The sequence below is a fragment of the Miniopterus schreibersii genome, assembly GCF_964146895.1.
Source record: "Miniopterus schreibersii genome assembly, chromosome: 6".
Lineage (NCBI taxonomy): Eukaryota > Metazoa > Chordata > Mammalia > Chiroptera > Miniopteridae > Miniopterus > Miniopterus schreibersii.
This window is the reverse complement of record NC_138107.1, coordinates 90608632-90748545: the sequence shown is the minus strand read 5'-3', so window position 1 is coordinate 90748545 and position 139914 is coordinate 90608632. Positions and strand designations below refer to the sequence as shown.

Sequence of the window (139914 nt, the reverse complement as noted above, 5' to 3'; positions counted from 1 at the left end):
CATGGCTGTGTATGTCCAGGGCAACGTGCTTGAAACTCCGGGTTTTGTGTTAATTGCTCTTTGAAAAATGTTTTCTGTTCAATCTGAAGGGTGGTAAAAAGAAGGTGATTTTCATTACTTGAGAGCTGGTCGCTGTTATAATTCCAAGCAGCCCACACCCGAGCTTTCCACAGTGCTGATGAAGGAGGGAAGTGGCCGGTTCCGGGACTTCCTCCGGGCGTCTGGTGCTGTTATGATTTACGGGCAAGGCCATTATCTCCCTGAGGCTGTTATCGCCCGGCCTCCCTGTGCACAGACACCAGCTTTATCTCCACCTCACAGACTGACCTGCTGACTCCTGCTGGATCGGCCGCGGTTACTGTCCAAACGGCATAGGTCCTCCCACGTGAAGCCAGGAGGGGCCTTCGTGACAACGGGCCCCTGCAGGACCACGTGTGCAGCTCCAGGTCCACCGGAGAGCGCAGAGTCTGACCACACGTGGAGATGCAGCCGGCGTCTTGCCCACACCTGACATCCTGGCCCCGCGTGCGTGACAGGCCGTCCGTGGCCGGTTCAGGCTGAGTAGGGCTCCCATTTGGGGAATGAGGCAAGTTGCAGTGAACAACGTGGACCACAGAAGGGAAGAGTGGATGGGCCGGGAAGAGATCTAGGCCTCTGACTGAATTCCATTGCGTCCATTTCCCGCCCAATGCATGGTCCCGGATGCAGAACTCACGCTGAGCCTTTGGCTCACTGAATGAAGTGCTGCTATTCCTGGGATGACAATCCTGGGCATTTACTTAGAAGAGTTGTGACCGAACCTGCTGTCCCCTCATCTTCACTCTTGTCAGGTGCTCAATGGAGCAGACATGGCCCAGCCAGTGTGGCTCAGTGGTTGAGCACTGACCCAGGAACTAAGAGGTCACTGGTTTGGTTCTCATCAGGGCACAGGCCCGGGTTGCGGGCTCGATCCCCAGCAGGGGGCCTGCAGGAGGCAGCTGATCAGTGACTCTGATCATTGATGTTTCTCTCTCTCTCTCCCTCAACCTTCCTCTCTCTGAAATCAATAAAAACATATTTTTTAAAAAATAGAGCAGAGACGACCCCAGCTCCTTCACCATTGGCCGTGAGGGCACCCATGGAATCAGGCACCCATAGAATCAGGCACCCATAGAATCAGGCACCCGTGGAATCAGGCACCCATGGAATCAGGCACCCATGGAATCAGGCACCCATAGAATCAGGCACCCGTGGAATCAGGCACCCATAGAATCAGGCACCTATGGAATCAGGCACCGTGGAATCAGGCACCCATGGAATCAGGCACCCATAGAATCAGGCACCCGTGGAATCAGGCACCCATAGAATCAGGCACCTATGGAATCAGGCACCGTGGAATCAGGCACCCATGGAATCAGGCACCCATGGAATCAGGCACCCATAGAATCAGGCACCCATAGAATCAGGCACCCATGGAATCAGGCACCGTGGAATCAGGCACCCATGGAATCAGGCACCCATAGAATCAGGCACCCATGGAATCAGGCACCCATGGAATCAGGCACCATGGAACCAGGCACCGTGGAACCAGGCACCGTGGAACCAGGCACCTGTGGAACCGGGCACTATGAATCAGGCATGGTGAAACCGGGCACCCATGGAACTGGCACACAGGAGGGAATGGGGCCTCCACACTGTGTCCACTTAAAGAACTGAGCAGGACGTAACCCTGCACACCACTGGTAACATCAGCAGCGAATTCTCTGACTTAGAAATAAGTATTGTGCAATAACGCCTCCAACATGAATGTTTCCTTGCCCCATTCAGCACAGAGGTAATAAAGCGAGCGACTTGGCCTTCTTAGTGATTGTCGTCAGGATCACATAACCCTTCACTGTGTTGTGTCCAGTGGCGGTTTCCAATGCCAATAAGTGAGTGATACACAGGAATCGAAACTGTGAGGACTGACCATGCCCACCAAGACCTAACGGCACCTGGCAGCAGCCTTGCTTTGTCGTAGGAGAAGCGTTGATGTAAGTACTTTGGATGGTGAAATAAGGTGAGTGATTTAACCTCCTCAGTGCGTGACAAATGAAGGCCAGGAAAACGCTTTCCACGAACAGCAGTTTTCCTCCAGGAACCCAGCCACGCTCTGCCCATCCCGAGTGCAGCCAGTGAGAGGCCGGGTGGGGGTCGCCCACAGGAAAGAGTGGACGTGGCCTGTCCTGTCACACTCACTGTGAAATGACTCAGGACAGCTTCCTGAATGTTTCGGCCACATCCCTGCTGACGGTAAGCTGAGCCCATCGGCCAAGCCTGTCCCTGGCACTGCCCACGCCTCCTGGGCTCTGACGGGGCCTTAACCAGTGGCAGCAGACACACTGCGTGGTCCCTACCCCGAGGGCGTGTCCGGGACAGGCCAGCCGGCCCCTCACAAATCTCATCGTGCTGTGTCTGTTTCCCACTAAGAGCCTATTGCTCTTCCTAAGTAACTAAAAAAAAGTTTTTATTGATTTCAGAGAGAGGAAGGGAGAGGGAGAGAGAGAGAAACATCAATGACGAGAGTCACTGATCGGCTGCCTCCCGCACCCCCCGACCGGGGATCGAGCCCGCAACCCAGGCCTGCGCCCCGACTGGGAATCAAACCCGGATCTTCTGGATCCCAGGTGGATGTTCAGCTGCTGAGCCACACCGGCTGGGCCCTAAGTAATTTTTAAATGTTTTTGTATAAAAATTCTAACCAAGCTTTAAGGTAGAAGAAAGAAACGACAATCACCAGAAACGTAACCCTGTGGTAACACAGTTAATACGTTGGTGACCATCATTTATGCATCTGAACACACACAGAGACACACACGCAAATACACAGGCACTCACACAGACACGCACGCTCTCACGCGTGTGCGCGCGCACACACACACACACACACGGAGGAGCCTCACACATGAAGTGTTCTCACGGCCACTGGCCTGTTCTGACCTCCGTCCCCTCCTCCAAACTCCCACCCGGATCGTCACTACCAGCCATCGGCTGTGGCCCCCAGACTTCCCCTCGCTCCGAGGACTCACACACAATTACACGTGTGCATGTACGTGTGTGCATGCCATGGCATGTATAGGGCACCGTGTCACTGTGTAAAAGGCAGAGTCATGCTGCGTAATGTTTACTGTAAGTCCCCTCACTTTGGATTCGGCTCCACGTGGGCCGGCGGAGGTCCCATCGCTTCTGTGACAGAGCCTGGACGCGAATGCGCCACCCCGGCCTCCCTGCTGGGTCCTCTGGGCACAGGGCATGGACTGAGCCCGAGGCCACCCAGACGTCTGCGAGGAGCCCTCTCCACAGAAATGTGTCAGAAAGCGAGAACGCCGGAATCAGAAAACCGCAGTGTGCGGCCCCTTGTGGAATCGCGGGTCTGGAGGAGGTCCCCGCGGCCACGTAATTCACGGGACACTGGGCCCGGCCTGCTCGCGGGAGCCTGCACGTCTCCCGGGCAGGCCTGTCAAGCCCGTGTGAGTCCAGCCACGCTTTCGAGAAACTGACAATTGTTAAAAACACAGAGGCAGCAGACGGGGCGAGCGACGTCACCCGGGGGCGGGAGGGCGGGCGGCCGAGCCGGCAGACGCGCTGCTCCCCTGGCAGGTCGTCAAGGCCTCTCTCTGTTTCCTCCGCACGGAACTGCCAGGCGAACGGCCTGAGTCACTCTGATTACTTCAAAGCCTGTTTGTCTTGGGCTGCAGCCTGTTTGGGTGAAAACCAAGATAAATTGCAAGTTGGCCCAGGCTGCGAACACACGCGCATTCTCAGTCTTTCTGGGGGTGTGTAGGGTGCCCAGGCTCCGGCCCATCCTGTCCTTACTCAGCACATCGCAGATGGACGTCCCGCAGGGCGAGGCTGTGCAGAGCATGGGCCCTGGGGCTGCAGGGCGGGTCCCACAGTCCTGCTCCCACCAACCGAGCTCAGTGCCACTCGTGCCCAGAGCGGGTGCCGGGAGACAGAGACGGAGGCACAGACAGGCCGGGCACCTGCCCTCCTGTCGTGAGCTGCTTGTTGGGCCCAAGAATTACCACAGACTCAGCAGCCTGAAGCAGCAGTGGGCCCGGTGGGTGCAGCCGGGCTCCACAGGGGTCTCCAGGCTGGACTCACGCTGCTCGGCTGGGCCAGGGCAATGGGGCTCCCTGCGTGTTGGCGGGACTCGCATCCTTGCGCTTGTGGGACTGGGGCTCTATTTTCCTTCCTGCTGCCGGCAGACACTGCCCAGCTCCCCGAGGCCCCCCGCAGCTCCCGCCATGTGGCCCTCAGCTCAAGTTTACTTTCCCCACAGTCAGCGGGAAGGTCTTGGGCTTCCCCTCACCCACCGGCCTGGGAAGACTGTTCTCGGGGGTGCGAGCAATTAGGCCAGACCCCCCGGGTATCCCTCTGTCAGGGGATGGCAATCACCTGCGAAGCCCCTCCCGGCAGCAGGTGGGCTAGTGTCTGAGTGACCGGGACAGGGAGCCGCTGGGTTCTGTCTCCCACAGTTAAGCACTTCCACAAGCTGCCCCCAGAAGTCAGTTTGAATGAGGGTCTAGTTAATCCCGGTGCTCGGGACAGGGGTGCAGGGGAGCACTGACTCCAATCAGCACCCATGAAACAGCCGTGCCCGGGCGCCCGAAGAACACCGGGAGGACTCCTGACGGAGATGCCTGGGCTCCCCCAGGGCGGATGGAGATGTGCCCAGTGCACCTGGGCCGGTCGGCTCCCGTGAGGCTGCACATGCAGAGGCCTCGTGCCCCAAGCAGTGCGGGTCCACCAGTCCCAGAGCTGCACAGGGAATGGTCCAGGCTGGCTTCCCGCAGCTCCCCGGCCACCTGTCCTCTGACCAGGCGCATGCCCTCTGTCCACCGTTCACCCAGAGCCCACCTTTCCAGACAACACGTTTACACCTGGACCCTCTCGGCCCGGGAATCACCTGTGGCCTGTGCACCTGCCCTTAGCGACGCCTTGTGACACCAGAGGCCGTGTGGCTATACCCAGGGCACTGCCCCGTCCCCACAGGAAGGAGGCCCCGGTGCACAGATAGCATCTCATCCGACCCGGACCCGGACCTGGACCCGGACCCAGACCCAGACCCAGACCCGGACCCAGACCCGGACCCAGACCCGGACCCGGACCCAGACCCGGACCCAGACCCAGACCCGGACCCAAACCCAGACCCGGACCCGGACCCGGACCCAGACCTGGACCCGGACCCGGACCCAGACCCAGACCCAACCCGGACCCGGACCCAGACCCAGACCCGGACCCCGACCCAGACCCAGACCTGGACCCGGACCCAGACCCAGACCCGGACCCTGACCCAGACCGGGACCCGGACCCAGACCCGGACCCAGATCCAGACCCAGACCAGGACCCAGACCCGGACCCGGACCCCACCCAGACCCGGACCCAGATCCAGACCGGGACCCGGACCCCGACCCGGACCCGGACCCAGACCTGGACCCAGATCCAGACCCAGACCAGGACCCAGACCCAGACCCAGACCTGGACCCGGACCCAGACCCGGACCCAGATCCAGACCCAGACCCAGACCCAGACCCAGACCCGGACCCAGACCCGGACCCGGACCCAGACCTGGACCCAGATCCAGACCCAGACCCGGACCCAGACCCAGACCCAGACCTGGACCCGGACCCAGACCCGGACCCAGATCCAGACCCAGACCCAGACCCAGACCCAGACCCGGACCCAGACCCGGACCTGGACCCAGACCTGGACCCAGATCCAGACCCAGACCCGGACCCAGACCCAGACCCAGACCCAGACCCAGACCCAGACCCAGACCCAGACCCAGACCCAGACCGCGTCAGTGGCCCGTGGAGTCCCGGGGCGGGTCCCGGGCGCACATGCCTCTCCCGTGCCCCTGCTCTCTCGCTGGGCTAGATACCCACCCGTGGCCTCCCGTCGCCTACACGGGTGCACCCTGAGACCGCCTGCCCAGAACTGAAGCTACAACAGGGCACCTGCGGCATCAGGAAGGAGAAGGGTGTGGACTCTGGGTTTCCATGGGCACGATGTGGGGGTGCAGGGGAGACGCGTGTCAGTGTGAGCCACGTGGGGACGGGAGGCACCGGCTCAGGCTGCCTCTGCTCCGTCAGCTCCTGCACACTGACCCACCCGCCCTGCCCCCGGGTCTTGGCTTCGTGCTGGTCTCGGCAGGGACCGCGCTGTCCCCGTGGCTCGGAGACATCAGCACTTGCATGGTGAAGCCGGGAGGCTGGTGTGAGGAGCAGCCCAGCAGCCACTGGGCACGTCGTCGGGAAGGTGGACGTGCCGGACAGACAGACAGAGGAGGTGGCGGCCCAGGGTCCCACACAGAGCCAGGGACGCAGGGACCTGCCGGGGGGCCGCCTGTCCAGGCGATCAGCACACCTGGTACTGAAGAGACGAAAGAGCATGTTCGAGGAAGACCCAAGGGAGGCCACGGGACAAGGGACAGACCAGCAGGACAAGGGAGAGGCCAGCAGGACACGGGACAGGCCATCGGGACACGGGACAGGCCATCAGGACACGGGACAGGCCATCAGGACATGGGACAGGCCAGCAGGACACGGGACAGGCCAGCAGGACACGGGACAGGCCATCAGGACATGGGACAGGCCAGCAGGACACGGGACAGGCCAGCAGGACACGGGACAGGCCAGCAGGACACGGGACAGGCCAGCAGGACGCGGGACAGGCCATCAGGACACGGGACAGGCCATCAGGACATGGGACAGGCCAGCAGGACACGGGAGAGGCCAGCAGGACACGGGACAGGCCAGCAGGACACGGGACAGGCCAGCAGGACACGGGACAGGCCAGCAGGACGCGGGACAGGCCATCAGGACACGGGACAGGCCATCAGGACATGGGACAGGCCAGCAGGACACGGGACAGGCCATCAGGACACGGGACAGGCCAGCAGGACACGGGACAGGCCAGCAGGACACGGGACAGGCCATCGGGACACGGGACAGGCCATCAGGACACGGGACAGGCCAGCAGGACATGGGACAGGCCATCGGGACACGGGACAGGCCATTGGGACACGGGACAGGCCAGCAGGACACGGGACAGGCCATCGGGACACGGGACAGGCCATTGGGACACGGGACAGGCCATCAGGACACGGGACAGGCCAGCAGGACACGGGACAGGCGGTGTGAGCTCTGACAGTGAGTCGAGAGCAGCTCGGGGCCAGGGCTCCGCTCTCCTTCCCCCACCCTCGTCCATCCACAGGCTCCCTGGAGACCGTGATTGGCAGGCCCAGCTGTGGCCGGGCCCCTCGGGCTGTCCTGACAGATGTTTTAATCTACTGTTTGAAGAATGACTTCTGCTCAGCTCTGCTGTTCAAACATCTGTTTCTGCTTAGGTGGCGCTGGCGGTGCCACACGGGGGCTGTCTGAATGGCACCACGCGGCTCCCCCGCGGTCTCCGCCGGGGATGGATTTACGGCCGGTGGGCGGGACACGCTCTAAGCTCTGTAAAATAGATCAGCCACTTGAAAAGCGAGCGGTGTAGCTCCCTAAGTGCATCCTTTCCGAACGGGGTGTTTACTGACCCCTGAAACACATCGAGGGAGCGAGGAGCTTCCAGAGCCCACGTGTGGGAGCAGCTTCCTGGCTTTGCCCCCAGCTGCTACCCACCCCCCCCTACTGCGCAGCCTCGGGGCTCGCCGGGCTCGCCACACAGACCCCTGTGCCCCCGAGAACCCCCCCAGGCTGGGGACAGGGCAGGGCAGCCTGGCGGGCGCCCCCAGACCCCTCTGCGGGGCGCGTTTTCGGTATGGCTCTGTTGGTTCTTTACTGACAAGCAGCTCCAAATGCATTCTCATTCACTTAAGCAGAAAATGACCTTCTTAGGAACAAAGGGAGGCCGGCGGGTACAGCTTAGAGAGGGGCCAGGGCACCGCGCGGTTACGGGGGCGCTCACGTGGCAGGAGCCCGGGACGGGGCAGGGCCCACAGACCACGAATCTGAGACCACACCTGTGCTGAATAACCGAGGACGCTGTGTGGCTGACGGCCGGCCCTTGCCGCTGGCCCAGGACAACCCAAGGCCCAGGGGCCTGTCCCCTGGTGAGCGAGCCCCAGGCGGAGGCCGCACACCCGACCCTCTGCCCCGGCCGCCCGGCCGTGGTGGCAGATTACATGGATGGAAGGACAGGAAACAGCTCGCTGGCCGGAAGATGGATGGTCGGAGGCAGAGATGAGCCAGTGAATGTTCAACAGCCCGCTCCTCGCACAGAGAGAAACTTGATTTACAGCGTTTTCCGATTTCTGTGGTGTAAGCGATCCCACTGGGGCCAGTTTTGGTCACACCATGGAGTCTCCGAGCGCATGGTGCTGGACAGCGCAAGGCCTGGCGGGCGGGTGTGGCTGCTGCAGCCCCACGGCCACAGGAGTGATGGCCCGAGACGGCCTGAGTCCCGAGGACCTTGGGAAATGATGGGAGACGCCCACAGCGCGTCCTGCCCCGTCCCGGCCGCAGCTCCCCTCCAAGACAGCACGTGGCCCTGCTCCCCCTGCGAGCCCTCGGCTCAGGGGGCAGAATCAGAGCTGATCGGGGCGACTGTCCCCCGCGGTTTAATCTGTGCTCCTTCCCCACAGGAGCCCCGTGTCCCCTGCCCCGTGCTTTTCACTCAGACCTTCGCCGTGGTCACCTCACGCTTCCCGGAACCCACTGTGTCCTGCGCAGTCCGGCCTTGCTTTGGAAACTAACCGGCGAGCCCGGGAGGGCTGCACCCAGCACCTGGAGCCCAGAGGCCACGGCGCTCAGACGAGGCCACGTTAAACTGGATTAGAGTTGGAAGGTGTTGGGTTTTTCTCTTGGCTTATTGGGGCTGTTTTTATTCCCAGAGGTAAATGACATTAAAGAGGAAAATGGACCCTGTTGTGGGAGAAGCTGAGCTCCCTTTGCTCTTTTCATTGGAAGGGGGGTGGTGCAAAGGGCACCTTGCTGCCCGGCTGGGGGCCAGAGTGGACAGGGGCAGGGGGACCATGCTTCTCGCTCTCCTTCCGCGAGGACTCGGGAAATCAGGGAGGGTCATGGCCGGGGGCGCAGGGCGGTGCCCGGGGCGTGGGGAGGTGGGGACTTGGCAGCCGCGGCCGCCAGGTCAGCAGGTGGCCGTGCCAGCCGGGCAGGATGTACGTGTCCCACGTGCGGGGCTGCGGGGGGCCCTCGGTCCCTGAAGTCCATCATCTGTGGCCTCTGAGATTAAGGGAGCCCTGCGCCGATCCCCTGGCTTATGGTGTGGCCACATCCCACAGCGCGTTGTGTATAAAAGTCTGGATCTCGCCATCTAGGCCTTCGGACCTCACTCGGCTGGGATCATTAACTTGTCACACGTAACCAAGACAAACGCTCGTAATGGCCCCGTGTTTATCAAGTCCATCTACAGCGCGCGGGGAATTCCGTGGCGTTGTTTGCCTGAGCTATAAATATTTTAAGTCCGCGCCAGTAACAGGAGTTTCTGTGTATACTACACGGTGTCCCTTTTATCCGGTCCGAGGGAGCACGAGGGAGCGGATGTAAACTGTCCAAACAAACATGTTTCTTCCCCCAGCTGGGTGCCCCGCTGTCTCTCCCCCCCGGGAGCCCTGGTGGTCCCGGCACCCGCAGGTGGGCACCGCCGGGTGGCGTGGAGCAGGGGCTGCGCGGTCGGTGTCATGCCGGGCGCTGTGCTGTGTGGTGCGGGGCAGGGTGGCATGGCCGAGCTATGTTAAGACGTGAGGCGGGGTGTGTGGTGTGGAGGTGAGGGGTGCGGTAGGCCTGTCCACCCCTTACGACAGCGGCCGTGGCCGTGGCCGTGGCCGTGGCCGTGAGTGTGATGGAGGGAGGGGGGAGGAGAGGCTGGGGAAACGTCTGTGAGCAGAATTTCAATTAGCAACAAAGGCCTTTAACGTTCCCCGTAAGCCTGGCCCCCGCCGTCCATGCCAGGTGAGGTCAGGTGAACGTCCTCCCCTGAAAGCTGCGCCGACTCATTAGCTAAAAGGGCAACATGAGACCCAAGTGGAGCCTCCGAATACAAAGGCAGAGGCTTTCTTTCCACAGGAGAAAACAGCCAGGAAAGCCGAGCCGGCCCCGTAAGGACACACCGTGGGCCTGGGTGCCCGGCAACCGCCAGGGAGGCTGCTGAGAAGCCCCATTTCCACGTGGCCCTCGAGCCGCCAGCTGCTCCCCGGCTTTCAAAGGGCAGGTCTTCATCTTCTCAGGACAGACTGACTTGGGAGGGAGCCACGCCTGGCTGGCTGTCGGGGCCGACAGGACGCGAGTGCGTATTTCCTGGGCTTCTCCCTCGCCACCGCGAGAGGCACAGGACCACGCGGGGACCACGCCGCGCACAGCGGGAGGGCGTGCGGAGCTGAGGGCCCTTGTCCTGTGTGTCTGTTGCTGCTAAAAACAAGAGAGAGGAGCCTGTGTCCTCAGGCCAAGTGTCTGGATTCTAAGCTGCCTTTCTCATAACACTGTCCTCTCCGCATTAAATATTTAATGTACACGCCGGACGCACGGAGCTGGGCCTGTGGGGGGAACGCCTGGGAATACGTCCGTGTGTGCGAGCTCCTGGACGAACGTCTCCCGGGGTCAACACCGCCTCCCCGCAGGGACTGCGCAGCGTCGCGGCCACACCGGGGCTCAGGCTGAAGTGGTTCCTGCCCAGGGACAGACGGTCATGCTCCTGCCGACTTGAGCCCACACCCCCATCAGCTGGGCGCAGGGACCCGTCTGGTCTTCCCGGCTTGCCCCCTTCCCCGGCCGCACAGCGCTGCTTACATGTGAGCTGTGGTCACCGCCTGGCAGCCCAGGTCCATGCACAGCCCGGGGGAGCCGCGCCCCCCACAGAGCGTCTGCGGGAGCGTTTCCACGTGCGGGGGCCCCTCCTCCAGCTCCCTCGCTCCCACTCGGACGCGGGTCACAGCAGCAGAAAGGAACGGGTCGGGCCCCAGCTTCCCACCCCCGTCAGACCCGTCCCATCAGCTGCACTGGCCGCGTGGCCACACTGCCTGCGGGGGAGTGACCACGGGTAGATGCAGTAACACAGGGACAACGCTACGGGCGTCACCTGCTCCGCGCCAGGCACACGGGTCCCCACACTCGCCGCGTGGGCTCCCAAGGCGTCCTCAGCACGACCGCTCCTCCTTCGCACTGAAAAGACCGAATAGAAGGAACAGCAGGGACCCCGCGCAGGCCGGCGGTCGTGAGTCAGTGTGGGCGACACGGTGCTGTGGCACTGACGTGAAAAAAATGCGTGTCAATGAAATACGTGGATGAAACGGAACGTTGTCTGGAATTAGTTTTAAAATATGCCCCCTCCTCCCCCCAAAAGTGTGTGGGGCAGAAGCCAAAGGAGGGCAGGACCAGGCCCGGGGACAGACAGAGGTCGCTCCTCGCTCCGGGTGTGTTTGAAGATGTTTAGTTTCCGGGTTTGAGGAGAAAGGGCTGCTGTTGCCCCTGCGACTGACCCGCACGTGGTTTCACCGCCCGGTGTCCCGCGCTTGCTGTTCTCTCCCACGATGAGCCCCCACGTTCCCAGTGCCCCCCCTCCAAGGGCCCAGGCCCAGACCCTGGCCGCAGAGGCGCGTGACCTGCACTCAGGAAAGGAAATCGCCACCTGCGCAGACGCTGGCCCCTCACCTGGCCCCTCAGCCCTAAGATGCAGCAGAGCGAGATGGGGCTACGGCCCCGGGGTGGGGTGGGGCGGGGGTGCCGGCCACGTGGAGAGGGCGCCAGCCTCCCGTCCCCACGGCAGGGAGAGCCGGGCGTGAAAGGCCCCCGTGACCACAGCTTAAAGCAAGTGGAGCCGCTTTTCACTTTCCCGGGAGGTCTGGGAACGGAGGAGCGGGAGGGGCCCAGGGCAGAGGGGTCAGCGCGGAGCCGCAGCCCAGGACAAATATATTTTAATGAGCTCCCTGTGCCCTTTATGGCCAAGATCAATAGGCGGCAGCCTGAATGGCCGCTGAGGAGCGGAGGTGACAGCTGTCGAGTGTGTGCCCGAGCGCGCCTGTCGTGGGGGGCGGCGAGAGGCTGCTGGAGATCTGTCACACACGGCGAGGTGGCTTCCCGGGGCCCAGCCCGGGCGGAGGGCCGGCTTTCCGGGGGCGGCAGCCCGGAGCCGCGGCCGGCCCTGTGCGGAAGCCAGCTGAGGTTTCTGGAGCAGCCGGCAGGGCAGCAGCCCCGGCATTTAATTAACTAATTGCCGCCTGCTGACGTGCGCCCCGACTCCCCGTGTGCAGTGCAGCCCCCTCCCAAGTCAGGTAACACCTGACGGGCTCTTCCGAGGGCGGGGCAGGCCCGTCCCCTCCGTCTGCCGCTGTGAGGCCGGGCTCTGCCCGCCTGCGGTCTGCGGTGTGGGGCCGAGGGCCGAGGGCCTCAGGTGGGACTGGGAGTGTCATGGGCGTGATTAGCACTTGCGGCCCTGAGCTGCCCGGGGGGCCCACAGGACGCAGTGATCAGCTAGTGGAAAAATCTCTCCTTTCAGGCGGAGAGGCTCAGTAATGACGTGGGCGTGGCTGTCTCTCCTCGAGCTGGGCACGGGTTTGAGCAGAAGGGCTGGTGAGGGCTCCGGAGCATCATGGCTGGTGGCCTGGCCCAGGGGAGGCTGGTTTCCTCATCATTACACGGAAACAAACTGCCCGGGGTCGTGTTTCGGCTCCTTCGGCCGGGACAGCCCGGGTGTGGGAGGAGGGGGGCTGCCAGACTGCAGGACGCAGGGCAGGGCCCTCCCGGGGAGGTGGGGCAGAAACCTCCCTCCGGGGGCTGGGGAGGGCAACCCGGTCCCTGGGCAATAAGCCTGGACAGGCCCAGGCTGCAGCTCTTATCACCTGTGAGGGGCTCCTAAGCTGATGGCTGGAGACCACGTGTGGGGGCCACGTGTGGGGGCCACGTGTCTCAGGTTCAGCGGTCTGGGCGGGACACAGGTGCTGAGCTCTGCTGCAGTGTGAAATCCACCACCACCAGGTCAGCCCCCGGGAGGGGTGCAGTCGCTGCCCAGCTGTGTCATGGACGGTGGCTCAGGAGGAAGGAAAATGCCATCAGTTTAATAGCCCTCGGTGTGGTGATTCCCTCCCACCCCAGCTTCGAGGTGATGCGTCTCTCGCCGGCTTCTCTGCGGAGGCGAATAAATAACGCAGATGCCAGCATTTGTAGGCCATTTAGAGGCACCTCCATGACACCCATAATATCAAAAACTGGATACTGGATGTGATGCCAGAGATTTACCGTTGCAGACACAGGGGTGGGTCTCCTCCTGCCCCACGAAGGTCCCAGGAGATAAATATTTTGTGAAAAGCCTGCAGATTGCTTCTTTATGGCGAGTGCCTGCGCTGTGCCTCGGAGGGAGAAATGTTTGTCTGCGCTTGGCTCCCAGTCACCACAAATCATACTGTGACTCCGCAGGACTGAGGTGATAAATGAGCGCGGGGAACGAAGGTGTCGTAGAGAACAGACCGGGCTCCGGCAGCATCTCCCAGTCCTCGCCGCCCTCTGCTGTTGCCATGGAAACCATGCAGCAGGCCCATCTTAACAGCAGGCGCCTGCGGACGTGGCTTCCTACCTACTTGCTTCCTTATTTCTTATTTATTTTCCAAAGGGATTAAAAAGTACGTGTCGTGTCAACTTAAATTTACTGACTTAATTTTTATTTATTCTACCGACCTGCCCGCATGCCCCTCTGCCCACCTCCACACCTGCCAGCTTTGTTCAGGGAGGAACTCGAGAGGCTTCCTGTGCAGAGCTGGCTTCACTAAAGAGATAGGCGTCTATTATTTTTCAAATTCAGAGGAAAAACGTAAGCTCCTTAGCAATGGCACGACGGCACTAGCTCTAAGTTTTTTCTGCTATAATATTTTGTTAAATGAATTCAAGACGCTGTTGAGCTCTGAGTGCGTAAGAACAGAAGGCGTTTATGGGGAGACCTGGGCTCCCAACGACACAGCTACATACACAGCTGCATGGCAGGTAAAACACACTTTTAAAAGGCTGGTTTAAAAAGCTGGTTATAGGTGATTTGTTTTCTCTTTCAACAGATCCAAGGATTGAAAACCAGAATCATCTTTTTAGAAGCTGAGAAAGTGATAAAACTCAGCATTAAATGTTAGTAAAATAGGATTCAATAAATACTTTCTTAACATGGTAAGACACAGACATCTCAGCCCCAATGACAATAATGAGCTTTGAAAACCTTCTGCAAATAATAAAATAGTTTAGTAAGATATCAGGGTATGAAATTAATATAGAGAAACCAGTAGCTTCAGAAGATAAAATGGAAGACACGACCCCATTTAATTAGCCAAAAGCAGAGATGAAGCGTCCAGGAATAGCGGAAGTTAAGATCTGCGGCGTATCCTAAATGCCCGAACAGTTCACGCAACACAGCGGGTACCAGCAGGGAGACTCCCGATGTCGTTCATCACGAGGGGTCAGCATCAAGAATGCCAGGTTCCCCAACTTATTTTACAAATTAATGCAAATTCAATAAAAATAACGAAAGTCCAGGTTTCCTGGGAGCTTTGTGTCTGATCGTTTCATTGTGGGGTGAGCACTGGACAGTCTGGTTCTGAAGTTCAACTAGGGAAAGAAACAAACAAGGGTGGACAGAGAATCCTGCAGAGAGAGTTGGGGAGGGAGGGGCCCCCCAGGTCCCGAATCGTGTAATTGTCCTGCGAGGACACGGCCGTGCTGGCTCATGAACAGACCCGCAGAACGACACACAAACACAGAAGCGCAGGTGGACACAACATACGTGGGAAGGTGACACCTCAGCTTAGTGAGAAGTGACCGTGATAAGTGGCATTGTGATGACCCAGTCGCTATCCAGCAAGATAACTAATAAAGATAAAAGTTGCAACCATATCTCACACTGTACATCAGAATAAATTCCAAATAATCAATTATTTAAATATTAAAAATAAAATCATAAGTCACCATCAAATCCCTTTACAACTGTGTAGTCAAGGAAGACTTTTAATTAAAACCGAAAATCCAAATGCAGTGAAAGGATTTACAGATTAAACTGCATCACAATAAAACTTCTGCACAAAAAGCTGCCATCAGCACATTTATCTCAAGACAGACAGTAAGAAAAAAATATATTTCACCACCTTTCACAACCTGTGCCTTTAGTATGTGAAGAGCTCCGGAAAGCAATACAGAGACAAAGATCAGCAACCCAACAGATAGATGGGCAGACACTGTAACCAGACAGTTCAGGGAAAAGAAACTACAAAATCTAAGATGCTCAACCTTATTAGTAATAGAAAACCTATTAGGCTGGCAAAAGTCAAAATTTTTTATAATAGTTAATGAGACTGGAGACAGAGGCATTTTTATACAGTAAGTGAATAAATTTCATAACCTATTGGGAGGATAACTGGGAAACGGCTATAAAACAACAAAGGCACGTATCTTTTGGGCAATTGTACTCCTAGGAATTGGGTCTAAAGATACGTGCAAAGTGACACACATCAAAGCTGTTAGCGCAGCGTTATCTGTTATAACAAAAGATTGAAACAACTTAAAAGTCCATGAATAGGAAACATCCCTACGGTGGAATACTACGCAGCCTTAAACACGGAGGAGTTCTCCATGCACTGATTCTCGACATGTAGCAGTAAGCAAGAGGGCCGGGGGAGTGCAGGGCACGCTACATACTACTCCTGTGTAAGAAACGGGGGGCGAAAGGGGGCGCCCGCGCTTCCACTCGTTTCCATAAACACTAGGGTACCCAGAAACCAGTCACAGCTCCTAGCCTTCACATATAAAGAGCTCCGAGGAATCAACAAGAAAGGAATTTCCATCTGAACTGACTGCCCCTGACTTCAGAGACCAGTTATTTTAACACTATAGATAAAAAAGTTAATGTAAATATCATGTGCTTTGTATTTACCATCAGGCTTAGTGACAGGAAGTCTTCTCAAACACTACAAAGTGTATTTCCGTACAATACGATTTTCTGTTCTCTCTTTCTCTACCTTACTGATTGTGGACTCAGCAAAACCATGGTACCAGTGAGCTCCTTGGAACCCAGATCGTCCCGCAGAACCTAAAGCAACTTTGTCCAATGTCCCCCTAACACCAAAGGCTGGGGTCAGCAGGTGAAAGGTAGCTGGGCATCTCCGGTCATTCTCTCCCAGCTGCCAGCCAGGCATGGCTCACGGAGGACACAGGATGGACAGACCCCCGAGCCCGTGGAATCTGACAAGCCACCCTCCTGCCCTAGGAGGATCCCTCGGGGGGCCTCTGGTCCCACTGCCCCCGACACCCATTCACAGAAACAACATGGACTCAACTGTCCCTCTCACCTGCCTCAGTGGGCACCTGGACGACCAACATTCACCTGGGCCCGGAGAACCTCGTGGGACCCGGCCGAGCTCACAGTGCATGAAGCCTGGAGCGGGGCCTCTCGGCGAGTGTGTGACTCCTGAGTGGACGCTGTAGTGGACGCTGTCTACTAGGCTACGGGGACTCCTGCTGGGTCCCTAAGGAAACCAGGCCCACCGTCTGGTCAGCGTGGGGTGGGGTGGGAGAGAGCTCCGATGGCAGTGGGAAGGCGCAGGGCTCTGGACATCAGAGTCCACTTGAAATGGTGGGCAGAGGAGTGGACACCCTCACAGTGGTCAACACCATGATGTTAAATGGAAACGCCCAGGGACTATCTAAGGGAAGGTCATCAGGACTGAAGACGTGAGGCTGACCAACGGGCCTCTCAGGCGATGAAGAGAAACAGCCAGTGTCCTGCGGAGCTGGACTCCAGGCCGGCCTCCTGGTGGCTGCAGTGTTGCTCGTGAGGCAGAGGCGGGGATGCGGCTGGGACCCCAGCCAAGCAGAGCCTGGCTCAGAGGCCCCTGGGCAGGGACGAGGGAGGCCTGGCGGAGGGCGGGGGAGGAGGAGGGGTGCGGCCGGACCCCCAGGACGTGTGAACAGAGACGCCCTACGTGGCTGGGCGTGCCAGCAGCCATCTGGACACAGCTAAACTTTAAAGGAAACCATTGCCACCATTTGTCCCTGCCTGCTGGACGCTGCACCTCCAGGTGCCTGTCGAGGTGTCGGATGCTCTCACACCCTCTGGTTTGTCCCCGATGGACAAACACCATGGGGCAAATGGGCCGCCCACAGACCCAGCCCGACGTTCCCTTCGGGGGTGTGAGGGGCGGGACTAGAAGGCGGCATGGGCTCCGTTACTGTACCGGCTGCTGACCGTCCAGAGGAGGTGCCCGCAGGCACCGAGGGTCCCCGCACACAGGACGCCCCCGGCCCCCCCAGCTTTGTTCTCTGACCAAACCCTCCCCTGCCCCCTCCCCAGTGATCCCTCTGCTCCTGGGAAATCAGCTCTCCTCTAGTTCTGTCCCTGTAGCTTCCTCGTGTACATCTCTTCACATCGCCGCCTCCGAGCCCCTCCGCATCCGTGTCCCCCTCCCGCCCAGCGCACCTGTCTCCTCCTGGGGGCCGGGGCGGGCGCCTTCTCCCCACCCGCAGGCACTGGCTCCCCTCAGCAGGGGCCCCTGCGGCCCTCTGCCCCTCACTGTCAGCCCCGGGCGGTGGGGCCTGGGGGCAGAGCCTGGTCCCTGTCCCCTGGCTCAGCGCGGCCTTCCCAGGCCTCAGGGCAGCCTTTCCTCACCCCGGGCCCCTCCCTCCTATGTCCTCACTTCTTGTTACTTTGCTGGTCCTTTGAGATCAGGCTGCTAAATGCCGTCCCCGGGGTGTCTCTCCTGGTCGCAGACCCTCCAGGCCCCATCCAGTCGCCCAGGCCCCTGGTCCAGATCCCGACGGAGGGAAAGGGAGCCAGGGGGCCGTGTGGCTCCCACACCCCTCAGCCCACCTCCCGCCAGCCCGGGACTGAACCCAAGTCCCTGGGACGGCCTCGGTCCTGCTCTGGGCCGCAGCGACCGCCTGGCTCCCTCCGCAGCGCCTGCCCTCCCGGAAAGCTCCCAGCGTTCCGGGATCCTTCAGTCTCCCCAGTGGAGCCTCTTGCCCACAGTGAAGTATTAAGTTTCTGGTTATGTCCACTTATTACATAACTTCCATCCAAGCAGAGAAAACAGAATTACCAGCTATTACAGGGAAGAAAAAGTGAGCCTGGAAACGCAGGAACCTGACCCCAGGGGACACAGGGCCTCTCTGGGCACTGACCACACAGGTGAGGGGTGGCTCCTGAGGGCTCTTTACTGTTTGACCCTTTAAAGAAACATTAAGTCTAAAAACGGGGAGTGGGAGCGTGAACCTCAGGGGGCCGGTTTCGAGAAACGACTTACTCTTGGCCCGACGGAAGCTGCGCTGCAGGCTGGGGAGGGCTCAGCTCTCCTGGAGGTCTCCAGATAAAGCAGGCTTGGGTGGGCTGAGAGGAAGTGCCGCCCCGGGGCCCAGCAAGCTCGCTTTCGTCTAGAACCACAGCAGTGAGCACGGGGCAGGACAGACGTCTGAGGGCACCAGCCGGCCGGGTCCCAGAGCCGCCCCTGAGCGGGGCAAGGCTTCGGACGCTCTGTCTCCTGCATAACAGAGCCAGCCTGTGGTTCGCTCCTGGTCCTCTGGGAGACCCTCCGGAGAGCGCGTTTCACCTGCACCCAGGGCGCACGGCCCATTCCCTGCAGCTGCCTCGGTGCCTTACTGAAGGGCGCCACCCCGCGGCTCGCCAGGGCAACGCGACACCCCTCCTGAGGCGGAAACAGCTGCCCTCCGCCCTGACAGGAGACAGGCTTGCGGCCCCCTGGTCTCCCCACCCCCTTCCTGACCCAAAACCTGCAGCCCCAAGACCAGGCGGGGGGAGGAGACCTGACTCTAGTCTCGACATGGTGCTTTATGCTGAATGTGCTCAGAACACACACAAATCTGAGCTTTTATTATTTAAAAAAAAAATCTTTATTGATTTCAGAGAGAGGGAGAAACATCAATGAGAGTAATTGAACGGCTGCCTCCTGCACGCCCCCTGCTGGGGATCGAGCCCACAACCCGGGCGTGTGCCCCGACCAGGAATCGAACTGTGACCTCCTGGTTCATAGGTTGATGCTCAACCACTGAGCCACACCGGCCGGGCTCCTGTTTTTTTCCTTAGAATTGAGCAGACGCTGCCCGACAGCGATGCGCTGACTGCTGGGTCTGGAGGTCGGGGGAACCTTACTCATTGGCGCACACGGCGTCGACACTCGCTGCATGGAGAGCGCACAGCAGACACTGTGAAGCTGAAATGAACAGGGGCCTGCCCACTCACACGGCAGCCCTTCGGGTGGGTACCGTCCAACAGCAGGCACGCCAAGGGCCCTGCCCCTCCTGCCACCTGGCCTCCACATACCCTCCCTACGTGTTTATCAGACGTGCTGGATGGCAGGGAAGGGCTTATCAGCTTGAAATGCACCAAATATTTAATGTGCCCAGTCCACCCAGAGAGCAAATCTCTTCTTCAGAGGAAGACGACAAGTAGTAAGTATAGAAGACACAGCAAAAATTACACTATTTTACATCCACTAGTTCAGGCACATTTATTGACGGGAGCGAGCGACGGAAGCACGGCTCCTGGGAAAACGGCCACGAGGGTTCAGGTGGCTTTCGGGAGCTGTGACAGGCAGACGTCTGTGCTGAGGGAACCGGCGCCATCCGCCTCATCAGAAATGACAAGCTTCCATCACCAGGAAGGGCACAGTAACACACGTGCGCCCAGATGTGCTGCTGGGAAGGACATGCACCGCGAGGGGAACGTGTGCCCCCGGTGTCCCCTGGATTCCCGACTTGACGCTGTCGAGTCCGTTCCAGACGGGCTGCCGACGTGTGTTCACGGGGCTGCTTCACTTGGGCTTCTTGGCTAAATGAACTAGCATCTGCTGCTGCTCACTGAAGGCCCAGATCCTCAGCAGGGCCGTGTGCGTGAGCCTGGCGGTCTCGCCCCACTGGTTCTTGGCCTGGCTGGTGAGCGTCGCCAGGTTCTCTGTGTACTGCAGGATCGACCTTAGGAACCTGTTTAAAACATTAATTTCTTTATTCCACTGAAAGATGTGACAATGATTCAAATGTTTTCTATTTTGGAATTATAACTAACGTACTGAATTTTTATCTGTGAATTCAAGAAAAAGTAGTGCACACAAAATGTAAACAGAACACAAATTATGTGAGCGAGGGAAACGCTGACGGGTCACTGCCACTGGAGAGATGGAGGGACCCCCAGAGTCTCTCTCACATTCAATGCCCGTTTAAAAAAGTTGATTTGAGGGAGAGAGAGAGGGAGAGAGAGAAACATCAATCGGTTGCCTCCTGCACACACCCCTACCAGGGACCAAACGTGCAACCCAAGTGTGTGCCTGACCAGGAATCGAACCTGTGACCTTCCGGTGCCCAGGACGACACTGAGCCACATCAGCCAGGGCCTCAACGCCTTTCCAGACTTACTCTCAAATCCAGACAGGACATTTTTACATGACGGACCTGCCCTAGATTAAACTGACATGTAATACACACACTGTGGCACTCAGGGGCCCTGCGGGTAGTGTCCTCCTATCTCTGCCCTGCAGTCGGCTCCACCTTTCAGGAGCAGGGCCACACGTCATGGGAGACACCCCACTGTCAGGCAGCTGCTGGTCTTAAATGGTTTTCCTTAAAGACACTCGTCAGTGGTCAGAGGCTGACTCGTGGGAATGTTACTTTTACATTCTCTGAGTTTTCTCTCCCCCAAATTTTGCAAGTACTCTAAAATTTTCTCTCCAACTTTTAAAACGCTCAAAACTTTTCTAACTTAGAAGTTGAAAGAATAATACAATGGATTTCCATAGATTTTTTGCCAAGCGAGTGGTTCTCAACGGGGAGTGACTCCGCTCCCCAGGGATATTTGGCCTCATTTAAACCATTCCTGTCGTACTGGGAGTGCTGCTGGCATCCAGTGGGCTGCCAGTCATCCTGCAGTGCACAGGATGGCCCACAGCCCCCACCAGGCACAGGTGGTGGTGTTTTAAAAAATCACCAAGGAAAATTACCAACAGGAGTGGAAATTACTTACTTGAGGTACTGCTGGTGTCCACAAGTGGTTTTCCCATGAACGCTGTGAATGTTGACCAATTCCAGTGCGATCAGCAACAAAATCAGGGAGAGCACAGGAGACAGAAGCTTAATGCTAAAAACAGATAAAATAAATTAAGGTCTGTTAGATACAATGCTTTTCAATTTCATAAGGAAAACAACGTTTCACCTGACCTGCCCTTTTTTCAAGAGTCCTGAAATCCAAACTTCCCCAAAGAACACGGGGCCTGTTCCACAGCTGTGCCAGGAAAGCCCTCGGAGAAGCCCGGCTGCCTGCCCGCCAGGCCCTGCCCTCCTCGCACTCCTCCCAGGGTGCAGCAGCTCTGTCTAGTTCTAAGCTAGGGGCCTGCCCTCCAGTGGCTGTACTGCCCCTCAGGACGGAGAGGACGCCAGGCCCTGCACCCAGACCTGCCTGCACACCCTTTCTCTCTGCATTTGTCAGCATCTGTCTTCCCATCTGATAGGAAAAACCTCTCACAGGAAGAGTAACAGAAATGGTTTAAACATGAAAATGTGTTCAATGTCTCTGGGACTCAAAGAAATTCCACTTAAAGTGAGAGATTATCTTTCCCATAAAGCTGGTAAGAGTTTTAAACATATTGTTTGGGGAAGGATGTGACGTAACAGGGACCATCTCATAAACTGCTGGTAAGAGTGTAAATTAGTTTTCAGAAGCAAAGCAGGAATTTAAAGCTTCATAGACACCACTCAGCTCAAAGTTCTAGGCGTCTGTCCAAAGCGGTAATTTCCTAAGGACGCAGCACACCCTAAAATGCACATTTGTGAAGAAACCGTAGTGAGGGCACCCAGGCTGCCTGCTACTGTCTTGAGATCCAAATTGATTTGGCTGGCGAAACCCCTATTCCCACAGGCCGAAATCACAGTTATGGTAAAGTAACACATGCCCTAAGTTTCTCTAAAAATAAGTATTTCTCTGAAAGCAAAAATCAAAACTGCATCCAAAGGTAACACCTGCCCCCAGTGCTCCTTCCAAAACCGGGCAAGAGCCACACCTGTGTAACAGGCGCAGGAAGTTCTGCCTCTGCCGGGAGCGCAGTGTCTTCTCCATCCACTGCCGGTGCCTCCGCTCCAGGGCGGCAGCCACCTGCAGGGACACGCGGGCACAGCAGCTGCAGATGTGTCTGAGCACAGCCAGCACTTCCAGGGCGGCTCTGGGGCAGAAGAGCGTCGGGATGCGGATGCTGCAGACGTCCTGGAGCGGCTGGGGCCACCTGCGGGTCAGAGCGCGACTCCCCTGGTGAGAGCACAACTCCCGCGGGCACATTCCACACCACGCTCCCGGGGCCGCCACACACGGACCTGCTAAACTGAATCTGGTGAGCGGCCAGCTCGCGGTCTGTTTTTGGCCACGAGCACACCTGTTAACATGGCAGGAGTTCAATCCGCGCAGGCTCACCTGTGGTGAACCGTCAGCGCAGCCAGGGCCCGAGAGTGTCGCGGCGCATCTAACAGTTCCTCCCGGGGGCAACAGGAGGTTCTGATGCTACCATCTCGCTCATACAATTTATAACAGGGAAACAGCTAAGCGTGAGACCCCAATCTGCTTCATAGTGTTGGAACGATTTTCAAGATGAAACTCACTCCTCAACAGGAAGGTTTTCCAAGTGGTCGAGAGCACGGTGACTTCCTGGCGTGTGGTGATACAGCTCGGCCAAGACTTTTACAATTAAAGATTCGCAGGCATCTGTCTCAGAATCGCCTTCTAACCTAAAAATAGAAAACAGCTAAGTAAACATGACAGTGGTTAAGGCGCCCAAGCAGCACCGGCACAAAATGGCCTTGGTGTGACTGGTTCCCACAGATTGTTGAGAAGGCACTCAATCTGAAGACCAGTCTCCCCAGATGTGAAATGAGAAGGCGCCATCGCAGGCAGTGCTGAGGGTCAGTGGTGCCTGGCCAGGTGGCTCGGCTGGTGGAGCGCCGTCCTGTGCACCAGAGGGTCGCAGGGTCGCGTCCTGGTCGGGGCAGGGGCCCAACTTGCAGGCCTGATTCCCAGCCCCAGCCGGGGTGTACACGGGAGGCAGCCGATCAATGTCTCTCTCACGTCAATGTTTCTCTGTCTCTCACTCTCCCCGAGTCTCTCTCCAAAATCAATTAAAAAGCACATCCTCAGGTGAAAATAATTAAAAATAGAAGTCAAGGGTTCCACATGCTAACAGCCACGCATGTGCTGACAAGAGACGACCTGTGCACCTGTCTCTGATTCTAGGATCCCGAATTTCTCTGCTTCCACTTCTCTCTTGAGAGTCAGACTCCTTTCTAACTGTCCACTAAATATTTCCAGTGGACGTTCTCGGTCCCCGCAAATACCCACCCAGACTGAGCTCTGAGTGGGGCGGTCACTGCTCTTCCTCTCCATGCCCGGCTCCCCCGGGCTCCAAGGCCCAGCAGTCCCTCCTCGGCACTTCCTCGCCCAGCGGCCCTGCCGACGCTCCCTGGCAACTACGAGGCCTGCGTGCCCCAGGTGGCACTCACCTGGCTGCTTCCTGTGCAGCGTCTTCAGGCAACGGCAGCAGAGGCCAAAGCCGGATGCTCTCCTCACAGCTCAGCACCTGAGAGGAAGAGGTCTGCGTGCTCTTGGAGGTTTTACAATGAAGTCCTGACACATGTTCCTAAATTGCTACAGGTGTGGCAGTTACTGTCTAGAAGCGTGCTTGCAAACGAGGTGGTGGGTGTCAGCCACTCGTTATGAGATACAGAAAGCCCGGGGAAACTACTCGGGGCTAGTTGGTAGCAATGTCTGGAGCGGCCATGAAGCTCGGTTGACACTCCAGTCAGGAGCCAGGGCCGTCCCCTCCCCGAGTCAGGACTGGCTTTAGTGGGCAGAAGTCACAGGAGCCTGCAGAGGAGGAGAGGCTGCTGGGAGACTTTCCAGGCCGGGCCAGAAGGGTGGCGCTTCTCCCTGGCTCTGTGGGCCAAGTGTTCCGGGTGAAGACACGGAGGCCTCAGCGAGCAGGCCCAGCACCAGGTTCTAGTGTCAGATGGGACACCAGCCCTCACAGCCGGTCCAAGCTTCTGACCCACGAAAGTGTAAGGATGCCCTGGCGGGTAGCTCAGCTGGTTGGACTGTCCTCCTGTGCACCAAATGGTTACGGGTTTGATTCCCAGTCAGGGCACATACCTAGGCTGTGGGTTCGATCCCCATCAGGGAGAGTATAGGAGACAACCGATGGAGGCTTCTCCCTGCCCCCCATTCTCTCTCTAGGAAAAAATGTGTAAGGAAATTAAGTGGCTGTTGCTGACACCACTGAACGTGGGTAACTTGTTATGCAGCCGTAATAACCTGAGCATCATTTTTAAAAGAACAGGACGCACAATCATCCACCAAATAAAAAGTGAGTAGTAGATGGAGTGAGAGGCTACAGGAAAAGGTGAGAATCTGAAATCCCCACGGTGGGGAGAGGGAAGGGCAGCGACCAGAAACAGGAAGCAGCGACTTGCAACAAGGAGGCCAAGGCCAGCGAGGCCGAAAGACACCTCCACCCGAAGCCCCTCTGCCCTCCAGAAGCTTCCCCCTTGGAGACACCTGGTGCCCTGCAGGCAGGTGCCCTCCCCTGTAGTGACACATCCTGGGAAACCTCAGGTTTGCACAGGCCCAGTGGGTGCTACAGCCAGTGCGCCCACCATGGAGCCCACCAGGCACTTGGGCTGAACCCTCCCCTCAAACAGCACAGGGTGGCACCGCCTCCAGGGCCCTCTCTTCTCTGCACGTCCCCCGCGAGACCCCTTCTAACTGGTTCAGCTTTCCTAAGCCATCACTGGACCTGGCTGTCTCAGAGCACCACCTCCCTCACGGCCTCTGCGGACGCCCCTGACCGCACGTGCAGACTGCAGCGGGTCTCAGGGGCGGTCCCACTGCCGCGCTCCTAAGTCAGCCACCATGGTGACTGCCATCTGCTTGGGCACAGCTGTTCCTTCACACCCTACAATATGCAGAATAAAGTACCAAACTGCAGTACCTGGCAGGACGCTTTAAACGTTTTCTGTTTGCTTGTTTGTTTTAACAAAAGCTGGTAAAAAAAACTGACACTCTTCATCCCTGACTAAAAACTGTTCCCCGTCCTGGGTTAGGGATGACAACAGCCTGCTGGGCACTTCCCAAGAGCCACCCACGTAGCATAAAACACCCGACAGAGCACACACACTACCGTCGCTTCAGCTGCTGCACCCAGAACCTGAGGCTCAGAAAAACACAGCTGCTTGGCCAAGGCCATGCACCTGAGCCACCATGCGAGGCCACACAACTGAGTGACACACTTCGGTTAGAGAGCCAGATCTGCCAACCCCAAAGTCCGCCCTGGCCAGGCTGGACTGCACCCCTCGAACCTCTGCAGCAGACATGCACACACCTGTTTTTTAAGCAGAGCAACTGGATGGAAGCGAGCACTGTACCCGTCTGCGAGACTGACCAGTGACTTTACTGCTGCTTTTTCCTAGTTTAGAAAAAACACACGTAAGTTACTGCAACTTTTGGTTAGGCTTCTAGTTTTCTTCTACTGAATTTTAAGTCACATAAAGTTCTGACTTCTCATCGTTTCCCTTCATATAATTCCATTCAGCTGTAACTGGGCAAAACTCTGTCGAATAGGTTTGAGATGTTGGTCACATCATAACCAACAAACTGATTTTCAATGAGGCTGATTAACAGTGATAAATTAAAAAGGTCACATCCCCTCTTGTCCACAATGCAACAAAACTAGAAATAAGTAAGATTCCAAACATTTGGAAAATTTAAAAGATTCTCCTAAAAAATAGGGTATAAAAATGTAAACATTAAGACTCAATACACTTAAGAATTCCCAATTCCTTGTTCTCATGGAAGCATAACGTCAATCACGTAAATTCAGCAAAAAAAGCTTAATAGTTAGTTACACTTAAAATCTAACTACATCCTTCCAGAGCTGAATGACAGTGATCGATTCGTTACCTTAAACACTGATGCTGGGTCGTCGTCGACGAATCTCAGGAGAAGCACAAGGGAAAATGCAAGCAGCTGGCCTGTGACTCCTTTTGGAAATGCAGGGAGGCTGACTTCCCCGTGGCTTAAGTGATCTCTCACCCGGGGGCCCTCCTGGTGGTTCAGGAAATCCCAGAGAAATTCCTTTCAGGAAATAAACAGAGAAATACTTTGTTAGTTTTCTCTGAGCGGGAAGGAAAGTGCCACAGCCCCCGCCTGACACATGTAAGGAGCACAGTGGTCATTTACAGACCAGAGAGGTGAGCCTCAGGGAGACTGAATTCAAGGCCACATGACTGCAAAGAACAGAGCTGGATTCCTGTGAGAACCCCTGCTCTAGCTGCACCCTGCTTCCTCAGGCAGGACTCTCCCGGAAACCCCTATTCTATCTGCACCCCACTGCCCCGGGCAGGACTCTCCTGGGAGCCCCTTTTCTAACTGCGCCCTGCTGCCTGGGGTCTGACAGGAGGGCTGGGCACCCTCAGGTGTAAGCACTACCACAGAGCTGTGTGGATGGGTGCAGTGCTCAGTGAAACTCACCCCTTCCTGTTCTCACCTCCTGCATGGAAGACGACTGCTGTGTCCACATCTGGGAATGACTTTCCCAGGCAATGAAAGGCACCCACTGGCTGCTGCCTGACCACAGCCCTTGCTTTCTGTCTCACGCCTCTTTCCTTCTCAGGTGCCCTTTCTTTCATCACTGAAGCCCAATGAAGGCAGCTGCTCTCTAACAGCCCAAGTCTTGGGTCTGTCCCACAGGTTAGGGGGAACAGGATCAGAAAACCGCTGACCTAGGCAACTTCAGATCGATGAAGAGCTACTGGTTGGAGATGGAGAAGCGTATTAGATAAGCGAGCTCCTCATCCAAACTTCCTGACGGCAGAAATGGGCACCCAAACAGTGGACGAAACCTAAGTCTCAAAGCAGGAAGGAGCACCTTGGCCACCAAATCCCAGCCAGAAGGAATAAATGCAGACGTTCTACTTATAGCCCAAAGTAGCCTCTGCAGTGTCGCCATGAAATTCAAAAAGGCGCGAAACAGAAAGGGGCTCTAGATGGCTGCTCCCCTCATCGAACGCTCCATCTCATTCACCTCCTTTGGTGTCGTTGCAGCTCCCAAAGCAAACACTGTCCCTCCTACTAGCACATGCACATAAGCAACGAGTTCACACAGTGCGTGGAGCAGGGCCACCGCACCCTCAGGCCTTAGAGAAAGGACGTCTGAGTACCTAGCACGACCCACAGGGCCCGAGCTGCAGTCAGGGCTTAGCCGAGTCTGCTGCAGAGAAGAGGTGGAGACGGTGTGCGATGGCTCGGAAGCGCTCTCTGAGCACATCACAGGCCAAAGCGAATGCCGGTCCCGAGAAGCGCTAACCACACACACGGACACAAGGACACCGGCCTGGAAAAGACCCAGCACTTTACCATCGTGGGCTCTCCGAGGAAAAGAGGAAGCTGGTTGATTTCACCATCATTCAAGTGTTTTGCCAACATCTAAAAGAGCAAACGTAAATGAACTAACTGGTAATACACACAGAGGACTTTCAGAGTCGAAGGGTCAGTACCTTTGCTATGAACCGTGAAATAAGCCCCAAGCCAACCACATGAAGTCAGGGGAGTTGTAAAGGAAACCACCGTCTGTTCAGAAAAACTTACCTGTGTAACGATGTTAGTATGTGTGTCTTCTTAACTGTGAGAGTGCGTGTGTATGTATGTTTACTGTTATGTATAGTTACGTGTATTTACATATATTTGTGTGTACATGAGCATATATGTGCATGTGTGTTTGTATTTATAAGTACATGTGCTTATGCTTATGTACACTTGCATGTTTGTAGACCTGTATATGTGTGTATTGGTATGTAAATGTATTTGTATGCACATGTGTGAATTTATGTCTACTTGAACGCATATGTGGGTATCTGTGTGTGTATTTGTATATATGTATCCGTGTATGTGTATTTATGTCTACTTGAGTATATGTGTGTGTGTTTCTATGTATACGTGTTTGTATCCTTATATGTGTGAATACGTGTATTTGTATATATGTACACGTGTATATGTATTTGTGTCTACTTGTATACATGTCGTATCTGTGTCTACTTACATGTACACGTGTGTATGTGTGCTCAGTACCCACCACAGTTACTTCATGAGTCACTTAGCTCACAAGGACCATGGAGACCAAGCACTGACCCAACCCTGCAGACGTGACCCTACTCAGACCTGACTGCACTAATTCAATATACACTCAGTAATAGCAACTCATTTACCTAACGGGATAAGCTCTGCGGGTGAGCAGGCACCTCTCTTAATTCACCCACCACTTGTTGTTCACTTAGGAACTAACTGTCATACCAAAAGGCAAAATGACTGCAAAGCCCACCTCTCCACAGGAGACTTGCCCCCGTTTCCTCACGGAGGTGGCTCTGTGGTGTCATGAGCACTTCAAGGTTTGTAAGAATTACTACCCAGGATGACACACACAAGCCTCTGTACTCTACAAGCGACGGAAGACATTTTCCAGGGTAATTTACACTGTTCCAGATTTTCACCTTGAGAACCCCACCCCCACATGCACCAATGAACACCATACTTACAACAGCAGCTGATGTGCATTTCCTGTGCAAAACAAGTTAGTGTTAACCTTGAAGCTAACATGTGAGCCTCCAAATTAAATTAGCAGCATTTAACGTTAGTATCCCCGGGCATTTTCCAGCATTGGTCTCTCTACAACTTTAGAAACTTGGTTAATCATATTGGGTCTCAATGAGCCTGAAAACTATACTCAACTCTACAGGGTTTTTTGCTTAATGACTACCAATGTTTTCTTGTAAGTGTGTGAATTACGGCTAATCTTTAATTCCGTATTTTAAAAGAATACAATGTTTTGTTTGTTTTAAGTTTACTTACTTCATCAAAGGTGGTATAAAGAGCTGTTGACTGCAAAAAAGGAAAGAAAAGAAATAATTAAAGCAAAACACAAGCAGAATGACACTACTCAAAGCAGGAAAAAAATCTTACATGCCAACAAACAGGAAAACTTAGCTTGAAAATCAATCTTCACCTAGCAACACTTCGGGAAAAACGTATGGACAAAACACACGCATTACAAACACATGAAAACCCAGTCAGCCTGGCTGTGAGAACCCGGCCCGTGCAGGTTTAGTTCAGATACTTCAAACACTCAGGGTCCTGGGACCTCACAAAGCACTACTCACACCCACAGAGTATTTCTACTAATGGCTGGTATCTGCGCAAAGCAAGAACAACTGAATATTTTATGGCTACAGGGAGAAAATGAGTGGCTACTAGTTTTATTACATCGCTAAGTTTAAAAGGCTACTTAGAAATATTACAGAACTACCAAAAACAATAAATAAAGTAAACCTAAGTCCTATAAAGTTACAATAGAAAGCCACAAAATATGACAGGTAAGCCTTCCAAGGAGAACTCTTAGCTAAAAAGTTCATTTAATGCAAACAAAAACAAGATGTTAAGATCATTTAATGAGGCAGAGGGACTCACTACAGCAACAACCACCAGCCTTTAGCGTACACGTACCTCCGCAGTCAGACGTCTCTTTGGACACCTATTAACTGTGGCAAACAGGTTCCGAAGCCCAGTCTCCAGCTGTGTCAACAACAACATGGCACAGTCGGCGAACCTGTGAAATGGAAGGAAGTCAGTGCAAGTCCCGCTGTGGGGTGGACACTGGCACCCACACCCAGTAACGGGGCTGTACCCAGGCGGGACCATGGTGTCCAAAGGAGGGTGACATCACTGCCTAAAATGAGACAGAAACAGAATCAAACTAGTGATTTTAAACCTGCTTCCCAGAGCTTTCACGTTTGATGGGTCTTTTTTTGTGCCTCAGTAGGAAATGTCATCAAAAGCTGCCTAATTCCTTTCCTTTCTAAAAAACACTCAGAGCCCAGGACTCTGGTGGGTCCTCAGAGTCTGGGGATGGCCGTGTCAGGAAATGTAACTTGAAGGATTGAAGACCACTGGCCCCCTGAAGTGTGTGCACAGCCTGCCCTCGGGGATAAGAGACACACCCAGTGTCCTCTGTTTCACGATTTGCTAACACTGGACATGGTTTCACTCACAGTAAAAACCCAATAATTTTTAAAAGTTGATTCTAAAAAATAATCTGTATCCACTGTGCTGTGATGCTGAACACAATTACGAGTCTTTACTGTCACAGGAGGGCGTGCTATGCGCAGCTCTCCCGCGTCAGCCCACTCCCGTGAGTTAGATGCCAGCAGCAGAAAGGCCTGGAGGCAGAGGGTCTGAGGAAGGACTGGCCTCCAAACTCCAATCACCACTCTTTATGCCCCCTCCCTGTTACCTGTGTGACTTGAACTTGATTAAAGCGACTTCCCAATACGGCAACATGATCCTTAGTATGAAAGAGGATTTCTTCATCACTTCCTCCAACACGGAAAGTACCTCGTGAGTAACATCTGCAGAACAGCAGGGCTCTTCAGTACAATCGACTAAGAAGTGAGCGCACTCATGGAGCGAGTGAGGCCATGAGTCTGTCTCTCCATGCAGGTGAACCGAAGCCCCAGGCAGCTCGTGCCGTCCAAGGGGGAGGAAGACCACCCTGAAGCTCAGCTGTAGGTGACCCCAGGTAACCACAGGTGCACCTGGGGACAGCAGACATGGACAGCTGCATCTCTAGTGATTTAGGCTATGACTTTCTGGAAAGGGGTTCAAGGTGGACCAGCTGACCATACTGACCAACACAGTATATTTTTAGAAGACACAGGAGTAAGAGTGAATGCTGAGGTAAACGACGAACTCTGGGTGCTTATGACACGTCAAAGTAGGTTCATCCTTGGTGACAAGTGCCCCAGTCTGGGGGGGAGACCGTGCATGTGGGCAGGCAGGGGATGTGTGGGAAATCTCTGTACCTCCCTCTCGACTGTTATAAACTTAAAACTGCTCTTAAAAAGTGTCTTAAAATGTACCCATATTACTGGCAGTCACCAACTACTGAAAGGGTCTATGGTACGAAAAGGCTGAGACCGGGAGGGAGCGTGATCGGTACTATCCCCTCCACAATTCTCATTGGCAAATACAGACCTGAGACCTCGACTACCAATGTAAAAAAAAAAAATGGACTTGGAGCAAACACCCAGTTTAATAGCTTTGAAGGACAGACTGAATCTACCACTAATACTGATCATGGAGACCCACGGCAACCGGGCACAAGGGGAAAGGCCAGGCTCGGGTGGCAACATTTAACATGAAACTTCACGAACTTTCAAAGGCATGTCGCACAGGAGACTATTCCACCTAGAGTTCAGGCTTGGTGCTGCTCGATGACTTTGCTATAAGGATACACCTGGGGGACCTGAGGTGCGGTACTTGCCAGGGAAGACGACCAGGTCCTCTGAGTCCGTGAGTGTGATGAGTGGCCGACAGGCCACTGTGCGTCCAGTCTGCTGAAGGTAGGCCTCCAAGAGCTGACCCAGCCCGGCTGTCAGCAGCACCATCATTGAACAGTACCTGGTGGGAAATGCCAGAGACCAGATGGAAAACCAACTCAGTTGTACATATAAAAGGTGTTCAAGACAAAAAGTTCAAAACTAAGAAAGCAAAGCAATGCAACGTCGGCTGGGAGGAGCTGAAACCACAGGGATCCCCCCCCAGCAGGCAGCTTGCACGCCTCCACAACCCCTACCCCCCGGTGCAGGTCAGCCATCAGCTATGGCATGACCGTCACCCCTACAGGGACTTCGCTTAACATTCAGTTTTATCTTCACAGTCCTGTCTCAGAGCTCCCCCATCCGCTGGAGACTAAAGATAAGCTCCTGACACCTCCCAAAGAGGAGCAATTCACGGCAACCTACTGCGGAGGGACCTCCTGTGGTGCCGCGAACCCGTGCCATAGGACGTTGCGTAGGTTGAGTCCACGTGGAGAGCCGATGAAAACTGTCAGCACGTTCATCTAGTTGGGGAAAGGACGAAGAATCAGTCATCTATAAACCCCTGAATAAACAGTTCCTTCCTTAGAAAGGATGAGCCACAGCAATGTGGCTACTTAGTATACAATCGTCGTTGCAGAAGAAACAATAACGCAGCATTACTGGGCAGTCAGCACCTGCATCTGTCACTCCCCCTCAGAACACCCGTGAAGAGGCACTACTGTGACTTCCACTCCGCAGGTGAGAGGAGCGTGCAGAGGGGACCCCAGGGCAGGGTGAGACCTGTCCCAGGCTGTGCTGGGCATCAAACAGCCTAACATTTAGACGGAGCAACACAGAAAAGGCCCTGGCACAGACATGCCTCAGGGCAGCGTGTGACTGTGTGTAAACCAGGATGGGCAGCTCAGAGGGGGACCACTGAGACTTTGGCCAGCCCCCTCCTCTATGCGAAGCTCCCGAGTCCCCTCCACCTGTAAGTGAGGACACACCCATTCCAGGGACTCTGCTGGAGACTGCGGTCAACATGTATTTATGTTCACGGTGACCTCTGGGTGTGCAGCATGCACTTTAGAGATTCAGATACAATGAAAGATGTCCAGAGACTCAAAGAACTGGCAGTGAAAACAGCTGGGCCCCAGCGACTCAGAGAAAGAAAAGCTGCCTTCAAGTTCATGCACCTGAACAGAGGCTGAGAAGAGCAAACGGGGGCATCCTGCCTCCCCTCAGGGTACAGCAGGAGCCAGGGCGTGGACGCTACAGTGGCCTCAGCTCAGTCCGCAGGCTTCACAGCCGCTCCTCAGCGCTGCTCCAATAATTTTAATACTTTAATATGAACAATTAATGATTGTAACAATACACACAATTTAACGTCATTGATTCTTAATTTAGTATTGAACTTATTCATGCCATCCGGGCAATGAGAAATCCATCATCGGGGGTGAAAGCTGCTGCAGGTCCACAGAAGGCTGAGCACCCAGGCGGACAAGAACACATCAGAACAGCGGCACCCACTTAAGAAGCCAGTGTAGAAGAAGACACCTGTATTCCATCTTCACTCCACACTCCCCGGAAAAGAAACCACCTCCCGGACGGGACGACAAGGAACAAGGAACCGCTGCAAACTGGGGGAGCTTGACTGCGAGCAGGTTCCGTCCACACCCCGTGGAGCCCGTGGCCTGGTGCATTATGCAAACGCCCCCTGGCTCACCTCCTTCTGCGCCCGGCAGCACCTGGCTTTCTCCTTCACCTGGACCTGCCTCTTCTAGCTGCCTAAAGGTTAGTCTTAAACAGTCTTGGTCCTGGCCGTCTAGGAGACTGAAAAAGTCTAGAGCGCTGCAGGTTTTCTGACTGACTTTCACATTTTGCCCACCAGGAATTTGCAGAGTTCCACAGGGCGTAATTTCCAGGTTAAAAACACTGATATTTCAGAACATTGTAATGTTCTCTTTGAAGAGTTAAAATTTTATTCTAGAATAAGTTATACATAATTAACGAAAGCAACAGACTTAAAACTGCTCAGATGACTGGCGCCCGGGGTCATGACACTGGAGGCACCACACCAGAGCCTATTTACACACTAAGACCAGGGTAGCAGGGATGTGTATTCTGGCTTGAAGAGGGGTGGTTTTGAAAGGAGAGATGGGAAGAAAAATATGCTTAAAACTGGATTAATTTTTTCCTATGACCAGGATCAATTTTTGAGGAACACAATGCAGCAAACATTGACTGCTCTGTGCTGTGCGCTTTATGGGCTGTGGGGGGCAAGCTTACCACAGACTGCCCGAAGACTTGAGCAAGCTCCGCGGAGGCAAGCAGATCTCTTAAAAGAAAGGGGCATTCCTTTCCAACCAGTAAAAATACCTAAAATTCAAACAAAAATCATGTCACAACTGCATTCCGATGAGCCAAGTGACATTCAGAAAAAAAAAAAAAATCACTCATAAAGCAACTGCCTGGATAAATGGTGAGAGACAAACACTGAAGATACCAATGTTTTAATTTCATATACATTCAAAAAAATATATTAAAAATCTATACCAAATCATTGTATTTTATAGGAAAATGATCATTAAAATCAAGGAATCTGCCCTGGCCAGTCTGGCCCAGCTGGCTGGGCATCGTCCTGTGCGCTGAAGGGTTGGTGGCTTGATTCCCAGTCAGGACACAAGGCCAGGTTGCAGCTCGGTCCCCAGCAGGGGGCAGCTGATCAATGTTTCACTCTCACATCAATGTTTCTCTCTCCCTTCATCTCTTTCTAAAAAGCAACAAAAATATTTAAAATAATAAAATCAAGGAATATGAGGGTGACTGTATCGTAGTTCAACTTCCATTCAGGTACTTATTGGCCCGACAATGAAAGAGTTTTCGCACTTACATCACCCAGGGACCGTTCCAGACAGGATGTCAGCTTCATCAGGCTAAGAGAAATGGCAGGAGACTGAAGACTCTCCAGGGCATCAAATATTTCTGGAAACAACTATTTAAAATAAAAAACATGTGAGAGTTTATGCTCAATAAGAAATATTTCTCAAAGTAACAATATTATTCATAAGCTTCAAACCTCTAAAGACGTTGATTGTCGTATTTTAATGACATATAGGTAAACCTTTCTATATAACATCTAAATAAAAAGAATATATATCTCAGAAGTCCTTTGAATGTTCTTTTTTTATTTAAATACTTATTGAAAGCAGTAAGTGGGATATAACTGTAAATTGAAATGTCTAATATTCTGACCTAAATCTTATTTCCCATTTTGATTAGTTCCTAAGAATAGCTCACCCTGCCACTCCTGAGAGCAATTACCAAGGGAGAGGAAATGAGCCCTCCACACCAAGTCAGGAAACTCAAAGGATTTCAGAAGCAGACTTGTTAGTTACTGTGCTATTGTGGTCACTTAATGTGCTAAGTAAAATGGTTCGTTTTTCACCAACAAGGTTTGGGCACCAAAGGACCCTCTCCCTTCGATTCACCATGAATGAGGAAAGTATCCCTCTCCAGGCTGCTGGCCCCATTGTCTCAGGACTACCTAACCGCATCTCAGTACTTCTCTTGGTCAAAGGACATGCCTCTCAGCTCAGACTCAGAGACTCTGCAAACAGTCCCAAGTTTCCCTTGGGCCCTCTAGGGAGACCCCTTTAATATTAGCAAGTTTCTAAGTGGAATTTGTAAAGTCCAAACCTCTGGAGAACTTGTCCACTGGAGCCATGGTGCATACTGAGCTTCTAACTGCCGCTTGGTCAGAGATGAGAAATGGATGTGAACAGCCTCACACACAGGGCCCAGCAGCCTCACGCTCCCCTGGTAATCCAGACCCTGGGCTTTGAGGGTAAGAAAATAGGTTAGCACCACAGCTCCGTATCACCGGGAGGAAAAGTGCTCCAATTACAAAATTTCCCCCAAATCAACAACCAAACAGTTTATAACTGAACTTAGAAAAAACATATACTACATTCAAATAAGTTCCATTGTGCTTATCTGATTATAAAAGAAAAATATGCTATCAGCAGAGAGAGCCTGGAAAATATAGAAGGGCTCAAACAAGAGGAAAAATATTTTCTTCAACTTCTTTACCTGTATATAAGCTTGTACAAAATCAGGTTCATACCATATATATTTTTTAACCCCATTTCTTTTTAGTTAACATTACTGGACTGCACTTCCCAACGACCTTAATTATTTTAGAACATATTTATAATGTGAATTTTTTTATAAGTTTGGGGCTGAACATTCCCATGGTTCGTGATAAAAAAAATATAAAAGGGTAAATCTCCCTCCTGGACACTTAACTCTCTTTCCTAGAGCAGCTGCTATTATTAATTCCTTGCGCACATTTAGAAGTATTTACACATATAAAAGCAAATGCAAATACAGGATCCTCATCTTTTCACTTAGCAATATGGCTCAGTTTCCTGTATCAAAAAGCCAGGCCTCTTCCTTCTTTTTCACTGCTGTATAGTATTCCACTGTGGATTTTCCAGGATTTTCTTAAGTGATCCCTACTGCCTGACATCTGGCTGTTTCCAAGCTTTTCCTTCTTGGCTGTTATAAATGATACTACAGGAGAACCCTGCACACACACTCTCCTATCTGCAAGCGTGCCAGTCTGATAAATTCCTGGAATAGCACTGTTGGGCCAGAGCACATTCAATGGTCATTTTTATAACTATAGTTAAATTTCCAGGCCAACTCCCTGCTCCAAAAAATGGGCAAAAGTGGGTGGAAGACATTTAAAATTACTGTGTAATATGTTACCAATCATTTCATACCTAATTCACAGCTTGTATATTCTACCCTCTTCCCCCTGGACTGCTGGCCTGGAGCTGAGATCCATGCCAACTGCAGCCCCTCAGCCCTCATTGCCTCCCAACCTCCCCATCTCACATACGTTTTCTTAGCCCAGCTTTCTGTTAATTTTTCCATGCTTCTCTGGCTTCATTCCCTCTCTTTTCACACCAATTCCTTTTCTGTTTAGAGTGAGGCCGGTATAACAACATCTTCTAACCAAAAGCACCAATGGTAGGAAAGGGGAATTTGGCAGGTGAAGACATTTTAAGTGGAAAGTACCAACAGGTATTTGGGGTGTGGAGAAAGTGCAAACCTGATTCAGTTTCAATCACACAGTCTGTGATCGTCTTCCAGCACACTTCACCGCTTTCAGTCACAATACTATTGATATCCCGACTTTCTCTGACTTCAAACCCGAGTTTACAGATCATGTCATACACCGAGGGAGACAGGCATGTGGTAATAGGATCCTTTGGTTGTATCTGAAATAGAAATCATAAATGATAGTGTTTAACAGGAAGTAAAAACAGAAGAGTATTAATTATACATTTATCATTCTATCATAAGAAAAGAATATGCTCAGGTATAACTTCTGTTAACACACTGGATATTATGAGAGCTGTGTAACTAAAACATTGTGATTAAATATTAATTAAAAATAATTTACGTAAATATTTTCAAATAAGTAAACGTTTAAAGATTTAAATTTTATTGATAGTATTTGTTAGGTGTAAGTTTACAAAAGCTCAGTGTTTTACAGACAGTGCATTTTTCGGCATTCCTTTATCACCCCAAAGTCATCCAAATCAGCAATTTTTTGAAATGGGACATGGAAAAGCAGAAAATCAGGTGCAATGAATGGAAACAGAAAAAGCAGCGAACCACACTGCTTCCCTGAAGGGTTAAATATGGCCAAAATCCTCATAATCATCCCCACAGTACACCAAGGCCACCTCACAAAACCTGCAGTCGTACCTCAGGTCTAACGCCGACCTGGGTCTTCATCTGATGTGTCAAGCTTGGGGTGTCGGTGCTCTAACATTCCTGATTGCACCCAGGCTGCTCCCCAAGTTGGCAGCTGGCCAGTTTGTTTCCACCCTGCTCCCCCCGTCCACCCTGCCCTTCCTCTCCCACTGAAGTGTCACTTTTCTCTCTCTGTGCTGGTTGTCAACCAATCCCCGTGGGCCCCAGCAGAATGGCACTGCCCAAAGAGCCTGGGTGAAGGATTTAGAGGTTTTCCATGACTCTGGGGAACACACAGCTCTCAGCCTGTCAGGGCGCTCGAGAGGGACACTGTGAGATGGCAAGGAAAAGAGGGGACTTGCTCCAGCTGCGTGCAACCTGGTGACTTCCTACTTTCTACTCTTTGAGCATCACCTTCTGCTGCAGCAGCTGAGTCCAGGCTGCAGTGTTCCCAACACTGCAGCTTCACCCCCACCCAGCCCCCAGTAAAACCCTGTGTCGTGTGTCCCCTTCAAAGGTTGCCTTCCAGGTAGCTGAACAGCACAACCTCCTTAGAGATCTGAGTTTCAGCTACCAGGGACCCTCCTCTCTGTGTCGCGTTTTAAAATCCCACCCACTTCCCGTGGCTCCCTGACTGCTTCCTGCAGCTACAACCTCCATGCTTTCAGACATCTCCCTTTACCCTTTCAGATACTCAATTAACAATTTTATACCTAGTTAGCTCTTTAAATTCTCTTAGCTGAAAAATGAGTGTGGTTTGTCTCCTGATTGATGCAGAAATATAATACGTACTCTAAGGGTTACTTTCACATCAAAAGGGATTCTGCGTTTTTAAAAGCATTTGAACTCTAAAGGAATGAGCTGCAGTTCTAAAGTGGCAGGTGCAGGCAGAAGGCACACTTTTACACAAAAGCACAAAGACTCCACCTCCAAAGTGAGTCCTAGATATGGCAACTTAAGTCGTAAGAAGTCTTGTTTTAGACTATAGATGCCCTATGCACTTGGTTGTGCCTCCAGGCCGTGTGTGACTCTGCAGGCCAGCAGCATGGCCGCGGCACAGAGATGCGTACCGAAGGGTAACGGCGATGGGCCCCCCGCCCCGAGCTGACTCTACCCTATCCCCTGCCAACACACGCACAATTCCAGTAGTTCACTTTGAGGCCCACACTCTCTCGGACTAGTAAAGATTCTATTAATTCAGAAATTCAACCTCCAACCGACAAACGCCAGGCGCTGCAACACTGTCAGCGGTGACAACGCCCCGCCTGCGCTCAGGTGCAAGCACCCTGCCCCCCCCGCAGCAGGGCCCCGCATCTGCACCCCCAGAGCCCTGCCCCAGCAGGCGGGTGGCGCCCCGTCCTCTCCTGGGCAGAAACGCTCCAGTTTGACTCATTCCCGGTCTGCACAGCTTGCCCTGGAAAAGCTACGTAACGTGTCTGGGCCTCAATTTTAACTGCAAAATGGTGCGAAATACGATCACCTCCAGCACCGCAGTCACCGAGGTAACACCCAAAGCAGGGGCTCAGGGCTCGGCCGCCGCCGCGCCAGAGCCGGGACGGGCTGGGCCCGAGGCGGGAAACAAGCCGACCGACCGGCCCTGCGGAGGCCGCCCGCGGCCCGTCCTCGGCGGCGGGGGCGGCTCTGTGCGGAGCCCTTCGCGGCCTCTAAGGGCGGGAGGCGACCGTGGGGTGGGTCCGGGCCGCAGGGCCGGTTGCTGCCCGGGCCGCGCCCACGAGCTCTGGGCGGCCCCGCTCCCGGCGGGCTGACCGCGGGGCCCGGGAGGGGGCAGGAGCCGAGACGGACCTAACGCCGGCCCCGCGGGCTCCCCCACGAGCCTCACTCCCGGAGCCCAGGGGAGCGGCGGGGCAGCCCGGGGCGGGCGCGGCCCCTCTGCCCGCGGGGGCGCCACGAGCGCACGGCTGGGGTCGGGCGCCGGCCCCGAGGCCCACCCGCCAGAAGGTGCGCGAAGGGGACGCGGCGCACGGAGGCGCCCACCGCTCTACCTTCATGACTTCCGGCTCCCAGCCCCCGCGCCGCCCGGGACGCGCCCTGGCCCCGCCCCCTCGGGGCGCGCTTCCGGCCCCCGCGGCGCAGGCGCGAGACTCGCGCTCTCGCGGGAGGCGGCGGCGTTAGGGGCGGGCGGGCGGAGACGAGCGGCCGGCGTGTCGTGTCGCGGAGGCCGGCGCCATGGAGAAGCGGGGCCGAGGCGGGAAGGCGCCCGCGAACCCGGCCCCGCAGCAGCCCACGCCGACGCCTCGGAAGGAAAGGAGGCCTAGCATGTTCGAGAAGGAGGCAGTGAGTGCGCGGGCGGCGGGCTCCCCAGTCCCACGGCGCCCCGGCCGCAGGCAGGGCCTTCCCGCCACGAAGCGGGCCCGGGGCCTGGGCGGCGCGGCCCCTCCGGCGGGGCTGCGGGTCCCGGAGTGACCTTGCGGCCCCACGTTCCCGGGAGCGGGGAGAGCGTCTCCCGCTCCCCGGATCTCGCGAGACTTCTTAGCCGCCTCGGCCCTGAGCTCCCCGAGAGCGCCGCGTCCTGCCCAGAAGCACGGAGCTTCAGGGAACGTGGCGCCGCCCTGGCTGCTGTTAGGAAGGGGGCAGCCGGCCGCTGCGGCTCAGTGGTCGAGCTCCGCGCGGTGCACCGAAAGGTCACTGGTCCACCCCCTGGCCCGGGCGCGGAACATACTTAAAAAACAAAGAACATAACCGATATACTGGGCAGAACAAGTAGGTGTTTTCAGTTTTTAAAAACAGCGGCGGACTCAGTATTTGAACAACTTACAGGAGAAAAGCATGTAGTTGAAGATACTATGCCCATTAAGTTATCGTCTGAAATGGACGGAAAATGCCCTTAAGTTTCACTGGTGATACAGCACCTGGATTTCTGTATGACTGGAGTCTGAAAACCATTACTGTAATCACGACGCCGTCTTTTATTGACACTTGAACAGAAAGATGATGTTTCCAAGGATACAAAACTGTAATGAGAGAGCTGAGACTAGCCGCTCTTCTGGTCCCTTCACACCTACTTCATGGAACCCACAATTGATAGAATGAAGGAGAGAGAACACGGAAAACGCTTATTTTGAAGGTCCTAATGTATTTCAAACAAAAAGAATCCTCAATAAAAGTCATGGCAACAGTTCAGGTTGGAATGACTGCTCTCCGGTGTCTGCGTTTTACAGAGGAAAGAATGAACTGAAGGGGGAAACATAGGCCAAGTGTACACAGCTAAGAAAAACAGAGCAAGACCAGAAACCTTAGTTGTACTTGAAATTTCATGCTCCCAGAAACTGCTCTATTGCCTGGCAGTAAGCCTGTGTACCACATAGGTTACCTGCAGGTAAAAAAGCTTCTGTATTTTGAGGCAGACAGAGGTGCCTCTTAATGAACTTACTGCTTGCTAAACATCTGAAGTGGCCATGAAAGATGAGTGAGACTGAACCCAAAGGAGATGCACAGGTACACTTGGTATATAGGCCCAAATCTGGGACGACGGGGACACGGATGAACCGAGGCAGTGGTCGGGTATTTGATATGGATGTGATCGATCATAGCTGTCTTTGAACTAGAGCTTCTAGAGGTAAGAAATTTGAATAGGCCAATAATTGGGAAGAGACTAAGAAAGGATTCTACAAATGCTCACTAGATGTATCCAAGGACAATGAGTGCACTTCAAGTCATTTCTAACTTGCCAGGTAGCTGATAATTCCCATGTTCCTGAGCAAAGGAAAAATTAGGGGACACAATTTAATCAACACAAACATCTTTTGCTTTTTTGCTTTTATCCATCCTGTACCCATTGTTTTTTCCTATCAGTAGCACCTCCATTTTCATTTGCAGAGTTAACTAATTCCCCACTGGATACCATTTTGTTGTTACTGTCAGTCACTCTCAACGTTGTGAAGAGACCAAAACCAGGTTAAATAGGTGAACTATTCCCGGAGTGGTTCAAGAAAGTGGCTGAGATTAATTCAGAATGAGGGTGGCAAACTGAAGTGCCTCAAGCGTCTGTCTCGGAAAGAAGAAAGTTCATAAACCTCAAGCCCAGAGGTTGGCAAACAAGCTGTGGGTCAAATCTGGCTCCTAGCCTGTGAGCTAAGAATGGTGTATGTATTTTTATAGGGTTATTTTAAAAGGATGGAGGGAGGTAGGGGAAGAAAAGAAAGGTGTCAGGAAGAGGAGGAGGGGAAATGACAAAGACCCTACGTACCCACAATGTCTAAAATATTTAAAAAATAGAAGAAGTTTGTCAACCCTTGTTCAAGCCAGGCTAATCAGGAAAACAACAACAAATGATTAGTACCAGGAATGAAAAGGGGGAATCACTGCAGACTGAATAAATATTAAAAGGATCAGAAGGAAATGCAAGACTGACTACGATCATACATTCATCTACTAGGATGAAATGTACAGATTACTTGAAAGACCCTTGTGGACTGAATTGTGTGCCCCTAGTTTTTGTATGTTGAAACCTAACTGCAGTACCTCAGTGAGGTGATTATGTTAAAATGAGTTGGTTAGGGTGTGCCCTATTCTTATCTGTCCTGTGTCCTTGTAAGAAGAGGACACTAGGACACAGAGACACCAGAGCCAAGCATGCACAGCAGGACAGTTTTTATGTGAAGAGTCAGCAAGAGGGTATCTATCCATCTGCAAGAGCAGGGCCTCAGGAGAAACCCATCCTGTTAGCATCTTGATCTGAGACGTCCAGCATCCAGAATCCAGAGTTAGGGCAAGTTTTCTGTTGTTTAAAGCAGCTGGTCTATGGTATTTTGTTATGACAACTCTAGCAAACTAATACATAGACACTACTGTAGATGTCCTGAACAGCCCCTATATCTTAAAGAAAATGAATATATAGATTAAAAACATCCCATAAAGAAAACTCCAGGCCTAGATGGCTTTTCTAGTGAGTTTCTACTAATTGTGGGAAATTGAAAAGGAGGAAATTCTTACCAACTCGTCCTCTGAGGCCAATAGTACCCTGCTATCAAACATGGAGTAGTTGCCCAGCCGGGTGTGGCTCAGCGATTGAGCATCGACCTAGGATCCAGGGGATCGGGGTTCGATTCCCGGTCAGGGCATGTGCCCAGGTTGTGGGCTTGATCAATGACTCTCTCATCATTGGTGTTTCTATCTCTCTCCCTCTCCTTTCCTCTCTCTGAAATCAGTAAAGATATATTAAAAAAAACACACAAAAACATGGAGTAGTAACATGAAAACGGACCAGTATTACCCATTAACACAAATGCAAAAATTCTTAACAAAATTATAGCAAATGAAATCCAACAATATATAAAAAATAAAATGTAGGTGCTCTCCAAGATAAAGAGCATCTAAATTTATAAACCAAATGTTAAAAGACCTAAAGGGAGGAACAGTCAGTAATACAACATGAACAACTGACTTCTATACCTGTCCTAACTTCAATGGATAGAGCATCCAGACAGAACATCAATAAGGGAACAGTCTCAAATGACACGTTAGGTTAGATGGACTTAAAAGCTATATTCAGAGCATTCGGTTCGAAAGCAGCAGAATACACATTCCTTTCCATGCACCTGGAACAATCCAGGGTAAATCATATATCAAGCCACAAAACAAGTCTTAATAAATATAAGGAAATTCACATAAAGCACCTTTCATACCACAATGTTACGAAACTAGAAATCAGTTACAAGAAAACAAAAATTCATACATAATGTGGAGATTGAACAATATGTGAACAGTGTGTGAAGAAGGAAATTAAAAATCAAAAAATGTCTTGACACAAATGAAAATGGAAATACAACACTAAAGTTTATGGGCTGAGCAAAAACAGCCTAAGAGGGATGTTCGTAATGGTAAATACCTACTTGAAGAAACAAGAAAAACCTCAACCTAACTTTATACTGCAAGAAACTAGGAAAAGAAGTGAAGCCAAAAGTTACTAACAAGATCTGAGTGGAAGTGAGTGAAATAGTAAAAAGAAGTAGAAAAGGTCAATGAAACCAAGAGCTGGTTCTTTGAGAAGATAAGCAAAATCGACTAGTATTTACCTAGGATCACCAGGAAGAAAGAGGGCCCAAGTGAAATCAGAAATAAAAGAGGAGACGTGACAGCTGACACCACAGAAATGTAAAGGATCATAAAAGGTTACTGCGGGCGATGATAAACCAACAATTTGGACAATCTAGAAAAAATATAAATTCTTAGAAACACAGCTTTCTAAGACTAATAATGAAAAAATAAATCTGAAAGACCAAGTAGTAAGGAAATTGAACAGTAATCAAAAGCCCAAGTTCAGGACAAGATGGCTTCAGAGGTGAATTCTACCAAACATTTATAGAAGAATTAATGGCTGTCCTCAAACTTTTCCAAAAAATAGAGGAACCCTTCCCAACCCATTTTGTGAGGCCATCATACCCTGACACCAGCATTGCCCACAGGACACCACAAGAAAAGAAAGTTGCGGACGAATATCCCCAGTGAACGTAGATGCAAAAATTATCAACAAAAATATTAGCGCACTGAGTTCCACTATATATTAAAAAGATCATACATAAAAAATAAAAAGATCATACGTCATGATCAAGCAGGTTTATTCCAGGGATTCAGGAGTTGTTCAGCACCCCCAAACCAATCCATTGGATTCACCACTTTAACAGAATGAAGAAAAATCGTTTGAGCATCTCAGGTGCAGAAAGAGCATTTGACGTACAAAGTCAACATCCAATTGTGACAAAAACTCAACAAACTGGGTATAGAGGGAACATACATCAACATAATGCCATATGTGACCAGTCTCTTGCTGACATACTCAGTGGTCAAAGCTGAAAGCTTTTCCTCAAAGATCGGGAGCAAGACGGGGATGCACTCTCACCACTGTTTACATAGTACCGAGAGCCCTAGCCAGAGCCTCGAGGCAGCAGAAACTTTCAGTTATGAAGTTCTTTGTAGTTAACATTACTTGTAAAAACTATTATAAAGTTACTGCCTTCAGGCCTTGATTGCCCTTTCATCTACCCACCATGCAGTGGCCAGAATGATCTTCTAAAACATTTGTAACATCACCTGCCTAATCCTTGTGCGGGCTTCCGTTGTCCGTGAATGAAATCCAAACTCCTTACCACGTCCCACTCGGTCCTACCCGTCTCCTCCTTGGTTGCCTTTCTAGCCTCATGTTTGTCTCTGCACACACTACAGACACACTGACCCATGTCTGTCCTGAGAGCACCCTAAGTTCCTGCTTTGATGGCTTTGCCTTCCTGTCTCCTGTTCTCCGAGTTCCTCCCAGACCTTACCTCAGAGGGGCCTTCTCTGGTCACTCCGTGGAAATGAGCCCCTCACACCAGTTTCTATCTGGTCACATTATTTTTATAGCAATCACCACTATTTAAATTAAATTAGCTTATTCATTTCCTATGTACTTTTTTATTGTCTCTCAGCCCTCCTCACACTAGAATGGTAACCCCATGAATGCAGAGTCCTTGATGACTAGTGCAAGTACAGCAGTTAATTCCTGGCTGTTAAATGAAGTTCACCACTGCAGTTCACACATAGCTCATGTACCTGGACCATGTTAGGTCTGTGTAAATATTTCCTCAGAGTGTTGACTCAGAATAGATGTTGAATGTTGAAAGCATGGATGGTGTGCATACCAAGTCAGTACACCTTTGTTATCTTTCAGCTTCGTACTTGTGAAAGTGCTACCTAAGTAATTGTATTATTTATTCAAAGGTAAATAAGTGAAAGTAAAATGATTAAAAATGTAAGGAGACAATGAAGAAAACTATTTTTACAGTCTTGGTAAAGAACATAAAAGGTTTTCCTTACATACCTGTCTCCTAGCCACTCAGCTGCCCTCTTTGCAAGACACTTGTTTCTAGTTCTTTTGCATTTTTATAGATATTCTAAATATATGCATGCAGATTTGTTTATAGATAATAGGTATGTGATAGCTATTTTGATTTTTTATGAAATTGACAGCAAGGGGTGAATCAGCGAATCTAGGATTTAGCAACCACATTATAGAAGTGTTATAATGGATTTCTGAGCTTTGTGTCAGCCCTGCCCCATTCCACCAGGGTCCTTAAATCTAAAATTTTATTTCATAATTTAAAAAATAACCTCTCCCCACCTCTTTCTTTCAGTATACACAGATTTTAAGAGAAAGACTGAGAGAATCATCTCATGACGTTCAGTACATAGAGCCTCCATTCGATGACTCCATTGCTGACCTAGGGAAAGAGTGGAGGAGTGCTCTGGCAAAGTTAAAGTTTGCCAATTCATACAGAATGGAGCCACTGAAAAAATTCCAAGCTCACCTAGTGGAAACTAAAGTCCAGCAGGTATTAAAGGTAGGTTGATAGACATATGATAGCAGTATCTTAGCTTTATGGATTTGATAAACTATGTTCAGATTTATGGCGGTATAATTACTGTTTTATTTTATGGCACTTATCTCTGAAAGTACGGCAGTCCTTTGTAGTGGATATCTTCCCACTGATGCAATGAGCTGGATTAAAGGGAAACGCTTTTGTTACTTCATTTAGCTCTTAAATATCCATACATTATTTATCCTGCTGATCCCATGTTTCTCCCACAGTTGGAGGGATGAGTAAAAAAGAACACGTTGAAGTGTTCTGTGTATGTGTGAAAAATCAGTTCCTTACTCTGCTGGAACATCTAAAGAACAGGCCAGCCCCAGCTTGGTCTCTTCTTTAAACTGAATGGAACGTAAACTTCATTTAAGACCGTTGTTTGAAACTCAGACATGATTCCAGACTTGTTCAAAACAGTTGCTCAGTTTTACAAAACTAACTCTGTAATACTATTATTAACACCAACATGAGTGATACTTGTTTTGGTATCTGAAGGCTGCACTGTTCAGATTGCAGGAATTCCCTTCACCTTCTTTCTTGATAAAGGACCAAATTATAGGTTGTTTTTTTTTTATTATGGGACGTTTGCTTGGGGGAACCATCTTGTCTGAGTCTCCTTGTCATTTTTGGCCTCTAGTTCTGGGCAGTAGGCACTAGGGGTCTCCTGATGAGTAGATCCCCTTTGTGGTACCCCACCCAGCCTAACCCCATTCTCTCCATTGTCAGAGACACAGATCCATGTCTAAACTGAGTAATTGTAAGATGATGTTTGACAAAGTATAGCTCATGGCTTTGGGAAATAAATTCAACTCAGATTTGATACAATAAAATAGCTATTGATTACCTTCCTCTCTGACCTAAGCACTAATGGCAAGCATTTGTGACGTGAGAGTGTACATTTTGGTGTGTCAGTCAGTTCTACCCCATAGACTGAGTTCAGATTTATTGAATGTAGTAGGATTTCAAGTCATGTTTAATTTGATAATATATAGAATTTCATAGGGCTTGACAGGGCCTGGAACAGCTTATTGGGTATGTAGGTGGGTACCCGGGGTCATAAAGAGGTCAGGGATTTCCCCTTGAGTTCAGGGAACACTGAGTACCATGTTCTCTGAACTCAAGATGCAGAAAGAGTACATATTGATGGAGCTCGTGGGTATCTTTCTATAGGAGGTGCTCATTATTTATTTTAAAAAAAGGCTTAGGTAGATAAAGCCTGGGATATGTTAGGCAGATTCAGAAGAGAGAGTGGATGTTGCTAAGTGTCCAAAAGATAGAGCCACAGCCAAGTGCCTGAGGGAAAACAATGCTTCTGGACCCCGTTTTAGATCCAGAGCATTCTAGAAGGGAACCAAAACAAAGAAAGGGCTAGTTCTTTGGTTTTACATGCCTGTGAAATTAGCTGGGAGTCCACCTGCTATCACTTAGAACCCAGAACATTGATTACTGTATCACTGGTCCAAGTCAGTCAGAGCATGTGCCGTTTGCTCGCTAGATGGTCCAGGTAGCTTATGGTTTATATAGAAGTGTAGTGCTTCATGGCCCACACCTGGTGCCACTGTTGTACATTAATTAACAAGTGTGATGAGAAGCCTTGATGTTCTTGGCTTCCTCCTCAACCAAGTGGGAAGCCGTAGGGAGAGGTTAGGAAGAACTGGGCTTCAGTCCTAGGAGACAAGGAAGACAGGAATGCCTGATCAGCTCCGGACCCAGGTAACCCGGATTTAGGATAACCCAAAGTTGAGTTTTAGCAAATATGTGTATGTATATGTTTTAAAAATATGTTTTTACTGATTTTAGAGAGAGAGGAGGGAAGAGGGGGACAGAAACATTGATGAGAGAGAAACATCCATTGACTGCCTCCTGCAGTCCCTACTGGGACTGAGCCAGCAACCTGGGCATGTGCCCTGCCTGGGAATTGAATTGGAGAGCTTTTGGTGCATGGGCGATGCTCAACCACTTAGCCACACTGGCCAGGGCCAAATATGTAAATTTTAAAAAGATTTGTTTCCTCTACCTAAGAATTCCCAAAAGCTTTCCTTTAAACCCCACCTCATGTCTCCCCAGTTGTCTGATAAGAATAATCTAATGAAGGGAAACTTACAGCTTAATGAAGAGGAATTGAACATAATTAAAAACCAAAGTAAGTTTTCTTCAAAATTGTTATTGAAATAAATTGGTAAGCATGACATGTATTTAATATTACTTGGCTAAAAAGTTATATGTGTTATTTAGTCATGTTTTTTACTTGAATTTTTGTTTAGAAAATATTTGGCTTGAAAATTAAAATATATTTTTTAAATTTTTTAAAGGAAAGTCTTAAAGATGTCAAGTATGATGACAAACTCTTCTCTCACTTGTCCCTTGAATTAGCAGACCGCATATTGTCAGCAGTCAAAGAACTTGGGTACCAGCGTTATAAGTTCATTATAAAGGTATTATTTATTCAAAAGGCTGGTCAGGCAATAAATGTAAGTACCCCATTGATCCAGCATTTATCAGAACTATGAGGTCTGTCTTCTCTCGTCACTGGGCATCTCTCACTTGGCCCTGTCACTAGGTAGTGATGGCTCCAGGGCATGTCAAGGCCCTTTGGTGCCTCTGGATAATCAAAAGATAATTGTGTTAAATTTATGTTCTTTCACCATAATTATTTAAAAAGTACTAACCTATAAATGACAATTTTCTATTGATAAATTTTTAAATTGTATAGATAGCCTATTTATTAATCATCCTGTTTTGACAATTTATTGTCATTTAGTAATTAACCACTAAATTTATTTTAGGTATTAACGGGTGTTAGCTATTCAAGAAATTAACAGAATTATAAGGCAAAGAGTTTTTACTCTAGTCAAGGAAATGAAGCAACACAGCTCAGAAATGAGAAAATAAAATAATGCAGACAGTGTAAGAGCTTAGGCTTGGGAGCCCGTCTGGCCTGGATATGAGTCCTGGCAGCAGCACTCACTGCTGTGGCCGGGGCATGGTTTTTTCATCTAACATGGTGATGATAAAACCTACTTGCTAGAGTCACTGTAAGGACCAAATGAGGTTAACTGCATTAAGATCCTTAACATTTTCCCCAGCACAGACTCCTCAATAAACAGCAAGATTATTATTATTTACAAATAAAAGTGCAGTCCCACTAGATTGTGTAAATTTCTAATGAGTTGATTATAAATAATAGTTGGGTACAGTCCGCCGAGGCTTCCTCGAGGAGGACCTGACAGGCAGAGGCTTGCTGGCCACATGACAGGCAGCAAGGTAGAGGTGGCTCCCGCAGAGAAGAGGATTACCACCACACACTATGTATGCACCTCAGTAATGGGAAGATTCTAGGTGGTGATAGCGCTCAAGAGAAAATTAGGGCAGGCAGTGTGGTAGAGTGACAGTGACTGAATGGATTGCCTGGGAGACTGAGAAGGAGCCTGGTATCCGAATGCCAAGGAGAAACCCGCTGTGCCAAATGTCAGGGAGAACTGCCAAGCAGTGACAGCATGGAGTGCAGAGGTGCTCAGGGGGTGAACTGTGCGCTTGAGTAATAGCCAGTGTGGCTGTGGGCATTTAGGCAGCGGAGGGTGGGGTGATGTGTGTGGAGTAGTATCATAGCACAACACCCCACTCTGGAGTCCAGCAGCTTAAAACCTCAGCTATGCCTGTGCTCACCATTCTGTGGGTTGGCTCAGCCTGGATTAGCCATTTGTTTTTTCTCCTGGTCTCACGGAGGTGCCTGCAGCCACCTGGTCACTCAGCTAGGCCTGAAGGTCCAAGATGGCCTTAGCCATGTGTCTGACAGTTGGTGCTGGCTGTTGGCTGGGCACCTGGGTTCTCTTGCACATGAGCCAGCATCCTCCAGACAGATGGGCTTCCATGTGTGGGGGCCTGTCTCCTCACAGTGTTCCTAGAAGGTGAGAACAGATGACCTCTTAAGGCCTGGCTTAGAAGTTGCACAATGTCACATTTTGCTCAAAGCAAGTTCCAGTGCCAACTAGTATCTGGGGGTGAGTTGGGAGGTGGGTGGGGATAGACTCAACCTCTTGATGGGAGAAGCCAGAAGTGATCTGTGGCCATTTTAGATGCACACAGAAAAGTGGGCTTTGTGAGCAAAGCACAGGAGCAGCCACTTCTATAATCAGTGCCTTTTCTTCATTTCGAGACAAGGTCCTAACAGACTTTCAGTTGAAAGTCTTTTAAGGGTGGGCAGAGTGGACTATAGGGTGGACTATAACACATCAGAGTAGCACTGTACGCAGAGCTGCTAGACCCACATTACAGACAGCCTCCTGGTCCTTCCCAGGTATCCCGCTGGGATGGGCCTCTCTGTTAGACAGTGACCAGCTGTGGTAAGAGCAACTGGAACTGGGAGGCATCACTATTGAGTCTCCTCAGGAAAGGGACCATTGGGCAAAGTTCTTGTTAAATAGAACTTTCTAACATGCTACTGATGCATCTTTAAAGAAAGCAAACTTGTGTAGGTTTTAAAATTACTTCTTAACATGTTCAGTCTAAAGTTAATTTTTAAAAATGTCTCTAGGTTTCCAGCCGGTGGATCTGGGATGTCGCATGGGACAGCTGGGTTGCAGCTCAGCATGAAACAGAAACTTACGTGGCCTTGGCCTTGGTGTTTGCTCTTTACTGTGAATAACTCCTTATGTGTCCTAAACAGTGTTTCCTCTCAGCTCCGCCAGTACATGAAATTTACAGGCTGTGAACCTCAGGAGTATTGATTAGCTACATTTTAATCTCCAATTGAAGCATCTTAATTGTACTCTTTTAACGACAAGTAAAAACTGGATTTACCTTCATATTTCTAGTTATCATATTTATTAACACTCTTACGTCAAAATATAAAAACAGGAATATGTGAATGCTTACAGTAGATTATATAATAAAGGAAAGTTATTCTTCTTAGATTTAAGAAAATTATAATTGACTATAGGAAATTATGACACAGCTTTGTTTCAAATTAAGTAAATGTTAAGATACATTTTGGAAAACTTCTAAAGACAGATGTATTTTCAATGGTATTTTAATACATTATGTGCATTCTTTTGTAGGGAATTACCAAGTTTTAAAGAAAAATGTTAATATACTTAACTTCCCTAACTAATGGCTCCTTCCCCAATCAGGATGCTTACAAATGTGCGGTCAGTCTTTCTACTCATCAGTTAGGCGTTTTTTTAGATGCCAGAACCAAAAACCTAACATAATTGTTTTTTAAGAAAGAGGAAAATTGTATTTCCCAGGCATCTGATCAAGGATCCAGGTTCGTTCTGTCTTCGGACTCTCCCTGCCAACTTCTATGTACATTTGTTCAAGTCGATAGAATTTAATCATGTTCCCATAACTAGACTGGACATATTCACTCCCTGGGGCTGAGGCTGGAGCCCCTTTTCCTTGAAGCACATGGCCATGTGCAGAGAGTAGATACAGCTGTACATTGGAGCTTTTCTAGCATAGAAGCAAAGGGTGGGCAACCGGTCATGTCTGTGACAGCCTGTGCGATTTCATGGTTGCATGGTCACACGCCGCAAAACAATGCCAAGATGGTGGTCCCATAGGATTATAGTGGAGCCAGAAGATTCCTATATTGTGGGTTTGGTTCCCAACCACTGCAGTAAAGTGAGTAGCACAATAAATCTAGTCACAGGAATTTTTGGTTTCCCAGTGCATATAAAAGTTGTATTTACACTATACTACCTATTAAGTGTGCAATAGCATTATGTCCAAAAAACAATGTACTTGCCTTAATTAAATAATACTTTATTGCTAAAAAATGCTGACCATCATGTGAGCCTTTAGCAAGTTGTAACCTTTTTGCTGGCAGAGGGTCCTGCTTTGATGTTGATGAAAACACAGTATCTACAAAGCACAATAAAGTGCAATAAAAGAAAACATGCCTGTACTTGGAACTTGAAACACGTCAAAGGTAATGGGTAGTCACAATGCCCATTAGTTGAGTAATCTGCAGACAGGAAGATAGGAAGGCAGAGGCTTTTTCTTTTACGTGCGTATTGTGATGACTGGCTGATCCAGAGCTCACAGTTCCGTACCACACAGCACAGACATGAGAGCTGTAGCCTAAGGAGGCTTCAAAACGGGGGCTCGCAGCTGCTAACTTGTCACAGAAAAATTAGAAATAACAGATTTTTGACATAATACAAGTTAAGTAAGGTACCTTCCTGTTGAACTTGTCAGGACAAATTGGTTGTAAAATATACTGCCTCGTATTTGAGATGACCAACCACCATGTAGCTATAATTGTATGTAAAATGAGAACTGTACCTGGTTCCTAAAGTTAGTACCATATCCGTGTGTGAATTGTAGGTAATATATCGTCAAGCACTTGTGCCCAGCATCTAGCATAGCCCCAGAGCACACTACGTCATAATGCTACCTGTTATTGTTGTTCGATGTGTGTGAGTTACCTTTAGCTCCGCTCTTTCTCTTGCCATTCTCCCAACCCCATATATATTTACTTGTTAAATCCTATAGACTCTGTGTTTTTGAAGTGACTCAAAATTAACTTGTCACTATAGAAATCTGAACATCCCAAATCAACTCGCTGCTTCTCACACAGCAGGTTACTGACCGTCCTTTCCTTGGTTCATGGAATTCCTCTCTCTCCCTAGTCTCTCCCCTCTGGATGTATTTTGAGTTTCTTTCCTGACTTTTCCCTGAGGAGAGTCCCACTGCAGCCCTCTCTGGTGAGAGCTGGTTTATCTCCCAGTTCCTAATGCCTCGGAGCCAAGAGGTAGGGTAGCAGCTCCTCTGCCTTAGGAACTCCAGCTCCTGGAAACGTATGCTGTCTGGATATACAGTCCTTACCTCTGGGTGTCACTGTGGCCTGCAGTCCCCTGGTGGTTCCTTCTCACAGCTTGAGGACTCGAGCTACATATCACAAGCTTCATCTCCACTCAGCTCCTGCCATCAGTCTTTGTGACTTCAATATCCATGCAATCATCCAACAGGGCTGTCCTCGCCTTGCACAGTTCTGATGTGTACAGATTTTAGTCACCACAGTGTTAGTTAAATAACAGCGGCCCCCTAACAACATGGTTAGAATTTCAACTACCACAGTACACTGAATAATTTCAGAAAGGACAAACTCCACCGCTCGCTCTTCTGTCCAAATGTCACCGTGTAAATGACAGATGGCACCCCGATCCTGTTTTCAGTCTGTCAGTCGCGGTCCCTGCATGTCTGCTTTCTGCTGCTCAGTTCACAGTGCAGACAGCCACACGTGGGGTTGTTTGGTCTCATCTCCCATGACAAATCCACGTGCTGTTCTACAAAAATGGACCTTTAAAAGAGGGAACTGGACAAAAAAGATGAAAGTACATCAGATACATAAGTGATGATGCTGGAAGTGAGATGAAAAAACATTTGAAAATGGTAACAACAAAGCTGAGATGGGACGAGACCTAACCTGGCTGGAGGTGCTGTCAGAACCACGGGGAGAAAGTCCAAGGAGTAGGAAAAACAAGGTAGAGTTGCACCAACATCCTTTAAGTTGCTCTAGGAGCAGAAAACTGCTATGGCTGAGAAAGACTTCTACTTTGGATAGGAGACGAATAAAATAAAAATCTCAGCATTCAGGCCAAAGTGTTGGTGTTAGTAGCCATGCTGAAAGGAAACTAATTACAGAGACCGAAAACAGCCTTTTGCTGCCAGTGAAGCCCAGTTCCGTCGTTTATAAGTCGACAGGAGTTGAGCGGTGAGCTGCTTGGAAAGCCGCTCGCCCAGACCCGGGAGTTGCTTGAAATCACAGGCTGGTTACAGCCGTGGTCGTGAAGGAAGGATGGAGATGTTTGGGGAGTGATGTGGGTAAATGCTTTGCTTTAAAGAAACACTCGGAGGTGTTTTACAGCATTGAAAAGGCAAAAATAAAATGTTTGAACCCAATCCAAACCTAGGCAGGAGCTGATGACCTGTCCAGGGCATGGAAAGTGCAGGTCAGGGTGAGAAGGCACACAGTTCACACTGTTCTTAGTAGTTTTACAAAGAAATGAAACACTAATTCTCAAAGTTTTTCTTGTTTCCAGTGACTGCACTAAATTATCACAAAATTCCATAGGCTTTTATACCCGGCGATCTTTCGTGGTCATTCTGGAGCCCTGTGCTATGCAGAGCGAGGGCTGCCTGCACCCCAGCTCCTCCGTGACCTTTTCCTCTAGCCACTGCCCTCAGCTCACCCTGCAGCCCTTGTCACGGTCGCCTGGGCGCGGCCCCTGTGACCTCAGTGTCAAGCAGGACTCTCATGCATGTTCCCCGCCCGCCCTTGCAGCTCACCCGAGGTACCCAGGAGACCGCACTTCACCGAGCACTTCATCGGCCTTTCCCGGGGTCTGGCCCCCTCGTCCCTCCCTCCATTGGGCTGGGCAGGTGTGGTGGCCCATCACCATGGTCGCTCCCGCACGACACACTCCAGGTTCCCTGGCTCCTGCTCCCGTGGGAAACTCGGTCCTGAAGGAGCCTCCTATCCACCTTGTCCTGCCCTGAGCTCAGGAGCTAACGTGGCCGAGACCGTTGCAAAACCAGATGCTCTGGCTGCACTTTAAACTGATGACCACAAACCTCCAGGGGGCAGACCGCTGGCCTCCTGGGAACGTCTTTCTACTCTCCACACGGCCTGCTCCAGCCCCCGGCTGACGACCGGGGAACGGAAAGGACCCGAGGCCGCCTTCGAGCCTCCACCGCCGGCCTCGGAAGGACCCAAAGGCGCAGCCGCGCTGCTCTGCGCCCAGGACGCGGGTGGGCACCCTTCCCGCGCGCCTCTGGCTCCGGCCTTCCCCGGCGCCCCGCGCCTCCTCGAGCCGGCCCCGCGGGCCCCGGCCCCGCCCCGTGCCCGCGCGTCCCGGGGGCTCGTGCCGCTCAGGGTCTCAGTAGCAAGGTGGTTTGCCTACCCCGACAGTCCTTAGCTGACCCCACGAAGTAGCTGTGAAATGACATCGTTGCTCCAGTTCCCCAGGAGGAAATGCGGGGTCTGGGCCCAGTAACTGCCCCTGGTCGCAGCCGACGCAGCCGCTGCGGCGCAACTGAAGCCTGACCTCAGCCGGAGCTCCCGCCGCCCGTCCCCGCGCCTCCCGGGGCCCCGCGGGAACTGCCCGCACTCAGCTCGCCCCGCCCGGGACACGCCCGCACCCCCGCTCCTCAGGCTCCCGGCTGGAACCTTATCGCCACGTCTCGCTGCACATTTGCCTGTGGCTGTCCCACCGACCTCTTCCCAAATTCCACGTCAGCCTTAAAAGCCTTAATTTTTCTCGCTGCAAATGCGTTTTCTCCCGACCCGCCGTCGCGTGGGGCCGCGCACCTGCGCCGCGTGGTCCAGCGCCGGGAGCGCGCGCGGGCGGCCGGTGGTCCGGCGGCGACCCCTCGGCGTCCTGCCGAGAGGCTGCCCGGTGCCTGTCCCCCCGAGCGAGGAGATTTAGTTTGTGGGTGACGCAGAGACAGGCTTCCCGGGGCAGAAGCGCGGCCCAAGCACCGGCACGTCGGCTCCCGGACGCGCGGCCCAGCTGCGCCGCCCAGCAGGCGGACTTCGACGGCCAAGGCCGTTTTCTTCAGCAGGCTGAGGGCGGTGAGAGGCGACGCCGGCCCACAGGGGCTCCGCGCCCCAAAACACACCGCCGAGCAGCGGAGCCCACCAGCCGCCGCAGCGCCGGGCGTCACTCACACCCACTTCCGGAGCAGCGCCGCTGACCCGCCTCCCGCCGAGTCCCGCCCGGAGCCGGTCCTGTTTCAGCCAATAGGACGGAGGCTTTCTTCGTCGCACGGGCGCTCCGCCTCCACCTCCCCCCAATCCTCCTTCAGGATCTTCACCAATCAATCAGAGCAGCTTTATTCTGACCAGTCAGAACGATGCCTTTGGACCAATCAAACAGGACTTGGATCCCTCGTGTGCACGAGGAAGGCCAATCAGGTGCCGGGGGCGGAGACTTGTTTATATACGTCGGTCCCCTCCGGCTCCCTCCCGCACCGTCTCCTCCCGCGGGGGGCGGGTCGTGGTTCCGGGCAGGAGGCGGAACCGAGGGTGAGGCGCAGAGGCCGTCTCGCGGGAGCGGAGCCCGCGGCGGGCGCGCCGAGCCTCCGGCGGCGGCGCTGGGTTCTGAGCTGCGACACTGTAGCGCGGGCCTGTCGCCCGCAGTGTCGCGAGGGCGCTGTTCCGCCGCCAGGTTCCCTTCCTCACCGCGCCCCAGGCTGGGAGTCCTGCTGGTGGCGACTCCAGGACCCGGGTCTTGCAGCGGGGAGCTCGTTTGACCCGGCGGAGGGTAACGGTGTGCAGCGTGGGAGCCTGACGTTGCTGTGACGCCATTTCCGATGGGGCAAGTGGAGAGTGGTGGCCCATCTCTATTAATGCCGTGTCTGGACCGACCCCTTTGTTTCCAAACTTTTTTCTGCCGAGTAAGCAGAAATAATGAATGAAAGGGAAGCCACATTGAACCCTACGTCCAGGAGCCTTCTCCATTGTCCCCAAACGAGCCATGCACCTTCTAACAGTGTGTGCTGCAAGGTCAGCGTCAACCAGCTTCTGACACCCTTGTCGTCTTATCACAGCTGCGTGTCATGTGTGAAGGTTTAGTTCTTGAATGTTTTTTTAATTGGAGTCCTAGAAGTGACCAAGTGAAGCCTAATAGGTTGGGTTAACAATAAATTTCAATAAAACAGCTCCCATTTTCTCGATCCCTTTCAGGGGCCATGAGTCCCTGGCCCTCGACACCCATCCTGAGGATGAGGCGTTTCTCCCCAGCCTACAGAGGAGCAGAGTGAATGCTCGGTCCAGGCTGCAGGAAGCACCGGCGCAATCCGCGCGCCCTGGGTCCTCCGCGGCGCCCCCGTCGGACCCGCAGCAGGAGGCCCCGCGGCGCCGCCGGCCACCCCTGCTCGGTCCCGGCAGCGGCTGCAGGAACCGCGCTCCGGACGCCGCCGTGAGGTGCGAGCGCAGTTCAGCTCCTTCCACAGCGTCGCTCGCGCGTCCGCCGAGGGCGGCTTTTCAGACGCCAAGGCCCGCGGACGTGGTTGGAAGGCCCGCGGCGGGCAGGTGGCTCGGGAGCCGCCGAGAGGCCGCCTGCAGAGAACAAAGGCGGGCGGGGGGCGGCGGGCAGACCGCGGCCGGGGGAGGGGGCCGGAGCCTCCGCGCCCAGCGTCGGGGGGAGGCCGCGGGAAGGGGCGAGGGGGAGGGGACCCCGGGGCTGACGTGTGGCGGGGCCGGGCCGGGGGCGCGGGGCGGAGGCGGGGCCGGGCCGGGGGCGCGGCGGGAGGTGGGGCGGCGCATCGCGGGGAGCGGCTGCGGGCGGCGGGGTGTGCGCGGCGCAGGAGCGCGGGCCGCGGGGCGGCGGCAGCTGCGGGCGGAGCGGCTGAGGGGCGGCCGGCGCGGCGAGCGGGAGCCGGAGCCGAGGGGGAGCCGGAGCCGGAGCCGAGGGGGAGCGGGAGCGGGGCCGGGCGGGAGCCGGAGCCGAGGGGGAGCGGGGCCGGGCGGGAGCCGGAGCCGGAGCCGAGGGGGAGCCGGAGCCGGAGCCGAGCGGGAGCGGGAGCGGGAGCGGGGCCGGGCGGGAGCCGGAGCCGAGGGGGAGCGGGAGCGGGCGGGAGCGGGAGCGGGCCCAGGCGGGAGCAGGCCGAGCGGGCGGCGCGCGGCCCTGGCGGCGGCCATGGCGGTGGCGGCAGCGGCGCTGGCGGCCCGCGGGGCGCGCGGCGGGAGGGGCCGGCCCCCGGGCGGCGGGCGGGCGGAGGGGGCGGGGCCGGGACGGCGGGCGGCCCGCGCGGCGGCGGTGGTGGCGGCGGCGGCGGCCGGGCCGAAGCGGCGGCGGAGGCGGAGGCGGCGGCGCGGAGCGCTCGGGCTGATGGCGACGGCGGCCCCCGGGACGGCGCTGTCCCCGCGGCCGTGCGACAGCGACCCGGCCACCCCCGGAGCGCAGTCCCCGAAGGTGAGGAGGCGGCCAACGGCGGGCGGGGCCGGGCCTCGGGCGGGCGCTGGGAGCGGGGTCGGCGCCGGGGCGGGCGGGGGGCGCCTGGGGCACCGGAGGCCCGGGCCCGCCGCCCGCCGCCTCCGCGGGTGCGAGCCGCAGGGGGAAGCGCGCCGGCCCGCAGTTTCGGGCGATTCGCGAGTGGGGGGCGATCGGGGCTCGTTTCCGGAGGCCGCGGCCGGCCGGCCGGACCAGCCCGCGTGCCCCCGCGGCGCGTCGGCCCCGAGCCCCCGGTGCCGGGCCGCGGGAAACACGAGCCTCGCCGGGGGGACCGGGGTCGGTTGGCAGCTTCCTGCGCAAACTAACGCCCCACCGCGCGGTCCTTAGAGGGACTGTTCCTCCCAGTCCGTAGTGGGTGCTGCGCTCAGGGGCGACGTGAGGTCGTGTCTGAAAGTCAGGTGGACGGAGAGCAGAGGCCACGCGACACGGGGTCTTCGAGCCGCGCGGCGCTGGGGAGCAGGCGGGGCGCTCGGTCGGTCTCCCCGGAAGTCCGGCGTCGGCGGGACGGGGCGGTTTTCCCGGCGGTGGGACCGGGCGCCCCGCCAGGCGCTCCGTCCCGGGCTGCGGAGGAGACCGCGTCCGAGCGTCGCCCACCTGCCCCGGGCGCGGAGGGGCTGTGACCCCGGGGCGCAGCCTCCGGCCCGAGCGCGCTGCCGGCCTGGCGCGCATGCGCAGCCCCGGGCGAGAGCCGGTCTGGCCGCCGGGGCCTCACCTGCGGCCGGGCCTCACCTGCGGCCGGGGCTGTGCCCGGACACACTTGCTCTGCCGGCGGGAACCACCGGATTCTGAAATGCAAGTGTCCGGTAGAGTAGACGCGGCCGTCTTAACACACAGACTTGTGTGTCAATGTAAAGGTTATAAGCAGGTGGTTTTAATTTAATTGTATTCCGTCAAATGCTGGGAAAGATAGTGTCATTCCTCTCTAGGAAAAGGTCAGCCGACTGTTCCCTTTAATGTAATAGTTTGCCGAGAACTTGTAACAGTGGATACAAAACACTACGTATGAAATTGTGGTTTCAGCTTTTTTGAGGCCCTTGCATCTTTAACGTTTTGTCTCTTCTTGAGCGTTTCCATTTTTTAGCCAATGAAAATGTAAACGAATTGACATAAAAATCCTTAAAATCTCAGAAACAAGTAAAATAGAAAAAAAAATATTTGAATGCTTAAAAGGAGCTATTCCTGAAGTATTGAATATGCGATGTCTCAATTGTGATATTGTTAAACGTAAATTTTTGGAGAATAGACTGTTTTCCATCTCCTACCTAGTTATTTGTTTTAATGGGAATATACAGAGCTCTTTAATCGAGTGCTTATTTTATTAGAACTGAAAGAATATTCTGTATATGTTACTGTTTGGGAAAGGACCTGAGTAAATCTTCAACAGCTGGAGCCATTTGAGACTTTCTAATTACCATCATAATTATATTAACTAACTTTTAATGGGCACTTGATTATTTGCTAGACCTTGCTCTTCTGTGCTTCCTGTGTGTTAGCTAATTTAATCCTTTCATTAGCCAAGTAATACAGGCGCTATTATTGTTTCAGTTTTACAGCAAAGGAGTGCCTTACAGAAGGTAACCACTGGGCTAGAGAAGGGCAGTGCCCACAAAGACCCCAGGCAGTCCAGCTTTGGCCAAAATACATTACTACCTCTTCATATTCTTCTGCACGATTCCTTTTTTAAAAACATATGTAGCAAGAGGAACACGGTATTTCACAAAACAATATTAGTCTTAAAAAGCTACATGACCTGACTTTTTTAAGGAATATTTTTAAAGCCTTCTATTCATTAAGCCTTAGCTAACATGTGAATAAATCAGTTTCCTAACATCTGATATCTCATTCATTTTCTTAATGTAATGTTCCATCTTACAGCCTTGATATTATTGGCACATAATGGATAATGCCAGTTAAATTTTTTTAAGCTTCTCTTTTTTGTGTGTGGGGAGAGTGTTGCTATATAGAGTGGCGATTCTTATTAGGCTATATTTTTGCTAAATTTTTGCAACGTAAGAAGACACTTAACAGGGCTGGTAACCTGTTTTTAGTCCTCGTGTGTCCTGTTTTCAGAGGGGTATAAGCACTTAAAACAGCCAATTCGTATAGTCCTGTGAACCAGCTGTAAATTGAGTTAAACACTAAATGATCAACTTTTTTTTTTTCTTAGCTGGGGTAGGAGGGTTTGCTTTAATTTTAGAGTATTACAGCAATCTTATGTGTTTATTTAAACTAGGAGGCATTTTAACCTCAGTTGGTAAGGAAGCAAAAGTAGATTTAGATTTGTAGGTTAATTGAAAGTTTTCCTTTTGTTTTGTTTTTTACTTTAATTGTATTGAAGATCAGTTTCTAGTTTTTTCCAGATCTTTCCCACATTCTTGGCCTCTATTTAGTTATAATAGAAAGTTAAAAAAGAAAAAAAGTTAACATTCTTATAACCAGTTCTCCTCAGAAAGCCTTTAAGTCGATCCTTTGAACAAGTATGAGAAGATGCACCTTCCTCATGATTCTTCCGCTCATTGTTTTTCTAACCTTTTAAATGTATAGGGTGATAGTGGAGATAATTCAAACGACGGGACCCAGCCATCCAAAAGGAGGCGCATGGGCTCGGGAGACAGCTCTAGGAGCTGTGAAACTTCCAGTCAGGACCTCAGGTACCATCATTTTATTGCTTAATAGTTTATATGGTATGTCTCTCTGCATTAGCGCTCTTCTCTCCTCTCCCCAGCCCTGACAAAGGTAGCTTTCAGAAATTGGAGGGTATGTCTCGTCATGTTTTACAGTGTGACACCAAAGTTGCTTTTGTTCTCAGTGCAATTAATTTTTAAATATTTTTGGTAAAATGCACACAAAATTCACCATTTTAACTATTTTTAACTGTATAGTTCAGTTGGCATTCATTACATTCATAGAGTTGTGTAACCACCACCATCCATTTCCAGAACTTTCTCACTACTGAAAACCGAAACACCATAACCATTAAGCACTAAAAACTCCCATTTCCCCGTTTCCCCAGCCCCTGGCAACCACCACTCTGCTTTCTATCATTACGAATGTGCCTATTTCAGGCACCTTGTGTAAGTGGAATTTTACAATATTTGTGTCTGGCTTATTTCTTCAGAGCTCATCCATGTAGCAGCATGTATGAGAATTTCCTCTCTCTTTAAGGCTGAGTTACACTCTGTTGTGTGGGTGTACCATGTTTTGCTTGTCCGTCGTCTGCTGATAGACATTCGGGCTGTTTCCACCTTTCGGGTGCTGTGAATCATGCTGCCGTGAGCACTGGTGCGCGCACCTGTTCTGAGCCCGTGCTGCTGTTCCTAGAGTGGAATGGTTGGATTATGTGGTAATTTTATGTTTTCCACAGTAGATGTATCACTTTTGTTCCTGCCACGGTTTCCAGTTTTCTGTCCTTGTCAGTTTGTTATGTTAGGGGAGGTCACGCTGCAGTGAAGAAAGGGACTGGATTCGGTGCCAGAAGCTCGATGGTGATACAGGGAGGCGGTTAGGCGGCCGGGTGAGGCCAGGCTGCCCTCTGGCTGGACAGCTCCACTCCACTCCGCTCTGCTCCGTGCCCGCTCCCCGCGATCCTCTCTCCTCTCTCCTCTCCTCTCCCCTCCTCTCCTCTCCCCTCCTCTCCTCTCCCCTCCTCTCCTCTCCCCTTCCCTCTCCGCTCTCCTCTCCCCTCTTCTCTCCCCCCTCTTCTCTCCCCTCCGCTCCCCTCTCTGCTCTCTCTTGTTCTCTCCCTCCTCCCCTTCCCCTCTCCCGCCCCATTTCCCCTCTCCCCTGCTCTCCGCGGGGGGGTGGGGGTGGTGCAGGCTTCAGAGCCTCCGCGCCAGCGTGGAGGCCCCGGTCGCCGGGGAACCCCAGCGGAGGGGAACCCTAGCGGAGGGAACCCTAGCGGAGGGGGAGCGCAGGCCCGGAGGGTTGCGGACTTAGACCGCAGGCGTCCCCGCCCTGGTCCCTGATTGGCCCGCCGTGTAGAGGAAGGCTTCAGATCCTTGCAGCTTGATTGGTCCAAAAGGCACTGTCCTGATTGGTCAGAACAGAGTTGCTCTGATTGGTCGGTGAAGAAGCTGATAGCCGTGGGCTCCCTCGGGCGGGGAAGGCTCAGTCGCGGGGGGCCGTCAGCCAGGCGCCCCGGGTGCTTGTGCGGCGAGGCCTTTTAAAAATTGATTATTTTAATTTAAGCCCAGTTAAGCCACCAGGAGCCCTTCTTTGTAGGCATCTTTCTCAGGGGTCACAGTTACTTTCTGGGTTTTGTTTGCTTTTTCAGGCATGAAATGGTATATCTGCTTTGGAGAAATGTCTATTCATGTTTTTTGCCCATTTTTAAATTGGTTTGCTTCTTTTTTGTTGTCGAGTTGTAGTTTTTTTAGTATATTCTGGATATTAATCTCTTATCAGGTACATGCTTTGCAAATATTTTGTGGGTTGTCTTTCTGTTGTCTTTAATGAACAAGTTTTTAAATTTCGCTGAATGTCTTGTTATCTATTTTCTTTTCATTGCTTGTGTTTTTAGTGTCATATCTAGAATCCATTTCCAAATCTGAGATCATGAAGATTTACCCCCTGTGTTTACTTCTAAGAGTTTTCTAGTTTTAGTTCTTATATTCAGGTCATTGATCCATTTTTGAATTAACTTTTGTATGTGATGTGAGTTAAGGGTCCAATTCCATATTTTTGCATTTGAATATTCAGTTTCCCAGCACCATCTTTGACAACACGGTTCTTTTTGTTCCATGATAGGTGCATAAAATAGTGTTACATTCCTGCCTCTGTTATCCACTGATGAACTTCAGAGGTTGACTCTGCCCAGGTCCAGAAATCTGCAGTCTGCTGTTCAGGATTGGGACTGATGTGCAGTACACTGTCCCCAGCAAACTAGGTCCATTCTCTGCTTCTCGATTTGTGGAGTCAGTGAGAACAGATAATTACTGTTTATAGTTCGGTTCATTGAGAAATAGGTTTTTGGAGTTCTGCTTTCTCAGCTTCTTGTGATACAGTTTATACCTTCGTCAGATGAAGTAGCAGTTATGGGTGTCAAGCCCACAAAAAAGAATTCAGAACTGGTGTCACTGCCCTGTTTTGGCCTAGAGGTCTCTTAAGCTTAAAAATGGCTTTGTTCCTAACAGTTGTGAGTCTCAATTCTTTGTGGTATATAGAAAGTAGTGTTTCCATTGTCCATTTTTGCTTTGGCACTCCAGACAGTTGTTTCCTTTCCCGAGACCTGCTTTGTAATTTCCTTTGATAACATACAAAGTCATGGGAATTTCTTTGTATTGCAATGTCATAGAAGAATGACTGAGAAGTAAATAATTAAAGTAGATTTTAAAAATCCTTAAAAATATCTTCAAAGTAAATTCTTATAAATAAATATTCTTGAAAATGACATTTAGTAGAAGCCACATGTAAGGCATAACATATATTTCTGTGTCTAGCTTCAGCTACTACCCAGCAGAAAACTTGATAGAGTACAAGTGGCCGCCAGATGAGACTGGAGAGTACTACATGCTTCAGGAACAAGTCAGTGAATATTTGGGTGTCACCTCCTTTAAACGGAAGTACCCAGGTATTAAGTCTTAGTTTACGCAACAGATTAAATCTAATTTTAACTAATAGTAATTTTTGTTAGGTTGTCAACCTATGAATATTTGCGTATGGATTATTTATATGTTATATTCTTCTGCTGGCTGGTTTTCATTTACTTCAATCGCTCAGTCTCTATATATATCAATTTGTTCTTTTGCCTTATAAATTGCTTTAAAAGCAAAATGAGGAAGATAAATTTCCTGGGAAAACATTTAGAAGAAACCATTTTATAGCAATAGGAATCAAGGGTTTTGATTCTTTCCCCCTGCTCCCCAGCCTGAGGCCTGGAGGTGGCTGCATCGCTGTATCTGAATTCCAGAAAGGCCACACTTGAGCTGCCGTTAGTTATGTTACCTTCTTGCTTGGAATTGTTCTGTTTGCAATTTCATTTTAACGTTTATTTCTTGAACTTTTAAGACTTTTTGTGTGTATTCTCTTTAATAATACTTGGAACATGTAACATGAAATATTTTTTAAAACTGTTGAAGATTTTGACTTTAATAATTTTAAAAAGTTTTTTTAGCTTTTTAAAGTTTTACAAATGCATACTGTTACAAATGCAAACAACTATTTTTAATAGTCTTTTGTTTTGTTTTTTTTGGAGATTTAGAGCGACGAGATTTGTCTCATAAGGAGAAACTCTACCTGAGAGAGCTAAATGTCATTACAGAAACTCAGTGCACTCTAGGTAATGGAAGCTTTTGATGTGAATTTTTAAAGCTGAATATTTATGAGGTGATATTGGATGAGTATTTATCTTTTTTCCTAAAATGTTTTACAAAATTAATAGAATACATTGAATTATTTTAAGGCTAAATTATTTACTTTACTTTTGATTACTGTTAAAATAGGAGAATGGTATATTTTACAACCATTTTCCAGTAATATACACAGAAGTGTCAGAGTGTGTGTGTTTTGTGTGCAAAATTTGTATAGTACTTTTTAAAAGCATTGATTCTTATCTCTTAAGAGGCAGATGTTCAGTTTTTATTTCTGAATAGTTACCTCCATGCTTTACTTGCAGTTCTCTGTTCACAAACATTGTAATGCAGTCTGGCTGCTCTTTAATGTAAAACTGTGGAATTTATCTCAGCCGGTGTTAGACGGGTCCTGTGAGTGTTGCAAATCCCGTGTGGCTTGTGTTTGTGAGCTGATGCTTTTGGTGAAATTTAGTTTATCAGATTTGAAGACTAAGAACTGTAATATATTGAAAATTCTTAGTGTTTTTCATCGGATATTTTGTGTTATTGCCACTAGTTAGTGTACGTGATCACTTAGCAGTTTTTCCTAGTAAAGGGATATATGTCTGTAGTACATAAAACCTTATAAAAAAACATTTGGTTGAGAAATTGATTTCTTTGCCTTTGCAACTTGGGTAATTTATTTCTTTTTAATTGTTTATATCATGAGTTTCTTTTTATTATTTTAAAATGTATTAAAGTGTTTTGCCTGGTTGACGGAAAGCCTTGTAACTTCAGAGCAGTCCAAAGGAGAAGCCTGTTTTAAAAAGTGGTTTTGTTCCCTCAGCCTTAATGGGTTTCTTTACGTGTTTTTGGTCTAAAATAGGTTTAACTGCTTTGCGCAGTGATGAAGTGATCGACTTAATGATTAAAGAATATCCAGCCAAACATGCTGAGTACTCAGTTATCCTGCAAGAGAAAGAACGCCAGCGGATCACAGACCACTACAAGGAGTATTCCGTGAGTGTCGGGGTGCTGGCATCACTTACCCGGTTTGGGGGAACCGCGTTTTGTAAAGTTACCTGTGACTTCCAGCTGTAATGTTTCTGTTTCAGCAAATGCAGCAACAGAATACGCAGAAAGTTGAAGCCAGCAAAGTGCCCGAGTACATTAAGAAAGCTGCCAAGAAGGCCGCCGAGTTCAACAGCAACCTGAACCGGGAGCGCATGGAGGAGAGAAGGGCATACTTTGACTTGCAGACACACGTAGGAACGCTGCCTCTGTCCGTTCCGCGCCCGCTTTCTGCTTGTTACTGCTGAGTGCTCAGGGCCTCCTTCATTACTGTACTCTCTGTGCCAGCAACAGGTCCTCTTCTCCCCATAACTTAGGATGTTGTTAAGGATGGCCTGACCAGACTCCATTTATGTATACAGGCGCGTGTATGTGTGTGCATTGCGTGTGCTGCGTACACGCGTATGTGCTCACAGTGTGTCTTGCTTTGTGGTGTAGTTCTCCTGAATGAGACTGATGCCTCCTGTGTGCTCTGAGGGCCGTAAGGGATTTCCACATTCGCTGAATTCTCAGTTGTGTGCGGTTGAGAGCAGTAGTACTTCCGTTTCACAGACAAGGAAGTTGAGCTGCCGAATTTTGGTAGTTGCCCAGGCCATGTGGCTGTTACACGTGAGCACACGGCCCTTCCTCAGGAATGAGGGCGTGGGAGAGAACTGGAGAGCAAGAAGCACCTCTGTTGCCCTGGGCGGCAGCTCCTGTGTCCCTTCTGGTGTTAGCTTTTTTTTGGGGGGGGGGGGTCGCTGAGACTCTTTCCTAAAGTCCTGACTCCTGGCATGGGTTCACACAGGTTATTCAGGTGCCTCAGGGGAAGTACAAAGTGTTACCGACAGAGCGGACCAAGGTCAGTTCCTACCCGGTGGCCCTTATCCCCGGACAGTTCCAGGAGTATTACAAAAGGTAGGAGGTAGTTTTATTTACTGTTACTATTGGCTGTTATATTTTTGGGGGTTGAGGGTAAAGGAGAGAGTCATTTTTTGTAATTAAGAATCAAATGCGTATTTTACACTCTTAGTCTGGTGAATGAATGTTTAGGCTTTTTATTTATCACTTGTCCCTCCTTGATCATCAAAAGGAAGGTTATTTATTGCCTCTGATCATTTTTCACAAGTATTTGGGGTTAGTTGAGAAGATTAAGTCTATCTCCGCAGCTCAGAGACGAGCCGCTCATGTTTAATAATGAGGGAAACCTGAGCATCATTCTGACCTCCAGGTACTCACCGGATGAACTGCGCTACTTGCCACTAAACACGGCTCTTTACGAGCCCCCTCTGGATCCTGAGCTCCCTGCGCTTGACAGCGACGGAGACTCAGACGATGCCGAGGACGGGCAGGGGGACGAGAAGAGGAGGCAGAAGGGCACCTCGGTGAGAACCTTGGTCTTCAGTAGACATGTCTCCTCGCCCTCTGAACTTTTGATGATTGCTTTCCTGGAATGCTAAGTTCAACTTGTGCCGCCACCCTCTTTCTGTAAAAGGACAGTTGCACCTACTTTCCAGGAAGGTTTCATCAAGAAAAGTTGTTTGTTGTGTGCGTTGATGTAGACGCACTGGTGGCCTCGGTAAGTTTTGTAGTTAAAGTTGCCCCTCTGTAGTTGTCACAGCAGCTCAGGAAAGGTGCCGGACATTAACTACAGCCTGGCGTCGGGCCGTCGTGATTGGGAACACCTCCACAGTGTCCTGCTGCTGAAGTGATGATTTTGTTTCCTTCAGAGAGATGCTAGGTTATTGATCGTGTGTTGTGCTACTAGGTTTTCCTGGATGAGGGTTTTTTGCAGCAAAATGCAGTGCCCGGTCAGTGGGGGGTGGTGTGCGCTGTGGCTGAGGGGAGCAGGGTTCTGATGTTACTCAGCTCCTCCTAGTCGGTGACGGGCCTCTTCACGTTTCCCTGCAGCCAGGCTGTACCCCACAGTGTGCTGCTGTTACATGTGCGGTGCATTCCACAGTCACCAATAGCTCTGAATCATAGTTAACAACACGTGTTTTATAGAGTAGATACTACTCAGTTATTAAAGTGCTTCCCCCTTCTCCTGTCCTGTCGCCTGGTGAGGGCGGGACCAAGTTGACTTTTGCCCGCACTGCTAGTGGGGTGTAAAGTAATCGAGCATTTTGGAAGGAGAGCATTCTGACAGTTTTTACCGTGATTTAAAACTCCCTCAGCGTGCAGTAGGGAGTGTGAGTCACTCCGGGGGGTCTGTTTGTGTGCAGTGGAGAGTGAGTGACTCCGGGGGGTCTGTTTGTGTGCAGTGGGGAATGTGAGTGACTCGGGGTCTGGGCTTGTGCGGTGGGGAGTGATTCGGGGGTCTGGGCGTGTGCAGTGGGGAGTGTGAGTGACTCGGGGGGTCTGCATGTGTGCAGACGTCACAAGAAGAGGAGAGTGGAAGTGGGCTCCTGTTCCTGGGGTTGTCTCAGTGTTTGTTGGTGGTTATGGGTAATCTGGTTTTTTAATTTACAATTTTTATAATTTATATGAACATAACATTTTTATTTTAATTAGAAAATATTAAGTTAAAAAGTGAATTAAGTGATCAAACATTGAACTCCTAAACTTGGAATATCTAAAATGTCAGATACTCAGAGACCCTGGCCCTGCATCATCTGACATGAAAGCAGGAGTATGCGCGGGACGAGTGTGTTCACTGGCTTGTATTACTCACCAAAATGCCCGCACTTAACTAGACATCTATTTTCTAAGTGGTATTTTTGTATAAAACAAGCATGCTCCCTGCATGCGCCTGTGGCCCGGCGCAGTGGTGTTGCAGCCCTGTGGTGGGTACCAGGCACGTAGATGATCTGTTCCTGCAGGTTGAGTCAGAGGACGGAACACGGTGATGTTCTCATGAGGCAGGCACATGATCTCTACCCTGGCTTATCTTGGTCTCCACTAGAAAAAGGTTCCTTACATTTGGAATTATCTTTTTATTTTTAAGTTGATGGAACTTTAAAGATTTTTTTGAATATTTTCTGTAGTTTTCACAATTCAGACTCAAACCACTGTGAATTCCAAGGACTGTTTATGCCTTTGACCCACAGGACACCTCCTCCGGCAATGTGTCTGAGGGCGAGGGCCTTCCCGAGGGCCAGGAGGAGCCTTTCCAGGGGCGACAGAGACCCAAGGACAAGGCTGCCACGCCCAGGAAGGATGCTTCCAAGCGCTCTGTACTGTCGAAGTCAGTTCCTGGGTACAAGGTAGAAGAAAAAAGCCCCTGACTCAGCTTCCTTGACCAGCCTCTCTCCCTGAAATGTGTTGCCTTTGAATTTCACAGCTGTGGAGCTCCCGCCTGCCATGCGCCCCACTCACTGGTCCGCTGGCCTGTGCCTCTGCCAGCTTCCTCTGTCGCTCTGTCTCCCGGTGGCTTTCTGTCACTTTGGCTGTGGTTTAGCTTCTGTTTTCTGTATGTGTACAACTGATAAGAGAACCTTTTTTTTTCTTCTTTTAAATAATAAGCAGGCAAGTATGGGCTTTTTAGAAATTACTTTATAGGCAGAACTTGACACTTTGTTTCCTTGGAGTAAGGTCATGATTATCTGACGTCTCACACATCCTGGTATTTGGTAGAACTGGACACGCCGAGCTCACATCTGGCTGCCCGGTTTGTAGGCCAGGCCGTGTTCCCGCCGTGCCTTCGTTAAGGACATTCTGGATTAGTCTGGGGAGTGTCTGATCCACCTGCAACTTTAGCTCTGATGGAAGCTTGTGAGGCCTCCGGGGTACAGTGTGGTGGTGTTTAGTCTGTAACTATTTCATGGGTAACCTGGCTCAGAGATACTTGTGAGTTTTGACCTGGCTACTCGCAGAGTAAGGTGGTGCACTGTTGGCATTATTACTTTATTATTTCCTCCTGAGGTCTGCCCCTCTCCATAGAGCATTAGCGATTCGCACAGGGGGACTTAGGAATGCCACAAGGGTGCGATTAGCTGCACAGGTTTATGTCTTGGGTAGTAATAGTAAAATAGACAGTGGTTTGGGTCAGGAATGTTATCAGAATATGCTTTTTTTGTGGTTGTGAAGGTGATTTGAAGGGCTGTTTAAGAGTGAGGTGGTATGAGGAAGTTTGGCTGAGTAGAGTTGTTAGCTCCTGTCGTGTGTCAGCTGGGATGGTGGGCAAAAAGTGGGTCCCAGGGAGCCACAGCCACAGCCCTGCAGCCCGCCAGGCCCGTCCGACAGTGCGTGTCCCTTTCCTGCCCTGAAGTGAGAGGCAACTTGAATTAGCGCATTCCACACGCAACGGGAAAATGCCGTTACATAATCCGCTTAAAGACTCTTCCATCCGAGGGCAGTTCAGCTTCATCAGCAGGGTTGGCTTCCTAGGGTGTTGACAGGCTGCGGCTACATGATTTTTATACTTGTTTTCACATATATAGCTTATCTAATTTTTTAAACTAAAGATTAAGTTAATGCTTAATCATTAAAAGCAGATGAACTCCAAAGATTAAATTTTGGAAGGCAGCCTGGCGTGTGCCACACTGGGCTGCCGGTCTGACCGTGGAGTGGCCACGAGAGCGCACGGGCTGTGGGTGGAGACCTCAGTGAGACAGCTGGGTAATCATGGGCTAGGGCCGTGGAGGTAGAGGCTTTATGGAAGCGGGGCTGGAGGACGTCAGCGCTGTCACTGACTGTGGGAGAAATCGGACTGGTGGTGCTCGAGGCCTCCTCACTGAAACTGTCAGCATCTCAGCCTGGGGTGGCCCGGATTTAGACTCGACATTAATGTGAACATGTTTATTAAAGGTTAACCTCTGTGAAAGTATTAATAAGCCACGATGTGCCTAAATATTAGGATACTTCAAGCCGAAGGTGATAGATATAAATAGGTTTTGAAATACGGGAGTTAAGAAATGTATTTGATTTCTTGCCTCATAAGATTCCCTCGTGCTGGCCCTGAGCGTGTAGGACAGTATTGTTTAGGTTACATTAACCTGAAGTTAAAGCATAAGTCAGGATCCAGGCCTACGTTACAAGTATATGAGTAAAGCCTATGCTCTATTAGTGCTGCCAGAAAGTCTCACTTATCTTTGGTTACTTTTTAAGCAGAAAAATAGGTGTATTATGAGCCTTTTAGTTGAGATGCTAAGAACTATTGGGATGAGTATTTTAATTTTCTTGTCAGTAGTGAAGCTGTGATGTTGCTTATTAAAGTAGAACCGACTGTCTCCCATCAGACGTGCCTAGGGTTCTCTTCACTAATTGTCACGGGGCGTCTGCCACTGTCCCCCCCACAGTCCACAGTCCCTGAGACCGGCTTCCCAGCCAGCGACTGCTGTCTGCCATGCCACGTCCTGGCGTAGAGCAGACACACTGTGGCTTCTTGCTGTGTGCAGAGGGCTTGAGTGAACAAAGCATTCTTTATCCTGAGCCCTGGGGGCACGTCAGAAACCTGGAAAGTGCTGTGCTCTCCACTTCTCCCCCCCCTTCCTGTTTCCATCAAGTGAGGACTGTTGGTAAGGACAGTTTTAAGTGGTTTAACAAACATGGTTTTAAGTTTAGAAGTTAAACCTAGAACTTTCTTGGTGTCCCTTTTGTCACAGGTGTTTCATGTATATTTTAATGATTGTGGAACTTGAATTGATCTAGAATGTGAATGACCAGCCTTGTGTTTTAGTCCTTTTGACTTTTGTAAAGGGTCTCCTGTGAGGCGTTCTCTTTAGAATTTAATGTCGTGTGGTTACGTCCTTGGCTTTAGTGGAGGGTGTTAGAGCACCTAGTATGCCAGTATCTACCTTAAACTACAAGTATTAAATAAGCATCTTTACATTTAGTACAGGCGCGTAGCCAAAAGGTAGCTCTTACTGTGGTGGGTGAGGGGTAGCTTTCTGCTGTGCATTATGGCAGTGACAGATCTGGTCATAGCTGAACTAGAACTTGGATCCTAGAAGTGCACTTCCTAGTATTTTTATTGAGGTAGAATGTAGCAGTGACAACAGAGGGTGACGACACTCAAGACTGAAAGGTTTGAGCATGTGACACAATCCTTTTGTTGGGGGAGCAGGGTATGAAGATACACACAAAGGAGATGTAGACTAGGTAATGGTAAAGTTTTATATGTATGTTTTACTTCCATGATATTTATTATTTTGTAGAGATATTTGTGATTGTTTAGAGTTACTGTTTTTATTATATTTATGTATAAGGTTGACTTTTTAAAATAAATAAGCCAAAAATTATTTTTGAATGCCTCTGTCATCTTTTTGCAAAGAAAGACAATTTCAAAAGTAAAAATGACTAAATAATTATGAACATATTGTTTAGGCGAACAGGTTTTGAAGGTAGCAGTGAGATATGTCAAGCTGGAATACTAAATACAGTCGGAGTTTTGTTCAGGCTTCTCTTGGTTCAGTGACTTAGGGAAAGGAAATGTAAGATGCATCTGGCTAGGTTGTACTAAAACAGAAATTTAATAATTCTGTTTAAAATAAGTTTTCTCCCCATATACACCTCTGTGCCCTGGCCCCCATTTCACACTTGGCGGCGTTTCCTCTTCACCCCTCCCCGTTGCTCCCTGAGTCAGAGCGTGAGCGAGCATCGGTTCCTTACGGCCGGGCTGTGACGTTCAGTGTCCTCCCTCCCTGGTAATTCCAGGTGCGGTGAACCTGTCCTGCTTTGTTCTTTCCCATGTGTTGCCAAGTTTTTTTCAAGCCCAAATACTTCCATTGGATTGAGCATGTTTTAAATATGAACAATGAATAGTACTCAAAATATAAGGGTGTCTGTATTTTTTAAAGTGAAAATTTTTTTGTCTGAAAACTTTTATATCTCATACTGAATACTTTCCCCCTAAATGTGGGCTCTTTTACTAATTTATTAGATAAACAAAGGAAATAATCTCACTGGTTTTCCACAAACATTTATGCACATGACAATGTCTGCATGAACCATCTTTCAGTTAAAAATGGTAAAACCCTGGTTTTGTAACTTTGATTTTACATATTTAGTTTTATAACTTTGGAAAATGTTAGTGTTTAAACAAAATTGTGTATGAGCTGCTTAAATTGGAGTCTTCTCCTTAATGAGCCTGACTTGGTAATAACGGTCGTCAGGAGCTTGGGTTTTCTCTTGCGACCGTTAGTGCACTTGGACACTGTTCAGTCCTCCCTTCGTTTGTTATGCTGTCTTACTGGGCATGCAGGGCATGGAGGGTGCCCCGGAGTCCCAGCTGGAGATCCTGTTGACAGGGTTTAAAGTGAAGTCCGAGGCTCAGCAGGCCATTGTGTCAGAAGCAGAGTCAGGTTACGTCTTTCAAAAAGGCCCTCACTAGCGAGTCACCGAAAGTAAAGATGAGGCAGAACAGTAACAGCACTCCTTAACCCGCAGCAAGTTCTGGCATGAATTTATAGCCCTCTTCTACCCTTCCAGCCAAAGGTCATTCCAAATGCTCTATGTGGGATTTGTCTGAAGGGTAAGGAGTCCAACAAGAAAGGGAAGGCTGAGTCACTTATACACTGCTCCCAGTGTGATAACAGTGGTAAGTACCCGCACGTCTTCTTGACGTTTTAACCACCTTTTGTTTAGTTGTCAGCTAGACTTGCACCAAAGATCTATCCAGTATTATAGGATAACTTGTACGGCGTAGATTAAGTCCATGTGTTTTCTTAAGCTCTGTATTTTCATTTGTCTTTGGCGATCTTAAACACCATAGCCATTCCTGAGAAATCACAAAGCAACTAGCATATTATTATTAAGCTAAAAATTCCTGTGAATTGGTGAATCCTACTAATACTGGTTTTGGTTTAGGCCATCCTTCTTGCCTGGACATGACCATGGAGCTTGTTTCTATGATTAAGACCTACCCATGGCAGTGCATGGAATGTAAAACTTGCATTATATGTGGACAGCCCCACCACGAAGAGGAAATGATGTTCTGTGACATGTGTGACAGAGGGTACCATACTTTCTGTGTGGGCCTTGGTGCTATTCCATCAGGTAAAGACCACAAACAGGAGGCCCATGACCTTCCGTGGGACTCGCCCAGCATTGTCTCTAAAGGCTGCAGAAACCAGTGACAGGAAGGGCCTGTACAGTGATCACCCAGGTCAGGGCCACCGGCTCTTCTTGCATAGACCTCCCAATCAACCGAGGGGACACATGCATGTCAGGGAGTCCAGTCTAAGTCTGGAAGTAGAACTCAGTGTATAGAATGAGCCACTGTTTTTCTACTAAAATAGTTAGAGCCACAGCATCACTTTATTTCAAAGCCTTGATTTTATTTTCATGTCATCGACACAGAAACTTAACAAAATGAATGCTATGCCTGTGGACATACTAAACCAGATTTTACATAGATTTCTATCAACTGAGGCAAGCGTAACAATTCTAAGTAACTTTAGAATGAACGCAAAATTGAATAAATCACAGTAACTGGACTGAAACATTACACACGATTGTGTAATTTCAGAACTTACTTGCATAGTTAACACTGTATATAACGCTTTATAAAATAATGCCTAGAACTACGTTTCCTGGGAATCACTAAGAAGCGAGCAACTTAAATAACTGAAGTTCTGCAATAATTCAGATCAAGTACATAGTGCAGCTCATCTTCAAGACACAGCTGCCAGTGAGCAGCACAGAAAAGGGCTGAAAGTAGGCAAAACTCAGTGACAGGTTTACAGTAGGATTTGTAGTATTGAACTCTGAGTACTGCTGTGTTTGGGTTTCAGAAAGGATTATCATTTTTTAAAGGTTCTTGTCATTACATAGCATTGCTCTGCCCATGCCCCGCCCCCACTTGAATTTCACATGGCATCCATTACACCGATTATCTTAGACGTTTACAATTTTCTCCTTAAATTAAGGAACTCAGTAGTGCCCTTCCTACCACAAATCCGCAGAGGGACATCATTAGTGAGAGCTGAGGAAGGAGAGCTAAATGGGTTTAAAATTCAGTCCTAAAAAAATTAAATTTCATTCTATATTAACTAACAATTTTTCTCCTAGGTCGCTGGATTTGTGACTGTTGTCAGCGAGCCCCCCCAACACCCAGGAAAGTGGGCAGAAGGGGGAAAAACAGCAAAGAGGGATAAAATAGTTTTTTACCCCAATATTGTAATATGCATTTAAGTGAACTATTTGGTGCCAATCTATTTACACTTCTCATTTTTATGCCAATAAAAGATTTTTTTGAAATTAACTATGTGCTTAGAATCTGCAAGTTGATTCATTTCTGTTATAAGCTCCTCTTATCCTTGGATCCAACTTCAGGTAGAGAAATAGTTCATCTTCCAAAAGGTTTTTACCTTAGTCCCTTGGCTCTCTCCAGAAATTCAGGGAAAGTATTAGGCAATTTCATTAGAAATAATTATCCCTCCATTAGCCTGAGAGTTACTATTATTTTCATGAAGTTTTCCTCAAACTTAGTTTCTGGCCTACCACAGGTACTGTAATGACGTAGTGATGGAAGAATCTTAGCAGGTAGCCAGAGATGGTAAAATTCCAGGACTGGTGATAGGGAGCAGCTGGGTTTAGAACTGTCATCCCTGGCCAGGAACACCTGCTGGGCAGGCGGTTCCCTCCCTCCCTGCTGGGGTGGGGCTTGGGCTCTAGTCCTGTTTGGCAAGTATGAAGGCAGGGTTACCTTTCAGACTTGCTTACACACTGACTGTGTTTAGAATCTGACCAGTAAAATTACAACGTTGTCAATCTTTTCATCGGATCTGTGCACCTGCATGGAAAGCTGCTCCGTTTTGATTTATTTTACATAAACCTAAGTCACTGCCATCTTTCTTTTTAGTTACCTGACCAGCTATGAAAATGGAGTTTAAACATTTTATTGCGCATACTCCTTTTACGGGAATTTGAGCTTTAAAAGAAAACAAGCATCCAGCTTGCTGCTTCTGCTTTTGGGGTAACTGAGGTAACAAAACTGTATGGCTTTATTTTCCATCCCCCAACTAGAAAAGTAAGAGCTTCCAGCCGGGTGGAAGCAGCTGGGTTCCTGCCATCACCTTCACAGATTACTGGTGTTCTGCAGACAGAGTTCAAAAAAGAATTTCAAGTACCAGTTTCAAAATGCTGATTAGTATCGTCCAAAGCACGGATTCCTCCTCCTGAGACGCACCTTCGGGGTCGTAGGTGTGCGTGTGACTCGCCTCCGCGTCGTCCGAGTAAGCGGAGTCCCCGAGCGGGTGCCGCCGGACCGTCCGGTCTAAATACACCTTCATCTCGAACTCGCTGTCCTGGTGTGACGGGTGCCCGTACACCCCGATCCCCACCGGGCGCTGGAAGTGTGCGGGGATGGAGACCACGTCCCGGCCGCAGGTGACGGACTGCAGCTCGTAGTCGTCGAAGTTGGGGTGCAGGGTGCTGTCGGACACGTACAGGTCGGCGTCGCCCCGCAGGCTGCGCATGGCCAGCACGATCCTGCCCTCGTGGTTGAGCCGCAGGTAGCTGTAATTCCCGGCGCCCACCTGCCCCTGGACCACGTGCAGGAGCAGCCACTCGGCCGGCACCTCCTCCTCCTCCGCGGCGCGCGCCCGGGACGCGGCCTGCGCCGCCAGCAGCAGCAGGAGGGCGCCCCGCCAGGCAGCGGCCATGGGGGCGACGCGCGGCGCCGGGACCGCGGCTGCTCGTCCTGCGGAGACACCACGGGGGTCGCGCGGCCCCATTGGGGGCGTCGGGCCGCCCGTCCGGAGCCTGAGCGGCGGCGGGGAGGGGAGGGGAGGGGAGGGGAGGGGAGGGGAGGGGAGGGGAGGAGGGGCCGCCGGGAGGGGACCTGCGAGCGCGGGGCCGGGCGGACGCGACGGGCCCAGGGAGCCCCGGGAGCCCCGGGAGGGTGGGAGCGGCCGGCTGGGCGGGGACCTGCGGGTCGGCCCCGGAGGCGGCGGGAGGCGGGGCGGCGCGGGGGGCAGGGCCTCGCCGGGGACGGCGCGGGGCGGGCGGGGGCGCGAGCGCGGCGGCCGAGGGCAGCGCGGGCCTCCGGCCGGGACTCACCACAGCTCCCAGGGGCCCGGCCGGGCGGCTGCGCCGAGGAGCCGGAAGCGAGGCGCCTCCCGGAAGTGATGGGTCTCCGGGATCTCGCGAGGTTGGGGAAAGGGGCGCGGCGCCAAGCGTCGGCTGGGCTGTAACCACGGCGACGGGGAGGGGGCGGGGCGCCCGCCCTCAGCTGGGGACCAGCTCTGGAGGCTCCGCTCGGCGTCCCGCCCGCCCGCCGCAGGTGAGAGGCCGGTGCGCGGAGCCCCAGGCGCGGACACCTGTCACCTGTGACCTGTCGCCACCCCCAGTCCCCGTCCCCGTCCCCCCAGGAGCACGCGCCCCTCGAGGAGCCCTGACGCCCCGGGAACGGGCCGTCCGTACGGAGGGGGCCGGGCTGCCCCCGACCCGGCTCAGGGCCCTGCGCCGGGCGCACCCCCGAGGCGGGACCTCAGCTTCGCGCCCCTCGCGGTGGCCCGGCCCTCGTGCTCGTCACGGGCCTGCGGGGTCGCGTTGGTGGGGACAGGTGGAGTGGAAGCTGGAACCGCGGTGACCCCAAGTCCCGCGGGTCGTGTGGGGGCGCGAGGGGGGCGCGGGGCCGACGGAGCCGCCACACCGGCCGTCGCCCGCGGCCGCGAAGGAGGTGACGGCCTCGGGCGGGGGACCGGCTTCGGGTCGCTTTGCCTGAAGTTGGGAAGAGCCGTGCCTGGGTGGCGCTGTCTTCGGCTATTACTGGGGGACACCTGTGGGTCCCCGCGGCTCCTGCGGGAGGGCCTGGCCGTGCGCCCTGAGCCTCCGCCGCCCGGGCGCCGCTCCCCGCTTACCTGCCGCTGACGGGGCGTCTCGGACGGGGCAGGGCGGGCGCCCGGGCTCCCCGGTTCCTCCGTCCTTGAGGCGGGAGCCTGCGGCCCGGGAGGGGGTGCGGGTCCCGCCCACGCCCCGCCGCGAGCCGGGGTCGGCCCTGCGGCCCGCGCTCCGCCCGGTCACGCCGGCAGCAGGGACGGGGCGGGGACGGGGCGCAGCCGGCGAGCGGCCGGCCCGGAGGCCCGGTTCGCGGGTCAGCTGGGGAGCGGAGGGGCCGGGGCGCGGGCCCCGCGCAGGCCGGGCGGGAGCGCCCCCTCCTGTCCGCCGGCCGCGCGCGCAGGGCCGCCCTCCCGGGGTGGGGCGCCCGCCGGCGCTGTCCCCAGCGGGGCCGCAGCTCCTCTGCCTCGCCCTGGGCGCCGAGACCCGGGGGCGCTGCTCAGGACCCAGCCCCCGCCCCCTCGGTCTCCGCACCCTGGAGACGGGCCTGGGAGCGGGGCGCGCGGGGCCCGCTCGGGCCGCGGTAACGGTCCGCAGACGGGCGGCGAGCCGCCCGCCACCTCTCCCCGCCGGGCCGCGCGCGCGAGCCCGGGCCTGTGCGTCTCTGCCCGGGGTGGGCCACTCCCCGGTCCACAGAGGCGCCTGGGCATCCCCGGGCTGAGTCCTCCTGGCTGGTCGCCCCCCGGGTCCCCTTCTAAAGGCACCGATCCCATTCCTGGGGGCCCACCCTCAGGACCTCATCTCCTCCCAAAAGCCCGCCTCCAAATACACTGAGGATTAGGGAGTCGCGTGTGAATCTGGGCGACAAAGGTTTTAGGTGGTTGTGTTTTCATGCAGGTTAGTGAAAGCCCGTAGCACGCGTGGGTGTTTTAGCTGCTGTGCTTTCCCTCACTTGTTCTGAGATTGTTTTTCCCCTATTCCCTGACCCATCGCCCTGGCTCCACTCACACCATGTCCCCCCTGTGGGGCTCTAGATCTGACCTATCCCGTGTTCTCATGGCAGGCTCCAGCGCAGTTTCTGTGTGTTCAGGCGTGTGCTCCTTTTCGGGGACACTCGTGCTCCCCAGGGCGCACTGGGGTGGCTGAGACAAGCTCTGCAAGTGTTGGCAGGGGTGAGTGGGCCTTGGTCGGGTCTGTGTCGTTTAGACGCTGGTGGGGAGTGGAGCGGTGTGGCCGGGGCCTCCAGGGTCTCCAGTGACTTTTCCTTTTTCTTGGAAGCAGTGGGTGCGGGGAGGAAGTATGATGCCTCATGTGTGTGTAACCACATCAGTAATTATGAATGAATAACAGACTGGCGTCTGTATGAAATATTCCCGCAGCTGTCATGCATGTTCCTGTGTTTTCAGATTGATGATGGAAGAACCACAGATTTTCTCCACAAGTGATGGCTGTGGGGGCGACAGAGTCACAGAAAAGTACCGGGTTGAGTCCAAGCAGCCCGCCTCGCACGTCCAGCTTGCCTGCCGCCCGCCACACTGCGCTTTCCCCTTAGATGGAAATCACCTCTGCGTGTGGAGCACGGAGGACCCGCCCCACCAGGTGCTCGGGTCTGCGCGCTTCTTGTTCTGTCGACGACACAAAGCGCCCTGTGTCACCTGTCACCTCTCCGTTTCGCCTGTCCGTCCCCCCCCCCCCAGTGAAGGGGGCACTGTCTTCACTTCTAGCACCATAGTGCTGTCTGGGTGATATGACCCTCTGGGATTCAGCAAACAACCATGGAGGGAAATGTGAACACAACAAAAGCATTATATTAACTTTGATTTTTATAAAATAAACTGGAATCACTTTATTAAAAAATTCTCCAGTATGAACGTGAGCAAGAACAGGTTCATCTCAACACACGACAAGTTAAAATTTTATAGGTTTTTAATATTAACACACTTAAGGAAGTTTATTATGTTTATTGCAGAATCTTTTACCTTAAACTGATAGAGTTTTAGAGTCATTAATTTTCATTCTAAAGCCTATTTCATGACTGATGTAATTATTTGAATATTCTTAATAAATACAGGTTTCATGTGTTGGGAGCCGGTGACGTGTCTGGACATGGTCCACGCCACCTGAGGGTCTGGAGTCAGGGACTCGACCCTCTCCACAATGACCCTTGATATTGAGAGCCCGCTACGTGTCTGGACATGGTCCACGTAGCCTGAGGCTCTGGAGCCAAGGACTCAATCCTCCCCAAAAGTTCCCATTAGAAGCCGAGATAAAGATAGTTACCAAGGTCTGAGCTCATGCAGGTGGCAGAGTGTTTACTCTGAAAGAGCATTCAAACAGCCTTGTAGGAATGTGGGGAGGGGTGCTATTCAGCAAAATCAACAGTGCCTGTATATATTGAGCTGGGAAAATAAACTAGAGGCTGGCAGCTAACAGCAGGCACGAGCTGCAGCCCTCCCAATCCCATTTTTTTTGTGTCTGTCTTTTCTCCATCCTCACCCCTTCCTCAGGACCTTTCGACTCTGCCAGCGGGCTCCGGCATTCATGGAAACAAAAAAGTAAATTCTATCCACATGTTTTGGTATCTGAGTAACTTTTGCCTTCACTTTGGGCTTTGGGAGTTTGAGAACAGTGAGCACAGCACGTTGGAGCCACGACTATATTTACCTTGAAGTTTTTCTTTAGCTTTCAGCCTTACTGACAGTCACTTGGCTAATCACGAGTAAAGGGGAACCTGTATCTTGGACATTCTCCTGAGTTTAGAGCTATGTTTAGATCTCCAGCTTGATCTCTCTCACTTTTGCAGTGGACTATAAAATACTCAGAAAACCGTGTCCCAGCCATTGAGCACACATCGTGGTCATAACAAGCGGGCACAGCTGGGTGACCGCCCCTGTCAGTCAGTGTCCCTCTCCCCCCCAAAGAGGGCACTGTCTTCCCTTCTAGCACCGTAGGTAGTGGCTCACGTTTGAACTGTGTGTACACGGCCTGAGCTTCATCCCTGTTTGTTTTCATTACTGCATAGTACTCCACCGAATGCAGGGACCACGCTTATCCATTCCACTGCTGGAGTACCTCTGTTTTGATTCCACAGTTTGACCACTGCAAACATTCTCTAGTATGTAATAGGTGTGCCCACCTGCTGAGTCATGGGGGATTCTCATCTTTAGTTCAGTAGATAATGCTAAGGAGACCTGCAAAGTGGGGGTACCAGTCTGTACTCCAAATGGTGTATAAGAGTTTCCCCTCCTTCCCTACACTTGGTCCTTTTAATTTTAGCCCTTCTGGTGGGTGCGGTGCTACTTAATTGAAATTTATAATTCCCTGCTGACTAATGACATCTGATACTTTTTTTGTACATTTATTGGCCACTTGGCCATGTTCTCTTTTTAATCTTGGTCAAGGTTGAAGGATGTATGTGTTCGATCTCTTGCCATTTTTCTATTGGAGTGTCTGTCTTTTTTGATTTGAAGGAGTTTTTTTAATCTATTCTAAATATAAGCTTTTAGGTTACTTAGCATTTTCTAGAGTTTTATGTAAATGGAATCAGACAGTATTTACTCCTTTGTCTGCTGGCTCCTTTCATCCTGGATGATTATTTTGAGACTTATCTGTGTCCTCGCACATATCAAGGGTTCATTGTTGTTATCACTGGGTAATATTCCGTTGTGGGAACATACTACCATCTGTTCGTTCATTTTTCTGTTGGGGGACACAGGAATTCAATAGTAAGTGGTGAGCAAAGGGCCTACCCTTCTGGTTGCCATGCTGTCTGTGTAGATTCAAAGACCTTAACCAGCTGGTCACTGTGCTAGTCAGGCTCGTTCTAACCTGAGCATCTGTTGACCACGCTGGTTAAAGAGAAAGGAGACAAAAACGCACTGAATCTGTTACAGGCCACACGCTGTTACCTCCCCAGCACGCGGTGGGCGCAGTGGGCACTGTTGGATCACACACAGCGGGTGCAGGGTGAGGGCAGCTGTCACTTTGCTGGTGCCTGTTGTTTGTGATACTGAGCAACGGCGCCGAACTTGAGAGAATCCTTTCCTAGGACACATGGATCTTAATAAATGAATATGTGAAGTCAATATATCTGAAAAATTCAGTCCCTTTAATTTTTTAGTTTTGAGGTTACATTGTTATGGTTTTTTATTTTGTTTGTTACCTCTAATCTATGATATTTTTGTGAATTGTTTTAGCTTCTGGTCTTAAGAGGACACCATCAGCCAATCACTGCCGTGGCATTTGGAAATACGGGGAACCCCCTTCTGGTCTGTTCTGCATCACAAGATTATGTTATCATGTGGAGGCTGGACAAATGCAGAGAGAAAGTGCTTCAAGGTAAGCGCAGACTTAAAACAGATTTTAAAAATGTTCAAAGGGAACCATGTATCCTTAGATATACTTGGTAATGTGAGGGGGTTGGGATCCTGTTTGACCCCTGTGACCTTGAAACCAGGTAGGGAGCTGGGTGCCCATGGGAAGCACACCAGGCCACTCTGACCTCTGACCTTGGCTGTGTGTGAAGCTGGTGTCCTGGGCTCTGTGGGTTTTTTTGTTGTTGTTGTTAATTCTCACTCAAGGATATTTTTTCCATTGCTTTTCAAAGGAGAGAGGGAGAGAGAGAAACATCGATGTGACAGACAAACCTGGGTGGGAGGGTGGCAGCGCATGTGAGGCAGAGGGACTGTGGGGGCCTGGGCCTGCGTGGGAAGAGCTGGGCCTGAGGAGCCGAGAAGGAGCCCATGTGTCAGAGGGTGGTGGTGTCCGAATCCTGTCAGGTGGTGGTGAAACGTCAGTGAGGACCACATTGAGAAGTTCCGTTCAGAATTTTTAGAATTATTCTTAAATCAACTCATTTTAAGCAACAGCCTATATAATAGTTTATACTCCACTTTCTTTAATTTATACTATGGTCACTGCAATATCAGTGTGTCACCACCAACATCTACACACACACACACGTATAGTACACACACATGTAAATACAAATATACACACATGTATGCAAATACAAACACATGCACACACATGTAGCACCCACATACACATGTACACACATATTGCGTACATACCCCCACACGCTGTCCATACACACATGCACTCATATACACTATGTACACATGCAGATTGCATAATACTCATGCATACACATATAGCACACACATGTGCACACATACATACACACCATACACATGCACAAATAGTACATATAGGGAAATGCATACATAGCTCACACACACCACACACACGTACATGTGTGTATAATACACACATGTGTAGTACATGCATACACACTTATACACATGATGCATACATTTGTGGCACATACATTCACATGTAACACAGTACACATGTGGGCACACACATACAGCACACATGTAGTGCACATGTATGTAGTGCACACCTGCACAAGCACCTGCAAGTATAATATGCACATGTGCCAGTGTACAGTGAACCACATGTTAGGTATCTGCTTCCCACAAGGTCTTTGTAAACAGACAGCTCTTGGTGTTGAAGGGGCTGCGCTCCCAAACTTTGTCTTTAAGTTGCTCTTGGGAGCCTCACGTGGACTTTGATATGTGGGGATCTCCTCCCAGGTCAGCAGGCACTGGAGGTCCAGCGACCTGCACTCGGCCGTGGGTTAGAACAAGCTCAGTTTCCATCCTTCCCTTGGGGCTGCGTGGGGAGTGCCCTCACACTACTGGCCAATTCTGGCCAAGTCCACGAATTTCCAGAAGAATTTTTATATTCAGTGTTTTTAATGCTCTCAAAGAGCCAAAGTCATGTGACAGCTCATTGTCACCCCGTGTGTCACTGAGAGGAGCTGACCCCCACGACACTTTCGCTGTCACAGTCCCACCTCTGATAACGACACTAACAACCGACCACACTTCCCCCAGGGTTAGTTCCTTGCGGGCTCATCCTGGACACCCTCCCAGGAAAGGTGCAGTATGTGAGGTTTGGTCCAGACGACCAGGTAGCCGCTGTGTGTGCTGGTAACAAAGTCCTCGTGCTGGATGTCCAGGTGAGAGATAACCTATGTGAGGGTGGCATGGGGGGCGGGATGTGCAGAGCTGGTGGGGCCTCATGGGTGCCGAGGTGCCCCTGCCTCTCGTCAGCAGTGCTCCTAACTGGGCGAGTTTTGTGAACCTTACTCGTGACCCCAGGCCATGGACAACCTGTGCCCACGGGGGGAAGTGAGTGAACACGTACCTCTGTCTTGAAATTGGAAGGCTGTCTGCTGTGAATGGAGACTCTCCATGAAACCCGGGTGCTGGAGACTTGAAACAGACACGCTCCGTGAAATGTGTGCTTCCCTGACACTCTGCTTCAGCAGCTGCTCGGAGACCTTCACCCTGTGCTGCTTTTGTTGATCTTTCAGCAAAATTTGCTTCCATCAAGAACTGGATTTTCTCACTTATTATTATTATTATTTTTTTAAATATATCTTTATTGATTTCAGAGAGAGGAAAGGAGAGGGAGAGAGAGAGAAACATCAATGATGAGAGAGTCATTGATAGAGCCCACAACCCGGGCACGTGCCCTGACCGGGAATCGAACCCCAGTCACCTGGATCCTAGGTCGACGCTCAACCGCTGAGCCATGCCCGGCCGGGCTCTCACTTATTTCTTAATGGGGAATAGTTTGAGTAAATGTGTTGCCACCTGCAGGTTCTATGATCATTGAATCTTATATCTGATCCTGAAACAGCTTTTTGGGCCACTGTGTCAGACAGCAGGACGTGGCTCTCTGTTCCCTCTGATTCGTGGTCTGCTCGAGACATACTGTGGGGACAGGTTGTCCATGGCCTGGTGTCACGAGTACGGTTAACAAGCCGTTTGCCTGCAGAGAATTCCTTGCCATGTCCATGTTAAAAAACATAGGTTGGGAAGGATGTTAGGCATGAAATCTTAACGCATTGTATGTGGAAAATGTATTTATACGTTTTACGTTAACTGGTAGTAGAGCGCGCGATGAAAACTACCCGCAAACAATGTGTTAATTATTATTGGTGGGGGCCTGGGGTGTGCCAGGCGGTTGGGGGCACAGTCCTGTCTTTGAACACTTCTTGGCTCACATTGATTGTGAGATTGAGGCTTACCCAGGGAAGGTCAGTGTGGGAAAAGAGTCACAGACGGACATGGAAAGTGTCCTCAGACTGGGGGGCCCCCACACCTGTCCCGGGATGGCTTCACGGGCCCCCTGGTGTCTGAGCTCTAACATTCAGATGCTTTGTGGGCAGGCGCCTGCCCAGGCTCAGCGGAGGGTCAGCCTCAGTCACTGTTTCTCTCTCACCGTCAGGGGCCGTGTGGCCCTGGAGGCCTGAGTTCAGCCATCTGAATGGCAACTCCTGGGTCTGTGTATAAAGAGCGTCAACTTTGGAAGAGGGAGGGTTTATTTTAACAGAAAGTCTTTTCTGCGGGACACAGGTAACTTCTTAGTGACAGTCATTGTCAGAACATCCAGTGACTGGTCTCCCTGTCTGACCCCCAGAGTCAGTCCCCGCGAGCCCAGCTGGAGGGGCACCAGGGCCCTGTGACGGCTGCTGAGTTCTGTGTGTGGCAGGCACACCTCCTCATCTCGGTGTCTGAGGACAGGAGCTTTAAGGTAGGGACGGCGGCAGACCACTCACAGGTCAACGGGAGCTTAAACCGTGTGGTGAGTGCAGCAGTGCAGAGCCGGACGCTCGCGCCCACTGCCTCCCACATGACTCTACTTCTGCCACGTTCTGCACAATGGTCGCTGTCCTGACCTGCGGCCAGACATTCCGGCTGGGGCCGCGGGCTGAGTGTTGGGAGTCGGGTGGCGCTTACAGCCCCTCTCTGTCCCCACATTCCTATCTGGGCTCGAGTTGTTGAGTTATCTCGGACCACCTCCTCAAGTCCAGGGCCTTGGGGAGAAAACTGACTCGTCTCCATGGTATTAACGAGGGGCCGGAGCAGAACCATTTTCTAGAATCTGGATTCAGTCAGAACAAATTGGGCTCAAGAAGAAAATAAGTTAAAATGCAAGCTCAGTGCCTGTCCGTGTCCAAGTTAGCTAGTGTCACGATTATCTCGGCGACAGTGAGGATGCTACACGTGCGAGAGAGAAAAGTGGGAGGAACTTACCACACGGCTGCTCAGGGAGGGGCGGGAGGGGCTGGGCACAGGGAGGGAAGGAGAGACTGGGCACCACTTCCACTGTCACCCTGAAACCTGTGCCTGGCACAACCAGCTGGAAGGGTGTCAAGTCCCTGCTCTGGAGCAGCTCTGGGCTGCACCCCAGCTCTCTGAGTACCCACTGCTGCTGACAGACATGCTGTGCTGTGCCTCACGCTCCTGTCTGGACATAATGGGAACAAGTGGGCTAACGGTGCCCACCACCTCTGGGCGTTGTGGGAATTAAAGGAGCTGATGATTGGAGAGTGCCACGTGTCTGTCTCCCAGTAACCGTGTGTGTGGGGCTCTCAGGCACACACTTTACGTGAGGTCTGCTCGCGGGGACAGCTGGCTTCGCGCCTGCGCCTCGCGGGGCAGGGTGGGCTGAGTGCCTGAGCCTGCCTCGCACCTTGGCTCGGGTCTCCAAACCCACAGGTTCTCATTTCTGGAAATGGAGTGTTTTTCTGTATGAGTCTGACATCTTTTATTCTGTGTGTACAGTTTTATTACTATACTTATTACTTGTTTCTCTTTTAGAAAACCATTTATACAGGTTGATTTGTAATTGGCTAGAAGTATTAGTTGAAGCTAAAGCAATAATGGAAAAGTTTTAACTCTTCTAAAGGAACCTGTGTGTCTGTCCAAAGGTCTGGGACTACCACGCGGGATCGTTAGTGCACAGCTCCTCGGTGCTGACAGGTAGCCCTGACTTACATCCTTTCTGCCCATGTCTCCGAGTCTCCGCTCTCCCCGTGTGTGAGACCCGTAGATGGAGCGTGACAGCTGGGGATCTGAGTGTCCCTCAGAAATACTAGTTTCACTCCCACCTGGTTTTCTTCCTTTTAACTTTAAAGCATGAGCCTATACGGGGCGTTCTGGGGGTTTGGGAGAGGTGTGGGAAGGTGCCGTGCACCTTTGCTGTCCCAGGAAACAAGGTCCCGGGCTGTGCATCCGCAGGGACAGCGCCCGGAGGGCCCAGGCCAGTGGCTGGGTTGCCACACACTCTCCTCAGACTGTCCCTTTGGTCACAACGGACACCGTCCACGGTCACACAGGGGACGGGAAGGTTGAGCAGTGGGTGCAGGTGCAGCCTCCACAGGGTCCCCAGCACCTGCTGGGACTGGTTTCCAGGTCCCCGTGCTCCTGTGTGCACATCTGGTTTAGGGCAGGTGGCTCCTTTCTGGGATACGACCCATGGAAACAACGTAGGAAAGTTTAGGTGCCGCCCGAAGGCTCAGTGTTAAAGGTCGACCTGGAGAGTGCAATTCTTCAACAGCTCGGGCACCAGCAATCCAGGGATAAGACATTTCTCAGAATTGTGTTGGAATTATTTCCTGAAATTATGTGGAGTTATTTGTTAAGACAACATTACAAACTTGATTTTGATGCCTTTTATAGTTTTTAGGACAAGGAGTGTCTTTTAATATCCATGTATCTGAACCCTCCTTCTAAATTTTTTACAGTTTAGATTCAGAATATGTCATAAGTGAAATGACATCCTCGGCAACAATTTTTAAAAAGGCATCCATTTAATTGCTGTTTCATCGTGAATCCCATAGCTTCATGACTTCTGGCCACTCAAGAACCGTCCTGGGGAAAGTCTAGCGCTTCCTGGGTACTTGCTGCCCTCCCCCGGGGTTAGGAGCCACTGGAGTCAGTGACCAGGGTGGGGGTTTGAGTGATGTGGGCAGACAGGGGGGTCTACCTGGACCCCGCTGATGGTAGCCCTGCCTCCCCCGAGCACATGAGATTCCTCCCGCTGTGCTCACCCAGTTTCTACTTCCTGGGAACAGATTGTTTCAGAATAGTCCAAACTTGACCGAAAGAAGTAAAACTGATAGTTGTCAGTTTAAACTATGTCAGTGCCCAAAGCAAATGTCCTCTATTCCGCAACCAGCCTCCCCCCTCCTGAGCCTCTTCCTGGATGGACGGAGCCAGCAGCTTGTTGCCGGAAGTGCCGAGGGCCAGGTGAGCGCCCCGCCCCTTCTAGTCCATCCCAGCATCACCGTAAAAAACACCCAAACCTGTGAAGAACTTTTGTGAGTTTATTTGAGCCAAGCTGTTGACTCCTGTCAGGAAGCAGGATCTCAAGGGACTGCGATAACGCCCCGAGAGTGGCAACTGTGCACCTTGCTTTATCCATTACAATCAGAAAAGGAGAGAGGTCAGTGGGTTCCAAGAAACCCTCTGGTGATAGATGAGGGAGGCGGGAGAAAGCAAAGCCGGGAAACCTCTGGAATTGGATAAAACGTCAGATGACAGACACACTTCTTTACTCAGGTCGGTGCAGGATAGTTAACAGCCCACAGTTAACTCAGGACAGTGAGGGGTGTGGTCTCCAAAGCAGTGCCTGTGCCCTGAGGGGTCTGGAAAAAGAAAATTACTCTGACATCCCAACGATAAGTGACCGTAGATGCAGAAAGACAGCAGACAGGGTCAGTTCAGGTAAAGATAGACCTTCGTCGGGGAAGCTGCTGGCCTAGGACGTGACTCCCCACCGTAAACTGCTTTTAGTTTGGGGCCTCGGCGTCTGTCTGTCCCGAACGCTCAGCTGAGAGCCTCTCAGCCTCACTGTCAGCTTCACCTGAACTGAACATTTTGAAGATACATGATCTTTTTCAAAACCTGGAGTTTTGGGCAAGCAATTTAGCTCCACTTCAGAGGGTGCGTGCTGTTCTCTTTTTAAAAGTCGATGCAGTTTGGGGACGACATCCCACCAGGACCCCCAGTTCTCCCCGCCTGTGTGTCTCCTTCATTTTCACCCAGAGCACCGCATGGCCCACTCTCTGGCCCCCCGATGTGAGGTGGTTGGTCCCCCACCAAGAAGTTCTCTGTGACCCCAGCTGGGTGTCCTCCAGTTTAGCTCAGTCCTGACACCATCGACCCCAAGGTTAGGGGCCCCATCCCACAAGACTGTTCCCCACCTCAGAGCCAGTCCCGAGTCTAGGTCCCAGGCCCCCGCCCTTCCTCCTCTGCTTGTCCTGCCTTTTCCTCCCTCCGTTCAACGAGACTGACATGTCTCTCACCTCCTTGGTCCAGCTGTGCATCTTCAGTTTGGTGCAAGGTCATCATTACCGTCGTGTGACTCGTGTGGACCTGAGGAAACAGATGGAAAGTTTCTCCACCTGCCAGCCAGGTAGCCTCACTGACCCCGCCCACCGAATCCTGCCCACGGCACTCTGAGCAGCCTGTCCAGGTCCTGCCTGAGGGCGGGAGTGGGGACAGCAGGGTCAGGGTCCTGACCTTAGACATCTCCAGGCACCGGCTGGTCTGCGAGAGGACAGGGTGGGGGTCCAGCGAACACCCCTCCTGTGGGTGGTCGTCATGGCTGTGGGGGTCCCGTGGATCTTCCACGCTGAGCAGATGTGCACTCTAATCCCGATTCCACCTTGACCGCCCTGCCCACATCCTGTTGCTTGTCACCTGTCCTCTTCCTCCTCCCAGTGCTGCCACTGTGCCAGGGGCTCAGCCTCTCACCATGTGCTCTGCTATGGAGCTGACACACCGGGAAACTGTTATTTTACCTTTAATCCAGCCAGCGCCTCTTCTGCAGGTGAATGTGGCCAGTAACATTCGTGCTGCAGCAAGTGTGGCTTCGCTCGGCCAACAGTCACGTCACCGTGGTTGTTCTTTAAGTTTGGTTTGTTTCTTTTTTCGCAGATGACTTTAAGCCCTTTCTTTTTCAAACAGGTCAGAAGTTACCTGTATCCAATGTATGTATTTTTCCTAATGTTCTAAGTCTTGGCTTTTATGATTTCTTGCATCAACGCCCACTTAATATGAACTAAACCTCAAACCCACTACTCCCTCCCTCCGTGGCCTGTGCTTGAGGCCCAGCCACCCCCTGCAGCCCTGTGACGGGCCCACTTCTTGTCTCTCACCTGGTCTTTATGACGAAGGAGCTTTGCGTCCTCTTGGCTCCCGACCTGAGTGTTTCTACCAACCATTTTAACCTGCATGTGGGATTGTCATAGCTGTTCCCAGGAGAGAGTGCGCTTCCCTCCGCAGGCGAGCTGAACGGAGGGGACCCGGTCGACATCACGCTTCCTGTCCTGGCCCTGGCGCACTGCGACCTGTCACGCGTCCTTGGTCCTGGACATGAGCGGTAAGTGTGGTGAGCTTGGCTGGGGCCACTGGAGGAAAACCTCAAGTTAGGTTTGTTTCTTAGAATGATGGAATTAAAACCCAATTATTTTAGTCTGTTTGAGTAACTGCAAGTGTTCTTAGAATTACCTATTGTAAGTCTTAAAGTTGGCAAACTTAGTCACTTATTTTAAATTCATTTAATAAAAGAAATGGGGTTATTTTAATTTTGCTCATAAAATCCAGGCAGACCTTGACTTGTGTAATGGGGTGAAGGGGAGACGTAGTTACAACTCATCCTAGACTCTCTCTGTCTGTGCTGCATGTTACGTGTTTAACATTGACCTCAGATGAGTTTTATTTATCACTGTATTTGGTAGAAATATTATAAATATTTGGCCACGTAAGGAAGCCACTGTTTAACTGTGATTAAAGGACAGGCAGTGAGTGTGTTCGCCTGCAGCTCAGAGCGTGGGAGGTTCTGGAGATGACTGAGGACTCTGGTCCCCGACAGGAGGCGAATGCTGGGGGCACGTGCAGGGTGCAGCCCTGCCTGGTGGCCCAGCTGGTGTGGCCCTGGCCCTGCACAGACGCCCCTTCCTGGCTGGCATTGCGGGTGGAGGCTGGGACGGAGCAATTGCTTTGCCGGCAGTTGGGCCGACTTAGGGGTCTGAGACTGTGGACACCACCTCGCTCAGAGCAGGGCAGTAATGGGAAGGGAGTATACCACGTCACAGGGTCCGGTTTCCGTCTAGGATGACTCGCTTGGTGGCCCTGTGGTCTGGCTTTGGAGGTGAGGGTGCCAAGAATGAGTCCTGGGGAAGCTGGGCTGTTGGAGGTGCCAGGTGCCGAGGCTGGTGCTTGGGTTAGTGTCCTCAGGGTGCAGGTGGCAGGCAGGCAGGCCTGGAGGGCCGTCCTGAGTCCCAGTCTGGCGGATTAATCAGCCAGACAGTTTTATCTGGTTTGCCAACGGAGAAGGAAGACACGGCAGAGCTGTTTGCCGGCCACAGGCTCTGCTCCCTGGGAGTCGTTTCCTCTCAAGCGTGTTTCTCCTGTGCAGAGCTGCCGCCGTGGCCGTGATGGTGCCGAGCGCCTCACAGGACGCCAGCGTGCACCCTCCTGCAGGGGACGCGGCACCAACCTCCGGTGACCTCGGGGGAAATGAAAATGTCACAGATGAGAGTTGAGTTGGGACCAGGTTGTGGCTTTTGTGTTTCTTGTCTTCACTCGAGACTAGACCCCGAGGAAACCCCAGAGGGTTCAACACCGGCCTCGTGTGGGTGGTGGTGATTGTGGGCGACAGGAGCAGCCCCTGCCACCCCGCAGAGAGACCCTGTGCGGTCTCCGCGGCGACACAGCCGTGCTCCACTCGCAGGGAGGGTTCGGGTGGCCCTCGGTGACTCTGTGGAACCGAAACGTCACAGGTGAGATCAGTCCACACTGTGCGTCTCTCTCAACAGCCCTCCTCCTGGGACCAGCTGCGTGTGGGTGGGAAGCTCTGCGGGACTGTTTGTGCTCAACCTGGCAAGCTTTGAACTGGAGGCCGTCTTACGTTACAGGGGTGAGCTCAATGTTCAGAGAACCTCTGATATAAATTTCATGTTAACTTTAATTTTTTTTTTTTACTGCTGTGGGGAACAAGTTTTAGGGTAGAAAGCCTGTCATTCGGAGTGAGGAAATGATGGGTGAGAGGGGCACCCTCAGGGGCGTGGGCACCTCTGTGCGCCAAGGCCCAGGGACACGCGTCTGGCTCTGTGGGGACCTCCCTGTGCTGGTCCCCATCTCCCAGGCCTCCCTCCTGTGCCCTCAGCCACCTCTCTGTCCTCCCAGATCCAGCTGGCATGTCGCTTAGCTGCGGGGTCTGTGTTCTTGGGGCACATGTCTGTGTGTGGTCAGCTACACCGGCGGCTGGCCCTGCCCCATCCCTGCAGTGTCAGGAACACAGCAGATAACGTGTCCCTGAGTATCTGGTTCCTTTTCTTACCCCTTAAATGTGCTTGTTTCTTTCTCTTTGTGAAAATTCAGATTTTCAGAACCTCAGCATTCAGGTGGCCGGGTCATGTGCTGTGATGAGCAGCAATGACAAGGTCAGTCCACGGCACTCCCTGCCCTGGCGTCGGGGCGTCTGTCCATACCTATGAATCGTGCTCACCAGCTCCCGCGTGTGACAGGGCCGGGTTCCTGCAGAGGTGTGTGTGTGAAAGCTGTTAATCACAGTGCTGTGCAGACACCTGCAGCGAGGCCACAGAACCATAGTGACAGGCGAGGGCTCCCCGTGGAAAGGCTGTGTTTGCATTGGAGTCGGGTTTTCACGGTCGAGATGGTGTCACAGTCACGTCTCTCATTCTGCCATGCCCCTCACAGGCCTTCTGCTTGCTCGCAGCCATGTTCGGAAATGAGATCACGGGCTTGGAGGTCAACCTGGCTGCTCTGGTGAGGTCCCAGCAGCGCCCCCACCTGGGAGCACATCTCTCAGTGCTGCCCAGGTAGGTCGTCCCAGGTGGGTCTGCCCAGGTGGGTCATCCCAGGTGGGGGCTGCATGTGCCCGTTCATCATGTGGCAGGATTTAGAGTAAAGTTCAGTAAACTCCCAACTATCTTAACCTTGTTTGAAAGAAATTACTGCTCATATTGTTGTGTCCACCTTGTATAAATTTATTTTAATGTGAAACTGCTGTATTTCAGGGTAGAATGTAGATTACAAACCAGCACTTTTATTGAAATACAAATTGGTTCCTTGGGAAGATGAGAGTGATCTTGACAGTGTCCGCGCCTCAGTGTTGCAGCTATAGTGCAGGAGACTTCGTGTGAACTGTCCTTAAAGCGTGTGCTTGGTTGGAACAACTCTGACATGTTTGTGCCCATGGTACAGTTTTCTGTCTTTATTTTAGCTCCTGTGTCTCATCGACCTCCCCTCTGTATTTTGGAATCGCTGAGGGAAAATGTACCAAGCCGGCTGGTCACAAACAAGCTGGTCAGTATAACATGCCCTGAAGTGTAGAGACTCAGACGTTCGTCATTAGCATCATTACACTGCTCGTGGGTTTGCGTTTGTTCAGGGCGCCTCTGTCTCCCTGCCCCTTGTGTGTTCTGTGGCAGGGAACTGAGTGTAATTCATAGGAATCCGGTGACTGTTAAGAATACGTGGTTGTTTCTCCAGTGGCCGGCACAGCGTGGACCCGTGGCAGGGGGCGCTCGGCGACGGGTTATCATGGGACCTTTTTCTCTCGTTTCTCTTGGCTGAAGAACTGAAAGCAATTCCAACTACATCATGTAATTTTACTGCGCACACTGGACCCGTTTTAAACACATGGGCATTTTCTTCCCAGGCACATGCACCGTATGCAAACTGACAGTGACCCTTGGTGTCTTGGATTAGCCAGGACACATAAATATGCTTCTCAAACATGTTTTTTCATCGCTTGTTCTAAGAAGATCCAAAAAAAAATCCACATGTTGCTTTTTACAAAGAAATACTTTGAAAAAGTATCTTGTATTTTAAGTGACATCTTTTATTTTATCCAGTGACCAACCCGAAGTCCTGGTCAGTCATGTGGGGCCTCTTACTGACCACAGAAGAAAACAGCAAGGTGTCTGTCAGTCTGTTTCCCTGTCCCACTGCCTGTCTCCCTCTCAGCCTCTCACCCCACCCCACCCCACCCCACGCTGCGACACAGCACGTCATACAGGATAGCACATGGCTCGCACCACGCCTTGTCACATGCCACATCCATCACATGCCATGTCATCACGTCACGTATCACACGTTACCTCACGCCACACACACCGTGCATCTGTCCGTTTCCTGACACTCTCTTTGATCCAGGGGGGGAATTCTAAAGCTCTGATTTCTGTGACAGTTAGTGTGCTGTTTAGGAAACATTTATGTGGGAAATGAGTGAGGATGACCGACTCACAGAAATGCTGAGCACCTGTCGCGGACAGAGCGTGATAGACATAGAGGAAATGTGTGGGACACGGACTCTCCCACTTTCACGCTTGGAGCACCTGTTAACGCCCGTGCGGCCTCGCGTCGTGAGCTTGGCATCAGGACCCCCGGCACTGACGCAGTGTGACTCGCCATCTCCCCGATCGCGGTCTGCAGCTCTCAGGGTTTCTTGGGATGGGGTTGGCCCCTCCACCCGACCCCGGTGCCTCCCTGGGGTTGTGTTCGGTTGTCCTCCCCGGACGGGTCTGAGCCATGCAAATGTCCACTTAGTTTTTATGGCTCAGGTACCAGGTTTGAAACAGAACTGAAGTCCTTTGTTTTTAGTTTTTAGAACAGAACTGTTTTTAGAATTAATATAATGAAATTACCCACTTTTCTGAAGTTTTATGATATTATAGAGGATTTATACTGAATAGCGAGTGTTGAATGTGGGTAAGGTAAATAATTCCGGCAGAATTTTATTTTTTGGGAAGCAGTGCTGAGACCCGTAAACGTCTGTGGTACCAGAGTCCATGCGACATCTGGGTGTCTGCCCATCGGCAGAGCTGTGAGGACTTGGATATGTTGGGTGTAGGACAGGAAGCCTCACTGCTGTTGGCTGTGCTGATGAGACCATCTCAGGGCTTGTCTTACGTGCGATTCTATCATGTGACGAAGCGTGAGAGGAGTTTTCACGGTTGAAGTAACTGCTGTTCTCTGGGTGGAGAGGCTGTGTCACTGGTGCGTGAGGGGAATCTCCCCACACTGGCCGGTGATGTCCCACGGACAGAACTGTCCCACAGACTGAGTTCCGTGCGTGGTCGTTTTGTGGCCACGTGGGTCCTTGTGGCAGGCATGCAGGAAAAGTATATTGAATATGTAGCAGTAAATATACTGCAATTGTGTATCATCGAAGGAAGGAGGAAACGTTTTGTTTTCTTATGCTTGACCCATCCCTGCTGGCACTGGCTGGTTCGGCGCTGGGTGTAAACCTCCTGAGTTTATAGGCCGGGGACTCACTGTGGCTGTGAGAACGTTTCTGTTTGGAGGACTGTTCTCGTCAGGTCCACACGAGTGTCAGCTAAAGTGCTGCTTCTCTGACCGTCTTTGCAGCTGCTCGGAGCGCCCTGCGGGACCAGCCCCTGGTCTTCCACAGCCGCGTCAGGTCCTCGGGGTACACGGCCGCACCGCAGTGAGTAGCGGCTCACAGCCGCTCCCCTGGGGGAGAGACGTGCCGGTCGTCCAGGCCGGGTCCAAACGTGGCGGAGTGTGTCCTGAGGGCCATGCGGGACGGGAGACAGACATGAACAGCAGTTAGAACCAGATCGGACCCAGAATGTCCTAGTCACAGAGGTGGCAGCAGCTGCAGAGCCAGCGTTTGCTGGGTGCTCCCTGTGTCCGGGCTCCACCAGCAATTTGGGCCTCACCTGGTCATAGTGATAATGACCTGTGAGGGGAGGATGGGAGAGGGACGTGGCGTGGAGGCCTAAGGGCACCGTCCTCCCCGACCACAGCCTCACTCTCACAGCAGCACCTGCCCCTTCCTCCCCAGGTGCACCTGGAGGCCCACTGGTGGTGCTTGCGGAGTGGCCCGGCCGCTGCTCCCTCTGATGAAGTCCCTGCCTCTGACTCCCTGCCCAGCCCTCTGGGCTTTACTCTCCCTGTGGCCTGACCATGGGTTGGCACGGCCAGAGCTTTACTTATAAGTAACCTGCACGGTGTTCCCCAGGATTTTTATACCAGATACAGCCTGCTTTCCAGCACTGATTGGCCAGTGATCGTGTATAACTGGAAGACCAGCTGTTAGTCTCAAAGTTAAATTACCTAGTTTGTTACTAACTCGGGACACCGATGGCATTTCTGCATTTACGTGTGTTTTTCCCTGTTCTCTTGAGAAGCTCAGAGCTCGTGACCCCTGAGACTGATGTGACAGCTTCCCTCCCACAGGGTCACCATGTTTTCACCGAAAACCAATCTCAAGAGTGACTGTAAAAGGTCAAAACGCAAGAACACTCACACTCGGTAGGCACCTGGCCTGTGCTTCCAAAGCAAACTTAAATAACTTGGAGAAAGCCTTTAACAAGCTAATTAGCTTTTTCAAACAGGTGTGGGACCTTACCTGCGTCTCTGTAACGCACGTATGTGCACCGCGTGTGCACACATCGATCTACTTCCTCTGGTCAGACTTAACTCTGTCATGCCTGTCATGTTTCAGTCGCTGCCGTCCCCCCCAGCAGCTCTGGACATTTGATTTTTATTGCTGTGCACCCTCCCAGAGGGTGTTTTTCCCATGGCTTTTTTCACGGAGTGGCAGGGAGGGAGGGGGAGAGAGAAACATCGATGTGAGAGAGACACCTGTGTGAGTAAAGCGTGTCGACATGCATGTGGATACATGTGTGGTAAGTGTGTGAATGTGCATGTGGACAAGTGTGGACAATTCCAGATCAGAGCTACTCCCCCTCTCCAGCCTCCTACTGGTTCTGGCTGTCGCTGTGCGACTCGGGCTTCAGGCTGCGTTTACCTGGGGCTGCGGGACCCAGGAGGGGAAGGACGTGGGAGGCCTCCCTCACCTGGCTGGTCCTGGTCGTGGCCTGGCCCCCACCTGAGGCTGTGCAGCGGTTGCTGCAGCTGGTGAACTGGGAACTTTTTGTAGAAACAGGGTTGCGGGGCCCCTGCCTGGCTCCCGGGTCCCACCCGCCCACCTGTCCTGCACACTGTCCCGCCCGCCCTGCCCTTGCTCTTGACTTTCAGCACCGGCCCTTTCCCCCCAGGCCTTCCCAGCTTCTTTAAATGCTGGGACGTGACGATTTGTTCATTAGGGAAGTTATCGGTGTATGGAGATCACCCTCAGAGTCTGACCTGGGCAGTAAAACTGGTTTCCCAACCACCCTTCCCTGGAGCCATCACGGTATCCATGCCCATTTATATTAAATACAGTAAGTTCTTGGTATTTCAAACTTGAAACACCTGCTTTTTGGCTCTAAGGAACGCAAGTCCATTTTAAAGTTGTTTCATGGTTTGGGATGCACCAGTTACATATGGAAATATTCAAGTCTGAAGGAGTGAGACTGCACCTGTAAACGGGGAGGTCCGTGGTATTTACTTTTATTTCCCGTCTCACCGTGAGCTCCCTCTTGACCGTGGTCTCTCCCATCCCTCTTCAAGTGAGGAGTACCCTCTGGAGAGCTCTCCACCCACCCAGCTCCGCAGGCAGCTCGCTGTAGCCCAGGGCCCGGCAGCCGTGCGCTGTGTCCAGTTCTCAGGTACGGCATCCGGTGTCCTGGGAGGTGCTTTGCCACTCACTGTCCGTTGTAAACAGATTTTAAGAAATCTCAGTTACTTGGAGCTTAACGGCAGTGCTTGAGTTTAGATTAAGATCAGAACGCATGTTCCCCTGCGTTGATGGGAGTAGGCGCAGAGCTCTGGCCACACCAGCCTGGGCTCAGGTCGTGGGCTCCCGGGACTGTGTCCTGCGTCCCCGGGTCCCTGCATCCCCCCTTCTCCTCTTCACGTGTGAGGGGCGGCCTGGCAGGTAGGCTACTCGGAGAGGGTCTGTGTGGCAGGGAGGAAGAGCCACACTCTGCCCTGGACACTGGTCACCTGGCCGCGTGGTAGGTGGAAGGAGAGCACACAGGTGGACGACTGTGATGTCCCAGCCACACGCCAGGCTTCTCAGCCTTGTGGCAGCCATTCTGTTCTCAGGGGCATTGAAATGCCTCCTCTAGACTTCCCTCCTGGCTGTTGGCCTTTTTCTAATGAATTTGGGGAAGGAAGGAGGCAGCTCCCATCCGGGAGCTCTCCGATCTCAGCTCTTTTCAGAGTAAACACTGTGGTTCTGAGGTCCCTGCCCTGGGTCCTGGGTGGACGTGGGGCCTGGGCCTGGCAGCCCCGCGCCTCCCACCTCCAGCGTGTGAGCAGCCATTGGCCACAGTATCATAAGTGGATTCCTGAAGGCTGTCATTATGTACAGCCACCCTAAATCCCCTTGTTTTTCATGTAATGCCAGCAAAAGAAGTTTTAAAATGATGTTGGGAAATTAGATCTATAGTGTTATCAGTGAACTAAATATCCCTGTGATGTTTGACATGCTTGTGACTAAGCATCTGACTATACAGGTAGGACCCTCAGGTCTGAATGTTCTGGAGGAAACCTGGTTTATTTCCACCTTGTCTCAGGGAAATGTGTAGATGGAACTACTTAGAGAATATGCTGCTTACAAGTCTCCTGGTGGGAGGTGGGTGGCACAGGCTAAGAGTGGGCGCCCGAGGCTCAGGGTGCTCTGGGCTCAGACCCACCTGGCCCCTCCACTGCGCGTCCTTGGCTCCCTCTGCAGACGAAGCCGAGTGGCCTCAGAGCTGGGAGTTAGCTGGTGGGGAGAGCCAGGACCTGATTCTTTCATGTCCTGAGAAAACTGTCATCGTGTTAACTAAACATCGAGTCTCTCGCTTTGCTCTGGCAGGAGATGGGCGGCGGCTGGCCTGCGGCTTAGCCAACCACTTGTCACTGGTCTTCGATGCCGATCTTACTGGAGCACCTGCTATTTTCTCAGGTAAAATGTGCCTAAACTTTAGTTCATGTGAGTTTAGGGGCAAGTCCCACTCTGGTCCTGGTTGTTGACTGCTGGGGGAAACCTTTGTTTCCTGTAAGATAAGCTCAGACAAAGCCGAGCACCGTTCCTGAGGTGGGTCCCTTGTTAGTAGCAGGAGGGATGGGAGGACAAGGGAGGGACAAGTGGGCCACAGCGACCCGGGAATAATTGAGCCCAGTTACACGTGCAGCTTCCCATGGGCGGGAGCCCCTCTGACATGTGGCCTCGTCAGCTCTTTGCCACATGTGGGTGAGGGGGTCAGAGTGGCCTCACCAGGGTGCCGGGAGAGGGAGCCGCTCAGCTGTGAGAGGGTGTGTTTGAAGGTCCTGTAGCTGGATATGGTGGGGCCTCCCTCCCCGGGGCCTCACGGGCGGCAGCACCCAGATCTCCGGACACCCGGGCACCCGGGCACCCAGGCACCCAGGCAGCCTTGCAGAGCCTCAGCTGCTGTTACTGGTGACGGTCGCCAGCTGAGCCGCAGCGATGACCGAAGCTCCCAGGAATGCCCACCAGAGGGCGGCAGAGCCATCCCGGTGTTGGCTGAGTTGTCTTGGTCCCCCTGCTGACGCGTGTGAGCAGGAGATGCTGCACTGCACTGTCACCCGTAAATGGCCGTGTGTAATTCACACGTGGCAGCAGCGTGGGGCCCCGTAACGAGACCCTGGTGATGGCCACGTGCTTGTAGCCATGGGGCCTTACTCTCCATGGTTTCCGTGGCAAGGTGCTTGGATACGGGGCAACGTGTGACCATCCTGCAGGCCCTGCTGCCCGGGACACGGGTTCAGAGCTGCAGGTCATGTCTCCTCTGTCCCGCTGGGCAGCGCAGGCCACGGTGCTCCAGCCACTCCACCTGGATGCAGCTGACAGCCAGGTGCAGGGCAGGCGAGGCAGGTGTGGGGCAATCCATGCACCACACTGGGGCCCAGTGCACGATCCTGGCCGTGTCAGGCCGTCCTCCCCTTTCTGAGCGTCAGCTTATTTCTCTATAAAAGGGGAGGTGCATTACTGGTAACTAGACCCATTACCTGTGAAGTTCATTATTCTGACATTCCAATCTTCTGACAAGAAGGTGGGTTCCATCCTCACACACAACTGGCTGTCAAACTGGGGCCGAGCACGGTGGTGATGGAAAAGTCCAGCGTCGTAATGTCCCCAGGGATGGACTGCCCTTGTCACAGTGGAGCCTGTCTGGGCGTTTGGATAAGAAGTGAGAGTCCAGGGGCTGCTGTGACCCGACCTGGTGGGAGACTGAGCTTGTCTTTTCTCCCTCTCTCGACGCGTCGTTTATGTTCCCGTGTTTGGAAACCTGTGGGGCATGTTAGGTTAACAGTGTTGGCGTGAGAGCCCACCCAGGGTGACATCAGAGCGCTTGCTCGCGGTCCTCCGATGCCCGAGACCAGCCTGCTCACCTGGAAATCAGCCACGTCAGTTCTAGATGAAGCTTCTCAGGTCCATCACGACAGACGATCGGATCCATGGAATGTGCTCAGTAGATCCTTTCAGTTTTTCCTCCCATGTTAAAAGAACACAGTTATTTAAAATGCATCCTAGCGAACCCCAGGTTTCTATACATTTTATGATTTTCTACATTTTCTAAGGTTTTTTAAAACACACTCAGCTGCACACGTAATTTTGAACTTAATATTCTACAAAACATGAATTTTGGAAAAACATTCTTCAGAAACCACATGAAGCCTTCAAAATGAAGTTTGTCACCTTCGTGGGCTTTGGTTCTACTGGCATCACTGGTCCCTCCCTCGCTGTCTCCCACAGGTCACAACGGGGCAGTGAGTGCCCTGGGCTGGAGCCACGACGGCCGGTGGCTGCTGTCCGCCTCCCAGGACGGGACCGTGAGGGTGTGGTCAGCTTGCAGTAGGGAGCTCGCCTTGTGCCTGGTGAGGGGCAATTCCTGTTGATTTCATGGACCAGCCCTGTGATCAGAGATGGTCAGGTAGTCACAGCTGTGCAGACAGACCTTTCTCCATGTCCAGGAGGTTAGGAAACAGAGCAAACTAGGAGTTTGCTTCAGGGCCCTGAAAAGTAGTGACTGGAGTGTTCTTAAGTGTGTGTGTGTCTATAGAGACACACACAATGGGCACACATGTGTAACACCTACGTACGTGTAGTTAAACATGCCCTTCCCTTGTTACAGTCTCCAAATGGCAAAACTGTTAATACTGAGATACTGGAACAAAATTAAATATTCATTCAGCAGAACGGGAAAGGAGAGATGGGAGAGGGCAGGAGGGGGGTTGACAATGGGGCACGAGCTTCGGTTCATTACCCTATGAGCCTGTGAATCGCCAACCTGCAAAGACGTTATTTGCATTTTTTCTGTGAGTCCAGTTGTGAAAAGGGGTTGGATACCAGGAGAACTAACCCAGAAGGGGCATGGGTCAGGTGAGGGCTCTGGGGTCCGGCGGCGCCCAGCTTTTGAGGAGATGCTGGTTTGGGGGCATTACCACCACACGTGTGGGCTATGAAATGTGAGTGTGGACACCTCACAGCTGTGGCTTTAACAAAACCCTTGATACTTAATACCTTTGATGCTAAGTTGTAAGTGTCTTTTATTTGAAAGTTTTTAACGGCCAGATTCAAAGCACAACAGGGAAATTTAGTCATATAACGTCTTTAAAAGAAGCCGGGAAGGAGGAACCAACATTGTAAATGGGCTGAGCAGAGACTGTCTGACGTGTAGGAGAGACAGGCGCTTGGTGCTGAGGCGAGCTCCCGCTCGGAGCCGTGGCGTTCACGGTGCGGGCGAGGCTGCGTGGTGGTGACGACGGCCGTGTGCATTGCAGGGCACAGACCTGTTCCCCCAGCCGGTGCCCTGCGCCCAGTTTTACTACCTCGACGCTTTCATCCTGCTGTCGGTGGGCCCCGAGTTCCAGCTGCTCACGTTCCACCTGGACACCGGCAGAGATGAGATCAAAAGGTCAGCCTGTCCGCCGAGCCTTTTCTGTCTAGTGGGCGGAAGCCCTGTTTCATCGATGAGTGATGTGTAAAGATAGTGTTTACACTGAAAAATGGTTTACATCCACAACGTGGTAAGGCCTCAGTTGCCCAGGCGCTGGGGAGAGCAGAGGAGGGGTTCGCCCACGCGGAGCCTCCTGGCAGGTGGCCTCGCCTCCCGCAGCCGTTCCTGTGTCCTCGGGGGGCTCCCCGGGAGAGCTGGGCTTCGTGTCCCAGGTCCGTGCGTCCCTCGCAGACCTTTTCCCCATGGGCACTGGCCTCAGCGGGAACGCTTTTATTTTTAGTTTTTACAGGTAGCACATAGTTGTGGAGGGAAATGGATACCGATCGTCTTTTCCCAGGTACAAGCAGAAGAGCAGGTGCAGCCCCGTGTTCAGACTCCCCACCACGGGGGCCGCGGAGATCACCAGCCTGTCTGCCGTGAACGAGTTTTACTCCCGTATCCTTTCTCCCGGCGTCCTCCGGATGGCTTCACGCCGAGCGCTGCCTCCAGTGCAGCGTCCGATGAGCATCCGAGCTCTGGGCACCGCGCGGGCACCGGGACCCACAGACCCAGTTAATTAATTCTGAGAAATGTGATAGTTTCATCTGACAGTGAAAGTGCCTCAAAGGCATAAACCTGGATGTAGCGGAGCCTCTGACCATAGTGGGTGATGGAGCCACTGTCTCTGCAGCTTGTGGAAGACATGTAGTGATTCAGGGCGTTTACAGTAACTCGCCAGGCTCGCTGCTCGCACCCAGTAATCGGGGACTAATCGGACAGCGTGTGTCATCCCGTGGAGGCCACAGAACTCTGAGCAGCTGTTGTCCTGTGGAATGTAAAACTGAGTCCAAACTTTAATCTTTTTGAGTTTTTATGGAAGCACCATCCCTTTTAATTAAAAAGCATTAATTTAAATGTACTTAGAAGCAAACATCATAATCTTGAGGAATTTATTTTGACATTTTAATTTATTCAAAGGCCTAATTTGAATGCTTTTGACAAGTCTGTAGTTGAAATGTCACAAGGACCGGCCTATGGTGTTGGAAGGTTCTAGTATGTTCTTTCACGTATGTGTAATTTCTGTTCTAGAGCCTTTTGCTAAAAACAGAACAGAAGAGCCCCCCAGCAGAAACGTGTCACTCTGGTGGTTGTCGCCCCGAATGACGGGTTCTGCAGCTTCTGGTGTCAGCTTTGGGTTTATTATCACACCTACTTCTCTTTCCCAGTGTGTACGTTTTAGTATTTTAGTGTAGCTTTTCTGCCATGTATACTTTCCAGTATTCTGGGCTAAACACTGGCAGTTGGTAGTTTGGGGATCACATGAACCCCAAGTTCATAAATTGCCCTCAAATACCAAATTCACGGAGTTTATCACACTCATCTGGTGATTTGTCCTCTGCTCACACACCTGGCCCCTGTGGCACCAGCCACCTCGTGGCTCCACTGTCTAACGTTTGCCTCAGACCGGCCTTGTGCGCCCAGTACCTGTACCCACGCACTCAGACACCTGCTGCGCTGTCTCCTCACTGGAGCATTTCCCCGGCATCTCAGACCTCACTTATCTGTTAATACAACTCTCAGTCTTTCACCTCGAAATTGGCTCCACCCAGGGTCTCCCCTCTGTCCTCGGCAGCCCCGCACCCCCCGACGGCTCTGGGCAGGGGTGAGGCCAGTGTGGGGCTGAGACGGGACTCAGTGGAGCTTCAGGGAGACTTTCCTAACGGAACCCCGCAGACCTCGTGCTGGCTGCTGGCCGGAGCAGGACCGTGGAGGTTTTCGACCTCAACGCAGGCCGCAGCGCCGCCCTGATCAAGGGAGCCCACTCTCGGCCTGTCCACCAGATCTGTCAGAATAAAGTGAGTTTTTGGTACTGCGCATTGTCTATAAAATCGTATGTTTAAAGTGTGTAACTGATACAGTTGTGTGATGCAGTTTTATGTTTGCCACTGAGTCAAAGGTTCATTCTTGTCAATTAAGTAATTCTAAGCTTTCAAGTTTGCCATTGAAGATATTTCCACACCATACTGGAGTTTAATTTTTGTACGTTGGCCTTGATTGTTTTGTGACTGTTTCGATTTCACTAGTCGTATGTTCCCACTTATGCTCCGTGAGGGTCTGGGCAGGTGCGGGGACTGCGAAGCAGCCTCCAGGGGCCAGTAGCTCGTTTTCAGGGTCTAGCTCGTTTTGACAGAAATGGTTTAAACACACCCACAGCCTTGGGTTGGGACTCTGGATTAGAGGAGATGGGCATTTAGATGGATTTATTGTCTCACAGTCCAGTTTAAAAGATAATTTGTTACTCAAAACCGTGTTGGAGAGGCTTGGGAGCAACTCCAGTATTGAATTTTGACACATCCAGAACGTCTTTGCTAATGAAGGGCTACTTTGTGAAGCCCTCTGAAATCACGTTGTGATTCAGGGACTCATGTTTTTAGAGTGAAGTCTTACTCTATTAGTTAAAAGGCTCTGTTTCCCATGGTTACGGTACATCGTTCCAGGTTTCCTTTACGTTACCATCTGATAACCTGTGAGGTGGTAGCAGGTGTGAGTGGGAAGGAAGGCACAGACTCTGAGCCCCTGTTCTGGACAAGTGGGTGCTGGGGGACTTGGGCTACAGTGAGACTTTTCTCCCGGGTGCAGTGGGTCGGCCCCGGATTCAGAGCCGGAGCAGCCTGACTCCGGTCCAGGTCCCTACGAGCTGTCAGTCTGGACGGCTGTGCAGATGGCTGTGGGGGGAGGGGTAAGCCAGCCCAGGTGGGGTCGGGCTGTGGGGTGGCCCCGTCCAGGCGGAGCACCTGCAGTCGTGTGCCATTTACCCACCTCGCAGGGCCTCCTTGGTCTTGGATGGGGCTCTGAAGGCTCAGACAGGCATTATTGGACCTGTTTTCCTCAACATTATACCTCAGAGGCTAATTAATTAGGAAATTAATAATTTCAAATCATGACCTGGGCAGGTTTTTCTGGTTTGTGTATGGAAAACATCAGCTTGGAGAGGGTTGTCGAAGAAAAGACTATGCTGCTTCCTTTATTTGTACAGAATCTTCTTGTGTAAAAACAGAACAAAACTATTTCACTCACAGTGCAGTAGGTACCGGGTGAGGGAAGGCATCCCTCTGAAGCCTGTTGTAACTCCTTTACGAGGCTCTAACAGTCAACTCCAGAAACGAAGCGCCGGTCAGGCGGCCCCGCAGCCATGGGCCTGTGTTTCTCTGCCGTGTCTCTGGGCGGCCTCAGCGTGGAGTTGTGGCAGGAACAGGCCCAGGGCTCCGTATTTGAGGTGCAAAGTGTCTAGAATGTCATCTGGCACAGAGTTAGGGCTCAACATATACATTAGTTATTGCTGTTGGATTTACAAATATATATAATCATTGCTGTTGGATTTACAAACATATATTAGTCGTTGTTGGATTTGCATGAGCCTTTATTTCCAGGTTGTGGGGAAGAATCTCTTCTAGGCCTGGGCACAGTTTACGTATAAAGGCCCACAAATATACTTCATTACACTTGTCCTAATATTTTGGATATCCTTGACATAGAAGGAGGAAGAGAATTGTCATGAACCATAAAATATTTAAGTAATGTTTTCAATCAAGTGGCTCAGCAGATGGATTGAAATTCAGTTCTCTTCCATGAGACACTTTAAGTCACATTTTAAATCTACGGCAGCAGCTGGGATGAGCCTGCTGTGGGCTCAGCTGATCAGATCAGAGTCACCATTCAGGTGACTCATGTCACCCAAGTCCTCACACAGGTGTCCTAGGGCCTGACAATCAGCAGATTATCGAATATGGGTTGTGATCTATACTTTAAAAATGAGTTTTGCAGTGCTAATATCTTGGTCCTGTGATCTTTTACCACTTGTATTTTTATGACTTTCTGTGTCTTTACATATGGAGAAAACATACATCAGTAAGTCTTAGAGTCAAAATGCACTGTTAGTAATTGTTCATATGCAAGTTTTTGGAATCCAGTTATGAAACTGTTATAAATAAGAATGAAAGTTTCTGTGAATTTCTTACTTTGGATTTGGTGTTGTTAGATATTGAGAGTATGGTGATCATTAATTCAGTCTTCAGAAAATACACCCTAATTTCCCCCCTCGTGTTTACAGGGATCGTCATTTACGACCCAACCACCTCAGGCTTATAATCTTTTTGCAACCACAGCTGTTGGTGACGGGATCCGGCTATGGGACCTGAGGACCCTGAGGTGAGGCCCGTCCTGTTCACAGGCCATAGCTGGGGGAGGCCAGAGGCCAGGGGCCACATGGACGTGTTTCTGTGGAAGCTCCTGGAGCACCTTGCTTTAACCTGCTGCGAGCTTGGGCCTGGCCGGATGTGGGGAGTCTGCTCACACTGACCCCTCTCAGAAAGGTCCGATGTACACACAGAAAAGGTCACAAATGTGGAAAAACAACAGCCGCTGGTCTTTCCTCTGTTCTGTGTGCCCTGTGGCCCTGAATGTGGGCTCTCGTCCCAATAGCTGATGGTGTTTCTCAAGAAAACCAGCATCAATTCCTTTACTTTTTTTTTTTTTTTTTTTTACAATAAACAAATCTTATTTAGCACTTTATAGTTGGTTGTAAAACGTAACCAGCCTAGAGAGAGTGTTGCACCTCCCCAAGTCTTTGACTTATTGATTTAAATAATTTATGATTTTAAAGATCTCCAGAATAAATTGATCATTTACTAGTCTTCATATATAAGAAGTTTGATTAGTTAGTTTGCTCATCTTTGAGAATTTGTGATTTTGAAAAGTCTTTAATTACTTTTGAAAATCTCTAGAATAACCTCAGTGTTTAACGATCCTCACGTATAAAAATGTTACCAGTGTGTTCATTTTTTTGTGAAGAAAAGCACCAGGTCAGTGTCTTTATCTTAATTTGTGTTGAAAATGAAGAAATTGTTTTTCTCCCGCTGCTTCCATCTCCCTCATAGGTGTGAGCGCCGCTTCGAAGGCCACCCGAACCGCTGCTACCCGTGTGGAATCTCCTTCAGCCCCTGCGGGCGACTCGTGGCTTGTGGAGCAGAGGACAGACACGTAGGTGCCGGCTTTAGTCCCAGGGGTCCTAGGCCCCCCTGTGGAGTGTAACCCTGACGCACATTCAGATAAAGACACAACTGAAATTTGAAGGCCATCCCGCGGCCGTAGTATTTTAATAACAGTAATGAGCGAGGCACTTTTCGTGAAGCACATACTAATTTATATTCAGTTGAGCCCTGGCCAGTGTTGCTCAGTGGTTAGAACGTCGGCCCACGGACCGAAGGGTCCTGGGTTCGATTCCAGCCAAGGGCACGTACCTCGGCTGCAGGCTCAATCCCTGGCCTGTCAGGGAGTGTGCAGCAGGCAGCCAGTCGATGTCTCTCTCACATCGATGTTTCTCCCTCTCTCTGTGTCTCTCCTTTCTACTCTCTCTGAAAAGCAGTGGAAAAAATATCCTTGAGTGAGGGTTAAAAACCCCATTATATCCACTTGTCCTTAACATAGTCGAGAAGGTCTTGTGTTGGATTCCTAGGGATGCTGTGACCAATGACCACACACTGGGCAGCTTCACACAACAGAGCCCTGCTCCCCCACAGTCCGGAGGCCAGGGGTCTGAACCCAGGTGCTGGGAGGGTCCGTCCCCGGCGGCTCTGAGGAGGGTCTGGCCCTCGCCTCCTGAGACCTTCAGTGTTTCTGTCTGTGGCCGTGCACTGCGATGCCCACTGCGCGGTAAACGGTGACGTATGTTTGTGGTTGCATTTAGTAAATGCCACTCGATATGACTCTGTAGAGAGCCACTGGACTCACTCCATCAGCGTAATACCAGCTACGGGCTGAGAGAAGCTGCTCTTCTGCCCGACCCCCCAAAGGAATCAAAATGAACGAACGAACTGGTGGTACTTAAAGACGAGCAGTTATATAGCTGATCACAGGCCCAAAGACGCTGGAAAAGACCAGGTTGTATTAGAAGTAAAGTTGATCAAGACCTTTTCAAGACTGTGAGAACTTTGACCAGCAGTTGGTGCCACATGAGGGACCCTCGTCCCCGACTCTGCAGAAGGACGTATCGGGGAAGGGCAGGTCCTAGCCTATCGCTGCGCTTGTTGTAGCTCCCGACACCCGGCCTTCATGGAGGTTGAGGATGGAGATTGTGCATCTCCCTTGGAACCCGGTGGGGGGCCTGGAACCAGGGCTCCCTTTTTGGGGGCCAGCAGCTCCGCATGCCACAGTCAGGGGCTTCCTGACTGAGCCCCTGCTTCCAAATGGCAGTGGCAACATTTCTGTGTTCGTGTGATTTTAAGCGAGGCTCTGTATGAAGTCTGGAACATTTTGTCTTCTGAGAAAAGTGTGTTTTTTTTAAATGTATTTTATTTTTTGTGAACTGAGAGTTCAGTGACCTGAAGAAATGCGCACAGTTGTGATAAATGTCATTTCTGGAGATACTTTTAAGAAGCAGAGTAAAAAATCTGATGGTTGCCCCCCCGGGACAGTGTCACCACTGTCAGGAAGTTTCAGAAACATAAAGCCGGCTTCAGTTTGCGGTGTCTCCCCGTTTCCTCCGCGGGGACAATTCGGGCAAAGGGAGGTGAGCGTCTGTGAGAAACTGCGAGGCAAAAAAATGGAGGAAGCTTCAAAAAATTACAAGACTGTCGTAAGGAGCTGGTCTAGTCGGTTTGCAGTATGTTTATCCTTTCCGGGGTACATTCAGTCCCTTATGGTCCTTGTAAAAACATTTTTGGACAGTAAAGTGTTATTCTGGCTCCCGAGCGTGTGTGCCACATCCCACCTATGCCTAAAAAATCCTGCGCCCTTTTCTGCACCCTCTTCTCGGGCTCATTAACTTAGTTTTGGGGTAAGGTTTACTTTATGTAGGTTTTATTTCCAGTTTCACTTGTTTCTTGGTGCATTTTAGCTACAGCTTATTTTTCTTTAACGGGGAGAAGTCATTTCATGAATCAAATAGCTGTTATTCTAATTAAGGCATTCTGTTCTCCCATGGGTTGCAACATTGAATCACTTGCAAAATTACTTCTTACTTTTCCACCATATTATATGAGGCACATCGTGTCCCTCTGAAGTGATTGTTGCCACCGTGTGGAGGGACAGCTCATGGCAAGTGCGCATCTATTAAAATATTTCTGATATTTGGGCCTTCAAACTGCAGTTTCACATCAAAGTTTCTCATGGCCAGAGAGCTTCATTTGACTAAAGAGCCTTCTTGGAGACGAGCCTGGCGGCGCCCGCAGTGGCTCTGGTAGTTTTAGGGCCTCCCAGCTGCACCGTGGGGATGTCACTCATGGTTAGAAATGTTTCTCCTTTTGGTAGCCTGGAATCTATAGGGGCGAGGTGTGTGTGTGTGTGCACATGTGTGCACTTCTGGGCGTGAGTCCGTGTGTGTAATTGCAATATAGTCCTGACATGTAATTTATATGCAGATCATACAGTTGGTTGTATGTTAAGTTTATAAAATACAGTTGCCACAAGTGGTTTTATGCAGGTCTTTGTGTGGACTTCTGTCTTCACCTCTCTTGGGCAGATGCAGAGGAGTGAGACGCTGGATCGGAAGGGTGGTATGCATTTAACTTCATAGGAAACTTCCAGACAGGTTTCCAAAGTGGCTGTGCCACTGGAACAGTTTAGCTCCACATGCTTGGCACACAGGTGTGCACAGAAAAGTGTAGGCAACGGGTGAGGCAAAGGCGACTGCCAGGAAGCACACTGAGCTGGGCAAGGGCTCCAACAAGGGGAGTGGTTCAGACTCTGAAATGAGGCAGCTGTGGTTCGATCCCTGGTTCCGACTCTCACAGCTGTGTGACCCACCAGGAAGACTGCCAGCCCCCAGCCCTGGTCTCCTTGTCTATAGAATTGGGACAATAATGATATTTTCTTCATTGGGCTGTAGGGAGGATTATGTGAGGCTACAAATATAGAAGTTAGTGCTCACTAAGTGTTAGCTGTTATTACTAACCTCTGTATTTTATAATTAGAAACAAGAGATGCAAAAGAGGTGTGGTTTTATAATTTCCTGTACTTGTTTAATCTGAACAGCTGACAAGAGGGGAGGGGAGCCTTGGACTGAGAAATCCTCCAGAGTTAATTAGAACGTTGCTCGTTAAGTCAGAACGGAAGGCAAAGCATCTTTGATGGACGAGACAGTCTCAAATCACCTGCGAGACTGGTGGGCTTGAATGTGCCTGAGCCCAACCTGGAGGGGCCTTGTCCCCAGGTCCCTGCTAAAGGAGGCACGAGTTCAGAGTCAGGGACTAGCTCGGGGCCTCAGCATGGACGCTGGACGGCAAACTGGTAACCCACGTCTGCAAACCCTGTTTCCTTACTAAACACACTAACGCATGTGCACACTCAGTTGACAGCTGTGACTCCTGCAGGCGATGTGCTGTCCCTGCTGCGACTCCTGCAGGGGATGTGCCGTCCCTGCTGCGACTCCTGCAGGGGATGTGCCGTCCCTGCTGCGACTCCTGCAGGGGATGTGCCGTCCCTGCTGCGACTCCTGCAGGCGATGTGCCGTCCCTGCTGCGACTCCTGCAGGCGATGTGCCGTCCCTGCTGCGACTCCTGCAGGCGATGTGCCGTCCCTGCTGCGACTCCTGCAGGGGATGTGCCGTCCCTGCTGGACTCCTGCAGGCGATGTGCCGTCCCTGCTGCGACTCCTGCAGGCGATGTGCCGTCCCTGCTGCGACTCCTGCAGGGGATGTGCCGTCCCTGCTGCGACTCCTGCAGGCGATGTGCCGTCCCTGCTGCGACTCCTGCAGGCGATGTGCCGTCCCTGCTGCGACTCCTGCAGGGGATGTGCCGTCCCTGCTGCGACTCCTGCAGGGGATGTGCCGTCCCTGCTGCGACTCCTGCAGGCGATGTGCCGTCCCTGCTGCGACTCCTGCAGGTGATGTGCCGTCCCTGCTGCGACTCCTGCAGGGGATGTGCCGTCCCTGCTGCGACTCCTGCAGGCGGTGTGCCGTCCCTGTGGTGAAGCATCTGACGCGCGTCTAGATAGATGGGAACACAGCTGTGTAGACAGGTCTGTGTCAGCTTCCTGTGCATACTATGGTTGAAGACAAAGGTATGTCGTATTTTTATTTTTTTATTTTTTTTAAAATTTTATTGTTTAAAATAATACAGATGTCCCTTTTTCTCCCCAATGACCCGTTCCACCCTGTTCCTTCCCCCTCCCCAGTCCCTCTCCCCACCATTGTCCATGTCCTTGGGTTGTGTATATATGCACATAAATTCTTTGGTTACTCTCTCCCCCTCCACCCGCCCGCCCTCCTCCATCCCTCTGACATTCATCTGACTTCGTATTTTTAATTTCATGAAGTCATATACAGATTCTAAATATCTGAACTGCTCAAATCTCAAGCTGATTACTGGCAAGTTCTCTCTCAGGTTTACGGAAAGGGCAATAAACATCATTTTTTCACTTAACTTGGGACGTCGAGTGAGGTCCGCGAAGCCCGAGGAGGAACCTCCCAGCGAGAAGGGCCGGGCCGCTGGAGCCCGAGCTGAGCCAAAGCAGCCTGCAGCCCTCGGAGCTGCGTCAGCCAATAGGACCGAGGCTCTCCCCGTCCAATCGGAGCCGCGAGTGCTGTCCTCATTAGCATCCTCACCAACCAATCGGAGCAACTCCATTCTGACCAATGAGGGCACTGCTTTTTGGACCAATGAAACAGGACTCTCATTTGGATGGACCAACCAGGGCCAGGGGCGGGGCCTCCCCGTGAGAGACGGGGCTTCCCGGGTGGAGCGCGGGGCTGTGCGGTCCGGAGGGGCCGAGCCCCCCCCCGCCGCGGGGGTTTGCGGGGTGAAGCGAGCCCCTCGCCGCGTCCCAGAGCGGGCTCCCGGGGCCCCGAGCCCGCGGGCGGGCACGTGGAGAGGCGGGCCCGACGTGGCCGTCCTGGGGCTCGGCCTTGCCCGCGGGGCTGCGGTTGGGTGCCCTGCCCGTGCGGGAGCCTCGCCGGGGGGAGCACGGGGCCCCCCGCCGTCCTGTGCGCGGGCGGCGGGCGGGTCCGAGCAGCCGCCCCAGCGCGCCCTCTCCCCCAGGCCTACCTGTACGACGTGGGCTCCAGCACCTTCTGCCGCCGGCTGTCGGGACACACGGACACGGTCACCGCGGCGGCCTTCCGCCCGTCCGCCCCGCAGGTACCGGCCTCCCGTGGGCCCCGCCGCTGTGGGGAGTCGGGCGTCGGGGAGCGCGGGCCCCCCGGAAACCCTGCGGGGAGGGCCCGAGGGTCTCGCTCCGCCCCGAGGTTGCCGCCCTCGGGCCGCCGGGGCCGTGGGAGCCCTGCGAGCGGGCAGCGGGCAGGACACACGGGGGACGAGCGTGGGAAGGACTGAAAACCCCCGTGAAGACAATTGGGAGAGAGGGGCCCCGGTGTGGAGGAGTGTACACCATAGGAGGACAGACGAAGGGACCGGACGCGGCGCAGACGGCCCGGGAGCGTGGGCAGCCTCGTGCCAGGCGCCGAGGAGGGTCCCGGCCGGCGGGCGAGCGACGGGCCGACTGCGCGAGGCCTGGGGCGGAGCCTGCGTCCTGTGGGCCCCGCGGCGCGTAGCTGCTGGGTTTAGAGGAAGGACGCCTGCCCGAGGCGGGGGGCGGGGCCGGGGGCGGGGCCTGAGGGTCAGCGCGGGGGCGGGGCCTGAGGAGGGGCAGGGCCTGAGGGGTGTCAGGGCCTGAGGGTCAGCGCGAGGGGCGGGGCCTGAGGGGGGTCAGGGCCTGAGGGTCAGCACGAGGGGCGGGCCCTGAGGAAGGCCAGGGCCTGAGAGGGGTCAGGGCTAGAGGAGAGGCAGGGCCTGAGGGTCAGCACGAGGGGCGGGCCCTGAGGAAGGCCAGGGCCTGAGAGGGGTCAGGGCTAGAGGAGAGGCAGGGCCTGAGGGTCAGCGCGGGGGCGGGGCCTGAGGGGGGTCAGGGCCTGAGGGTCAGCGGGAGGGGCGGGGCCTGAGGGGGGTCAGGGCCTGAGGGTCAGCGCGAGGGGCAGGCCCTGAGGAAGGTCAGGGCCTGAGAGGGGTCAGGGCTAGAGGAGAGGCAGGGCCTGAGGGTCAGCGCGGGGGGCGGGGCCTGAGGGTCAGCGCGGGGGCGGGGCCTGAGGGGTGGGGCCTGAGGGGGCAGGCCCGTGGGTGGAGCCGAGCCGGGGCTGCGGCGGGCGCGGCGGGCGCGGCGGGCGGTTCCGAGGTGCGCGGTGAGCCGTCCGAGCCCAGAGCCCAGCCCAGCACGAAGCGTCTTTCAGCGTCGCGAGGTGAGGACCTGCTTCCAGCACTTGGCCGTTTAATTGGGAAAAGCTGTGCAAACCTCTGTCGCCGTTGAGGCTTTTTCGTTGTTAGATTGCTCGTTCCTACCTTTGGTAACTACCTTACGAACCCGATGTTTTGTTTATTGGCTGTCCTGGCTTTTATTTTAAAGTCAGTGTTTTGCCCTTTGCAGTCACAGTAAGTGCTTTTCTTAGATTGAAGCACAGAACTTTGACTTTTCCCAGTTATTTATTTTTAATGCTCACCTGAGGGTATTTTCCCATTGCTTTTCAGAGAGTGGGGGGGGCGGGGGAGACATGATGCGGAAGAGACGCCGCCGGGCCGCCTCCGGCCTCCCGCCCGCACCCCGGAGCTGGGGGTCGGGCCTGCAACGTGCCCTTGGCCAGATCGAACCCCGGACCCTCAGTCTGGGGGAAGCCGCCCAACCCCTGAGGCATCTGGCCGGGCTCTCCTACTTGCTTTAGGGCTGCGTGATTCGCTCCTTTCCAGTGACTAACCTCTGATAAAGCACAGCAGAGCCTTTAAAACAGTACTGTAATTTTTAAATTCTGTGGCCGACAGTGCCAATATCTGGGACATTTCAGGTTCTGCCTTGTGTCTTGACAGCTGCTCCCCCTTTGATGTGTTTTGTAATTTTTGAGTGAAAGCTGGATACTGAAGGTGAGGGATGTGAGCACGTCTCTCTTCCTGCCAGGCTGGTAGTTTGGTGATTTGATTCATTGGAGTTAGGAGTTGAACCAAGTGCCATTCACTTTAATTATTGAAACGTTGATCTTAGTAGGGCCATTAGAATTCGTCCCTAGGGGCCATTTTACAAATAGAAGCACAAAGACAATATTGTTACCCTCTAGGAACTTTAAAATATCCAATATTCTTTCCCAAGTCATCTCTTGTCAAACTTTTAGAAAAATTTACTTACTAAAGCATATGAGGCTGAAACTTAAATCCATCTGTTTTAATTAGGTGATGTTACTTTGGGAGCCATGGTTTAGCTCTGCCAAGAAAAATAACCCAAGTTCGTATCTGGAAAACATGTTACTTGGTTTTTAAATTGAATAAAAGTTTGTGATATTTGTGACCATTGTATCAGTTTGGATTCATAAGTTCAGTAGTCAGGTTACACTATTTACTTAATACCCACAGTTCAGATAAGCTGCTCTCGAGATGCTCTTGTGCAGGATGGGCACAGGTGAGAAAGTCGAGGATGGGAGTCTCTCTTCCCAGCCTTGCCTATTCTGACCATGGTTGTCATGGAGATGCTGCTCCTGCTGTAAATGTTCTATCTTATGAAGAGAGATTTCCTAACTTTTTTTAAGTTAAAAAAAGATTAGCTGAGAATAAGCTAGCCCACATCTCATAAAGAGAATTTTCTGATTTACCAAAAACATTTCTGGGCAGTGACGTATCAAGTGTGCACTGTGGTCTTGCCTCCCGGTTGAAGATTCCGAAGTGCAAGTGGTTAGGAGAATGCGTAGCTTCCCATCTGCACTGTCCCCCGGGAGTCCCGTGGTTCGGAGCCTCATCTGTGCTGAGATTTCGGCTTTTCATTTCTGTTTTAGTTCTCGTGTTTGTCCCTGTTCAAAGTTCAGGTTTAACTACCCTTGTTACTCGTTGACTTGCTTGGAAGGCTCTGCCCCTCACCAGGAGTCTCTGTGGACGCTGCCTCTGGTTTCCTTGTGGCCAGACTTTGATTACAGAATCAGGAAAAGCCACGGGAGATAAACCGACTCCATGTGGGTGCATTGTGACCCCGACGGACTGGAAAAGTTGATGAGAAAGGAAATGGCATCCAGTCAGGTGGTAAAGTTCAACAGGGTCATAAAACATTACGTATGAGCAAAAGTTACCCAATGGAACGAATGACCTCAAATGTGTTTTTTTGAGCAACTTGGGAAGACATTAATTTGCCTTTGGAGGGCTAAATGCAACCAAAGTCCAACCAAGACTAGGGAGACTCTAGCTGCCAAAAGGCAGAAGAATTAGGAAAAGGTATTACCTGGACCGCAGAGGTGCAACCCTCTCAAGGGCATTCGTTACACAGCGGGCTCAGCTTGCCTAACTGTTGGGTGTATTCTAGCTTCCCTGGGATGGTAACGCTAACTTCAGGTCGGAAAAAGTTTCTTTAGTGGTTAGAATTTAGAGATGAAACCTCTTAAACCCACTGTATTAATACAGTTTCATGGATTTAGGAATGACCTGAGAGTAATTAATATTTAAGGTGTTTGTAAAGTTTTAAGGATTTTGATTCTCATTTGAAACATGAGTTGACTGAGACTTGGGAGGCCCTGTCTCAGAAAAATGAGACCATTGCACAAGCTTGTTAGCAGCACTTTAGCATCTGAGAAAACTTGAGATTCACCATATTTATACGTTTACTTTATTAAATTTTTGAGAATTAAGAATTTGGGAGCATTTTTAAAAATTTTTGTCATTTAAAGTGTTCAAGAAAATGTAATATACTAAATTTGAAATGAATCTTGACAATTTTAAAGTAACTTAAGTTGTAAGCTTGACTCATTGCCTAAGAGATTTCTAATTTGTTCATTATGAGTAGATTTAACATAAATCAAAGGCTGCTTTGCATGTAGTTGCTAAAATTCACTAGATTTCTAAATATAATAAGATAATAAGTTGAATTAAAGGCTTAAGGAATGAGGTTTTAAAAATTTGAACTCTTTATAAATTGAGTGGTAATTTTTAAAAAATCAAAATGAACCACAAGTCGTTTTATTCTGTGGGAAACTGACTTGTGCATCTGTCGCTCGAGTTGCCACCTCGTTGCAGCACCTCCCTTGTGTTCTTAGAGGGCGATGGTGTGGCCAGTCTTCCCTGTGTGGGATTGTTACCTGTGCTGCGTTGGTCAGAGGGGGTGTGAGGTCTCTGAGTAAAGTGAGCTGCTTCCTTCTGGGGACCCACTAAGCAACCCTCCTGCTGCATGAGAAACGTGGCCCCAAGGCTGTCAGGGACTCTGCTCTGTTTCAGTCATGTCCCAGTCCTGTGGCTTATCCTTGCTGTGAAGCCAGGTTCCACCCAGAAAAGTTTCATGTCGCACATGGTGGGTAGCAAGTCTGAGAGCTGGTAAATATATATTAGAGATGTTTAATGTCTGGTAGAGGGGTTAGAGTAAGTGAAACTTAACTAACCCTTGAAATGTTGAATAGTACACCAGGGCAGGCAGTGTTCTTTCTCATTTGGAATAGTGTCCATTTACTTAGGTGTTTCTAATTTAGACTATTATGTAGGACTTAATATTAAGTCAGTCCTCTGATGATTGATGGAGGGTAAAGTTTCATCTTGGTATAAAATTTTACCCCAAAATGGGTTTTGCATTTAGGAATTGGCCTTAAAGTCCAGGCCTCTGGGAAGGGAGCACTGGGTTTCTCTGCCAGTTCTTAGTTGCTGATTCGCAAAATATGTCAGGACAAATACGGTGCCATTTAAGCAACTTGACAATCTGTCTCCCAGACCCACAGTCTTCAAAACTTGGTGAGAGAGATCAGCTCAGCAAGGCTGAATAAAACTGGCTTCATTTCCTCCAAATATAGCAACTCCCGTGGATTTTTCTGCAGTGAGTGTAGCATCTAATAGAATGGCTTTTCACCCTATTTAAAACATTCTATATGAAAGTATAGTTGGTGTGCAGTATTGTGTTGGTTGCAGGTGTACCACGGTGATTCAGCATTTCTATACCCTGTGCTTTGATCACCATGGTAAGCCGTCACCCGGTTATTGACTGTTCCCTGTGTTTCCAAAAGAAACAATCTGATTAAAAAAATGAGTGAAAGACCTGAGTAGACACCTCCAAAGAGGACATACCAATGGCCAATAGACCACATGAGAAGATGTTCAACGTCACTGATCATCAGAGAGATGTGACGTTCTGGAAACTGTAAGAGACTGGTCAGGACCACACCCAGGACCCGTGGATTCCAGCCAGGTCCTCCCTGTGAGGTGCAGACAGGTGAGTAGGTGTGTAACCGCCTGGGCTGTGTCTGACACCTGCCCTGTCCTGTCTGCACTGGGACCATGCAGCCAACAGTCCGGCCAGGCAGGTGGGCCTTTGTCAGCTGCTTTGGGTCTGGTCCAAGATCTGGGCCTTGCTTGTAGAGGCCACTGAGATCTCCTGGGGTGGGGCAGAGCTAGTCGCCCTGGTGTCAGGAGCAGTTGGAGAGCAGTGGACCCTGGGAGTGAAGTGCAGCAGAGGCCCCAGCAGTGTTTAGGGTGCGCTGCCCTCCTGCTGGGAAGGTTGAATGAAGTCCCACCCCTGCAGCTCCTGCAGCAGGGCTCTGGGCCAGCCCCCCTGTGGGCTCAGGAGACGCTGACTTCCCCCTTCGAACCTCCCTCCAGTCTGCCCCCAGCTCCAGCTGGCATGGGAAACTCCTTTAAATTCCTTCCCATGTGCATTCGAAGAGCACAAAGTTAAGCCAACCTGCGCACTTGGAAAACAGATACTCTCATCCTCATGGTTTGGATTTTAAATTCTAAAATAAGGGACAAAACCTATTTTGATTAAACTTAGTCCTTAAAAGTTATGTTGATGGGAAAAGATGTTTACTACCACATCTATTTGAGCAGTTTTTCCTGTCTTTTTATGCCTTGTCTTTTGCTCTTGAATTTGATGTTATTGAAATTACGCCCGACGTTTTCCGTGGAAAACAGCCTTGGAGAGCTAGTGGGCACTGGGGTGCAGACGCCCGGTTTTGAAGCAGAAGCCAGTTGTGTCTGGTTTGGTGGTTGCGCATTTGATGTGCTCAGGACCACTTTTCATCACAAGGGTTTGCTCCTCTCAGATCCATGTGCGCTGGCCACTGCTCACAGGTGTGGCTGCCGTGCTGTCTGTGTGCTGCCTCCCCTCACCTCAGGGCCTTTGCAGAGCCTACCTCTTCTTTTGGGGAAACATTCCTTTCCTCTCCCCACCTAGTTACTACTAGGCCTTCAAGACCCTGCCTGCCCAGTCTGGGGCCCGCCTTCTTCTGAGTGAGTTTCCTGCTCCACCCCAAGCTCCTTCATGAGCCGGTTGGTTTATGGAGCTGCGTCTGCTCTGTGAGTCTACCTCCGGTGACCTCGCAGCTCAGTCCAGCACGCTGTCCGCACACACTGTCAGGGCCTAGGAATACGGGTCGAGTTGACGTCACAGTCCGATGGCCTCATAGTGACACAGGTCCGGGGCTCACTCCCCTTTGAGGCGCCACTGCAGCCGAAGCGGCTATTCCTCAAGTTTGCCGGTCCTGGGGACCTCAGCTGAGACATTGTCGGGAGTCAGAACTTAAAATTCTTATTTCAGTTAGCGCTCAGTAAGGATAACCTGTTTACCCATCCACCTCACCCATGCACCTTATCACATCAAAATGAAAAATTACATAAAGCTTTGCATTTACATGACTGAAGTTAACAAAAGTTTAAGTGAATATAATTAGCGTACATGTTGGATGTTCTGCCTAAGCGTTGACAATAGTGTTAAATCGTCATTTAATAAGAAATATGAATAAAAACAGGAAATTGGCTGGGCTCGGTGAGAGAGTGGGCCACAGTGTACAAGACCTGCTGCTACTCAGTGTTCCCCCTGAGATGAGGTCTCCTGCAGGTGCTGGCACCTGTGCCTGGGTCAGCTACCCCCATAGGTGGGGCGCTGGGAACAGTGTCCACCCCCACCTGGAGGTGCAGACTGGTAAGGTGGGGGTTTCCTAAACGTGTGGAAATTTCCCAAAAGGTGCTTAATGGTGAGAGAACACACAGGTACCCGTTAGGGAAGCCATACACAAGTATCTGCTACGTGAACCCACCAGGGTAGGGCTGCTTCCCTCACAGTTAGAGGGCACATAGGGTGTTTTCTGTTTACATCCATGTTAGAAAAGAGAACGTTTGGAGACAATGGCTATAAAACTGAGGACTTTAAGGTGTGGACAGGTTTGTCATGTGCTTGTGTTGACACTGACAGTACTGGGAGAATGTTCTTCATTGGTTCACAGGGGAGTCAGCAAGGATGAGCCCCAGTGGAGAAATGAAATGCAGGTACCTGTCATCCTGTTCTGGAAAACATTGCTCCCTAGCAGGTAGGGGGTGGCGTGCACTGTGGATGAGGGAGGGTGGGAGGCATGGCCGTGGCACTGGACTGGCTTTCAGAGCTGGGTCCCACCCGCCTGCGCATGGGAGCCAGTGGGCAGATGAAATCCCAGACTCGGAGCCCAGAGCTGCGCTGTCTTCACACAGTTGAGGCCACGTACTTCCTGCCTCAAACCCACAGGACTGCATGTGCCGTGAAGCCCACACAAGCCTGTGGCGGGTGCAGTTCACAGAGATGGGGGTGTTTGTAACTTGGCACAGACAACAGGTTGGAAAGAGGGACAGGGAGGGCAGTGTTTGACCTAGGCCCTTGGGCTGTGGCTGTCCTCCTGGTTGAGAGGCCACGGGATTTCCACGGCAGCACGTGGACCAGCCTGTGTGACAGGACGCCTGTATTGCCAGTGACACATTTGCAACTGTTTGTACTGCAGCTTTTGAGTTGTGGCCACGGGAGATGGTTTGGATTATATTTAATGGCCGTTGATCTAATATCTGGCCAGTGGAAGCTGTTTGTTCCCCATGGTCTGGCAAAGCTTTCGGCTCTGTGAACACTCACTGCCATGGCCTCCAGCCCCAAGCACGCTGTGGTCACATCAGAGGAATGTGACAGCTGGGCTGTAATTTTAGTTCTGCTCAATTTCTTTGTAAGTGATTTATAAGCCCAACTTGAAAAATTCATGTTTGAATAAGTTGCAGCATTTTAGTTCTCAACACACAGTTCCTCTCACACATACTCCATTTTATAGTCATTGCCCGAGGCTGGGCGGGCGGCGAGCTATAAACACGGCAACTGGTGTTTTATTCAAGGGTGTGCAGTGTTCAGAGGACAGCTGCGTGCGACCAACGAGAAGTCACAGTAACAAGCCGTCCCCATTAAAACCACACAGACTCGCTGTGTTTGCCTGTGGTACCTAATGGCATCTTCACATGGTGACTCACCTCAGGGACCCGGGCCCAAAGCCCACTTCATCTGTTCCCCAAAACAGAAACTGGAGCTGAATTAAAAAGTGGATCACAGTCTGATTTAACGAGTATGGTTTGGCCATAATAAAAAAATCTCTTATCTTAGAGCAATTTGTAGAGTATGCAGTTATTTGAGGGGAATTTAAGAGGCAGATACACAAAAATAATATACTGGTGGAATTATGTTTTAACTTCAGAGATGATATTATCTCTGGATGCTTTCTCACTTTTTAAAGAAGCAATATAGACCATTCTGGAAAGTAGAAAATATACGTGAACATGACACAGTGAAAAAACTAAAGGGGAGAAACAGCCGTTCTGGCCACAAGCTTCCCGCACACGGAGGCCACCCCTGTAGCACGTCTGTGTACAAACATGCAGGTTTTTCCACGTGTGTGTGGGTGCAGATGTGATAGACACACACACACGCATAGCAAAACAACCTGTTGCAGGTACTGGTTTTAGTCTGGTTTTTCACCTAATGGGATTGGTATCACGCACCGTAATTTATCTAATGAACATTTTATTGTTGCGATCAGGTAGCTTCTAGCATGGCCAGTACATGTACTGCTGTGATGAGCACCCTGTAAATATGTCTTCATACTCCTGTGGTTATTCTGTAGAATAATTTTTAGGAATGTAATCGCCCAGTTAGTGTCCTCACTTCTTGACAGCTTTTGATAAATATTGCCACGTTTTCTCTAACTAGTTTGGGTCAACTTATTTACCTCCTAATAGAGTTTGAGAAAGCAGTGTGTCTACATCAAACAGTAAAAATTATTATTTTAAAACATTTGTTACGCAGAACACAGGTCTATGCCCAGGCTGGACGGGCCTGGAGGGAGGCGACTTCGTTTCAGATCTCGGGGAATCTCCTCATTTCTGCCTCTGCAGCTCACGAGGAGGGGCTGCTACAGCGCATGGCCTCAGGTTGTGGACAGCGAGAGGACTCCCCTCGGTATCTCATTTGTGTCTCATTTTTAGTGAGTTATTTTATTCACCCTTTAAGTTACTTTTCTCATGGAGACACTTTTTAAAAATTTAGGTATCAACCTCTTTCCATATGTTAGCAATAATTTTTGCGTTTGTGATATTTAAAAAAAATCTAAGATCCATTTTTATTATTAGATTTAGGAAAACTTTCCCCTAAGATGATATGTTCATTGATGGTTTCCTAGTTTTGTTTTATATTTACATAGTTCTTAAGTATTTTTAGTTTTATTTAAACATAACCTTTGTGCATTTCATCTGTACGTGTGGTACCAGGTGAGGCTCCACCCACTTACTTTTCTCCCAAAGGGCTGGCAGGAGCCCCGACTACTAACCACTTTTCTCACTAATCTGCAACTCGAGGTCCCTCGTGCTATTCTTGGGTCTGCTGCTTAACATTTTCCAACAGAGTCCACCGGTTTTTATTATGTAGCTTTGTAACAGCTTCTTCTCCACAGCCCTTTTTATAAAATTTGCCTATTCTTTCAAAAGTAATTATATTATGCAAAATTCCAAATATGTCTAAAAGTAGGGCGGACAACCTCATGAGCCCGGCGTTCCTGTCACCAGCGTGCTCGGGCATCAGCCTTGTCCTCTCCGCATCTCCTCCGGCCCTTTCCTCAGGTCACACGGAAGCAAGCCTCAGCCGGTGTTTCATCTGCAGATGTTTCAGAACACATTTTATTAGATATTTTTATTGAAACATAGTTTATGTGACATAAAATTCACCATTTTTAACAGTGTGGTGCAGTTGGTTTGAGCATATTTATATATTGTGCCACCATCACTACCCGGTCCCAGGCGTGCCACCCCCAGAGAGACCTGTGCTTGTCAGCCGTCAGACCCAGGCCAGGGCCCCAGCCCCTGGCTAACATCAACTTACCTCTGTCTCTGGATTTGCCTTTTCTGAACAGTTCACGTCAGTGGGATCTTACATGTCCTTCTGGGCTTGGCCTCTGTCGTTTAGAACAGTGTTTCGAGTTTCATCCGTGTGGTAGCTCGTATCCTACTTATGGCTGAAAATACCTCATCGCGTGGCTAGAACATACTTTGTTTCCCCACCTGTTGGTGGACTTTGGGGTGGTCTCCACTTTCTGGCTACACTGAACAGTGGTGCTGTAAAGAGTCATGGACAAGTTTTTGTCTAAACATCTCCTCAGTTCTCTTGTGTACATACCTTGGAGTGGGCTTCTGAGCCACGAGGTGATTCTATTTTTGTTTGAGGAGCTGCCAGACTTTCCTATGTGGCTGCGTTGTTTTAAATCCCTCTCGTAACGTGTAAGGTCCCACTGTCCCCACATATTTGCCAACATGTGTAGTTCTCTGTTTTTTATTGTAGCCATTCTGGGGTGTAAAGTGGTTTCTCAGGGCTTAGATCAGCATTTCCCTAAGGTGAGTGGTGGGAGCACATTTATGTCTGCTGGCCGTCTGTGTATCTCCGTGACTTCTCTGGAGAAATCCCAATTGTGGAGACATTCTATTCAGATTCTTTGTCCTGTTTAAAACTGGGTTACTTGACGTTGTTCAATTTTAATAGATTTTTGTGTATTGTGAGTACCAAACACTTACCAGATATGTAACTGAACTATTTTCTCCCAGTCTGTGGGTGGTCTTCACTTCCTTTATAGTATTTTTTTAACACAAAAGTTTTAATTTTGATCAAGTTCAATGTACCAATATTTTTGGATGCTTGTGGTTTAGGTGTCATATCAGATTCATTTGCCAAAGTTACGGAGTTACAAAGATTTACCTGTGTTTTCTTTCAAGAATTTTGTAGTCTCAGCTCACACATTTAGGCCTGTGGTCTGTTTTGCATCAATATTTCCATAGATGTGAGTGAGGGTCCATGTCCATCTTTTATTTTGTGTGTATACAGTTGGCAGCCCCAGTCACCTAACTAACTGGACTTGCCCAGTTCCTGACCCACAATCCTGAAATGCAAGAAAGTGGTTATTATTTTAAACTACTAAGTTTTGGGGCAGCTCGTAATGCAACCGTCAATAGTTGAAACACCTTTTTATATTTTTTCTCTTATTCTTGATTTCATGGAGTGTATTTTCTTAATCTGGTTCCATTTCCGTTGGGGTTGGTGGTGATGTTGCCCACAGTTTGGTGCCCTTGTTTCTTAGTTTTCTACATTGTCTCTTCCCTGTCTGTTCACACATTTTGTTTTCAGATGAAGAGACTCCGTCAGGCCCACCAGCCAGGTGCTACATTTCTACGTTCTGTTTTGAGATATTGAACATGAGTTTCTCAATATAAAATCAGACGTGATTCAAGCCATTATCTCTAGTATCTAAGGGGGAAGAATAAACAGCTGTCTGGTTGCCTCCCGGTGTTGAAATGCTCGTGTCTGCAGCCTCTGAACAGGTGTAAGTTTCACACTTGGAACCTTGCTTGTGTGTGGCCCTGAGAGCCGCGGCACACGATGGTCTCCGTGGCTGTCGCTACACATTCTCTGCTGTACTAATTTTGGCTTCCTCTGGAATAAAGTGGCTGAACAGAAAACAACCTGAAGTTCTGTTGTGGCCCATGATTATACTCCCATTTTACAGACTTGTTAGATTTTAAAACTCAATCTTTTGCCATCTAGGGTTCAGATTATGAGTAAGATTTGAAATCTTGACTTTTTGCCTCTGCTCTCCCCCCACGTTTGATTGTTGGAGTGCAACAGAAGCTAGTGCCTCAGGTGGAACCTGGCCCCAGGGGATAGCGACTGGACGTAGCCAGCGCCTGCTTGACCTCACGAGGTCATTTATCTAGTGATTTAGCGTCGTGTCCGAACTGTGCTTGTCTGACTCTTAACCAAGTCTGTTAAGGAAACAAGTCACAGACCCGGAGTAGAATGTGGAAAATTGAACCTGAAATGAAAAGAATAGCATTTTCAGAACTCATAATATTTTAATTTTCTTTTAAAAATCCTCAATGATTTAAGTAATGTTCAGTCAGATGTTATTTTATACCATTAGAATGTCAACAGTGTTGTTTGAATTCAACCCTGATCCTTACATAGACACAATCAAATGCAGAGTGAACATGCTACGTAGTAATATATTATAAAGTCCATGAACCTCAGTAAAGAGTTTCATTCTGTTCCTAACCAATGCAGGTGAGCAGATACGGGAGTCGGAAAGTGACCCCGAGGTGCTGTCTGTCTCCTTTCTCAGTAGCTGTAGAGGACTTGCCCACGGTCCTGGAGAGCACGCTGACCTCAGCGGTCAGCTGCACAGGCGCTGGGACATGTGGGAATCACACTTTGAAGACGGTGACTGCAGGTGTACAGCCAGCCTGTAGCAGCTATATTTTCACCTGTTTCACCTATAGCAGCTACGTTTCGCCCTTTTAAAATGCGTCTGTGGATCTCTGCCCTCTGCTGCTCTCTTTAATCCTGGAATCATGACCTTCCCTTATTCCATCAGACTTGCTTGCTGGGCGCAGTGTTTTGTTTTCCTTGGAGACTGGGCAGTGATGACTCGGAGGCACGGTTTAGAGATGATAAATCCTGACATTTGGGAAAGTGCTCACTCTACTGACAGGCAGCACGAGACCCCTGGCTTTTCTTTTGGTCCTTCCAGTTCTGTGGGCACAAGAGTGGATCAGCATCCACAGGTGCTCGGCATTTGTTGTGCGAGATGAAGTATTTTACGATTATCCCGTGTACGCTGATTATTGGCTCCTGGAAGTTCCGAACGACTTCACCACGCGCCACATCTGTCCTATCAGAGGGGAAGCATGGTTAACATGGAACCAGGAAAATTGGTGCCCGGCAGTCCCCCAAGGGCAGCTGCTGCAGCTGCTGCATTTCTTTCTGAGCTCGGGGAAGTCATGCAGCTGCATGCGGACGAGTAAATGCAGTGTTGCCATGGAGTTAGTCCTGGAGCTTGTGTCTGCCCTACAGCTGGCAGGGTCGGCAAGGGGTATGGAGTGAGGGGTGAGGGGCGTGGGGAGCAACAGGGCCGTGTGCTGTGCTTCTCAGAGGGGGTCCTGGCTGTTAGGATGCAGGTTCTGGGCCCTCCCCCCAGTCCACTGCAGCAAAGGTTGGAGGGCACATCGATCCGTATTTAATCAGCCACCTGGATGATTCTGACCACTGCCAGTGGCCAAGGGGATGGGACCTGCCTCACTTTCTCACCTGCAGTATGCCTTCCAAATACCTGGGAGCCTGTGAGGCTGCAGATCCAACAGGTGGGGGGTGAGCCAGAGACCCTGCATTTCTAACAGTGGTCGGGGCTTCACCGGGGTAGGCAGTGTCCTCAGGCTGCCTGAGTTTCATCCCTAGCTCTACCAGCCACACGTTAACCGTGGACACGATACTCAGGTCACCTGAGCCCTGGTTCCCATGGACAGAAGGGGGGACACACTGCATACCCTGTGGCGGTGGTGTGTGTACCCACCTGTGCACTTGGGCATGGACAGCTGTCACCCCAGCAGGTGGAGATGGATGGTGTCATACAGGTGGCAGTGGGCAGGGCAGGGCCTGCCAAGGAAGTCACAGCACTGACTCCTGTGTGTGTGTGTGTCTGTGTGTCTGTCTGTCTCTGTCTGTCTCTCTGTCTTTCTCTTTATGTCTCTTTCTCTGTGTTTCTCTCTGTCTCTGTTTCTCTCTCCCTCTCTAGAGAGACCTCATGAACAGAACTAGATTGGACAATTAGGTGATTTTTAACCGATTGGCGCTTGCCGGGAACACTCCACAATAACGTAAGGATGAAGCTCAGGCTGATGAGGTTTTATATGATCCATACTCAGAGCCAGAGGGAGAGTTGCTGGTGGTGCCGTGGTCATTGTCAAATGGAAAACGGCACCACTCGCTAACCCACAGGTGGCATGAAAGCCATTAGCACTGTCTCTCTTGAAGGGTCTCATGTGAGATCCATGTCAGATTCCACAAAAAGCAGGAGAAAAAAGCCTAAAATAGTTTATTTTCATAGAAGCCTTGAAAGGATGTAAACAGTGGGTTACAGGAAACCACCTGAGACATATCAGCATCATGAAACATCCTGATACACAGCAAAGCGGAAAAATCTTTGTAATAAACAGTTAATTTCCATCATTTAGATTCTACCACTGACCACAGGTGCTTTCTCACAAAGCTGTCCGGCCACCTTCCCTCCAGCCACCTTCCATCTGTCCACTCAGTAACCCATCTGGTTTTTGATGTGTTTAAAATAAGTTTCACCCCTGATACCTCTGTATCTAGCAAACTTTACCCCATTACTCACATTTCAAACCAAATTCTGTCTCTTTTATTAGGAAGCTGTTCTTTTAATTGCATCAGAGCTCAGCGGCTACACCAGGGACATAATTAGAATAGATTGTTTGGCTTCTAATTTTATCGCTTTTGGCTGAAACCTTGAGTTTGCTCGATTGATACGGGTTTAAAGTAACGGGAAGAGGGTGTTTAAAGACCAGAGTGTAACTGAGAATCTTTCACTCCATGTGGCTGTGGGAATACTGGGCAGGCCCAGGAAATTACAGCAGAAATTAAAAATGTGAGCAACCACAAGTGCTGAGAAGTCCCAGAGGCACCAACTGAACGTTCTCATCTTCCTTCCAAGAAAGAGCATGAAACAAAGCAAGCGCCCGCTGGAGGAGATGTCAGGGAGGCTCAGAAGCCTAGAAAGAGAATCCTGTTCCCCGAACCCGTAACTCGTGTTTCTTCCTGGAATTGTTTACCCTGCGCGGGTGAGGCTACCATCTGTCCCCAGCGGTGAGGATTGTCTAAGTGACCAGAGGGTCCGTCCATCCTGGGACCCAGTGCTTCACAGCCCGGATCTGAATTTGTGTTTTCCATGAAGTTTCATTGTGGCTGCTGGCTGGACGGCCTTCGGAGCTTCCTTCACAGCTGCGGAATGTGCAGCCCCTGGTCAGGGACCCTGTCCGCTGAGCAACCTTGGGGGTCGGTCTCCTGCGTCTGAGCTTGCGTTCTGTCTCCAGGCTGGAGGCCTCTTGCCGGCCGGACATCCCAGGATCCACCCATGTGTCCTAAGGAAGCTGAGGACGGGCGACGATAACCCAGCCTTCGTTTGTGGAGGCAGACTGTGTGGAACTGGCCACTGGTATTTCAGGGGGACCTGCTGAAGTCTTTTTTTTTTTTGGCCTATAGAAGATAGACTTGGACCTGACTTACCTCTTTTTAACTCCTCCCCAAGAATGGGCAGGATCACGGCCCCACGGACGTCCACACAGAATCCGTGGAACCCATGAATGTCTGACTTTACGTGGCAGTGGGGGGAGGTAAGGCAGATGGAGTGAAGGTGGTGTCAGCTGACCTTGAGCAGAGAGAGATCGGCCGTCCATGCGACCCTCTGGTTATCCCCAGCCTCTTTCTACCAGGCAGGGAGGTGGTTAGGTTTCCTGGGGCTTCCCTTCAGATGCCCTCAGATGCTGCTATCCTGTTCTTACCTGTGTCCATCCGCAGTGACCACAGGACAGGATCAGGTCAGACCCTACGCTATCCACACCCAATAGGAGAATCCAGTCTGTCATTCTGTCCTGGGAAGAGGTCTGTCATCTGGACCTGTGCGTTTTGACTACCAGTTGTCGGAGTTCACCGTGTTTTCTTGTTTGGGCTGCAACATTTTAACTTCCCTTCAGCAGTACCTTTTCTCTCCTTGTGTTTTGCCTGATGGTCAGATTGGTGGCACAGATGTTTTATCCCCTGTGGGGCAGTACCCGGCATGCGGAGGTCACCTCTGCTGTGTTGGGAGCAGGTGTCCCTCAGTGATGGCCAGAAAAGCTGTGCATCAAGCCACTACCTGAGTTAACACTCTTTGTCTCCCGTGTGTGTGGGTGGACGGGAGGTGGATGTGCAGGAGTGGCCTGCAGGACAGCGGGGACTGGGGCGTCAGCACCGGCGTGGGTGAGGACATGCATTCCCAGTCCCACGTGCCCCCTGTCTAGTGGTAGGAGCATCCCAGCGTCCTGCCTGTGTTGTGAGCGCAGCCCACGTTGCTTCATGCAGATGGAGCTTCTTTTTCTATAGACAGTTAGTGGCAGGTGGATGGTTGGAGAAGCTGTCAGGGTTCAGGAGCTGGGCGTGGCCCATCAGCACAGGTGACATTCCAGGCGGTTGGAGGTGACGAGGCTTCATTCTTTGGAGGAAACATCCTGGCTCTTCACTGAGTGGGGACAGGCACCACTCATGCCTCAGGTGACTTCCAGGCTCTGTCTGCCATCTGAGCTGGGTCGGACGCCGGGCAGCCCAACCCGCTGCTCAGGTTCTCCAGGGACTAAGGAATGTGGGTGCGCAGGGCACGTGGGAGAGAGCGGCGTGGAGACAGCGGTCAGTCAGGTCTTTGCCACCCTCAGCAGGTCAGTCACAGAGCTGGTGGTGTTTCCCCCACCACTACAGCAGCCAGCAGGTCTGCGATTCCTGCCTTCTTGGGCAGAAGCAGCTGCAGGAGCTCGGAGTCCAAGCCTAGCCAGCCTGGTGTCCCCACACACCTGCCTGCTGTCTGCCACTGAGCTCAGCATTTCATGGTGTACTCGACTACTGTCACCCATGGAGCTCATCCTGGAGCCCCCAAAGCTGATGTGCGTGAAACCCCTGCTCCCTGCATTCAGAGCTGCCTGTTCAGGGGTCATGGGCAGACCCAGCAGCAGCCACACTTGAAGCTACACTCCCTCGACACAGAGGACACAGCTGTTTGTATTCTGATGGGACATGTGCCCAGGACCCATCCTCCACTCCTACACATGGACGTCCCAGTGGGAGCACCTCCTGGGTGCCTGGCTCAGCAGGGCCTGGGTCCTTCTCTCAACACATCCTGGGTCCCTGGCTCAGTACATCCTGGGTCCCTAGCTTGACTCTTGAGTCACCCGCCTGTCCATGTCGACAGAAACGCCGCTAGGACCAAGTGTGTGACGTTGAGTTACTGGAACCACTGGTGGGAGAAGCCAGAGGACGACCACAAAACATTTCCACATGTTGGATTCAGCAACTCTAAGCCAAGTGGAAATATTTATCCTGGATTAGGGACCTTTGAGGAGTAATGAAATTATAGAATTTAAATCTCCGCAGCTCTCAGCTTGGCTGCACACTGGGACCATCTGGAGGAATTTCAGACGCTGCCGCTCAGGCCCAGCCCGGAAACTCTGAGTGAGTGAGCAGGAGAGGGCTGGGCACAGCCAGCTGTCCTCCGGGGGTCAAGGGGTCAGGGGGCCTGAGGGCCAAGATGGTGGGCCGAGCGGGGGCACAGCGACCTGATCTGAAGTGAAAAAGTCCAGGACCCCAAGGAAGCTCGTAACCATCGTCACAGCGTTTCATCTCTGAACCCTGCAGACAGAGCAGCGACCCCCAGGCAGAGATGGGCACATGGCATGCTCCAGCTGCCTCTGTCACATTGGCCCATGGACATGTGGTGTGCTCCAGCCACCTCTGCCACGTTGGCCCACAGACACGTGGCGCTCTCCAGCTGCCTCTGCCACGTTGGCCCACAGAGCAGACGTTTTCGCATATGATCCAGTTTCAGGCTTTCAATCCAAAGTAACTCTTTTCCTTCTGCCTGTGAGTGTGGGGTCCTGCTGAGGGTTTCTGCTGTGGAGGGGACGCAGGCAGCCTGGTAACCAGAAGTTTTCATGAGAGTTCAGGCCAGAGATGGGGACATGGGTCCTTGTCCAGCTCTGGGTCTCACAGACCCGCTCAGCATCTCACCTCACTGTGAGTCAGGATGTGAAACAGCTGGACTTCTCTCCAAGGTTACTTCACCTCTGAAATCACGTGGCCTGAGTGAGTGACCACGTATCCACAGAAGCAGATACTGGGAAATTACAAAGGATTTGATTAAAGGAAATGCAAAATGCCTCATATTCAGGGACTTAAAGTGTTAGGACACCGGCTTCCCTTTATCTTCAACCTGGTCACTGTGTGGGAGCAGCTCCTGCAAAAGGTTAGTCATGAGAACGACTCTGGTGACAACCAGAGGACACACCAAAAACACAGAGTCTTAGGCCATATCCATGCAGGAAGAACAGGATTTTATTACAGAGATGGTTATGGCCTAGCTTTGCTTATTGCTGGGAAGGGACAAAACTCTCATTATTTGCAGATGATTTGATTCGTTTAACTGGAAGGTAAAATCTAGTTACAACAATCAATACACCAGTAGTAAGTAAGTAACTAAAAACAAAAATAACATTTCTTTCATAGTAGCAAATAAGACTTGAAAGTGTCTAGATTAACTGAGAAACACAAAACTATGGGGAAAATTTTAAAACTCTGATAAGCTGCCCATAAGAGGGTCTGAATAGTAAGCCGTGTCTTTCATAACTTACGTCACAGCTCGGTGTTATCAGGATGATTCTTCACTGATTATAAATGTATTGCAAGCTCAAAAATTCCAGTAAGGCTCAATAAACTTTTTCCAAAAAAAATATATTGGGGAAAAAAAGATTTGTAGAAGGCTAATTTAACTTTATAATTTCTCTGTTAGATAAGAAATACTTCAAAATCATAGACATAAAAACAGAGTGTGATATTGATTCAAGAACTAAAATACAGTCAGAGGAACATAATAGAGAATTCAGACCAGTGCATATTTGGGGGCTTAATACATATTAAATATGGCACCACAAGATAATGTTTAGGAAGAAAGGATCTTGATATGGAAAAAAAACCTATTTCTCTTTAGGCAGCACATATCTGATGATTTAATTATGTGAATGTAAAGGAAGAAGGGTAAATTGTAGGAGACTAGCTTGTGGTCCATGGTGAGTTTTATTTTCCTCAAAATTAAAGACATTTTCAATGAAGGACTCCATGACAGAGTTAATGGCCAATAACTGATGGTGATATTTATTCACCTGTATTTACCTGGAACCCAGTCCAATGAGGTGGAGATTCAGAATAAAGCTCACCACCTGAGCAAGAATGTACATATCCTATTCTGGATACTTGCTGTAAATCTAAGTGTCAGTTCGTTACTGTTCGTCTTTCCCAGAGCCCGTTTTCTCCCTCAAAGACAATTTGATGTTTCCCTAATTCTGGGTAATTCTAGCTTCATTCCTTCAAATGCTTCCTCTTCTCCATTCTCACTGTCTCTCCTCCTAGAACTGTTAAATCTCTGTCGGACTTTGTCATTTAACCTCTCCTCACTTTTTCCATCCTTTCAGCTCTGAGTTCTGGGTGATTTTGTCATGTTCGTTTTCCAGTTCACTGATTCTCTCTCCAGCTATTTTTAATCCGCCATTAACTGGTCAACTGAATGTTTATGTTGAGTGACTCTACTCTTGTTTCTTGTTTCACTTTGGTTCTCTTTAGTCTACCAGTTCTTTATTATATCCCCTAATTCTTCTGTTATGTCTCTAATCATTTTCAGCACATCAATCTCAAGACTGTATGTGATGGCTCCACTGTCTGAGGCCCACTCTGCCAGTTGTTCCAGGAACATTACCAGCTGAGACCATGTTTCTTGTGGTTGTTGGTTACTTGGCTTGCACACCCTTGTATCACACACCATGAGTTAAAGCGGAAACTCTCCTAAGGGATTTTGGAGGTGATTTCAGTGCCTCAAGCTAAGATGTCCTTGGCTCATCTGGGCTTAAACACATGGACCCTCTGGCTCTCTGCGGGTTCCTCAGGCCCACTCCCTTCCTCATGGGACCCAATCTTGTCCTCTGTGTTGTTATGGCCGTTAAAGCCACTCCCTTCCCTTTTTAAAAACAGAAACCAGAGAATTACTGAAGGCAGACCGAGTGTGACTCCATAAACTTATGCTCTGGTTTTCCATCTCTTTTCCTCCCTTATTTTCTTGTCACTAAGCTATACATCTAATAACGGGTCCTGCAAAAGCATCGGAATTGTTAGTATTTTCATTAATAACTACCCTGGAGTCTGTAGTCTGCAACAGTGAACTAAATATCCCTGCTTTAGTCAAACGTTCACTCTAATGGGACATCCTCATTTTATTTTAGGAAGGGAACCATTTCTCTTCCTCACAGTTTGTCTTTTGGTCTTGCTGTTTTTCTGGGAAACTTCCACCCACGTGGGTATCACAGGAGCATCTAGAGGCCAAGCACTTTGCCTCACTTGGGTCAGGTTTTGAAACTGAAGCGGAGAGGAAGCCAGAGCTGACACCCAGCGGCCTAGTGATCTAAGGTTTTGTTGCTGTTTGTTTTATGTGTTTTGTTTTTTTCTGACCATGTGGACCAGAGAATTAGAAACACATGGTTTCTAAAGAGAAGGAAGTGGAGGAAAGCATACATCACAGGTGCTGACAACAGTGTCCTGTGGCAGCTCAGCCTATGGCTCCGGCTTCTGACTCCCAGATCCATTCTGTTCCCTAGCTCCCCTGGCACCCAGTAACCATGTGATGAAATGCCTTCCCACTAGGCCAGTCCATGCGGGGCCCTGCCTCTCACAGGAGAATCAGTCACGCCCTCCGGATGCTCACAGCAGCCCTTCCCCGCGGAGTCGGGAGCGTTTCCCTCCCCCGTCCGGCTTGTGTTTCCTCACCTGGCTCCTAAGGGACTTGGTTCATGTCCTGTGTCTTTATAAAACAGTCTCTCTTAAAGCCCCCTCACATCTCCCTGTGGCCCTGTTTTCCATGACAGTGGCTAGTCCTGCTGCCTCTTCCTGTCTCCACTGTTGCAGACAGACACCCGGGAACATGCCGCCGGGATTCCGTTCATGTCAGTGAAGCTCTGATATGAAAAGGTCAGGTTCCTGGACAAACCCAAACGAAACTCGTGAATAAGAGTGAATGTGTTTATCCTCACGACTGTTGCTCTGCCCTTTTCTCAGTGGTTCAGGAGCTGGAAACAGCTCTCTGAATATTTTATGTTCTAAGACCTGTTCTGAGAAAGGGCTTTGATGTCCTGAGATGTCACTGGTAGGAGATTGGCAGCAGGGTCTGCAGATGGGGTGACATAGGACAGATACACCCCACTCTTAAAGTCCTGGGTGTGTGTGGTTTAGCATCATTGTCTCTGATGCAGGCAAGTAAAGAGCATTCTTAAAACAACTTTGACATGGCCGTGAGTGTGAAGTTACTTTGGGACTTGCAATAAGCACAGCTCTGCTACGTTTATACCTGTACCTACATCAATGTATCTATCTGTATGTGCATCCGTGTCCATGTCTATATGTGTGTCTGTGTCTGTGTCTAGATCAATACTGATCTGTCTGCCTCACTACCAATATGGTAGATACGCAGCTCGAGCCCCCCTCAGACTCTGCAGTGAGCCTGGACTCCCTGCTCAGACCCCACATCTGGGTGCTGCTGAGAAGCCTAGTTAAGGACAGAGCACTATAAACCCCCACCCCCAGCAGGGCCAGAGTCCCACGTGGGCTGCCTTTAGTGATGCTGGTTCTGCATCATCTGGCCCTGGGCACAGTTTGGTCTCCAGCCCCCTCCAGGCTCTTGGCCACATCTCCGCTCACTAAGGTTTTGGGTAGATGCACACAGAGCCCTTGTGCTCCTGGCTGAGGTCAGAGGCCGGTTAGCATCAGACACCTGTGTCTCTGAGGAGGCACAGAGCAGGGGCTGCTTCCTTTATGGTCCTGCAACGGACCTGTCCTCCCCCTGCCCCTAAGCCAGTCCTTGCCCTGTCCCCCCAGTCCTCCCCCTCCCCCACAGACCTCCCCCCACAGCCCTTCCCCTCCCCCACAGTCCTCACCCCCCCCCCCGGCCCAGCTTCACCCCCACAGTCCTCACTCTCCTGTCCTCACCAACCCCCCTGTCCTCACCCCCGTCCTCATGTCAAGCCCTAGTCCTGACGTCTGGCCCTGGGGCCCTCTAAGGCCTGTGCCCCCACCTTTATCCTGTTGACTCACTGACCTGAGGGGTGATGGACCCGGAGGTGTTTTGCTCAGCTGGCCCATAAGGAGGTGGGAGGACAGGGAGGCCAGCAGGGTGGACAGGACCGTTGAGGAGGCCGTGAACCCACAGGAGGCCCTGGCGCTGGTGACCCTGGGAGCCCACGTGCTGTCACGTGTCCCCCAGGCCCTGGCCAGCCGGAGCCTGCAGACCTGGGCTGTGGGGAGAGGCTCTGATGGAGGCTCTGACAGCATCGGAGGGAAGGATGCAGCCTGGGTCAGTCAGATCTGAGTGCCTGTGGAGACTGTCCTTAGGCATTTTGTTCTGTGTTGTAGAAAATTGCAAACAAGGAAATGCTCCCGGTGGCTCCTTCCTCTCAGAGCTTCCCAGGGAAGGAGAGGCAGCCACGAGCTCACGCGTCTGTTTTCCTTCACAGCTCGTTACAGCCACCCTGGATGGCAGACTCCAGCTGTTTGCAGCCGAGTGACCGCTGCCCAGGGCGAGGCCAGGCCCACAACATGAGGACCAGGCAGGGCCAGGGCTCAGGGTTCAGATGGTGCCACAGGCTCTGCTCCCCGGTGCCCCCCATATCTGTGTCACTCGCAAGACTGAGTTCTGCTCCTCAAAGGGACCCTGATGGCAATGGACCCCTTCTACGCAGAATGCAGTAAAGTTAAAGCAGAATGTTCTTCAATAAAAACCACCTTGTGCTTGTTTCATACCCGAGACTTTGCCGAAAGAGTGACAGAGAAAGAGACAGACAGACAAAGATGGAGAGAGACAGAGAAAGAGATAGAGACAGAAAGATATACAGAGACAGAGAGATACAGAGACAGAGAGACAGAGACAAAGCAACAGAGAGAGAGACAGAGACAGACACACACAGAGAGCACATTCACAAAACTTTTATTGTAGCATATAGTTATAATTATTCTACTTTATGATTAGTTACTGTTAGTCTCTTACTGTGCCTAACTTATAAATTGAACTTTACCACAGACATGTATGGATGGAAGGAAGATGGTGATACAGGGACTGGCACTACCCGTGGTTCCAGGCATCCACTGGGGGCCCTGGAATGTATCCTCTTGGACCAGGGGAATGAATGTTCTCTCTGGGAACCCGGAAGCTGTGAACACAGAAGGGGTGGTTCGTGGAAGCTGTGAGAGTGAACTCAAGCTCTGGTTTTTGGGGCTACCTCTCAAGTGAGTGACAGCGGGTTGTCTAAGGAGGTTATGAGTGGCTTTGTGTACAAGACCTCCAGCTATGAAAGTATTTCCCCTTTACTGACCCCAACCCCCAGATCTGTTTCATGTGGAGTTTTCAGCAGGGGATTAAAAAATTAATTGATTCATACACTTAATCAGACAGTTTGCTGCCCATCTTTTCCTGGCTTGTGAGGAACATACGACAACAAAGACTCCAGAACAAGAATTGGATGGAAACCAGCAATTCATGTCAAAGAGAAACAATTCAAGTCTGACCAGAAGCAAGGGTGGTTGTCTGCGATTTTGAGGTTAACGGCAAGAAAATTGAGGTTGTGTGGAAAAGACGGCTACTTATGTGAAGGCTTCACAGGGAAGGGTGGGGACAGACCAAGGGGGCAGAGGGTGTGTCCGTGACCTAGAGCACTGGGGACAGATGTGCCTCAGGGGAGGTCAGGGAGACCATAACCGGGACTTCTGATTTTGGCCAACAGAGGACTTGGAGATTGAATTCTGAAGTCCCATCAATAGCAAGTTTATATTCTTCATACAAATATCCTGCTGGGTCTTGGAAACCAGGTCAACTCCTCTTCCTTGGTGGGCTCTGTGGCTCCGGGGCTCCTGGAGTCTAGGTGCACGGTCCACAGGTGGTTTCTGTCCAGTTCAGCATTGTCCAGCCTGCAGTGGGCAGAAGAAGGCCCTGCTCCACCCCTGGTGCTGAGCTGACTCACGGTCATGAGAGTAAAGGCTCCTTCGCCATCACGTGACTCTGCTGGGACTACTGGGGTGCAACCTTGGGGCCTCCAGAGGCCATTGTCACTTGTCGTCTGAAGGGCAGTAGCAGCTGCTCATGGAGAGAAGCCTGAGTTGAGTCACTTTATGCTAAAATTGTCGTTGCCCATCTGGATAACAACAGCCCCTGGCAGGAGAGAAGGAAAATCACAGGCGTGTGACGGGCCAGCGTGATGCCACATCGCCTGACTCCGAGATGGTTTCCACATGTGGCCGTTGCGCAGGGCCGATGTCATCTCAGCTGACAGGGCCCCTCCTCTTGGCTGGGACCGTGTCAGTCACCACCTCGTCCCGCGTCTTCCTGAGCATGTGTCCTTTTCACCCAGACACTCACGGCGCTGTCAGCATGTGTCCGCGTCACGCTGTCCTCCCGCCACTGCCTCTTCTCTGCACAGGATCCCACGGAGTGTTGAGCAGCCTCCTGGTTCCAGGGAGCACCTTTTCTCTGTAATTTACAAGAAAACAATAAACTTTCCCCTGAAGAGAAAACAACCACTTTTCTCTTAAACCTGTAGACCCGCACGCGTGACGCAGTGACAGAAATGCCCAGGCCTGGCGGGTTGCATTCCACGTGCAGTGAGTCAGTCTCGGTGACTTAGACACGTTACAGATGGATGAGACATGTGGAAACAGGATCCACCCTAATGAAACCATCTGCTTCCTCTTCTACTGAGAAATAAAATAGCAATTTTCTTTCAGAAATATGGAATAAATCCATGGTGGTTTTAAAGGAAACTGTACTTTAAAAAAAATTGAAATAACGAAATCACTTTTCTCTCAATGGAGAAAAAGTATTTTGCCATTCAGAAGACAGCATTGGGAAAATCAGTAAGCAACCTGCAGGAGGGGAAGTAGTTAAAATACACATGGCAGACCAAGGACTTAGGTCCAGATAATGTAAAGGACTGCTATACTTTATAATAAGAAAGATAAAAAACAAAAATGGGCAAAGTTCGTGAACCGGCACTTGATGAAAGAATCACAGTATGAAAGGAAAAATCACTCGGTATCATTAGTCACCAGGGAGATGGAAACTAAAACCACAGTAAGGCCTCTACACGCCCACGAGGGTGTTGATGAGCTGAAAAGATGGCTGGTGCAGGTGTTGGCAGGAGGAGGTTTGTCTCAAATATGGTTGGAAATATGTTTGGCAGCTTCTCAGAGAGCTGAACACACCCCTGTGTCCCAACTCGTCCCTTCTGGATATTTGTCTAAGAGGAAGAGAGTGTGTCCACGGGACACCTTGTTCCGGGAGCTCGACTCATAGTAGCTGAAACTGGAGCAAGCCCCGGTGCCCGGCATCATCAGGGTGCGGAGCTGCACGGGTCCGGTGGGGAGCACTCTGACACAGGTGCTCATGTGAGTGGGTCTCACACTGCTGTGCCGAGTAAAAAGAGTACACGGTCCACGGCTCAGGTCACCTGAAGTTCCAGAATCATTCAAGCGAACCTGTGACCATGGACACCGGACAGTGTCTGGGCCTGTCTCGATGGGCAGAGGATGCCTTGGAGGGGATGGGCACATTCTGTCGTCTGCATGGGTCCCTGAGTGTATGCATTTGTCAAAGCCAACAGGCCACTGTATGCAAATGACATTTCAAGAAAATGTTTGTTAAAAGACACACAGACAAAATCTTGTATGTGTATTTCCAGGGATGGCGGGTGGTGGCCTGTGACAGACCCAGTTTCTGTCATGGTCTGTGCTGTCCAGCCTCTGCAGGATTTCATCTACTGTATCCACAGGTTTCACTCTGCACCCCTCTGTCGCATACCCCATTCCGGCCCTTGGGGACCAGTGGGAGCTGCAGGAGCAGTGATACCCTCTGACCTGAGCACCAATGATGGCTCCTGACCCCCCAAAACCCCCTCGCCTCCCCACTGGGTCCTCACTCCCCTAACCTCTGCCCCGCCTCCAGATTTTTCCTTTCATACTGTGATTCTTCAAGTACTGGTTCATGAATTTTCCCATTTTTGTTTATCTTTCTTATTATAAAGTATAGCCGTTCTTTATATTGTCTGGACTTACGCTGAGGGAGCCACACACCTGGCCTGACTCATGGTGACCTCGTGCTCAGGGAGCCTGAGGAGCCACAGCCCTGGGGTCTCCCAGATCCTCATGGGAATCTGCAGAGCAGAGCCGTGTTGCTCAAGGCGGTTCCTCCCGGGGTCTGACGGCCCTCCTGGGCCACCAACTTTGTTTCTTCCCAATTTTTCCAATATTTTTACCACGGGCTGTTTCTCGGGCTTCCAAGACTTACATACAGCAAGTGTGCCTGTGAAGTGGTGGGATCCATTTGCAGTGTTTCCCCTAAGTTTCGATGGTCGGGGCTGGTAAATGCCCAAGGTTTGCATAAACTTTAGAAAAAAGGGTCGGCTCACAAACGTCTCCTAGTGTCAGTCCTGTAGGACTTGAAGGTTGAACACCCGTGATTTTCTTCCCTGGTTTCTTATCACCACATTCTTGTGTTTGCTGAGCCTAACACTGTTCCCAGTGCCTGTGCCGAGGACCTGCTGCGTGCACGGTGGTGGCCGCGGCTTGTGGACTTTTCAGCCTTAAACTGTTCTGTGTGGCTGACACACTGTTTCCTCCAGTAAACTACATACAGGCCCTTTTCTGAGTGATGCTTGGCCTGGACTCCAGGCCTGAAACAGCGTCCTTCACGATGACAAGAGTCTCGATCTTACTAATCCATTAATCCTGGAACATTAACCAGAAAACCTCGCATGTGTGTTTCTGTTTTCCCTGACACCCCAACATTTCACAGGTGGCCGTGCGGGAATGGATGCGTCTCTGGAAGTGGAGCTCAGAGCCAGGGTGAGGTTATCAGAGTCAGCACCAGAAGGAACCAGGAAACCATCTTCTCAGCCCAGGCTGTTCCCAGATCTCAGGCAGACGTTAGTTAAACTGCTCCACCTGAGCTTTATCCCCAGTGGCCTCACCGGGTGATGCAGATCAGACTCTGCAGAGGGTCTCACCCGGGCTCTCCTTCCATTAGTTACACTTGCATCTTAGACTCACACCTACAGCTTTTACTACCTACAGCTTTTACTACCCTCTTCGGGGTGGAGGGCCCTTGGGGCTTGAGTTCCACCTGTAATACTCTATTTTTCAAAAATGAAAACCTGGAGCAATGCTACAATATGACCTTCAGTAGAGGGGTGAGGGGGCCCCTGGGTGTTTGCTGTGCTCCCTCCCACAGGATCCTGGTACCAGCTGACCCGAGGAGGTTCTGCTGGTGCACGTCTGTGGGGTCAGGGATTTTGTCTGTTTTCAAATCTTTTGATCATCGGCAATAAATACAATCTTGCTTCACCTGGATCAGTTAGGATGCTCCTGGACACAGAAAACCCACCTGAAAACAACAGAGAAAATATAAAAGTTGTCATTTCACACGAGAAATGCAGAAGCAGGCGGCTTCCACATGAGTTAATAGCTGCCAAGAACCTGGTCAAGCCCTGGGTTGCCCCAGCCGCCTGTGCTGCTGTAATTGGCACGTGGTCTCGGCTGTGTCCTCCATCGCCACCGATTGTAGTTTCTGGCATCACATGCAGGTATGAAAGCAGACAGGAATGAGGGCAGGCAGGCGTGAGAATGCTCAGCAGGAAAGTGTTTTTTTCTGAATGTGTTTTTCCCCCAGAAACCCCGGCAGGAGGTTTTCTCTCCTGACTGGGTATGAAATTGGGCCACATGCTTGAGGTTACACCCCCACTGCGGGGGGCGTGAGATCTCTGTGTAGAGCAGCCGTGGGTGCTCCTGAGGCTCTGCGCCTCTGAAGGGTGGGGCAGAGGGGACAAGGTAAGGCATGCCCTCGGTGTCTCTGTGCCACCCGGGGACAGGCGGGGCAGTGGGTCTGCAGGGCAGGGAGCCGGGCTGCACGCTCCCATCCTCCCGGGGATTCCCGCCGTGTGTCAACTGCAGTATGGAGCCCATGTGTCCTCTGCACTTAGGTCCATCAACTCGGGAAACCAGAGCCAAGACCCAGGCTGGTTAATCCACTCATTCACTTTCCGTAAGTGTTTGCAACTATTTCATAGTCATCCTGCATGTTTTGAAATAGCGTGTTGCTTTCTGGCCCTTGGTCCTTTCATTCCAGGCCAGGGACGTTCCAGCAGGAGCCTGTGGCGCCTGCGCTTTAGTTCTAGTCAGCAGGTCCCAGGTGTCGGGCCGGGGGCATCTGCCTTGGTGCTCAGCAGGCCCAGGACAGCAGGACAGCGCCTTGAAGCGCAGGCAGGGGAGGATTCCCTCCCAGTTCAGTCACCCTCCTCCCCACAGAGATGCTAATCTCTGAACCCACGGGCAGTAGTAACCCTGGTAACATTCAAGTTGCCATCATACGTCCCAAGGATGAAAGACTCACCCGTGTGAGTGAGTGGGGGCTCCCCGCCCAGCGGAGACCAGAGAGGCCGTGTCCTAGAAAATTGCTCGTGTCTGTCTCTTCATTGCATAGATGGACCCGGACGAAAATGCCTCGGGCCAGAGAGTATCTGAGATATAAAAATAAGTATTAGTTGAACAAAGTGTCATAAGATTGGTGTATGGCAATATACATTTTCAAGTTCTCTGCTGCTCATTCTTGAACCTCAAAGTGTCCTAGAAATAAGTTCCAGTTTTGAAATGTGTCTCTTGCAAAAACGTATATGGTAGAATTTTGCTTCCCACCCCTTCGATCACCTCGGTTCTCCATCCGCTCCAGCCGTCTGCAGGAATTGCAGGGGGCAAGTCCTCACATTAAACCCTGGAAAGCACAAACTCCTCCATGAAGTGCTATTAATAAAAACTACACCACAGCCTGCATCAGTGCGGCTTCTCCGGGTTGCCCGTGATTTCTCCCGTGATTTCTCGTTTCATCGTTGCAAACTCCCGAGTGGCCTCTGGGGAAATAAAATGATACTTTTAATGGCCCAAAGGTAAGTTAAAATAGAACAGGATGCGGGAGGGAAGACTTCGAGGGCGGTTAGTCGTCCTGCCAAGTTTTAGTTTGATTGGAAAGCTGTTGAAAATGAAAGTTGTGTCCCAACCCCAGTTTTCATAGATCGTCAGTCAGGATCACCTAACCCACCGTTTTATCAACAAGCCTCGGCTTGTTACTGAACTTGAGAAAAAAGTTTAAGTACCAGTATTCACAGAGCTCTGGCTGGAGGGTGGTACTTTTTGGGCTTGTGAAGGAGCACAGAGCAGCCCTGCTCCCCGAAAGCCGCCGGCGGGGGCGAAACGTAGGGAGGGGGCCTGTGCTCAAACCGTGGGCACCGCAGTGTGCCGACGGCTGGGGCGGGGGTGGGCGAGGGGGAGAAACGGGGACATCTGTAACAGCGTCAGCAATGAAAATAAACTTAAAAAGAAAAGCCTGGAGTGGCGATTGTGACATCTGGTCACAGCTCCTTAACTGAAACTTTTTTTTCTAGTTCTACTGGAAACGTTACATGGGGGGGGGGGCGGAATAACAAAATGTAGAGAAGTGGGCATCACTATAGTAACGATGAGACATTTTACTCAATACAGAAGCATACACGTTTCACACGGTCAGGTTGCAAGCCTTGACCCCCAGCTCAGGCTGCTGTGAGAGGTCAGCCACTGCCGCCCGGGCTCACGAGCAGCGCCTCTCAAGGAAGCAAAATACTTTCCACGTTATAAAAGTTTTAAAGCCGCCAGAGGAGATGTGCTGGCCCCCACGCTGAGCGGAGCGCCGGCCAAGCACACGGAAAAAGCCCAAAAGCCCAGGTTTTCCAGGCCCTCCCCAGCCAGAGCTGGTCTCGC

General features: G+C 51.2%; 5 protein-coding genes across 20 annotated transcripts; 3 read left to right on the top strand and 2 right to left on the bottom strand.

Annotated features, from left to right (window-relative positions):
- Positions 1-18832: 18832 nt before the first annotated feature.
- Positions 18833-54896, bottom strand: ERMARD (ER membrane associated RNA degradation). 12 transcript variants are annotated; one of them, XR_013999005.1, is made up of 18 exons: positions 37167-38871; positions 36505-36673; positions 35085-35224; positions 34279-34380; positions 33675-33764; positions 31830-31927; positions 31349-31485; positions 30320-30434; positions 29533-29635; positions 28882-28911; positions 27394-27462; positions 25939-26112; positions 25361-25444; positions 23487-23578; positions 22593-22718; positions 22004-22095; positions 20971-21084; positions 18833-19937 (listed from the first exon to the last, which is right to left on the bottom strand). XR_013999005.1 is itself a non-coding variant. In XM_081140191.1 (18 exons), the coding sequence occupies exons 2-18, from the start codon at positions 36620-36622 to the stop codon at positions 19769-19771; spliced, it is 1980 nt and encodes a 659-aa protein (XP_080996317.1). In that variant the 5' UTR covers positions 36623-36673; positions 54828-54896; the 3' UTR covers positions 18833-19768. The 12 variants fall into 12 exon arrangements, 11 of the variants coding, with proteins under 11 accessions (XP_080996317.1, XP_080996313.1, XP_080996314.1 ...); XM_081140191.1 differs by lacking the exon at positions 37167-38871 and adding an exon at positions 54828-54896 and having other exon boundaries at positions 22004-22222; XM_081140187.1 differs by lacking the exon at positions 37167-38871 and adding an exon at positions 39158-39222 and having other exon boundaries at positions 22004-22222.
- On the top strand, positions 39295-52349 carry DYNLT2 (dynein light chain Tctex-type 2). 4 transcript variants are annotated; one of them, XM_081140197.1, is made up of 5 exons: positions 39295-39449; positions 45284-45490; positions 47582-47657; positions 47891-47985; positions 50049-52349. In XM_081140197.1, exons 1-5 carry the CDS (start codon positions 39342-39344, stop codon positions 50157-50159), a joined length of 597 nt encoding a protein of 198 aa, XP_080996323.1. In that variant the 5' UTR covers positions 39295-39341; the 3' UTR covers positions 50160-52349. The 4 variants fall into 4 exon arrangements, with proteins under 4 accessions (XP_080996323.1, XP_080996322.1, XP_080996325.1 ...); XM_081140196.1 differs by having other exon boundaries at positions 39302-39449; positions 47888-47985; XM_081140199.1 differs by lacking the exon at positions 47582-47657 and having other exon boundaries at positions 39303-39449; positions 47827-47985.
- Positions 54897-57268: 2372 nt separating the features above from the next.
- Positions 57269-73938, top strand: PHF10 (PHD finger protein 10). Of its 2 annotated transcripts, none has more exons than XM_081140194.1 (12): positions 57269-57435; positions 60019-60125; positions 62913-63043; positions 63668-63751; positions 64630-64763; positions 64859-65008; positions 65602-65711; positions 66025-66178; positions 67844-67999; positions 72165-72273; positions 72543-72731; positions 73746-73938. In XM_081140194.1, exons 1-12 carry the CDS (start codon positions 57352-57354, stop codon positions 73829-73831), a joined length of 1494 nt encoding a protein of 497 aa, XP_080996320.1. In that variant the 5' UTR covers positions 57269-57351; the 3' UTR covers positions 73832-73938. The 2 variants fall into 2 exon arrangements, with proteins under 2 accessions (XP_080996320.1, XP_080996321.1); XM_081140195.1 differs by having other exon boundaries at positions 57291-57435; positions 63674-63751.
- A 97-nt stretch (positions 73939-74035) lies between these two features.
- On the bottom strand, positions 74036-75821 carry LOC308558477 (UPF0669 protein C6orf120 homolog). Its single transcript, XM_081140200.1, has 2 exons — positions 75738-75821; positions 74036-75378 (listed from the first exon to the last, which is right to left on the bottom strand). The coding sequence occupies exon 2, from the start codon at positions 75338-75340 to the stop codon at positions 74786-74788; it is 555 nt and encodes a 184-aa protein (XP_080996326.1). The 5' UTR covers positions 75341-75378; positions 75738-75821; the 3' UTR covers positions 74036-74785.
- Positions 75822-75909: 88 nt separating this feature from the next.
- Positions 75910-132753, top strand: WDR27 (WD repeat domain 27). Its single transcript, XM_081140182.1, has 26 exons — positions 75910-75960; positions 77521-77629; positions 77864-78056; positions 80654-80795; positions 82358-82482; positions 83952-84065; positions 85246-85297; positions 86496-86566; positions 87638-87734; positions 88607-88703; positions 90142-90242; positions 90707-90768; positions 91046-91167; positions 91572-91654; positions 93722-93800; positions 94556-94630; positions 95774-95871; positions 97068-97157; positions 98970-99091; positions 99998-100131; positions 100511-100608; positions 101887-102008; positions 104264-104361; positions 105090-105192; positions 110187-110285; positions 132600-132753. Exons 3-26 carry the CDS (start codon positions 77868-77870, stop codon positions 132648-132650), a joined length of 2424 nt encoding a protein of 807 aa, XP_080996308.1. The 5' UTR covers positions 75910-75960; positions 77521-77629; positions 77864-77867; the 3' UTR covers positions 132651-132753.
- Positions 132754-139914: the final 7161 nt, after the last annotated feature.

Bases quoted from the DNA above. Each gene is read 5' to 3' on its own strand.
- PHF10 (XM_081140194.1), top strand. From the start codon at position 57,352: ATGGCGACGGCGGCCCCCGGGACGGCGCTGTCCCCGCGGCCGTGCGAC. The intron at 63,044-63,667 runs GTATTAAGTCTT...TTTTTTTTGGAG, and splicing joins CTTTAAACGGAAGTACCCAG to ATTTAGAGCGACGAGATTTG. The intron at 66,179-67,843 runs GTGAGAACCTTG...TTTGACCCACAG, and splicing joins GGAGGCAGAAGGGCACCTCG to GACACCTCCTCCGGCAATGT.
- DYNLT2 (XM_081140196.1), top strand. From the start codon at position 39,342: ATGGAGAAGCGGGGCCGAGGCGGGAAGGCGCCCGCGAACCCGGCCCCG. The intron at 39,450-45,283 runs GTGAGTGCGCGG...TCTTTCTTTCAG, and splicing joins GCATGTTCGAGAAGGAGGCA to TATACACAGATTTTAAGAGA. The intron at 47,658-47,887 runs GTAAGTTTTCTT...CCCTTGAATTAG, and splicing joins GAACATAATTAAAAACCAAA to CAGACCGCATATTGTCAGCA.
- LOC308558477 (XM_081140200.1), bottom strand. From the start codon at position 75,340: ATGGCCGCTGCCTGGCGGGGCGCCCTCCTGCTGCTGCTGGCGGCGCAG.
- WDR27 (XM_081140182.1), top strand. From the start codon at position 77,868: ATGATGGAAGAACCACAGATTTTCTCCACAAGTGATGGCTGTGGGGGC. The intron at 82,483-83,951 runs GTGAGAGATAAC...TCTGACCCCCAG, and splicing joins TCCTCGTGCTGGATGTCCAG to AGTCAGTCCCCGCGAGCCCA. The intron at 88,704-90,141 runs GTAAGTGTGGTG...CTCTCTCAACAG, and splicing joins CTTGGTCCTGGACATGAGCG to CCCTCCTCCTGGGACCAGCT.
- ERMARD (XM_081140183.1), bottom strand. From the start codon at position 37,196: ATGAAGACCCAGGTCGGCGTTAGACCTGAG. The intron at 34,381-35,084 runs GTTTGGACTTTA...TATTTTAAATAG, and splicing joins AGTGGACAAGTTCTCCAGAG to TTGTTTCCAGAAATATTTGA. The intron at 28,912-29,532 runs GTACGTGTACGC...CCTTTTTTGCAG, and splicing joins AGAGACGTCTGACTGCGGAG to TCAACAGCTCTTTATACCAC.